The 141,048-nt window shown below is 29.0% G+C and overlaps 3 protein-coding genes and 1 pseudogene across 4 annotated transcripts; all 4 read right to left on the reverse strand.

Moving 5' to 3' along the window:
- Window positions 1–6,548: 6,548 nt before the first annotated feature.
- On the reverse strand, window positions 6,549–20,243 carry LOC107437150 (uncharacterized). The gene is made up of 2 exons (XM_016049062.4): window positions 20,122–20,243; window positions 6,549–7,726 (listed from the first exon to the last, which is right to left on the reverse strand). Exon 2 carries the CDS (start codon window positions 7,671–7,673, stop codon window positions 6,936–6,938), a length of 738 nt encoding a protein of 245 aa, XP_015904548.1. The 5' UTR covers window positions 7,674–7,726; window positions 20,122–20,243; the 3' UTR covers window positions 6,549–6,935.
- Window positions 20,244–32,760: 12,517 nt separating this feature from the next.
- On the reverse strand, window positions 32,761–78,466 carry LOC107437149 (uncharacterized). Its single transcript, XM_016049061.4, has 3 exons — window positions 78,175–78,466; window positions 36,824–36,863; window positions 32,761–33,012 (listed from the first exon to the last, which is right to left on the reverse strand). Exons 1-3 carry the CDS (start codon window positions 78,348–78,350, stop codon window positions 32,968–32,970), a joined length of 261 nt encoding a protein of 86 aa, XP_015904547.1. The 5' UTR covers window positions 78,351–78,466; the 3' UTR covers window positions 32,761–32,967.
- Window positions 78,467–102,582: 24,116 nt separating this feature from the next.
- LOC147807681 (pro-neuropeptide Y-like) lies at window positions 102,583–117,472 on the reverse strand. 2 transcript variants are annotated; one of them, XM_087166607.1, is made up of 3 exons: window positions 117,338–117,472; window positions 110,345–110,556; window positions 102,583–102,947 (listed from the first exon to the last, which is right to left on the reverse strand). In XM_087166607.1, exons 2-3 carry the CDS (start codon window positions 110,536–110,538, stop codon window positions 102,866–102,868), a joined length of 276 nt encoding a protein of 91 aa, XP_087022733.1. In that variant the 5' UTR covers window positions 110,539–110,556; window positions 117,338–117,472; the 3' UTR covers window positions 102,583–102,865. The 2 variants fall into 2 exon arrangements, with proteins under 2 accessions (XP_087022733.1, XP_087022734.1); XM_087166608.1 differs by having other exon boundaries at window positions 117,351–117,470.
- A 1,809-nt stretch (window positions 117,473–119,281) lies between these two features.
- Window positions 119,282–120,817, reverse strand: LOC107453141 (uncharacterized; annotated as a pseudogene).
- Window positions 120,818–141,048: the final 20,231 nt, after the last annotated feature.

Raw genomic sequence — 141,048 nt, forward strand, 5'->3', positions numbered from 1 at the left:
ATTTATTAATTAATTTATTTATTATTTAATGTATTAATTACATTTATTTTTAAGTGAATTTAAATGAAAGAGTACAATACAGCGAATATGAAGTCACACTTCTGATGTAATATGCTAATTTGTAACAAAAACATTGACTAAAATTTTACACAAATTGCTGGATCTTACACTACGTTTTTGGTCAGTGTTAAATTTCTGTGGTTTCGGACCTCCATTAATTTCAAGCCCTGTATAATGCGTGTTTTTGTTTTTACTGTAGGACTCCCATGGTTCATTGTTTTTTGTTCCTTGAGCCAAGTATTTAAGGGCATAAATCATTTTATGGTAAATCTGTTTTTCAAAGCTAAATTTATTTAAATTTCAGGGAACTATTGGATTTGTTTAGAATAATGTATTGCCGCTAATTTTTTATCTTAATATTGTGAATATTTCAAGGATTGCTATTAAATTAATATGCTTAATTTAAGTAATTATTAATTTTATCGGTTTCTGTGTTTTTTTAAAATCAACATTAATTTGACAAGATTCAGAGACACAGTATTTTTTTTTCCTTCTTTTTTTAAGCATTTAAAAATATATAAGCTGATTTTATAATTAAACCCAAGTTTCTTTTCATCTTGTTCCATCCAAGTTTCTTTGTTTGGTCACTTAGCTATAAACAGCAAGATTCGCAGTTGTCCTTATTATTCAAATAAGAAAAATTTGTCTTTGTATTTAGCTTTTTGTCCAGATATATCTTATTTTTGTAAATATTCCGAACTTTCCATTTTCTATGAATACAAATACAGATTTTAAAATTATCGGTAGACTTAGACTTTCGATCCAACATTCATTATCTTTTTATTGGTTAATAAAGCCGGTAAAAATTGCCGGTTATACCTTACCGGCAAATATTTCTGACTCAATACTCAATAATTCAAATATCAAAAGATCTCTCACGTTATTTATGTTTCTAAAAAATTTCGATACAAATCTTATGTTTTATATCTGTCAACATCTAATCACTTTCTTTTATTTTTCTTTTAATTTGTCTGCATTTTATTTTTTGACATCAAGTTAAACACGAGCTATTGAAATGAAAATCTCAAGAGAAATTTTTTTTACAAGAATGCATAACCATTATTTAAAGTAAGCAAAGTGTGAAGAAATTCACGAAAACAGCACTTAAAATTGCAATAATTTTTAAATTATAAAATTTTTGGAAAAAAACCCAGTTAAATTCAACTTATAAATGAAAACGACCATTTCAGCAGATCAAATTTAAATTCAGTAGTTATATTTCAGCGGGCAGTAGTCAGCCAACATATATATTATTTCTTACTTCAAGTTTAACAGTTGATATTTCTCAAACTAATTATCGAATGTTAATTTTTTTTTATTCCTTGTACATTTTTGTATAGGTCTTCATAATTTAAAATTTCTTAAGAAAGATTTGCGTAGCAAAACAAAATGTAACGTTTAAAAAAAGGGACAAGAATGTTTAAAAAAATACTTTTTAAAATTGCAATAACTTTCGAACGAATTTTAAAAAATAAAATTTAAATTAAAAAAAGTCATTCAATCAAGTTTATAAACCAAAATGGTCCTTTCAGTATGCAAAATTTCAACTCCGTAATTGCGTTCCTGTTGTCTGCAGAGCTGCCCGACGGGTGTTTTTTCCTAGAAGTTTAGCACCTAATTATTCGTGATCTAATAATTGGAAGTTAATTTTTTTTTATTCCATTTTACTCCCTGTACTCTTTTCTACTCACCAACTTAATTTCAAAATTTTAAGTCTTATAGTTTTTGCGCAGCAAAACAAAAAGTAACGTTAAGTTGAACGCACAACAGCGACGTCACTTTGAATTTTAATTTAGAGAGAAATTTCAGATGACAGAAATTCATACTTTTTCTGAAAACCCAATAACGTAAGACTGAAATAAAAATGGCAAGCATAAGTGTAAGCTTTTTCAATAAAGAAAAAAAATTCGTTGATTTTTCTCTGTATTCACTTTATTTCTGATGATGGTTTTCTCCAGTAGATGGCATTGCATTAAAAGGTAATTATAACTTCCTCTGGATGATATGAATGCATTGACTAATCTGAGCAGTGAAGTTTATTTTACATATTCGCATTGAAACGTATAAAAAAGACTGCTTATGCTTATAAGTGAATTAAAATATTGATAATATGATACGAAGAAGAAAAAATTTGATTACAAAATGCAAAAAATACTGAGATAGATGTTAACATAATCCTCTTGATCGTTGTGTGAGAAAATATAGTATTTCTTAAGAACTTCGATAAAATTTATATGTTTATTATAAATACATTAAAATAAATAAAAAATGAGTTCGTTTTGCTAATCAATACAAACCAGTTTGTACAGCGTTATCGAATATTTGACTTTTCCGCCGAAAATGTGATACAAATTTTATCCACGTTCATAAAATTAATCATTCAGGATTTATCCCTAACACTTAAAACTTTTCTGCAAATAATTGTGTCAATTAATAATTTTTTTTTAATAATATACTAACAGCTTATGTTATGCAGATAACTGTTTTCTAAAACAGTTATTTTTCTTATAACGTAAACTTTTATTTATTTTTTTATTCAAACGTTGAGCAAACTTTATCGTTTTCACTTTGAGAATTAAATTAAGTGAGAAACTGTTTAAAAACATTTAATATTGCTTCAATTTTATCTTGCAAAGTAAATCTTACAAAAACAAACAAATCCCAGATTTTTTTACTAGGATACAGGGTGAAAATTATAATAAATCGTAAGGTCTTCCGCTGTTTCTAGGTGTTCAACTCTTATCGTAACATTTTGCTTTGCTGTGCTAAAAGTATAAGATTTAAAAGCTTGAAATTACGATGTGCAGAATAATGTATCGAGCGTACAATAAAGTAAATAATAATAATAATTAAATAAATAACATTTGATAATTAGTTCAAGAATTATTAATCATTAAACTTGTAGGAAAAAAAAACATACGCGAACTACATACGTATTTAGAAAGTTATTGTAATTTCAAGTGCTTTTCTTGCCTATTTTTTGTATTAAATTTCTTTTTTTTTTTTTTTTTTTTTTTGCTTTACGTTATATTTTGCTTTGTTGCACAAATTATTTACGATTTAAAAACATGAAATTACTAAAGCATGTAGAAAAAGTACAAGGAGTGTGACAGACTGAAAAAAAAAAAAAATTAAAATTCAATAATTAGTTCCAGAATTAACTTTTGAACTTATAGGGCAAAATATACCATATTTGGCTGATCTGCCAGTTGAAATTAAACCACAGAGTTAACATTTTGAATGAGCCATTTTTATTTGTAAACTTACGCAAATTTTGTATCGAAATTCCAGTTGGTTCTAAAGTTATTGCAAATTTAAGTGCTTTTTCGTGTTTTACTTTCAGCTTTTTTGCTTTAATTATTGGCTATTTATCCATTGTTGTAAAAAAAAATATTTTGCCTTCACGAGATTTTTATTTTATGAGCTCGCGCGAGTAGATGTTAATCAAAAATTGCTAAAGAGAGAGAGAGAGAGATTGCAAGTTGCATCTTAACATTTATAGTGAAATTTTTAAAAAGTAAAAAAAAAAAAAAAAACTCGATAAAGGTTGATAAGAACCGTTTTCTATTTGGATTGTTGTAATTCTCGTCAACAAGTAAAATAACTTATCTTTTATTCCTTCTTTTTGAATCACAATCCTTATCCTTCGGGTTTAATTTTTTTCTCTCTCTTTTTGAAGTTCAGATAATTATTTTTTAAATCCTTACAATCGTCTTTTTTTTTTTTTTTTTGTTACGCGATTAACACATGAAAACAAAACGTTATAACGTAAAACTACATAATTTGTATAATTTGAAAGCAGAGTATTCTTTGTTTTTGTGGAGAAAAATTTTTTTATTTAAGGGAGAAAAAAATTATGTATGAGTTGCTAATACAGGGAACGGTTTAGGAGGACGGGACCTCCTAATTATGTAAAAAATTGTTTGACATTCTTTTTTTTTTTTTTTAAATCTTTTATTAAAATTTTCCAATATAATTTCTTTTTTACAAATTGTCATCAAAATTTTTTATGAAATTTCAGCAACCACCTAATATAAATACCACCTAAATCATACTAACCTTCCACTTAAATAATAATATACCTTTTTTTTTTTCTTTCCTCGTTTTGTTACGACAGTTGCCGCCGGACACATAATCATAAACTAGATTTAGCTGCCCTTATTTTCACCTTTACTGATTCTCGTTAGAAAGTTGACTGCTGCTTATTGTAGCTAATTGTTCGAGGCGATTATTTTCAAACAGCTGATTTTATTTTCTGCAAAAAGTTAAGTAATGTATTTTATGAGCTTAAATATTTTGCATTTCACGATATATTACTATACCATATTGTTTTGACGTTTCATTTTCATCCGCTTAGCGATTTTAAGTTTCTCTTGCAAATTAATTTTAATTGAATTAAATTTCGAAGAAATTACATTCACAACAAAGTAGTAATTCTTGTTAAGGTAATAATGGGATACCTGGAAGTGACGTAGTGTGGGTATCTCGTTCCTGATTGGTTATTGAAACAAGGCATTTGTTTACGTTAGCAACTGTTCATTCTATTCTATTTCGAGTAAGCCAAGCCCGTCAAGTATCAATTCTCTTAAGTGACACATTCCATATTCTTTCTCAAAGATTTCAATTCTTTCAGTATATATTTCTTAACACAAAGACAGCCACCAAGCCATGTAGAACATAAACAAACTAATTATGAATCGAAGTTGCCAGGTGCATATTTTATCATCAGGTACTGGAAGAGAACATATTTTGTTTTTACTTTATTTCTTAGAGGAAATAAAAGAGCATTTAACAAAATTTCAAATATCTGGTAATTCCTTAGAATTTCCCAAATTATATTTTCGCTGTCGTGAAATTCATGAACACGTGAAGAGAACAAATTCGTAAAAAAAATGTTACAACAAACTAGCTCTCGTAAACATAAGTAAATATTTCTTAAAAACTGATCATGTTTAAAATAAGCCAATTTTTTAAATTTAAAACCATTTTGAACCTGGGTGTAAATTAAGTTCCCTAGCCAAGTTCGTCTCCTAAATGTAGTGACTACATCTCCAAATTAGTAAGTTTTTAGAGATAGTTGTAGCTGTAGTAAACTACATTTGTAATAAAGTAGTTGTAGTTAACTACAAAAATAAGGTAATTTTTCCAACTAATGATCCACATTCTAGATCAAACCAAGTTTATCCAGTGCGGTAAGTAACACCCCCGTGACGTAGAGGGGGAACGATCCAGAAATACATTTAGAGGGGTGCACGATCTGCGACCCGCTGTAGCACGCGAACATGAAACTAAAAAAAAAAAAAAACTATTATATTTTTTTGCAGAAAAAAAAAATCACAAATTTTGAATTGAGTATTTAAGTTTTTTAACGCTCCAAATCTAAATCAATGTAATCTTTTGATCGCTTTTTACTGTGCTTAACACTACGAATTTCCAAAGTTTTAAAAATCCCAACAATTTTGACTTCTCTTTACAGTGTTGTTGTCTCGTATTATAATTTTTAAAATTATTGCGTAAAGTCTATATTCATTTATAATTCTTGCAGTATCTAAGTCTATGCATGAAACTGATTTTATCGTTATGAGGTCGTTCGGCAAGCACTCTTTCATTTCACTAATAACGTTCGTCGTGGCACTCGCAGAATAACTGATGACAGAAATGAATTGTGATATTATAATAAAAAATCAATATTAATACCTTCCATAGTGAATTTTTAAAAGTGAAAGAAATTAAAAGGATTTTCTTAAAAAAATTTCAACAAGTTACTATTTAATCTATACTATTTTTATTGGAAACACAACCTACGTTGATAGTGCCATTTGTTCAATGAATATGAATAGTTAGAGCCATAGATCTAAATGAAAACGTTTACTGGGTAGTTAAATATGTAGAGTAATGTGAAACGGAGAGGAATAGGAGATTTTTCTTAAAGAAATGCGAGAAAATCGCCAAAAATATTCCTTCATATGTTGACGAGAAAATAATTGATTGGATACAAAGCAGTTTTTCTTTCGTCCATTAAAGTTAATGAATATTATTTTTGTGCAAAAAAATGATGCTATAGTCTGTGATTTGATATTTTTTTACTTAATTTAACTGAGATAATCTTTTAAAGATAAATTAAATATTGAATAAATTAACTTCAGGCAAAATTGTTTCATTTGAAAGCGAAATTATCCAACCATGAAGTTTCAAAAAAATTTGCAGATTATTTCTTGTTTCAGCAAATATGTGTCTGTTTTCGCTTTATGTACTCAGTATTATTAAGTGTAGATACCACACAGGTTTCTTCTATGCTAATTAAAAATCAACTTTTTTAAAGTTTATAACTCGTTATTTCTAACTCTAAATATTTGATGAATTGTAACTGTTCCTACATTATCAAGTTACTCGATGTATATAATTTAAAAGTATTCTATGAATATAAATATGTGCTGATAAATAATATCGATTTTTGAATGAATAATATCTATAAAAGAATGATAAACTTCATTTAAAAAATATAATTTATTGATAAATTAATTGCTACAGTTCTAGATGATAGATATCATTTAATGACAATGAATAGATACTGCAACAACAAAACAAAAATGTACACAAAAATATACATAAGTTTTATAATTATTTACTTATGCACAAAGTTCAGAATCAGGCAAAAAAAAAAAAAAAAAAAAGAAAGAAAAAAAAGAAGAAGAAAACATTACAATAATGGGTTTATAAGAAGAGAGTCCAGCCCCCTACAAAATATAAGAATTTCCATTTTTCAAACTATTTCCATTTAGCTGACATTAAAATAATGGTTTTAAATTAAATACAGTATTTTATCTCACAAGTCATATGTTTCCATGGTATTCGATCAGTAAATTTTATCCTAACTATCTATGACTGCCGTGACTATTCACAACAGGGTTATTGTTCATCAAACTCGGAGGATTCATTTCGGGAATTTTCCCGCTAGCTCTCATAAAGTCTATCAACGCCTGCTGCCCCAACCATGTCACAAGCCGGTCATGTCGAACTCTCGTATCATGATCTGTAGGATCATCATCATCGGTACAAACATAACACTGACATGCTTCCTGCGCAGCGACAATACAGCACGCTACTGCCAGTGCGCAGTCTGCGATGGCAGAAGTCAGGGTGACGGCCGCAACAGCCAATAATGGTGCTCTGGTTGCAATATCTCCAGCGAACAATACTCTCCTGCCGTCGCTGTCAACGTAATATCCAGCTGGCCATTGAGCGTCATGGGCAAGTCCTGTAGCTACAAATACAGTTGCCAAGCCACCGGTCAATACACTCGTTACTGACAGACACAGGAACATGACAGCGTGGACGGCTTTCTTTGAACACTTGGATAGGCATATTGCAGATGTGCCGGTAGCGACAGCCACGCCCCCTGCCCAGAGGCCTCCAGCTAGGGATGACATGGCTGCGTCCATGTTCATTGACAATAGTCCAAATACTCCGAGCATCACACCGCAGAATATTTCTGCGACACCCAACCCGAATGTCAGTTTTCTTCTGAAAGATTCGTTCTCTTCATTCTCTTCAGCCAATGTCAAGGAAGATGGGAAGAGATCCTCCTGCAGAGAATTCCTTGTCTCAGGCATTTTGAAGGGGGGCTGTCGGTGTTTCAGCTGTTCTCAGTTTCCATCCATACTCACTGAAAGTCATTAAAATTAATATCAGTTGAAAAGTAACCAAAATTAAAGTGTCAGAAGAAATAGACAATGTAGTTATTTGATGATATTAAAAAGGATTTATTTTTTTCTAATAAAAAAAACGTTCACGTTGGCTTTACCAGATGGACAATAATCTCGATCATTATTTTTCAATTCGTTACCAAGAATATTGTCTAGCAATCACGAGATAAACTTTCAGTGAGAACGAGAGACAAGAAAACGTAGTTGCAAATTCCGCAAAAGTGACGCCAAATTATTTTTTATTGTAATATATTGTAAACAACTTTACAAATTAAAATAAAAAGTTAAATTTAAAAAAAAAAATTAAATATATGTTTTAGAGCAGTGGTTTCCAACTGGCGGCCGGCAAAGCCTTTTGTGGCCCACGAACTAAAATATATTAGTTGTCATTTTTTGCGGACAATTTTCGTAAAAAATCTATATGGGTTTAAAATACTTTTGTCGTTAATAAAAGCCTAATTTCTTCGTTTCTGTGAAGTTTATCATACCAACGGTGCAAAAAAAATTATTTCGCAGGTGTTGCATGCAAGAAAATATTTATTCAAATACAAAAATAATCGTGTATGTTGCTCTTTTTTATTTCATTTTTTTTGTATTTTGTGAGTTTCATTCAGCATGTGTGTATCAGAAATTTTCTCGAAGAAATTCTCCGATTTAACTTTTGGTAACCACTCATTTTGGGCGAAAATATCTACGCACACATTTGTAAATTTTAAATTTAAAATGTAACTATCAATTCTCTGGTGGTTGCAGCAGACAAACCTCAATTTTGTCATTGAACATTTTGTGTGCTACTATGAAAATTTTAATACCAACCTTTTTAAAGTTTTATATTTTAACAATTAGATATCTGTTGCACATTAATTGTTTAATACATGGGTGCACATTAAAGTTATTTTAGCCCGGATTTTTTAATATGCAATTAAATATTTTTAAAAATCTACTTCTTATTTTAATTTGTAATTCAATACTTTTGTTTTGTACAACTTGGTAAAAATCTGACAGTAATATTTAATGTTCCTTCAGACATAAAAGAGTCCTACATAAAATTTTGATAAGGTTGCGGCCCTTCATTTGATTTGTGTTTTTAACTCTGGCCCCCGGCCTCATGTAAGTTGGAAACCCCTGTCTTAGAACATGCGATTATCGTTTGTTGTTACTTTGGGTTAAGATCGTTTTTGCTTTCGTTGTACATAGTTGTTACTCTGAAGGTAACGTGGTTGTAGCTTTGATTGTTACATTGATGGTTTATCAAAGTGACAACGATGTATTTGGTATATAATTTTTTATCGTTAGCGAAAATGGTGTTGTTTTTATAGCATTTTTTGGCTTAGAAGGAAATGGTAGATGAGATTTTACAATAGTACCGAGTATTGATAAATTGACTGAAGGGCAACTGTTCTAGTTCATCTTTATATGTTTCTCATCCTTAAATGAATTTAATAAATCTCCACTCATAAGTTATAGGCAATTTCTAGTAGCTCTTAAGTTAGTTACTCTGAAATTATAGTTGACTGGGCAGTTGAAATAATTGACTACCCACTAAAATAGGAAGAACTAGTGATAGAAAAAAAACTCCTTGTTTACCGGATTGTCATAACTTCCATTAATAAAATTGAAATATTATAATCGAAGTTAAATAAATGTAAATAAAATTTATTACATCTAAATAAAGTTTAGTAGAACAAATTTGCCCGTGTGTCATAATTAATAGGGGGGGGGAGTGAAAAGTTTCATTTTATTTTCTATCTGTGCTATGTTCTTCCCTAAGTCATTTTCGTAAATAAAAATTAAAGAAGATACTTTGGGTATTTCTGAATTATTACTTACAGAACATTTTATAAAAATATTCAATTACAAAGATTTTAGCATGGCAATAATGTTAACCCTGTCAACGTTGAAGCAAAACAGTTTATATATGTGGTATTTAACATTTAATAGCTAGTATATAATTAGGTTCAGTTTTTGTAATTATTTAAATAACTATGGTTTGAAGGAGTAATTGTTCTAACAAAGCAATTTTTAATTCTGAATAGGTTAAATTTATTTTATTACGATATGTATAAGCCGGAACTGGGAAAAGAAACTGCGTATCAGCTTTATTTACTTACGCACCAACTAAAGAAATGTAAATTGTATAGTGATAATATATAAATTGTTTCTAAAGGCGGTTGTACAAAAGAGTTAAAGTGTATGGTATTAGTTAAATATTTTTTTTCTATAATGTGTGTGCTTTATTTGAACAATAAAGACTATAATATTGGTATTTTAATCTATAGTTTAAACGTCTTTTTAATCCACATGGTGTACGTCAATTTCGCTCAGCAAATTTTTACCAAATTTGCCATTTTACTCTCATATAAAAAGTTTACTTTATTTTCATATAAAAAGTTTGGTTGTTAAAGTATGTATGGATAATGTTCAAAAATATAGACATATGTCTCTATATAGCTTTGAAACATAATGGTCTGAAACTGTAAAAATTTGTAGTAAACGTTTGCTTTTACTCTAAACTTTTTTTTTTTTTTTAACTTTTACTTATATGAGAGTAAAAGTTTACTTTTACTCTCATATAAAATGTTTAATAACAAAAGTACATATAATGTCCAAAAATATAGACATATGTCTCTATATAGATCTCAAACATAATGGTCTAAAACTGTAACAAAAATGTTTTGTTAAAAATTTAGAGTAAAAGTTTATTTTTACTCTCATATAAAAGGTTTAATAATAAAAGTATATATAATGTCCAAAAATATAGACATATGTCCCTATATAGATTTGAAACATAATGGTCTAAAACTGTAACAAAAATGTTTTGTTGAAAATTTAGAGTAAAAGTTTATTTTTATGCTCTCATATAAAAAATTTTATATTAAAAGTATATATAATGTTTAAAAATATAGATATGTATCACTACATAGCTTTGAAACATAATGGTCTAAAACTGTTTCACCTTAATGAACAAAGAAGATCTAGATTTCCTTGGTTATCACTAGCATAAACTAAATATAAATTATAAAGGTATTTTTAACTTGTAAAATATTTTTAATCCCTTTTTAAACGGTATTTATCAGCAATGTTTATTTATTATTCTTCTTTGTTATTATTCTCTGCTATTATAACATTTTGGATTTTAGTAATTATTAATTCATATAGAATTCTTAAAATGAAAGGAGAATATTGAGTAGAATTTTCGGACCAATTTAAGTAAATAATACTCAGTGGAGAGTAAAAAACAAGAATGAACTTTTTCGATCAGTTAATCAGACGAAAAAGCATAATTCGATTTATTAAATCCTGATGTTTGGCATGGCTGGGGCACATTGGAAAATTAAATGAAAATAGAAATCTAAGAAAATTTTAAATTGGAAACCTTTAAACCCGGGACCAAGAGGATAGCCGAAAAAGTGATGATTGGACGATATCACAGAAATTTAACCAACTTGAAGGTGAAAAACTGAAAGTCGTCAGCCAAAAATGGGGAAGTCCTGAACGATACTGTTCGGCAGACCCAAAGCAGGCTGTAGTGCCGCATAAATATGTAAGTTAGTGAAGGTTTAAAACCAAAATGGTGTTTCTTTGTTATAAAGTAATCCAAACTTACTTTATTTCACAATATTTTAAGATAAACATGTCTAAAACTGTATCGAACCTATTACTCGCTTTATAATTATTAAACAGCATAAATTATAGTTACTTACTTGAAAACTATATGGAAAACAGTGTTCAGTCCAGTCAACCGATGCAATTAAAATTATGAATGTAAAATTGCAAAACATTATTACTTTTGCCAAAATTATTATGGTAACCAAAAATTAAATGGGAAAAAAAAGTTGCATGCGAAATTGCAATTGTTAACCTAGCAAAATAGTTAGGTTTAAATTGTACCCCAATAAAAATGGGAACTGAATCTGTGAAATAAAATCTGGATTAATACAATAACAATAGCCAAGCTTCACTCGTCATGATTTTAACTGGTTCATTAAGAACCAAAAGATTACGTATTAATCTAGGGGCTTGATGTGCAAGAGTGAGCAGGGTGATAGAGACACAAAATTACATGAACGTTTCGAAAATTTTACAAAAATCATTAAGTTTGTACTTGTTTATGAAGTCACGTATGATAAATCATCTAAATAATCATTCTTCTAATTTTAAATTAAAACAACAATAAATTTTGTTGTTATGAGAAAACATCACTAAATTATTTATTAAAAAATAAACCAAAAAATAAATCAAAGGATTTTAATATTTTATTTGTTAATTGTCAAAAGTGTTATGAGTTGTTATTTGCTTGAATTTCTCCATTTTTCCTGACTTAAATTCATCACTATGTTCCTGAAATTAGAATGAAAAAAACGAAAGTTTGCTTTTTTTCTCACTTTTTTTTTGAAAAAATTTAAAACCGTATTTATTTTTTTACGTGTCAAATTGTAAAAATAATTATATGGATAATAATTGGTATGGGTTAGACTCTCCTTGCAGTCAGGCTAACCGTGTGAGGTTTACCTCTCCATGTAGCGAGAAAGCGGGTTAGTTCTATCAAAACGTCCTCCTCCAAGGCAAATTTCTCCTAATACTTGATCCAGGAGTTCCCTTGTCTTCTGGATTAGGTTAAAAATTACGAGGCTACGGTGTTGAACATTAGTAGTCATAAACCCAAAATTGGGTCGGCTGTTCAATGACCGTCATGAACTATATATTAACAAAATTTTGATAACTCGAACATAGAGAAATTTCTATACAAGTTATTTTGCATGAAAATTATTTTCTCGTTATGTAGACATAAAATTGTAATACGTTCTGATAAAATAAACATTCAAGACAACAATGAATTAATATTTGCTTTGTTAAATTTGAAAAAAAAAGAGGAATAAACTTTTAAAACTGTGCAAAAATTTTAATTTTTAGAAAACAATCTTCATTGTAGGTTATTATCTACAGGAAATGGATATTTACATTTTTTGTTAAATTATAATACAATAATCCCTTAAATTAATACAATAATCCCTAAAAATCACTGATTTTTTTTTCTTTTAAAGAAATTGGATTTATCTTCTGAGTGGTAGCTAATGCGATCAAAGGATTTCTGAGAAATGTAATACAAGGAGGATAAAACAGACTTTTCCTGTTCTAGGGACTTAGAAGAAAAAAAAATGATAAGAAAGTGATGATTGAATGTAATGGAATATTAACCATCAATTTGAAACACATGAAGCATTAAAAGAAAAAAAAAAGGGTTATCTTTGTAAAACCTAAAAATAGAGTCAAAAACAATATTTGAAATAAAAATAATGCAAATATAAAAACAGGCAATTGTTCCGACTCGATTATGGCGAGTATCAACATCATTATTGATACACAACAGGAAGAGAAATACTGTTTATCGTAAATAAAGTGAAGTGAAGCAATGAGTCAATGAATCATGAAGGAAAAAAAAGTGGGTAACAGCGATTGTGTGAATCGACGAATTAGTAAATAAGTGAATCAGTAAATGAAAGAATAATTCTATTGGTTAAAAAGTATATAAATCTGTAATATGCAAACTGTTGAACTTATCGGAGCATGTATAGTCATTGATAGACGTGACTATAATATCGTTCAAATTAGTGGCAGCCTTAGTATTGTTCTAGATCAGGGGTTCCCAGTTTACATGAGGCTGGGGGCATGCAATTAAAAGCACAAGTCAAATGGCGGGCCGCAACTTTATCGAAATTTTACATAGGACTCTTTTATGTTTGAAGGAACATTAAATATTACTGTCAGATTATTATCAAGTTGTACAAAACAAAAGTATTGAATTACAAATTAAAATAAGAAGTAGATTTTTACCTGAGAAATAAATCTTTTTGCACAGTTGGTTTTTTACATTTCACAGAAACGAGGAAATTAGTTTTTTCTTCTTTTTTTTAACGAAAGAAAAGTATTTTGAAACGATATAGAATTTTTTACGAACATTGTCCGCAAAAAAAGGACAACTAATATATTTTAGTTCGAGGGCCACAAAAAGAGGCTTCGCGGGCGGTATGTGGCCCGTGGGCCGTCAGTTCGTAACCACTCTTCTAGAGTGAACAGTATTATCAATTTTTATTTTGAACCGAGTAGTGATTCAATCTAACACGTTATTAAGGTTGCATTAAAATTGCACCTTACATTTGTCCAAGCTACCGATATTATGATTTAACGTTGATACAATTTTTCTGAGAATTTAGTTGAACAGCTCAAATCTAAAATTTTATTATCATGTTAATTTTTTTTTTTACAGATTTCATTTACCTCTTTTTTCTTCCTGTTTAGCTAATAAAGAATTACAACGCTACTGTTGTTCCACTTAGATAACACGTTTTGTTACATGTCTTCATTCAAAACGCGACACACTTGCGATGAATAATAAACAAACATTTTATTGATATACTAATTCAAATCATGCGCACATATTCTTTGAAAGTTGGTTAAACAGAGAAGAGGTGTAACAATGATGTAAACTGTTCTAAATGTTCTAACTGTTCTAAAAGGATAGGCGAGCAAATAAAATTTTAAATGCAAGTATCGCTATGACCATTATGACCTTAACTAAAGTTCAATTTTCTGACATACTGTTAGGTGTGGGTGGTGATTTTAATTTCACAAAGTGATGGCTGGTTTTCAAAGAGTTTGGATAAGCTCAACATGGATTAATTAAAATAATAAAAGAACTTGGAAGTTTTATTCGCATTACTGATTTTAATAAAATCAATATCTGTTATCTCTGTTACTCTTTTTATACATATATTTTTTTTTATTCTTTGTGAAATAACTAAAATACATAAATAAAATAAATAAAATTAAAAAAAATGAATAAAATCAATGAATAAATTAGCAATAAAATGAAATAAATAAAAGTCCTTTTATTTGTTGAAAGCATTAAAATATTTTATTTTGTTTACGTCTAAGGTTATATGATTGTTTATGGGAATTTATAATGTTTGTCAAAATATTCAACTTGTTGAATAATTTAAGTTTAATAACAGAAGTTATAATTTCCCTTTTAAAATTAAAGTACAATTTTAAATTAATTACAAAAAGATAAACTATTGTTGAAGAAATTAATGTAAAATAATTAGTATGAAGTTATTCTGAAAAGTATGGCTATTCTTAGTTGAATTTGCATATTTTTCCTTTTAATTTGGAAGAAAATTTTCCTTTTTTCACCTGAAAACAAATTTTGAAATAATATTAGGTTTCATTTATTCTTCAAAATAAAATATCTCTCAACATGTAACGCTTTCATTACACATGGCGATTTGAAGTAACGTTTTTTTTATTTATTTTTTTCTAATTTAGTAATATTCTGACGAATTTTAAATCATTTCACCGCTGATTTAATACCTTCTTCTATTAAGCTTTCAATACACATGTGTGTGATCGAAAGTAACATAATTTTTTTTAACAAAATGTTTCGTTATATTGATTCTTTATTCTTTTTACTGCTGATTTAACATATTCTTCTATCTAGTTTTCACTTCACATGGTGATCTAAAGTAACATAATTTTAAAAAAAATGTTTTGTAATATTCTGCTGACTATTCATTCATCTTATTGCTGATTTAACATATTCTTATATTTAGCTCCCAACTCACATATTAATCTAAAGCAACATAATTTTTTTAAAAGAATGCTTTGTAATATTCTGATGATTTTTTATTCATTTTACCGCTGATTCTATCTAGTTTTCAATTTACATGGTGATCTAAAGTAACATATTTTAAAAAAATCTTTTGTAATATTTTGATGATTTTTTATTCCTTTTATCGCTGATTTAACATATTCTTATATTTAGCTCTCAACTCACATGTTAATCTAAAGTAGCATATTTTGTTTTAAATGTTTTGTGATTCTGATGATTTTTAATTCCTTTTACCACTGATTTAACATATTCTTCGATCTAGTTTTTAATTCACACTGTGATCTAAAGTAACACAATTAAAAAATTTTTGTAGTATTTTAATGACTTTTTATTCCTTTTATAGCTGATTTAGCATATTCTTCTATTTAGCTCTCAATTCATATGTTAATCTAAAGTAACATAATTCTTTAAAAAAAATTTTGCATTATTCTGATATTTTTCTTTTTACCGCTGATTTAAAGTTTTTTTATTTGGTTTTAAATAGACATGGCTCTCTGAAAAAACGCAATTTTTAATTAAACAAAAAAAGTTTTTAGCAAAAAACCTTTTTTTAGTAACCTCCTTATGATTGTCAATTAATTTGACCCCTGATTTAACTTGATCTGCATATGGCGAACAGAACTAAATAATTAAAAAAAGGAAGGCATAGATTTTCTATTCATTTTACTACGAAATATCCTCAAATCACTAAAATTTCATTTAATCTGTCCGTTTTTTAAAATCTTAATACGCACAGCGATCTAAAGTAACAAAACTAGTAAAGAAAATATAATTATATAAATATCTTTTATCACTGAATTAGCATGTTCTTCTATTTATCTTTAAATAGGGATGGCTCTCTAAACTATCGCAATTTTTAATAAAAAAAAATTTTTTTTAGTAATATACTGATGATTGTCAATTAATTTTATCTCTGATTTAACATGATCTGCACATGGTGAACTGAACTAACATAATGAAAAAAAGTATAGATTTTCTATTCATTTCACCACCAAATTTCTTAAAATCCCTAAAATCTCCTTTAACATGTTCATCTTTTAAAATCTTAACACACATAGCGATCTAAAGTAACATACATTTTTTAAAAAAATTTTTAGTAATATCCTGGCGGTTTTCATTTCATTTTATTTTAATATGCTCTTCTATTAAGCTCTTAATACACATGACGGTTTGAAGGAAGATAATTTTTAATAAAAAAAAAATGCTTAATAACATTACCATGATTTTTTTATTCATTTTACCAATAGAATTTCGCAAAATCACTAAAATTTCATTTAACGTGTTATCTATTTAAATCATAAGACTCCCAGTGATCTAAAGTAACACACATTTCTTATAAATAACAATATTTTTTTCTAAATATTAGGTTGTTAAAAAAGTTCTGCAACAATCTTGCAGCAACCCTTGATGAAAGATCTCGTTTATAGTAATAACGAACCAAAACCCATAGTTCAGTTTCATACAAAGACATTCAAACCTTATTGATGAAAGTTTATTAAACTAAGAACACCAAAAAAACAACAACGCAAAATGAGAATTCATAAAAGTTGAAATTTTCGCAGGTGTTGCCGAACTTTTTTTACAACCTAGTATTTATTATATTTATCTCGTAAACGTAGTAAACTGGTATCAATATGATTGATGAATTTTGTGTAGAAATTTTATTTTTAGGCTTTGAGCATTGATCCAAATTTTGATTCAAGCATCAAAGAGTTGTGTAGAGGCTATTTACATGATAAAGGCACCTTCTAAATAAGTATCAAAGCTCATCCGGCTCAAGCTTCGTGTCATAATTTATTACGTAGGAGTCATTAAGAGCTTTTATCATATGCAGAAATTGATAAATGGCATTAACAAATATCTTGTTGTAGGATTAAATATTAAGCGTTGTTGCAGCGCATATTACTTTAAAACTAAATTTTATTATTATTATTCTCTTAATGGTTGTGAAACAGTTTTAAAAAGAAACATGGATTGAAAAAGTAATTTTTTCAATGAAGAAAAGCACTATCTTAATGATTATGAAATTCCATTAAAATTAAACCATTTGAAGAAAAAGTACCTTTTCGAAATTGAAATTTTTTATTTTTTTATTTTTTTACTGGTTAATCATTGAAGAGCAAGAATAGAAAGTACCCATTCAAAATTAAACATTTTTTCTATAGTTATTATTTTTAGAGTCTTGTTGTTTGTTATTTGATGCAAACCTATTCCTTCTTGATAATTATTCTTTAAAAATATTTTATTAATGTCTAATTGTTCTAAGTTATAAAATGAAAGTTAAAGGACAGGAATTTAACATTCATTTTATAAGCACATTGATTCTTTTTATATATTTTTTAATTTGTGACTTTTTAACATGAAATGCTCGCAGGTAAATGTTTTCTTTTTTTTATATTTGTTAATGTTGTTTTGGTTTTGTTTTTGTTTATACGTTCTGGCAATTGAAATAATATTAAATGATTGCAAAAGCTCGTACACAATCTTTTTATTAATATTATTATTACTATTAATATTACAATTATTATTAATTTTATTATTATTACTAATATTACTATTATTATTAATATTACTATTATCACTAAGATAACCCTCTATATTTAACTGACCTTGGAAATTAGCATGAAATGCTCGTAGGTAAAAATGTTTTTTTTTTGTTTTGTTTTGTTTTATTGTTTATTTGTTAACGTTATTTTTGCTTATCTGCTTTGGCAAAGGAAATAATATGGGATTATTGCCAAAGATCGTAAACAATCTTTTTATTAATATTACTATAATTATTAATATTACTCTTAATATTTCTGTTATTGTTAAGATAATCCTCTACATTTAACTGACCTTAAAATTAGCATGAAACACTCGTAGATAAAATTGTTTTTTATTTTTTGTTTGTTTATTTGTTAATGCTGTTTTTGCTTTGTTTTTGGTAATATGCTCTGACTATGGAAATAATATCAAATGATTGCAAAGCTCGTACACAATCTTTTTTTTTATATTACTATTATTATTAATATTACTGTTTTTATTAATATTGCTATTATTATTAATATTACTGTTTTTACTAATATTACTATCATTGTTAATAATACTAGAATTATTAATATTACTATTATTATTAAAATAACCCTCTGTGTTTTACTGACCTTGGAAGTTAGCATGAAATATTCGTAGGAAACATAATATTTTTTGTTTTGTTTATTTGTTAATGTTGTTTTTGTTTATCTGCTTTGGCTATGAAAACAATATCAAATGATTGCAAAAGCTCGTACTTAATCTCTTATTAATATTGCTATTGTTATTAAGATAACCCTCTGTTAACAGACCTTGGAAATTCAGGTTTTTCATACATTCTATTTTTCGCAAAAAATTCAAAGAATTCATTGCGTGGACAATATAAAGAAACGTTCTGGCCGATTTATTTGAAGAAAAACCACACGTGAAAAGGATTTATTTCAACTTACTGGAAAGCGAGTTGTATCAAATACATGTTTTTATTTACTCCGTTAATTTAAACGTATTTCAACAGAATATTCCTCTAACAACTAAATTTAAAGTTGCCAGGTCCTTTCATATCGCCGATTGAAGTTGGAGCAGTAAGTATAGTGAGAATTGTAAAAAAGTATAAAATGAATACAAAGAGAAAAATTGAATGAGTATGAAAAATAAGAGTCTATTAAGAAGAATACCAAAAAAGGTAATGATAAAAAGAAAAAATAATGCTATCGTTTGAAAAAGAAAAAAGGTGTTTTTAACGAAAAATTTTAGAAATCGTTTTCTAATCTTCGATTTTAAACTTAAGATTTTGGGTGAACTCTAAACTTGAACATACTCCTTTGTGCAATAATTTATTCCAGTAATAGTTGTTTGTGAATTACTTAAAATTTCTTAGTTTCTTAACTGATTTCAATCAATTTTATTATGAAAAAAACATTTTTCGAGATTTTCAGAGGATAATGAATTCTACATTTAAAATGGAATCCCATAAAAATATATTTGAATTTTTCGAACTGTTTTTTCTTACATGTCAGTCGCTGAAAATAAACGTCAATTATGAGATTTTCAGTTTTGTTTAGTAGATCATATTATCTTTGTAAACAATAAATTGGATTTATAAAGCAGATTGCACAATAAAAAGAAGGAAATTATTTTACCATATAAATTCAATTATTAAAAGATGGGAATAAATATTTAAGCATAGGAATAAATATTTAAACATAAAATAAATGATACTCAAATTTAAATAAAAAAAATTTCTTTTATAAGCTTCTTTCCATGCATGATACGGTATTTTCCCTATAATAAAACAAATATTTTTCTCAATAAAACTCATATTTTTACGTTAAATGTTATTTTTCCCAATAAATCGGATTTTGTCCTATATAAAATAGTGCATTTGTTTCTTAGAAAACATCTCTGAAATCAACGCCAATTGAATGTTTTTTTTATCATTACTAATGAAATGTTATTTGTCAATTCGTTAAAATTAAATGTATTTTCAAGTTTAATTAAATTCTACTATTTAATTTTCACCATTTTTTTCTGTGAAAAAATATGTTTTTTAAACTACCGTTCTGAAACTTAGGGAAGCTTAGGATACGTTTTGTAAGAAATTAAACTAAATTTTTGGCTCCTTTCGTCAATCTGTCATAACGCCAAATTTTATGCCAATAAGAGAAATTCTCTTACCTGCTGGAAAAGCTCTTCTTCAATGAAAGGATTCACTTGCAACTGCCGAGGATTCTTCGATGAAGGACCGATGATGGGGAGCAGAGGTCAGTATGCCAATGGACCCACAACCTTGAAACGATGATTTCTGCCGAATTTGTCCTCCTTACCCATTTCCTGCGGAACTTAACCGTCCACTCTTCTTAGCTTTCTTTTGTTCCTTACCATGGGACATAACTTTCTTCTTCGTTATGCTAATTTCGATGGAACTCGTCTCACTTTTAAATTAGCTTCTTATTTAATTCTTTGTTTTTTGTTATTTAATTCCTTGTTTTTTGTTTGTTACCGCTCAAGTTTCGTCAAAAATCAGGAAACCAGATTTTTATTTATAATACGAACTGTTTACTCTTTTTGAAATGTTTACTTTTTTAAAATGTTTTTTATTCTTTTTATTTTCTTTGTTTTAAAATGTTTTTATTTTTTTAAAACGATATTTTTTTTAAAACGATTTATTTAAAATTTTCTCTTTGATTTTTTTAAAACGATTTATTTAAAATTTTCTCTTTTATTTTTTTAAAACGATTTATTTAAAATTTTCTCTTTGATTTTTTTAAAACGATTTATTTAAAATTTTCTCTTTTATTTTTTTAAAACGATTTATTTAAAACTTTCTCTTTGATTTTTTTAAAACGATTTATTTAAAATTTTCTCTTTTATTTTTTTAAAACGATTTATTTAAAATTTTCTCTTTTATTTTTTTAAAACGATTTATTTAAAATTTTCTCTTTTATTTTTTTAAAACGATATTACAGAAGATTTTTTTTTTAATGCAGAATAAGTTAGACTAATGAACTAAAAGTCATTAAGGTCATAAATCTTGTCCTTTTAAAACAATAAATTTACTATTTTATTTATATATTTAATTTATTTATATTTTTTTATACATTTTATTTTTTAAGACAGTAAATTTTATTAATTATAAGGAAATCAATTTAATAAATTAAAATTCGAATAGTAAATTTTTCTATTATCATTAAATATATATCTTGAAAAAAGGCTCATCTCATTAAAATTGACTGCATTGTTATTTTATCTGCGCATGGCGAAGAAGGTTTCTTTTTTTAATTCATTTTTCCATAAATCGTTTTTAAATAGTTGACCTTCTTAATATGTATTAATAGCAATATATTTTTATTATTCTTTTAAATAATATCATCACAGTTCAAAAACTTTCACAAAATTTAGAGCACTGTTTATTCGCTTTGTTATATAGAATAATGGACCCTGGACCGTAATCAAGAGGGTGTTAGATAGGGCACATCAGCACTTAATAGTGTCTTTCGCTCCTCAGATGATTTTCAAATAAATGAACAAAGTTCAATAAATTAAATTAACATTTATTGGAGCTAATATATTATAAATTTTATTTAATATATCAATTCATACTACTATATAATAAATAAATACAGACGATGCGCCAAATATATAAACAAATTTAAACCAAAAATTTATCAACTAAAAAAAAAATTTTATTTTGTGTTAAAATCGGCGTTGAACAGCCGATCTGATTCTGAGTTAACGACTATCAATGTTCAACTCTGACGCCTTGTAATCTTGAACCAAACCCAAAAGGCAAGGGAACTCCTGAATCAAGCATTGGAACAAACCAACCTTCGTGGTGGACTTTTTGATGTAACTGACCAGCATTTGCGTAACACGGAGAGGAAAACCAAGAAGATCATCCGCAGATAGCCCGATGGCAAGGGAATTCTATGATCAATCTACAATTGAGGATATTTTTCGTCAGAACTGTGGTTGCTGTGAGGCAGGGAGCAGAATTCGTATCAATCAACAGCAGCTGGGATTCGAACCTGGGTCATCTCACAGGAGGGGAATGCTTTATTCCTGTGCCAGCTCGGTTCTAAAAAATATATTATTAAGAAATATACAAGGGGTGATCAAATGAAAAGGTACGAAACGACGTAAAAACGTAACAGTTAAGTATTTGCATATTCCGCCATGGGAGAACGTAGCGAGACATATCGGGGAGCGATAGGAGTCTCTGACGGGGGTCGGAGCATGCGCGGGCGCCTGCATGCGCAGGAGAGAGCAGAGGCTCTTATCAAAAGCGGCGTCCAAATGATGCTGCAGTCCCTATGAATAACACAAACTCGACCACAGAAAAACCATTAACTTCTATGTGTACTGTGAGACACTCCGACGCCTACGCAGGTCCATCAAGAACAAAAGACCGGAGCTGCTCACAGAGGGTGTGGTTCTGCTCCATGATAACGCGCATTCACACGTCTCCAGAGTTACACACATGAAACCGGCCAAGTTCAGGTGGGAGACGTTGGACCATCCGCCCTACAGTCCGGACATGTCGCCCTGCAATTTCCATGTGTTTGGTTCACTGAAGAAACACCTGAAAGGGAAGTTGGAAGGAAGGACGCTGTGAAGGACTAGGTTTCGTCACGGCCACAGGAATTCTGGGAACAAGGAATCCAGAGGCTTGTTCATCAGTGGAATCGTTGTGCTCAGGCCTATGGTGTATATTTTGAATAAAGTCTACATTTGTACCCACCATGTCGTTTCATACCTTTTCATTTGATCACCCCTTGTATATTGCTTAATATTAAAACTGATAAACATTAAATAATATGCCGCTTCTATTTGTGATGGGGTGTTCCGCTACAAGATCCTTAAAACAAATTTTGCCAGATCCGTAGCCAAGACTTCTTAAATAGAAATTTTGGCTACGGATCTGTCAAAATTTGTTTTATTATCTATCTGTTTTATTATTCTCCTTTACTACTATACTTAAAGATATTTCTCAGATTAACAAAATTAAATTATTTTACTAACTATTTTAGGATTGCTTACTACATAAACTTTTTTTCTTTAGAAAATATGAATAGAAAACTATTGTGGTATCTATAGTGGATCCCCACTTTGCTGTAACGAAGATTTGTTTAGTATCAGTTTGCCGAATACCAATGCTATAAAATTTATATTTATTTTAAGTGAAAACTTTTGTCTTATATTGTTTGTCTCATATTGGGCCAAACATTAATTTATCATATTATTTTTGTGATCATAATGCATAAATATATTAGTATTCCGTACATTTTAATAAAAACAAATGTGGACTATTCTACCTCGCCACTCGTGTTTATGGAGAAGCGTCGCTGTACGAGGGCTTATAAGATGTTTGTTTTCTGTCACCTAGTATTCTGATCAATCAGTAATCAAAGTTAGTAAAATATACAGAGGGGTGGTCGTTAGTCATCGAAATAACGTCTAGAATGCCCTAATGTCATCACGAATATTTAAATTAAGGCAACTAATTATGCTCCCATTAGAACAACTACTTTAATGTAAGCATCTTACACTATCAATATCACGTGTTACGTTTATATGAAATTTACTATAAGCATAGATATTTTGTAGCATAGATTTTATGTATGTGCAAAAGTATTTTTTATAACATGCTTGATAGTTAGTAATTTTCAAACTAACTATTGAATTTTAATTTTTTTATTTCTTCGAACAGTGCGCAAGAAAATTAATGGATCATCCTGAATAACTTGTGATCTAATGATTGGATTTTCACGTTCTAGGACTCAATCTTAATGGTTCGAGAGGGTGACCTCAAATACGATAATTAAATAGCGCTGACGATATTTTAAGTTACAAAATCTTACAAAAAAATGCACTTTCTTTGAATAAACATACCGTATTTTTACACGAATTCGGATTTCTGACCTCCAAATATAGGGTGTAGCGCAATGTATGGAAATATGATCCCAATAGTTTAGTCAGGAGAGCGATCCAAAGTTTAGACACCTTAATGCTAATTTTACTTTTTGCGTACTTCGTCATAGATTTAGAACTTTATAAGTAAATTGAAAAAATATTGCATGCGATTATAAAATTCTTTTATCCTAAGATAATTTCCATGCAAGAAATAACTTTTAGTAAATATTGATTATTTTTTTTATTTTATTTAATAATAGTAAAAATATTGAACTCTAAGGCAAGTAATGTTTTACATAATTTTAAATAATGTAATTTTATATGACAAAATACAAAATTTGTATGAAAGCGGTCGAATAGTTCGTGAGAAATCGAATTTTAGAAAAGTTGTATATTTAAAATTTGATTTCGCAGGACTTCAGCTTGATCATTAGATCAAAAGTTATTTTGGGTGGTCCGTTTAATTTCTTTATGCGCACTGTACATGTTTCTAAACACATTCATAATTTCATGTTTCTAAATCGTATAGAACAAAGTATAACTTAAAATGAACATCCAATATAGCGGCAAAGAAGTTTACAATTTTTTTCCCTTTGAATTTAGAAAATTTATATTTCGAAAAATATCGTAAGTTAATAAAATTCAATGCGAATAAATTATCGAATTTTTTAATCAAGAAGAACGTCTTATACTTTCCTTTGATGTTATAGGGCTTAATATAAACAGGCACTTTAAATTTTCTTAGGAATTTGCCATTATATTTAAGAAAAGCATTACACTTTAATAAAGCTAAATCTGAACGACGACGAGTTTTTTTTTTCATAAATCATTATATTAATGTAAACAGAAACGTTTATATTCATATAAATTTTAATCCTATTTATTTATTGTATTTGTACTTTTATATTCTCATGAGTTTTTTATATTAATCGAATTTCTAAGTTAAAAAGGAGAACACTTAGAATTTTCAGTTTAAATATAGACAGCCTACCTTTGAAGTTTATTTATGGCACTATTATTTGTTTCTTCTGTTGTTTCTTTAGTTTGTGTTTAGTGAAATTGTATATTCCATATTTCAAGAAGATTAGTTTTTAAGCTTTACATTAAGTTAATGGCATTTTGACTCTTTATTTTAAGTTAAAAGTCTTTTAAAATCAAATAACAGTCAAATTTAACATTTTATTGCTTTCTTATCTTTTATAGTTATTTCTATAAATATCTCATTAAGGACACTTAGTAGGTCTTATACCAATAATGCTAAAACTGGTTTTTTTTCGATGTGATAATGTTTTTTCGACTCAGAAACTAAACAAGATATTGTTTCAGTTCTTTTCTCTCCATAGAATATTCACATATACATGTTAACCCTGTGACAACTGTTAATACATATCTATGGGAGAAATTTTTAAAAAAAATTTTGAACTTAGGATTTTTTAAAAAGTTTCATCAAAAATCTTTCGCAACTCAAAAATGATTCCCGTTAAATGATAAAACATTATCACAGCATACAACTGATATAATCTCAAATATTCCCATAGAATTTGAAACCGATATCATAAGTAGTAATTACCATAAGTATAAGTTCTGAACATTTCAGCTCAGTAGACAGCAGAAGTATTTTATTTTATAACCGTCGTTGAACAGCCGACCCAATTTTTGGGTTAACGGCTACTGATATTCAACGCTGTAGCCTTGTAATTTTGAACCGGATCCAGAAGACAAGGGAACTCCAGGATCGAGTATTGGGAGAAATTTGCCTTCGTGGAGGACTTTTTAATGGAACTAACCAGCACTCGCGTTACATGGACCACGAGAACCTAACACGGTTATCCTGATGGCAAAGGGACTCTAACCCATGATCTGTGTACCACTGAGGACATTTCGCGTCAACACTGTGGTCGGTGCACGCTGGATGTAGGTTAGTATCGACCAGCCATCGCAGGGATTCGAACCCGGTTCACCTCATTGGAACGAAAACGCTCAATCTCCTTAGCCATCGCAGCTCTGAAGAAGTATTAAAATTATTTGCATCTCTGTCTCCAGATAAGATAGGAAACTCAATCTAATGCTCCATTAATGCTACGTCCTCACGCCTCTCTTGAGCCATAACTTGTGTATCGTATAATGCTATTGCTCGAAAAAGTCGAGCTTTGTCACCAGTAATTGGTATGACAGTATGCGGCATCATTTCGACTGCCATTTTAGAAGGGATCAAAAACAAATCTAAATAATGACTTCGAAGCTAAGTTTTTATTTCTATAAAAATGCAAAATTATTCCAAATAAATGCTCAATGTTTAACTAATTATGTAACATGACTTAAATTATTACTTAAGATAACCTAACAATATGATTCTAATCAAATGCTTATTGTAAGACTAATTATTCAACAGTATTTAAATTATTACTTAAGATAACCTAACAATGTGATTCTAATCAAATGCTTATTGTAAGACTAATTATTAAACAGTACTTAAATTATTACTTAAGACAACCTAATAAAATGAATCTATTTCTGCAAAAATACAAAATTATTCTAAATAAATATTTAATGCTTAGCTAACTATTTAACACTACTCAAATTATCTCCTAATATATTATATAATAATAATTATATAATAATTATTATATTTATTAATAATAATTATATTATATAGTAATCATTATTATTAGGATGAAAGAGACAACCTAACCATAACAAAACCTGATCTAACAACCTAACAAAATGAATAATAATTAAAGTGCTGCTTTCCAATAGATAGAAAAATATCCGATATATATATGCCTGTACTTAATAAACTTTCAATAATCTCATACATTTCTGTATTATAGTTTATTGATGGCAATATGTAAAGAAATTTATTAAAGGATTTCCTAAAAAATGAGAAATCAGAAAATGATTCAAAAATATATTAAATAAATAACTTCTTTTAATGAAATCCATTTCAATTATTTTGAAACCATGCATTAGGAAATATTACGATCATAATCGATATATCAAAACGATCACGCATTTCGATAAAGTAAACTCACAAATAAATCCAAAACATTTATTATTTTTACTTAAAGTATAAATGAAATATTATTTAATCAGCCCAATTCGTAATTTATTTGGTTAAAAGAAGAACCAAAGCTTATCAAATTAGTTTTTCAAAAAAAAAAAAAAAAAAAAAAAAAAAAAAAAAAATCTTAATTAATTTCGGAAGCGGAATGTATGTAGAACATTTATTATCTCAGCAAAGAGCTCAGTTAATTTATGTTGAAAATGAGCTATTATTAAAACTAACGATTCTAGAAATTCTAATAAGAATCTTAGGATTAGGATGAAAGAAATAGGATAGCCAGCACATCTTCATTAGAGCATAACAGTGTGACCACTTAAGTTTTGCTGTCTTCTCCCTTCCGTTATTCTTTCTTTCTTTATTTTTTTTAACTGTATCGAGAGAACTGTAATTAGCTGGTTGAATGCATCGATTGAAAAGAACAATTCCTTGCTGGTGGTTCGGAATGGACTTTGAAAAACTTCTTCGCTTGGGCATATCTGTTTCTGAGATTTTTTTCTTTCCTTTTTCTTAGTTTTTAATCGATAATTTATTTTTGCAATCAATGGCGGAAAAAAAATCTAGCTTGATTATTTAACACTTTAAGGGTCATTTATTTAGTGATGTTATGCAAAAATATGTTTGCGATTGAGATTGATATCTAAAAAGAAATTAAATAACCTTATTAATTCATACATATTTGATTTGAGTCGTGGTGGTTCAGGGAATAGAGCGCTCGCCTCCCAATGAGTTGACCCAGGTTCGAATCCCAGCGGTGGCTGGTTGATATAAAATCTGCTCCTGGCTTGCACCTACCGCAAGTAAAATATCCTCAGTAGTAGCGGATCATGGGATAGAATCGCCTCGCTGTTGGGCTAACAGTGGAAGTTTCTCGTGGTTTCTTCTCCGTGTAACGCATATGCAGGTTAGTCTCATCAAAAAAGTCCTCCACGAAAGCTAATTTGTCTCCATGTTTGATATAATTATATATATTAATATATATAATTTCAACTTTAATTTAATTAAATGTAACTTTTTTTTATCAAAACTAAATAATAATTGATAAATCTAAACTAAGAAAATCGAACTTTTTCTCTTAAATAATCTTATCTTCCAAAGTTAGAAAAAGATATGCACTTCTTCTCTTATATTCTTTTTGACTGATTGTTTTATATGTTTTTATTAAGACTTTATTTAACTGATCTTGACTTGTTTCACTGATCATTTTGCACATTTTCTTTTTTGGCAATTTTCTTTTTCTTCCATTTTAATTTCAAATTAAGAGTTATTGAACGTTAATTTAATTAATCTTAACTTTTTTTAAAATCAAAACTAAATAAAAAATGATTGATAAATCCAAATTAAGAAATCGAACTTCTTTTCGTAAATAATCGATACTGCCAAAGTTAAAAAATAGAGATGCACTTCTTCTCTTATATTCTTTTTGAATGATTGTTCTGCATGTTTTTATTGAGACTTTCGTTTCTTAAACTTGGATTCCAAAAAGTTTAAATAAATAGAAATTAATCATTTACGACGATTTAAAATTACACCCAATAAAAGTTTTTTTTTATAAGTACTTTTATTACACTTGTCAAAAAGTCGTGTTCGCTACCGAGCGTGATAAATCACTTAATTCTTTCTATTTGAGTGAGAAAAATAGATTCAAAACACAGGTCTCATTACACGATAAGGATTTACAACTTATCTCTTAAAAATATCTATAACCTTCATAGATCCGAGCTAGAAAACTGGACAAGATGGAGTAGTCGTGATCACCGACTGCGAAGTGAAACAGTAGAGGGTTATTCCCCTTTCACACGGTTAGCAGTGAAGTTCTAAAAGAGAAATGGTCAGTTTAGCCATTTTGTTATTCCAGCATCGTCCTATTTCATCTTCGCATGTTGGCTGCATAATCGAAAGCCCCAAAGAACCAAACAAGTCTTATAAATTGAATCACCCACAAGTTTGAGACGAGACGTTCAGAGGGTAATTAACTTGGCGGCATAGTTCTATATTTTCAACTGGAGAGAAATGTTTATCGTGTGCTGTTTTGTCCTGATTAGAAGAATGGGCTCATTCAACGTTGTTGTGTACGTTTTTGTTTATTTTTTTTTGTTTCGATTTTTTTGAGGAAGAAAAAATAAAGTCAGTGTTGATAGTATTTTTTGCGGACGCGTCACCCTAATTTCTTTCAAGTTTACGCTGCTAATGGGACTATGAATAAATCGAAATAAAGGTATTTTGAGAATAATTCGAACTCTTTTTTTTTTCGTTTGTCCAAAGAGGAACTTATTCCTACAAGTTTATCGTTTAAAAAAATAGTAGATTTCTAGCCTAATTAATGTGCAGTTTTTTTAAATTTGCATTTATTTATTAAATTCTTGTAATTTTTAACCTAATTCAAATGAAAATGGAACGTTTACAACAATTATGAAACAAGTTTGATTTCTAAATTTTTTTTAAAATTTCCTTTTATAACCGGTGTAGCCTTATTATTTTGAACACAACCTAGAAGACAAGGGAACTTCTCGATCAAACATTTGGCCTTCGCGGAGAACTTTTTAAAGAATCTAACCCACATTTACGTTATATAGAGAGGAAAATTACGAAAACCTCCCTCGGTTAGCCTAACGGCTAGAAGATTCTAACTCATTATTCGTCTACTCCTGAGAATATTTTACGTCAGCACGATACGAGGCGGGAGCAGAATTCATATCAATCAGCCATCGCTGGGATTCGAACCTGGTCACTTCATTGGGGAGGCGAATGCCATATCCTTTCAGCCACGGAGGCTCGAAGAAAACTTTTGGAGATTTTCATTGGGTGAGGAGAAAAAATATTCATCTAATTTAGGAAAACGGAAATAGGACTTCTATTGCTTATCGTTGGAAATACGTGCATATTTTCAGATATAACTGAATAGTGAAATATCTAAAAAAAATTTGTGCTCGAAACTAGGAACAAAGTTTTGATTGTATTTCGTATTCTTATAGCATGTATTTGATTAATCGATAATTACCATTTTATTTAAAAGTTAATGAAAACATAAGAATATAAACAAGAAAAATGAGTTATGAACTTCAAACATTCTTTACTCGTAAACTTCAAAATATTATCTACCTCTATATTAAATTTTTTTAAAAAATGAATAAATAAACACAAAACGGAATGAAATATTGGATAAAAACCTAGATCATTAATATAATTTGAACCTTATACATAAATCCTAATACTTATACTTTAAATTATTATTATACCTTATACTTTAAACCATTATTTTGTATTTTATAGGCATACTTCAATGCGGATCAAAACAACGGAATAATTTGTTTTGATGATAAAAGAACACAAACAGAAAATAATTTGAAAACGTTGAATATTTTTGACATACTTTTTATAATGCTTTTGCGTTTTATTTAAAAAAATATTAACAATATTTGGTAATAAAATATCAAAAACATTCATGGGTTTCATTATTATTCTTTTGCTTTTCATTATAGGTGTAGTTTCTAAACGATGCATGAATAGCATATTATAACGAATTTTTTAATTGCGAATTACTCATTGAAAGGTTACGCGAATTAGTCATTGAACCTTTTGATTGTAAATCATAATTAATATTTTATATTGGAATTTTTTAGCACGCTTTTGATTTGTATTACTATAAAAGTTGTTCAAACATACAATAATTACTCATATATAGCGTTATAAACTGTTATAAATTTAATTTAAATAATGTGTTAACTGATTTAACAGTAAACTGTTAGAAATTTTTTTTAAAATAAGTGTTTGGAAATAATTTTATAATAAAAACTAATTTTAAAATAGAGTTTTTGTAATTAAAATTATTTGAAGTGTTATAATGAAAATGCAAATACATTTAATTTAGAATCATTAAAAATTAATAACATGAAATGCATGCTTTTATGGACAGTTATTAAGTTTGAAACTATTATCACCGTTTTTAAGTTATAAAAGTTTCCTATTATCAGAACCCAGTACACTAAATATGCATATTAATAATATTGTTCTAGAATTAGAAATTAATTAAAAAAATTTAGCTTATTTTAGTAATCTTTATAACCTGGATTATAGCAATAATAACAAACTAATATTATTGCTAAGTTGCCGAATCTATTTTGCGAAAATTATGAATCACGCTTAAAGACTTAATAATTTTTCAATAAATTGGCCGTAATAGTAATATCGTTACAGCAATAAGGTAGAAATGTATATTATTATTTTCTCATGGTTACTGTGAGGTATCACAATAAAACTTTTCTGAAAGTTTGAAGAATAAAACACAAGACAATGAAAAACACAGACAAAATTTGATAAATTATTTTTATAAGTTTAATTTTTAATATTAATAAGTCATAAAGGAGTTGTGTACTTACCTTGTTTACTGTTAGAAATCTTTATCAATTATAAATTGCAAATTGGCAGTAAATTTAATGTAGGGCTAAATTGCACCATATTAACTTTGCTATAAAATTGTGTGAAGTTGCACCATATTAAGTTTACAATAATATAGTGCTAAGTTGCACCACATTACGTTTACGATAATATGGTGCTAAGTTCACTTTATTAAGTTTGCAATAATATGAGGCAAAATTGTACAATTTCAAGTTTACGATAATATAGCGCTAAGTCGCCCCATATTAAGTTTATAATAATATGGTGCTAAGTTGTACATATTTATGGTAATATGGTGCTAAATTGCTCCATATTGTTGTAAAAACAGAACTGACGCTAGGTTTTTTTCCTATTGCATGGGATTTTTCTTACCTTATCTTAAATACTTTTGTATCGCTGATTTCAAATCTGCCATTGTATTGTCTCTCCTATCTCCATCCGAATTAGATAAGATCAAGTATTTGCGTAAATGTAACAAAAAAATGTGTTCCTCTGTGTAAATAATGGGATAAACGGAAATTGGGTAAAGGGAAGGGGGATGATGAGGAATAATACTAGGGAAGTTCCCCTTGCGGCGTACGACGACATTTACAGGCATGGATTCTTATGCCCTTTTAATCCTGAGGATGTGCCCTAACTCCTCTAGAAGTTTGTCTCAACATTTGCGAGATCCCCTGTTATATAAACTTGTACATTTCGACAAAAAATTTTAAAAAAATGTCAGTTATAAAAAAAGTCTGTGGCTTTAGGAACAAAACTAATTTTAGATTTGAAATCTCCACACGTGAATTAGGCAATATATAAAGTAATGGCGTAGGTAAAACAAAAATTTTTTCACTCAGTGTAATTAATGGGCTAAACGGAAACTGGGTTCAAAAAAGTTGCCCGAAATTATGGTTCAACACCAACCCTATTTTTGAGAGTGTGCAGCATTATAATTAAAGACTCTGAATCAAAGAAATGTTGTACCTTTTGAAAGATGTGTGTTCATGCTTAGATACCTAGCCGAATTCAAAATTTATTTATAACGAAGGTAAAGATTTCTTTCAAATTTCCGTTTCTCACTTTAATTTTAAATTTGGTTCTTCAATCATCATGATTAAAACTGCAATAATTTAAACTCTCAATTATTTCTGATCAATCTACAAATCTCAGGAAATTAGTTTATAATTCACGAGGGGAAAAAAATTCAGAAATTTGGACTCTTTTAAAGTAGACGAATTCAAAAAATTCTTTTTCTTAAGTAAAGCAATTCCTTAAAAGTATTACATTGTTTTAATACAGTGTGATAACGTATAAACTATTTTTTAGAGACTGACGTTTAAGAAACGTTATCTTCTCAAAAGTGCAATACTTTTTAAGATATCAATTGGAGCTGATAATTTTACAAAAATCATGAACTAAAAAAAAAATCAACAAAAGAATTGAAACTCCTAAGACACAAACAACTGTCAAAAACAGCACATCGAAGACTTTATTATTGGAACATACGTGTACAAAATCTGGAAAGAGTTAAAATATAAATTAAAACAGACGATAATTTCTAACAATCGATATATTTCGAACAGTTCTCGTCATCTTTCAGGAAACTTTTCAAATCGTTTGCACTGTTGGCTAGATCTTGTCGAACAGTTTCCTTGCGGAAGCCTTTTTTATCTCCTTCCCCTTTTAACGGCAGATTTTTCAGAACGTATAGCCTGCAAGGAAAATGAGATAAAATGTTGAGACAATTGTTTTAGAACAATATTTTATCATCTCGCGGACATCGTTTTTACAGCTTGGGATATATGGCTTAAGAATCGGTTTTAAAACCAATTGGCTATTCTAAGAAAACAATGCCCAACGGTGATATTCAAGCTCTGATTGCTTCGTTTTTTTTATATCTTGGGAGCCGATATGAGTGCTTCGGACGGGTCATAAAGTCAAAATATTTTGATTATTGAACTTGCATGTTATGTCTTGGTCATTGTTGTAGAAAAACAAACAGCTCGTCTCCAGTCATTACAATAGATAATAAAGGAAGGTTAATTGCCTATTAGTTTTGGTTTCTAATAGATTATTATAGGTCTCAGATAGTTCACAGTAAAAAGAAATCATCATATGAATGAAAAGACAGATAAAAAGCATAACATTTTTCTTTTTCTTTCTTTCTTTCTTTTATTTTTAAGATTATCTTAGTTTAACATAGTGTGAAGTATATAACTTTAAACACTATTATTGCCGAACTGAATGCGTTGCATCATATATGTTATTAATTTATCAATTTAAGACTATCATTTTGAATATTTTCTATACATTTATCTAATTCATTGGATAATTATAAGATTAACATCTTTCGAAAACAAAAATAAATATGTAAAAAACTGCAAAAAATTAAAAACTATGAAAATGTTTAGGGAATAAAATTTAATAAGTTTAAGCTTATAGGTTCATCTAACAGTACGTTTCAATTCTATAAGAAAGTACCTAAATTTTTTTTTATTAATCCGAAGCAAAAATGATTATTAACCGAAACCGTCAATTGCTTTATTATTTTTATATTCATTTACTTTTTGGGGATACATGAATTGCACAAATATTTTTTTTATTATTTATTTTAAGTTTTAATAAAGTTTAGAATCTTAAATTTGTCTTTTAATTTTGATTCACATTTTTCTACGTATTAAATTATTTAGAATTTGTTACAAAGATAAGACAGCAGATAAATAAAGATAAGTCAAAATATTAAAAATGCATGAATAAAATATTACAAATAACGCAATATTGATAAGTCACTCGAAGTTTCTTTCCATTTTTTCAAACTATTAAAAATGTTGAACTATGTTATTAGTATGTTCTATTGGATGCATAATTTTATATTTGAGGTTTTTCTGGGCTTTAGGCTAACAAGAACCTTCCTCAGAGTCTGAACACTAATCATTTGGTGTTTAGACACTGAGGGAGGTTCTTGCTTAATGAACCGAAACTATAATATATCCATTTTTGTACTTTCCTTTTTGCTTTTATATCGTTGCTTTTTCGCTTTAGTCTAAATAGCACAAAGCATACTCTATACTTTTTGTAACTTTACCAACATTTTAAATACCAAACTAAGGAATAACATGCTAATTATTTCCAAGTCAGGGATGGAAAAATTAGATAGTTTTTAAAAGCCTCTTCTGCTGTTCGCTTTTTTATTACTAGTTTATTGTTAAATTTCTAACTTAGATTAATGTAAAATGATACTAGGAGATTTTTAATTCATTTTTTTCTTTTGCTTTATTTTTAAAGCTCTTAATAAAATAATTAAATGTTATTTTAATATTTAAGCGCATTTTATACCGATAATTTTCATCTTTATAATTTATTTAGGAATGTTTTAACTCTTGTGAATCTTGAATGCTTCTCTTTCTCTCTACAACTTGTGAATTTATTTATGAATGCTTTAACTTGTGAATCTTGAATGCCTTTCTCTCTCTACAACTTCTTGAAAATTTCATTTATGAATGCTTCAACTCTTATGAATCTTGAATACCCCTCTCTCTGTCCCTCTCTCTTGCTAATTTAATTTCTAAATGCTTTAACTCTTGTGAATCTTGAATGCCCCCCTCTCCCTCTACAACTTCTTGAAAGTTTTTCTATGAATGTTTCAAATCATGTGAATCTTGAATTCTCCCCCCCCTCTCTCTCTCTCACAACAAATTCTCATGAATTTCATATTATGAAAAAAAAATTACTAATTTAGGGATTAGTTTAATTATTTAAAAGAAACAATGTTCTTAGTTCTAAATATATTTATATTTGAAATAAAAATATACTATTAAAACTATCAAGCTATCATATCTGAATGATAACGTGAAATATAACCAGTTTCATTTATTATCTGTTAAACCTCAAAAGATGTTGAAATTTTGAATGCTCTTTTATCAAAGATCAATTATTTCATATTTTATTCCACTTAAAAGGAATGTATCCCACAGCTTATTCAAGAAAACTATGTAAAAAATCATAAAATATATTATTTTACTTTAATTTGTCTTAATAAAATCTAAATTTTTGTTTTCAACATTGAAATACAATATTGAAAGTAAATTGCACTTGTAACACACACTGTAAAAAATTCCGGGTCAAGTTGCGGTAAAAAGTACCGGTACTCAGGGTGCCGGTATACTTTTAACCGTAGAATCCATTTTTTCCTGAACGTATCACGGAAAAAAATCAAATGAAGCGTAATTTTTACAGTAATATTTATTTAATTGGAGTGATTCAGTGATTTTACGGTAATTATTACTGTGAAAATTGCGGTATAATATTTTACAATAAAACTGAATTTAACGGATGATGCACCCTAAGTACCGGTACTTTGATCCGGTATTTTTTACAGTGCACAAGAAAAATGTAGGAAAATAAGCAACTTTAAAAAAAGATTTTAAATTTTTTAATGCTTTTAGGAAACAACACTGAAACAAATCAAAGTTTTGTTGATGTTATTAAAAATAAATAAAAAAATTGCTTAAAAATTAAAATAACTACATGAAAAATTAAAAGCATCACTTTTTAAAGTTTCTAAATATTTTAAGAATGGCTTTAAGTGTTTCTAAATAAATTTCGTTTTCATTTTAAAATAAAACAACACAAAATACGCGCAAAGAAAAATTAATAAAAGCAATTTTAAGCATTTTCAAAAATGTATGCCTCAAATTTGAATTATTAATAGAACATATAATTTTGAAACTAAGTAAATTTATGACTATCATGTATAACAAGAAATATTCATTAGTATAAGTCTTGTAATAGATAACAATATGATAATTAACTCTGATTATTTTTAGATGTTATTTGTATAATTAATTTGCAATTATTTGAAATATTTCAAATTAATTTGTTATATTTTAGGGTGAATGTCCAGTCTTTGCTTCCTAAACCTCTGCCTCGGAAATGCCATTTCCCTAATAACATGTTAAATTACACTTTCACTTATGATATGCAAATAAATGCTTCAAAATTATTAAGAATTATGCAATTTAAGTAGTTCCTCAGCCATTTTTAATAATGCGATATGTTTACAAGATTAGCAGGTTAATGCTACTAATTAAAATCTTACAATTAGGCTACATGCAGGAAAATTAATTAGAAAAATTTTAATTAAGATTTGTAACCTTATCATTATCACGATATTTATTTTAGTAAGAAAACACTTTACATTTTGTTAACATTATTACTAATTAAGAACAGATTAAAATTAATTTGTTAATTTATTTAAACTTTTTCACCAACTGCAGAATAATATTAACAATATCTTTACGATGATAACTTTATAATATTAATTTAATATAGGTTAATTCATAGTTTGGAAAAACTTGTCTCATATAATTAAATCATCGTGAGAAATATAGATTAGCATTTAATCTTGTTTTTCTAATATTTATTAATTGAACTAATGACTAAATTGTTTTTTATATTCTAGCGTTTTATAAGTAGTATAAAATAATAACTTATCCACAAAACTAAGAAAACAAAATAACTTACAGAAAGATCACTCCTTCGGTTTTCAAGACTGCGGCCGTACCTGTAATAAAAATATTTTTATTTCATTTTATACATTTTTGACGAAATACGACGAAATTAATAATTTTGACGAAATTAATAATTTTGACGAAATTAATAATTAATAATTTTGACGAAATTAATAATTAATAATTTTGACGAAATTAATAATTAATAATTTTGACGAAATTAATAATTAATAATTTCGAATTCGTAATTAATAATTTCGAAATGCATAAATTTCCTTCTTCTTATTTACTATATACATAGATCTCAATTGAAGAAACTGTTTGAGATTAGATATACAGAGGGCAAAAAAATAAGCGGACCACCCTGAATAACTTTTGATCTAACAATTGGATCTTTCAAGGGCTCAATCTTATTGGTTCGGAGGGGTGATTTCAAATATGCTAATTAATTAGTGCAGACGATATTTTAAGTTACGAAATCAGACACAAAAATTCTATGAATTAATATATCGTTTTTTCATTGGATTCAGAGTTTTGACTGTCGAAATATCAGATTGCGGCTACTCGGAAAATATGGTCCCCATTGTTAGGCTAGGCCAGCGATTCCCTTTAACCCCATTAATGCTAATTTTACTTTTTGCTTATTTTTCCACATATTGAAGACTTTTTAAATGAATTCTGCACTTAATTATTAAATTCGTTTATCCGAAATTGATTCCATGTAAAAAATAACTTTTAGTGAAAAATTATTATTTTTTATTATTGTATTTATTAGCAGTCTAGACAATTTTAAATTGTAAGTTATAAAATTTTTGCATCATTTTAAATAAAGTAATTTTACATGGCAAAATACAAAATTTGACCGAAATTGTCCGAATAAGTGCTGAGAAATCGAATTTTAAATATACGACTTTTTTAAAATTAGATATTTATCAGCATACTTGAGGTCACCCCCTAAAACCCCCTGAGATTGAGTCTTAGAATGTGAAGATCCGATCATATATAGTATAGCGAGTTTAGAGTTTAGCAAAATGTAAAATATGGTGAGTTTAGAGTTTAGCAAAAAGTTAAATTGATAATTTCCTTCTAACATTTTCATTCACATAGCTATAAATAGAAGAAAACTGTTTAAACTGAGCAGTACCTCTGATAAGAATATAGCGAGTTTATAATTTAGCAATAAGGGTCAAATTATTTACTAAAATAACACACACACTTCATGCAAGATGTAGTAAAATTCCATCATTACTGTTTAGATGACAGAATTCGCGAAATAATTATGAACTCGAGAAACATTTAACTAATTGATATACACGATTAAAATTGCGTTCTGCTTGCCGGAAATGGATAAGTGATGGACATATTGAATTCTGGATAAATAATGGAAATATTGAATTATATTGCGTTCAGAAAACTTTTCTCACTTTTAATTGATATTAGATAAGTATTACTCGTTTAAACAAAATTTAATTCATTATTATATTAAATAAATTAAATCAGTATTAAGATTAATATACTTAAATCAGTATTAAAAATTCAAATTCATCATATTTTTTTTATTATACTACAACTAATGCCACGAATGATAATATATCTTCAAGCTTATGCTACCTTCACACGTTCGCCCTATCAGAAATAGGATAAACGACGAAAATATGCAGCTTTCATGATTTTCGTTTATTTTAAATTTAAACTGTAACTGTTTACTTATTACTGTAATAAAAACAAAATTTTAAATGCGTTTATAATTTTAAATTTACTTTAATTAAATAGTTAGTATTACTTTAAATTTTATTTTATTTTATTACTGGAGTTGAACAGGCGACCCAATTCTGGGTTTACGACTATCAATGGTCAACTCCGTAGCCTTGTAACTTTGAACCCAATCCAGAAGACAAGGAAACTCCTGGAGCAAGTATTGGGGGGAATTTGCCTTCATGGAGATCTTTTTGATGGAACTAACCCGCATTTGCGTTATGTAAAGAAGAAAACCACGAAAATCTCCCTTGGTTGTCCCGACATTAAGGGAATTCCAACCAATGATGCGTCTATCACTGAGGATATTTTACGTCAACACTGTGGTCGGTGCGTGCTGGGTACAGAATTTGCATCGATCAGCTATCGCTGGATTCGAACCAGGTCACATCATTGGGAAGCAAGCACCCTATCCCCAGAGCCACCACGGCTCTAATACTTTAAATTGATTGTCAGTACTTTTGAGAATAAGATTTAGAGAGGCCATAAACTGAAAGTATTTATTATTAATAATAAAAAAATAATTTTAAAAAATTAGTTTTTATTTAATTGTTTTATTTATTGAGTATTACCTTAAACTGTAAGAATTTACTAATTATCATGATTTTAAGTTAAAATATGTATATTAGAAGTAAAGTCTACGAAACAAATTTCAAATTGATACGTGTTTTAAAAAGAAAACAATGCTAGGATTTTTTTGCAATTATTATTATTATTTTTTTGTTTTTTTGTATACATTTATATTTAGTTTTATACTAACAAACTACAGAGGAAATTGAAATGTCAGTAACACATTTTTGAACTGGGCACGAAAACAAATTGAATTATTTATTAGAGGCAAAACTTTTTTCATTAACTCGTTTAGAAAATAAAGTACCAACAGGTTAGACAACATCAGTAAACAATGAATAAAAGTTATGATTCTAGTTGTGTTAGTAAATTTCGTCTGGAAAATCTCAATCAGTTGTATCGCTTCTTTTGTTACAAATTATTACTAATTTTCCGAACTTCTGAAAATATAAACTGCGTAAACAAAGATAAATCATTTTATGCGATACCAATTTTTTTAAGAACTTGGATCATAAATTGGGAGTGAACAATTTACTTTATTTCTATAAATAGTTTACAACATAAGTTTATCTCTTCATATTTAGAAATAGTTAAAACTATTTTTGAAACAGTAATGCCTTTTACATTAATAAAAATTGTATTTATTAATAATTGAGTAGTAGGAAATTAAAATCGCTATAAACCTAGTTCAGAAGTTATAATTCTCTAAAATATTGTTATTTGTATCGTAAATAATGAAGATTCAATTGTTCAAGCACTTCCTAAAATAAAATGAAATAATATTGTCAAAATAAGGAAAACATAAATATCCCTATTGTAGTTATTCTTATGGCTTTATAATCGTGTCATCATGCGTTTACTTTATTTCCCTTCATATGTTCCAAAATTATTGAAAATCGAGTTTTATATTTATCTTTTGGACGCATTTTTCTATTTTAATAAAGTATAAAGTGATTCTTTGATCATATATATATATATATATATATATATATATATATATATATATATATATATATATATATATATATATATATATATATATATATATATATATATATATATATATATATATATATATATATATATATATATATATATATATATATATATATATATATATATATATATATATATATATATATATATATATATATATATATATATATATATATATATATATATATATATATATATATATATATATATATATATATATATATATATATATATATATATATATATATATATCGAACAAAATTGCACAATTTTTTGCGAAATTGTGCGGATTGTTGGACAATTTCGCGCAATTTTTAAGGGTTATACAATATATACCAAATATACTAATGTAGATATAAAGTATTATAATGACATATTTGGTAATTATTAAAACTGCACCATTACTAAGCAATTTTAGTACCCATACAGTGGAAGTAAGTGTATTACGTCCCCTTGAAAGGGATGTGTACCAAAGAAAATTATTCGATAATTGTAAATTTTGACTATCATGAGTTGGCCGCGAGCAATATTATCACATTAAATGATGTTAAATACAGCTCAGTTCATCTCTATTCTAAAGTAATAGACGACGAAAAACGTGTTTTTCTTAATATAATAACAAAAAGTCACCGGGAAGGGTAACAAATAATAATAAATAAATAGATAAAATTATTTTGGCTTTGTTAATTGAAAAGCTTAGTGGAAAAACCAGGTAAGTGACATTTTCAGGAAGGCTATAATAAGGGTATGGAAAAAAGTAGTTTCCGAACTATTTTATTAACTATTTATCAAAGGTGGCCTTTTTTTCTTTGCCTTATTCTATATACCACTGCCTAATTGAAAAAAAAGTATGGAAACATACTAAAAATTAATGTAAATAAATTATGTTCAGATTAAAGTGAAAGTAAAAACATTAAAAATATCAATATTGATGTAACAACTTTGTTATTTTCATTGATCATCCCTAAAAATGTCACTTTCCTGGTTCTTCCACTTTGCACTTCAATTATGGCGGAACTTCCTCTTAATTTTGTGCAAGATTTCGTTATGTTGATCAATATTGATTAATGCATATTTTTTATTCCCCCCGTACTGAGAACGGATATTCAGCTAATAATAAATAAATACTTAATGTATAACTAACTATTCAATGCTACTTAAATTACTATTTAAGTCAACCTAACGAAATAAACCTGCATAAGTGCTTAACATTTAACTGATTTTTTAATGCTGCTTAAATCATTACTTAAGACAACATATTAAAATAAATAATAACTATAGTGTTGTCAATAGATAGAGAAATATCAGAGTTTATGGTGTCAGGGAAATATAAGTATAGATTATAGTTGACTGAGTTTTTCAATCAAATAATATCTTTTGAAATCATTGAAAAAATATATTTTGCTCTAAAACACTTCGAAAAATTAAAAAATAATATTTCTACAAAATCTGAACCAACCAATGTTTTTGCGAAATGTTTCACTATAATATACTTGATAGTCCTTTTGTAAAAATAAATATAAGAGTTTTTTTTCTCATTTATATACATGGAAGATGCTCATAATAATTTCGAAAATATAATGCGAATATCAAATATTCATTTAAAATACAAATATCAGATAATATCGTAGATAACAATATTATTATTATAAAATTGTATAAAAATTATAATGACAAATACTATAAAAAGAAATATAAAATTACTTTCCTTGTAACAATATATAATCTAATATATATAATTCTCTTACATGGCTCCCAAATTTTGGCTGTATTTCTTTTCCGCTGGTAGCAACAGTTTTCAATTTTAAAGAAGTACTTTGTACAACTAAATAAGATTCTTTTCACAACACTTAAATATTTACTTTATTTTCTTCATATATACAGAGAACAGTCGGCAAAGAATTCTGTTAGGTTAAAAAACATTTCGCTAAAAAAAGAACGAATTCTAAAATAAATAAAAACAAACATCTTAAAAAATATAAATGCTGTTGCCAGTCATAGAATTTTTTGAAAGTTAACTTAGCAACATAAATCAAAATGACATAGAAGCGCAACTAGATCAAAATTATGATACCTGAGCGCTTAACGTAACAAATCCTTCAATTCTATAAGTGTTGTATCGCCAAATGCCCAGATTAACAATTGTGTTTTTAAGGAAATTCTATAAAAAGTTTTAAATAAAAAAAAACTTCTATCCAGCTACTTCTACAACTGCTTCTTGAAGAACTTGGCTCATTGATTAAAAATATTGTTTTAATTTTACAGTACTAACTTTACTTCTACTAACATTATTGCTATGACTCTCTTTCATTACATTTTACAACTTCATGCTAAATTTGAGGACTTTAAGTTGTTTTGTGGTTGAATACTGACATTTAGAAATGTGTACATGAAAAAAATAATATTTAGAGGTTAAGAGTTGCTTCAGAAGAATTTGAATTGTTGACACTGAATTTAATAATGGAAACAATCGTTTTTGTGAAAAATTGTTGCTGACATCAAAACTAAAAATATTGTGTTTCAACTTAACAATACTACCTTAATTTTACTGACATTTTGAACAAAATTAAGGTTTAGAATTGCCTCGGAGAAATTTGAATTGTTAACAATGACTTAAACAAAAAGTTTTATTTTAACTGACAAATATTATATTATAATTTTAACTTTTTCTATGACTATACTCATTTTCTTTGTTTCTTATACATTTTATATTTTTGTGATAAAATAAAAAATTTATAATTGTTCTGCTTCTGAACACTGATGAAAACACAAAATGATGGGCTTCATCAACAATCAAAAATATATACATTTATTTTGCAAATTCCATATTATTAGGGTAGCACCCTTCAGAGAATTAAAAATACAAAATTATCTTCATCGAAGCAGATGCTTTACATCCGGCGTTCAGTGGCAGACTACTATTTCATATTGTTTTACAACACATGGCTTTAGCCCTCTGGTGGGAAAGACTTTAAAACAAAACTTACAACAGTTACTTTTCTCAACAACTGAAATTTAGAATAGTGTGATTAAGAAAAATATGTGAACTGTTTGCAATTTCAAATTAATATTGAAATGTACAGGTTTAAAATTTTCTACAGTGAAAAGTTTTCGGAACTTCAGTATTCAAAAAAGTATACAAAAGCTAGACGTTAAGAACGTATCCAATGAGCGAGCAAAGCGAGCATTGGTTTGCGAAGCAATCCGAAATGAACTGCGAAAGCACTTCCGGGGGTTGTCGAGCGCCAGCGAGCAGGGGGCGAAGCCTCCTAGTTAATAATAATGTTAAATAAATTTAAAATTTTTATTACTAGGTAACAAAAAGCGTGATTATTAGATGAATGGCTTCAGCTATAAAATTTTTTCATAATGTTATTTCAACAGATGTATTAGCTATTATTAAGGCCATTTATGAAATAGTGAATAAGATGTAATTAATGTAAAAACTTGCTATTTTTGGGAAAATATAAGTTTTACCAGAAGCTTAGGTAATGATATAGAACCATTTTTCGGAAGAAATGGAACGAACGGGTCACTCAAGCTTAAAGTAATATGTGAAAGATACATGTTAAATCCCAGGCTTACTCGGTGTTGATTTTTATGAATATTGCTTTTTAATGATCTTTACGGGCACGTTTCATTTCACATCTTTTTTTTTTAACGTCCCCGGAAATCTCTTATGAATGACATATGTAATAATACCTTTGAAATTCATTTTTATTTATAAATTTATTTTCTTTATTTGCCAATTTATTTATTTTATTTTATTATTTTTATTTATTTATGATATTATTATTTACTTATTTATTTTTCTAGTATTTATTTTATTTTTAATATCATAATTGTCGTTGAACAGCCGACCCAATTTTAAGTTTACGACTACCAATGCTCAACTCCGCAGTCTTGTAATTTTGAATCCAATCCGGAAGATAAGAAAACTCCTGGATCAAACTACCCTTCATGGAGGACTTTTTAATGGAATTAATCCGCATTTGAGTAACATGGAGAGGAAAACCACGAAAGCATTCCATAGCGCCAAGGGAACTCTAACCCATGATCCACTAAGGATATTTTATGCGAGCACTGTGGTCGATGCGAGCTGGGTGTGGAATACGTGTCGACCAGCCATCTCTGGAATTCAACCTCGTTTCACCTCATTGGGAAACAAGCGCTCTATCCCCTGAGCCATCATGGGTTTTTGTTCATTTATTGTTGCTGTTGTTGTTCTACGTTTTTCTTTGAAAAATTGGGATTGTACACGTTGAGTTACGAAATTTCACTGTGCAAAATACCCATACTCGCCGCAAACCTAAAAACTTTTAAGCATTGTATTATAATCGCATTATAATAACATCGTGTCGCATGATAATAATGCGACATGCGATTCACATGTTGCATTATTATAATGCGTCATGCACATGTGCGACTCCATTATAGAATGGTTCGCATTTACATTGTTTATAATCCTGGGAAAAAAAAGAAGGCAACAAACAGATACAGATTCCATTGATTAGAATACTAGGACTATATAAAGAAGAAAGAACATAAAAAAAAACTTTCAAATTAGCGTCATGAAAAAACTTTAAAAAAAACGTGCTCTTGAAAATAATAATAAAATTTACAGTAAAAATATTTAAATATTTGAAAAATAGGAAGAAAAAAAAAGATTTCGCAACATTTTGATACGTCACTTATAACTCTTGGAAAATTAACTTCACGAATTTAAGCACTTAAACTTTTTTTTCCTTCATCAATGTCTTGCAGCAGACGATAAATGAAAAATAATGATTTTAATTGTTATCTTTAATGTATTGAACTATCGATATGTTGGTGCAGTATTTGAGTGATTAGAGATTTTTATTCTTATAGTTTAAAACTTAATCATAGCTTTTTTTTAGTCCATTTCAGTTTCAGTAATTTCCACTAGCAAGAATTGTCAAACTATTTTTCTACCTACTTTACATGATTATCATATCGATAGTAATTGATATTAAGTTTACAGAAAACTTACAGAAAAGCTATAAGAAGTACAGCTTCCAAAAGAAACTGAACAAATTTAAGTAGTTAATTTTCATTTATATTATTCGGTATTAGTATTATTTACAAAAAAATGTAGTTATTTAACAAAAGTAAAACATTCTAGTTAAGTCAACTCGGCATTTCGCCAGTGAGCTATTTATGCTGAACAATGATGGAAATGCGTGTTTAAGAAACGCATCTCGAAATGCAAAGTACAAAAATTCCGGATAAAGTTACTTTAAAAAGTACTGGAACCCTGGATGAAATCCATTTACAGTAAGATTCATTTCCAGAGTGAAAATTTTATGTAATAATGTTTTGAATAATATTTATTTAGTTTCAGTGATTCAGTGTTTTTATAATAAATAATACCGTGAAAATAACGATACATCAGATTTTTTGTTCCATGAAATTTTATGTAAAGATGGATTTTATATTAAAAAGTACCGGCACTTTTTACCACAATTTGATCCCGAATTTTTTACAGTGTACGTGTTTAAGAAAATGGACATGCCTCGAAATACGACTTTGAGAAAATGAACACAGGTCGAAATACGACTTTGAGAAAATGGACATAGCTCGAAATGCGACTTTGCGAAAATGGACACAGCTCAAAATGCAGCGTTTGGAAAATGGACACAGCTCGAAATGCACATTTGTAATGATCAACTCAAATTTAACAACGAACGGAGGAATTCAGTACTGCCTTTCTAACTTAAACATTGAGTATAATTACGGGGTGAGAGCATTACGGGGGGCAGGGTAATTTTTCAGAAAATTTAATGATCATGTGGTTTTAAGTAATCTAAATCTAAACCTTAATAATATCACTATTGTGCATTTATAGGACCCGTGGCAACCTTATAAAAAACACCGTTGACTTACTTTAAATATTTTTTCTGAAAAAGACTAACAAAAAAATTACTAAGTGAGTGAGTCAAATGGGTGACATCATAAAACGAATTTATTCATATTAAATAGTATATTCTTTAAAAAAAGAGCAATTTTCATAAGAAAAGTTTGAAAAATGGAATCAAATGCTGTGTCCATTTCTTTAAATGTACATTTCGAGCTGTGTCCTTTTTCTTAAATACGCATTTCCAGCTGTTTCTATTTGCGTAAGTACGCATTTTTAGCTATGTCCAGTTTCTTGAACACGCATTTTAAGCTGTTGTCCATTTTCCCAAACACGCATTTCCAGTTGTGTCCAGAATAAGAATGCTCATCCACAATACACTATTTTCAATTTCAAAGTAGTTGAATTTAACGATTAAAAACGTTATTTACAAAACCTTGAAAAAATCATGTAAACCAGTTTGTTGTGGCCTTGGTTATGCTATAAGGTTAGCTTTGACGGGAACATATACATATATACGTATGTGTAGCAGGTTATATGTGTAAACCAGAATCTGACTTTGTTTCTTCGTGTTGGCGAACTTGGCTTCATGGTAATTAGGGAAACCTATAAAATTGTATTCAATATTAATTGTTATTGTTAATGATCAACCTATTATTGTATTTGATGCACTTTTGTATCTTGTGGGTAATCTGTGTAAGCTAGAATCTGGCGTTGTTTCTTCGTGTTGGCGAACTTGGCTTCATGGTAATTAGAGCCACCAATAAAATTGTATTCAATATTAATTGTTATTGTTAATGATCAACCAATTGTCGTATTTGATACACTTTTGTATATTGTGGGTAATCTGTGTAAACTAGAATCTGACGTTGTTTCTTCGTGTTGGCGAACTTGGCTTCATGGTAATTAGGGAAACCTATAAAATTGTATTCAATATTAATTGTTATTGTTAATGATCAACCTATTATTGTATTTGATGCACTTTTGTATCTTGTGGGTAATCTGTGTAAGCTAGAATCTGGCGTTGTTTCTTCGTGTTGGCGAACTTGGCTTCATGGTAATTAGAGCCACCAATAAAATTGTATTCAATATTAATTGTTATTGTTAATGATCAACCAATTGTCGTATTTGATACACTTTTGTATATTGTGGGTAATCTGTGTAAACTAGAATCTGACGTTGTTTCTTCGTGTTGGCGAACTTGGCTTCATGGTAATTAGGGAAACCTATAAAATTGTATTCAATATTAATTGTTATTGTTAATGATCAACCTATTATTGTATTTGATGCACTTTTGTATCTTGTGGGTAATCTGTGTAAGCTAGAATCTGGCGTTGTTTCTTCGTGTTGGCGAACTTGGCTTCATGGTAATTAGAGCCACCAATAAAATTGTATTCAATATTAATTGTTATTGTTAATGATCAACCAATTGTCGTATTTGATACACTTTTGTATATTGTGGGTAATCTGTGTAAACTAGAATCTGACGTTGTTTCTTCGTGTTGGCGAACTTGGCTTCATGGTAATTAGAGCCACCAATAAAATTGTATTCAATATTGATTGTTATTGTTAATGATCAACCAATTGTCGTATTTGATACACTTTTGTATATTGTGGGTAATCTGTGTAAGCTAGAATCTGGCGTTGTTTCTTCGTGTTGGCGAACTTGGCTTCATGGTAATTAGAGCCACCAATAAAATTGTATTCAATATTGATTGTTATTGTTAATGATCAAACAATTGTCGTATTTGATACACTTTTGTATATTGTGGGTAATCTGTGTAAACTAGAATCTGACGTTGTTTCTTCGTGTTGGCGAACTTGGCTTCATGGTAATTAGAGCCACCAATAAAATTGTATTCAATATTGATTGTTATTGTTAATGATCAACCAATTGTCGTATTTGATACACTTTTGTATATTGTGGGTAATCTGTGTAAACTAGAATCTGGCGTTGTTTCTTCGTGTTGGCGAATTTGGCTTCATGGTAATTAGAGCCACCAATAAAATTGTATTCAATATTGATTGTTATTGTTAATGATCAACCAATTGTCGTATTTGATACACTTTTGTATATTGTGGGTAATCTGTGTAAACTAGAATCTGGCGTTGTTTCTTCGTGTTGGCGAACTTGGCTTCATGGTAATTAGAGCCACCAATAAAATTGTATTCAATATTAATTGTTATTGTTAATGATCAACCAATTGTCGTATTTGATACACTTTTGTATATTGTGGGTAATCTGTGTAAACTAGAATCTGGCGTTGTTTCTTCGTGTTGGCGAATTTGGCTTCATGGTAATTAGAGCCACCAATAAAATTGTATTCAATATTGATTGTTATTGTTAATGATCAACCAATTGTCGTATTTGATACACTTTTGTATATTGTGGATAATCTGTGTAAACTAGAATCTGGCGTTGTTTCTTCGTGTTGGCGAACTTGGCTTCATGGTAATTAGAACCACCAATAAAATTGCGTTCAATATTAATTGTTATTGTTTATGATCAACCTATTGTCGTATTTGATACACTTATTCATATTGTGGGTAGCAGGTAATCTTTGTAAACTAGAATCAGGCGTTGTTTCTTCATGTTGGTGAACTTGGCTTCATGGTCCCATTAACAGATAAATACCTTTGTACCATTTAGAATTTCTTTTAAAAAAAAAATCTGAAATGAAATGAGATTTCCACATGTATTCCTTTAAGACGTCGAAAACAACGACAACATATTTACTGTTTTTCTGAAGATAGTAGAATCCAGGATTTAATAAGAGGAAAGGTAAATCTCATTTAGAAGTCGACGATTCAATTAGTGTTCATTTAGTTTTTCCCTTTACTCTGATATAATTTCTCTCTGTCAAATTGGATGGGAAATAACTTCCCAACCATAATGTCATTTATTTCGTAAAGCATTTAACATTTTTGCCATCATTGTTTAAATTCATTTATTTGACTATGTTCTTTCTTTATTACTTTTCACCGTGCACTATGTAGTTGGAGAGCGTTTAATTAGGTTGAGAAAATTAGTAATTAATTTTCGCAATTACTAAAGACTATGTTCGTTTCATTTTAAATTTATTTTTAAAAAAAGCATTCAATTTCGTTTAAAAATGCATGTATCTAGTATACATTTCTAAAATGTTATATATCACTTTTTATTTAAATACCACTTACGATATAATTTTTAAAAATAATTTTAAGCCGTTAATAACTTTAGGTTTAAATTATTTAAATTTTTTTGGTTCTAATGTTTAATGGAATGCTTTCAAAAATGCATACAAGTTCATAAATGAAATTAATTTCTGCCTAGCGCTGAATTTTTATTTCATACATTATTAAATATATTTACCTAATCAAGAATTTTAAGGAAATTAGAGATAATCACTATTGCAATCAATTGAATTGACACTATCTCTTTCTCTCTCTTTTTTTAAAAAAGAAAGAAGAACTTCATGAATTATTTTAAACTGTTTTCTAATCATTTTTAATTTTTTCCAGTTAGACATTTGACATATTTTAGACCAAACAGACAAATTTTATTAAGTATGGTATTATTTTCATTGAAATATGCTTAAATTACATTCATAAATACGCAAAAACATTATTATGCGTGAAAAGTAATAATTTATTTAAGAAATAAAATGGTGCGTCGATGAACCATTGGCCAAATCAATGAGACAAGTCATTTTGTTAAACACTAGTTTTTCATGACATTTGTTTTATTTTTATTTTATTTACAGCACTTGCAACTTTAATCCATCCTAGAAACATATGATAAATATCAAGAGAAATAATTATACATTTTCAAAAAATTTAATTTGTCAATAACCGTTTAAATTTTTTTTTAAATATCGTAGTTTGAAAATTTCTCAACAGAGAATGTTTACTTCAATTGAATTACTAATATTTAATAGACTTTTTCAGAATTCTTAAAAATAGCTGAAAAATATGAGTCAAAAGCATCATTAAAATGCTAATATTAATAATACAATAATTAGTCATAAAGACATAGGATTGATAGCAAGTGGAATAATTATTCATTTTAAAAAGTCGAATTTGTCAATAACCGTTTAAATTTTTTTTTAAATATCGTAGTTTGAAAATTTCTCAACAGAGAATGTTTACTTCAATTGAATTACTAATATTTAATAGACTTTTTCAGAATTCTTAAAAATAGCAGAAAAATATGAGTCTAAAAATAGCAGAAAAAAATGACATTATTAAAAATGTTAATATTAATAATATAATAATTAGTCATAAAGACATAGGATTAATAGGAAGTGGAATAATTATTCATTTTCAAAAAGTCGAATTTGTCAATAACCGTTTAAATTTTTTTTAAAAATAGCGTAGTTTGAAAATTTCTCAACAGACAGTGTTTACTTCAATTGAATTACTAATATTTAATAGATTTTTTTCAAAACGCTTAAAAATAGCAGAAAAATAAAATTTATGAAGAATATACGTCGCATTGTTAAAAAAAATAATCATTTAAATAATGCGTTTGCGCAATTTAGGCCGAAAATGGGTTTAACTAGTGCCCTAAGCGTATTCCATTCAAACGGAATTTTTTAAAGGGAATAATTGTTTATGAACATAAATCGCAATTTTCTATCAAAATATTGGGAATGATTTTTTTGGTGCATTGACCTAATCAATAAAAAGAGGAGGAAAAAGTCTAAAAAGGTGTGAGTAATTACAATGTTTTTAATACATCATTAATAATGCTAATTAGATAATCATTAAACATTTATTTAGTTGTCCTAAAAAAGTCAGATATTCATAATATTCCTAAAAAGAAAATTAGTCTAATGAGTTATTGATGCAAATGAGTTTTTCGATAAAAATCTTTTAACTTGAGTCATTATATCATACTACGAATGGTATAATGATATAATTGAAACTTCTTTGCTTTATTGTCGTTCAATATGTTGAATTGTAATTAATAAGTGAATTTATATTATTTTACTAAATTACGGTGGCTTTCATTTCAGTTAAATGTGATTGCATTGTAGAGTTAAATTAATTTAAAACTATGGAGCAGAGACTCTTCAGTAAGCTGTTGTTTCGTATATAGCACTAAGTATTTAGTTAGGTACTAAAGTACTTCATAGCTAATAGTAGCTCTTGCTGCCAACTGATTGCTTCGCAATAAATCGTGTTTCTTGACCCAAAATAGTTTTTTTTTCTTGAAAAGTCAAAACTATTCACTGAAAATGTACACACTAAAATGAATACTGCCTGCTTATGCTCATACTTTCCGATTCCTAAATAAAAGTATTTCTCTTATGATTTCTCTATTCCCCCGTTTGTGCGCATAAACATTTTTTATAGCTATTTCATTAAAATGTGAATTAAAATTAAAGAATTATCTTCTTCTTCTTGGGCAATACAGCCTATGACAGGCCAATGCCGCCCCAATAAGTTTTTGCCATCCTGATCTTTTCTGTGCCATGGCCTTCCTATTATCTTTAGGTCTCTCTCAACTGCGTTCAGTCACCTAGTCGGTTGACGACCCCTTCTTCTTGTACCTTCTAGTTTAAAAAAGTTACTTTTTTTGTGGGGTTTTGGCCTTCAGATCTATAAAGGTGTCCCAGCTATCGAATGCGATTGGCCTTAATAACATGAACTTTGTCTGATTGTTTATACCTTTGATATAACTCATGATTGTAAAGGGTGCGCCATTTGTTATTCTCATAGACTGCACCAAAAATTCTTCCAAGTATCCCTCTCTCAAAAATCAGCAATTTGTTCTCCTCTTTTTTATTAAGAGTCCAGCACTCACTACTATTTTTTATTGTTATCACAAATTGACTCGGTTACCATTGCAACTTCAGTTACAATTTTGCTTTTGAAATTTTCGTTTAATTTTTGGTTGGGATAAGAACTTGTGAAATATTTTAGTAATAAGCGCGAAAAGTTGTTAGCGTTTTACAATTTTGAATTTATTATTTTAAGTACATATGATGACTAGATACAGTTTTACACGTTTAAATAGAACTAATTAACTGCTTACTAATTGCAAAACGGTAAGTCAGGCTTAGATTTGAGACCTTAATTTTCGAATAAAAACGAAATCAAATGTAAATGATTTTCAACTACGGCAAGTTGACAGGTGGCGGGACAACTTAACGGAAGAGTTCACGTTGAGTAAAGTTAAGGTACCCGAAATATGAACTTATTTCTTTTGACGAGAATTCCAAGTTCACAGGTGGTAGGAAAACTTAACTGAAGAGTTCACTTCTTCACAGTTGAATAAAGTTAAGGTACCCGAAATATGAACTTATTTCTTTTGGCGAGAGTTCCAAGTTCACAGGTGGCGGAACAACTTAACGGAAGAGTTCACTTCTTCATAGTTGAGTAAAGTTAAGGTACCCGGAATATGAACTTATTTCTTTTGGCGAGAATTCCAAGTTGACAGGTGGCGGGACAACTTAACGGAAAAGTTCACTTCTTCATAGTTGAGTAAAGTTAAGGTACCCGGAATATGAACTTATTTCTTTTGGCGAGAGTTCCAAGTTGACAGGTGGTGGGAAAACTTAAAATCCAAAAAATCACCGGTGGCGGGACAACTTAACGGAAGAGTTCACTTCTTTATAGTTGAGTAAAGTTAAGGTACCCGGAATATGAACTTATTTCTTTTGGCGAGAATTCCAAGTTGACAGGTGGCGGGACAACTTAACGGAAGAGTTCACTTCTTCATAGTTGAGTAAAGTTAAGGTACCCGGGATGTTAACTTATTTCTTTTGGCGAGAGTTCCAAGTTGACAGGTGGCGGGACAACTTAACGGAAGAGTTCACTTCTTCATAGTTGAGTAAAGTTAAGGTACCCGGAATGTTAACTTATTTCTTTTGGCGAGTGTTCCAAGTTGACAGGTGGCGGGACAACTTAACGGAAAAGTTCACTTCTTCATAGTTGAGTAAAGTTAAGGTACCCGGAATATGAACTTATTTCTTTTGGCGAGAGTTCCAAGTTGACAGGTGGTGGGACAACTTAACGAAAAAGTTCACTTCTTCATAGTTGAGTAAAGTTAAGGTACCCGGAATATGAACTTATTTCTTTTGGCAAGAGTTCCAAGTTGACAGGTGGTGGGAAAACTTAGAATCAAAAAAATCAACGGTGGCGGGACAACTTAACGGATGAGTTCACTTCTTCATAGTTGAGTAAAGTTAAGGTACCCGGAATATGAACTTATTTCTTTTGGCGAGAGTTCCAAGTTGACAGGTGGTGGGAAAACTTAACGGAAGAGTTCACTTCTTCACAGTTGAGTAAAGTTTAGGTACCCGAAATATGAAATTATTTCTTTTGGGAAGAATTCCAAACTGGTCGACAATTCCAATTCTTTAGTTCACTACGATGGAAATTTCTTTAAACAAGTTAGATTTTTTCATTCATTTCTTTCCTATAATACGTGAAATAAAGTGTTTAGATTCACTTTCCCCCAATTCTCTGTTACTCTTTTGCTTCGACTTTTCTTGCCTTCTTTCCCTAAATCACTGGAATAAACCCTACCGGTTCGCTTAACTCTCACTCTGTACGCGCCAACTCATGAGGGGAAACCTATGTATTTAAATCAGATATGGGTCATTCTCACAAAAACAGTCATTTTCATGTCCCCAGTTTATTTTATGTTTGTTTTACAGCTTACGAAGAAAAAAATTCAGGGAAAGTGTCCTTCAGAATGCAAGCTAACAAAAGAATAAAAATAAAATCATCAATTTTTATTTTTTATTTATTTTAGGTAATTAAAATATACCAATATGTCATTCCCTCACTTGTCCCCACTGCTGATTTAAAAAAAGAAAAAAATTGTTTCTGAAATAAAAATTTTTTTTTTTAAATTCGTGTTTTTATTTCAGAATACTGAAATATAGAATTCAGGAAATCAATTTTAAATTTAATTTCTGATAAAAATATTAACACAGCACTATTTTAAACTTTGTCCCCAGTGTTTCGCGTCATTCCCTCACAACAATGTTCTTATCACCTGCAATCTTCTTAGAATAAAAATATTTTAATAAAAACTTCAGAAGTTAACAACTGGCATCATAGAACAAAATTGCAGTATGTTTCCATCTTCAAGTTAAAGAAGCTTTGCTGTGAAATAAATTTGAAGGAATCAAACCAGGTAAAATTTTTTACATTCGTCATTCCCTCATGTCATTTTTTAGAGTAAAATAAAATACAACTTCATCGAGAAAGTGGATAATTATATGTTGCTTTCCTGTATGAATATAATTGCAAGCGATTGACTTCAGAAATTAATTAGGCCTAACTGTTATTTTTAAATTTTATTGAATTCGTCATTCCCTCACTAGTGTATAAAGTGAGGGAATGACGCTGAAGTGAGGGAATAATTCAAGATGAGTATATTATCAAATTTTTTTTTGTTCAATTGTGCCAGCCAATTTTATTTCCCAAACCTGTAAAAACTATTAAATATATAAGACTAAATTATAATAAATATTAGATATACTTAGTATGTTATAATTTTCAAACTTTAGGTAGATGTAACTTAGATAAAAACATGTATTAAAATAAAATATCATTCCCTCACTATTAGTGTCATTCTCTCACTTTTTAAATAGTAAAAATAATTAATTTACTTATTAATTAATTTGAAAAATAAATTAAAAAATTAATAAATTAATTTATTAAATTAATTAATTCATTTATTTAATTAATTTATTAAATTAATTAATTCATTTATTTAATTAATTTATTTATTAAATTAATTAATTATTAATTATTATAAATTAATTAATTATTAATTATTATAATTAATTAATTATTAATTATTATAAATTAATTAATTATTAATTATTATAAATTAATTAATTATAAATTAATTATTATAAATTAATTAATTATAAATTAATTATTTAAAAAATTAATTACTTTAAATATTAAGTATAATTTATAGGATATATACTTTCTCTATAATGCCATTACATATTTCTATTAATATAAAAAGTTTCAGAGCTTTTTATTCACTTTACTTTTTTGGGATTTTATGAACTGAAAAATGACAGTTTTCGTGAGAATGACCCATATAGAAAAAATTATTTCACAGGAAAACAATAATTTTTGAACTTTTATTAATTTTCAATCCCAAGACACTGGTTGGTTTTACAACAAGGAAACTTCAAGAGAAAAAATTTGATCATCGTTCCTATAAATCGTGTGATAAGATGTTTTCTGATTAGATTTTTATGATAACGGCATTAATTTTTTACTGTGAATAACTACTTTTATAAAATGTTTCTTCCTTTTGTAATAAAAAATACATTCATGTACACAAGTAGATAATTTTAGTTTAATTTAGAATAATGCCTCCTACTGTGGATCTTCCGTAAATTTCACGAATTTTTTTACACCAAATTGCTAACAGAAAATGAAATCAAAATAGGGGAGAGTGGGGTCAATTGTAATATTTTTTACTTAACTATTTTTAACTAACAAAAAGTACAATATATTATTAGTATTAATTGACAGACGAGTAAAGTAGAATATCCTCTAATAGAAAAAAAAATTAAATACCTTATTTTAAATGTTATTATACTAGTTATTAACAATTTTTGACAATCGTGCACTTGTTACAATTGTCTCCACTTACGGGGTCAATTGCAACAGTTCATAAATTCAACTAAAACACAGTTAATTATACATATTATCATAATTGTGATATATTTTTTTATTGATCAAAATAGTAGTGATATTTTAGGAGTAAAAATAATAATGAGCAGAGACCTAAAGGGTTAAACTTTTAACTTTAAGGGGTTGAAAATTTTAATTTATGCTGTGAAAGGTGACAAATAAAATAATGCACATGCAACATAATATAAATGATATAGGAAACTATTGGTGGTTCTTAAAGAGTTAAGTAATGGTTTGTAAACATAAGATTATTTATTTTCAGCTGTTACTATCGTCCCTTTACTTATTGTTACAATTGTCCCCAAGACGCCATTTCAGCTTCATTTGTTAAAAACAATGCTAGTTAATTAACAAAATTAATCTTTTTTTCCTTTGAAATGTTAACTAAGGTGTCCACTTACATATTCGGTTAATAATTTTTATTTGTTTAAACAAAATTACTTCGTTACAATATAATATTCTATTACCAAAAGTACTTACGTAGCGTGAAAATATCTTTTGTGATGTAACTCTTTTAAAAGTACATAAAAATGGTTGCCAGCAGGGGTGTACATGTAGATTTATTAAATACACCTTGTGCGCCACCTAGGAACCAAATCTAGAACCCGACACTCGAAATATTTGCTCTGTTACAATCGTACCCTGTTACAATTGACCCTACTCTCCCCTACTGATAATTTTGAAAACCACAAAAAAATTAATTGCCAGCACTTTATTTCATAAAGTTTTTGCAATTTATTAATGTTAGTTTGAATGAAATGCTACCGACTGCAGATTCTCCGTATTTTTTAAAAATTCTTGTCCCAAATTTCTAGAACAAAACTAAGTGGAAGTAATAAACGTTTGGAAACTGCAGAAAAATCTGATTTTAAAAAAAGAAGATTTTTCCTAGTTCCTTAGTTCCTTATTTTCTAAGTATAATTTTGTCAATTAATGAACAGTCTCTTATTTTAGTAAATATTTCGCAATTTGGAAAGAAAATAATGTTTTTTTTTTCGTATTAAGGAATTTTTTCTTTCGTTAAGTAATTAACGACTTTTGAATTTGTTCCGTTTCTTTCATAAATTCTAGTTGTTTACTTTCATATAATTAAGTGTATTGATAACATATGGAAATTAAAGGAAATGTTTTATTTTGAATTTTAATGTCCCTATGGAGATTAAATCCGTCCTTACGGAAAACTGTAGAAAAATGTTCTGAGAAACATAACATTTAGTTTTAAATATTTTTCAAACTATATTATCCTTTTATTTTATAACCAATACCAATAGGTTTTTGTTCCAATTTAATTTCTTCCTTTTTTCGGTCTAATTGGTAATATCTAATTTCGATTCGATAACTCATTTCGTCAAATAAATAATATCTTTTGTTAAAAAATTGCCATTTTACTGACAACACTAGGGTACAATTTTTTTTAAAACTGATCTTAGATATTTTCAAATCGTAGACGAAAAATGTCATTTAAGAAAGCGAAACTAATAAGACTATACTAATAAACTAATAAAACTATACTGAAAAACTACATAATAACTTTAAGAACAAAACTAATTTCAGATTTGAATCAAACGAGTTCAAGTGTTTGTATTACTGTGACATGAAATTTGTGCAACAGATATTCCCCAGTGTAAACGAAATAACGTAAATCGATTGCGTAATGTGAATTTCCTATTACCAAGAGGGAAACAGTTTTACTTTAAAAAAATATTATTAGAAAAATATTTGAAGAACTTAAGAAAAAATTGAATAACCCAATTAAAACGGAAAACTTCGAAATCGTGGGTAAAAACCCTTCCTTAGTTACATTCTTAACTAAAAGCTCTTCAAAGTAAATAAAAACACATTTTTGTGTTCCAATCATTTGTCAAATTCAGGTATTTCAAATCAACGCGAGTACTTTAAATTTATTTTTCTTTTCTTGTGTTGATTGATGTGTGTATTACTTCACATGAACTTCCATAAATAACTCTGTTTAAAGTCAATCCATTTGAAAATTATTCAAGCATTTTGTACATTAGTTTTTAAATCATATAAATGCACTGGTAAAATTCTCATCAAGTTTTTTCTTAAAAAAATAGATTAAGATGTAAAATAAGTTTTTTCCTTAAGCAGAGTAAAGATAAACAGAAGTAGAGAAATTGATTTTGCAGAATTCTACAGACTAATTACTCCAGTTTTGAGATTTATTTCGTTTCAATTCTTTTTAGAGATCGACTAGTTTCGACAATTTTTTCGAAATAAAACTAAGCAAAACTCAGTGGCACGACAGTCCAAAGAGGACCAAAGCCTACGGTGCCCATCATAGTCTTCTTGACCTTGGACTCAGGGGTGCAGGAGCAGTTGCTCCGGTTGAATGGTTAGCCGAATGCGTGTCCCTAAGTGCCCTTGGGTACTCAGTTTATCGAACCACTGAAGGGATGAAAGGCTGAATAAATCTTGACCGGCACGAGGATCGAACCCAGGACCTATGGCATGATAAATTTTTAAACACTTTTATAAATTTAAAAAAAATATCTTATTTGTTTTATTACGTGAAAAAACTTATAAGACTAGTGCAGAAAAAATGAAACTCTACTTTTTTTCTCTCTTAGTCTGTAGTTCAAAACGCATGTGCAGTAATCATAAGCACTCGTGAAAATTTGTAGACAATTATTTAAAAAAAAACTTGAGACATCGTATTTGTGATCGTGTGTGTCGTGCCGTTTAAAATGTGAAAAAAATCCGATTTTGATATAAACGCATTTAAGGACTTAAAATCATTAGTCACTGTCATCATACTTAAAACCTCTGTTATCCCCTTGCACAAAAACTGCTATAACATTGTAAATAATTGGATTATAAGCAAAAGTTAAGCTGAAGGGATTCTAAATTAATAATAAACTCATTTTCGCAAATTTTGTCCAAAATCATGTTTTTGCACCTAACTCAAAATATTGATAAAATTTCCAAAACTTGTTAAAAGTTTAAGGTCATTAACCGGAGATTAGGCTGCAGTTCTGAATCACGCATGGCAGACTAAACTCATGTAAAAATAAGCTGTAAAAAATTACGGATCAATTTGCACTACAAATTACTGGTATTTTGGGTGCAGCATTCGTAAAATCTATTTTACCGGACAAACCATTTTTACAGTAAAATATTATGCCGTAATTTTTACAGCAATATTTATTCAATTAGAGTGATTCAGTGATTTTGCTGTAATCATACCTATAAAAATTACGCTATATCAGATTTTTTATTTAGGTGAAAATTTATTTTATGGTAAAAAATACCGGCACCCTGAATGCTAATGCATTTTACCATAATTCGATCTAGAATTTTTCACAGTGTAAATAGCAATGAATCTTTTATCATGTAGACGCTCTCAAAATTTGATTAAAATAAAATCTTTTAGCAAGTATTTTTTATAAAAACCGAATCAAAACACCACTATTATTATAATATCTTTTAAGTAAGTTACAAATCATACTCTGTTCAATCACTACACAGTAAAAAATTTCGGAAAAAATTACGATAAAAAGAACTGGCTTCCTAAGTGCAGCATCCGTAAAATTCATTTTGCCATAAAATTCCTATCGTAGTTTTTACATACATTCATACATACATATTCCTCTTCGAATTGAAGACTAGGGCTTCTATCGTAGCTTTCCATCTCACTCTGTTTGTGGCCAGATATTTTGCCCCTCTCTTCGTTTTCAATTCGCTCATTCCAACGCTAAGTATTTTTAGGTTATCCTCTTTTTCTATCGCCCTGAGGGTTCCAATCAGAAAACACGTTTTACTTTAATTTTTACAGCTATATTCATTTACAGTGATTCAGCAAATATTACTGTAAAAGTTACGATAGATCTGATTTTTTGTTCCATAACATTTTACACTAAAAACTACTGGCAAGAGAGTGCGGATACTTTCTTTTGCAAATTTTCATTGAGTAAGTTCTAAATCAAACTACGATTACTACAACATCCTTTAAGTAAATTCCAAATCGAACTACATTAAAAAATATTTGATTAAAATAGCTATCGATAATTGTGCAAGTTTATTTTATGTACATCGAAATCTATTTAATATTTCTTAAACCTATTTAAATCTATCCCTACTAGTTTAAAATCGTTTTTTTTTGTTATTAATGTTTACACAATCCAGTATTGCAACTATTTTTTTCATCCTACCAATTAAATTTTAAAAATATCGCAGAACGAAAGATGTATTTTGTTGAAGAATATTGCTCCCTAGATACGCTTAAGTTTTTAATTGAACATCAGTATTTTTTTAAATCATATATTTACACAGGTAACAATAAAATCAAAGAACTTTCATAAGATCAAAGCGTTGTAAACTTAGAATGAAAAATTCCTGTAGTTTTGATACTACACATATAGGGATACAGATTATGATTTTAAATAAATTTTTCTAATTTTCAATTAGACGTTTAAAGCTAAATGATAATATTTTTAACTGAAACTATGCTGTTTTTTTAAAAATTAATATGGACCTGTTACTCTAGTAAAAAAATAAAATATAATTATTTATACATGAAATATTGTATAAAATTTAAAAGTTAGGAATTATCAAAATTGTAAATAAATTAACTTTAATCTCCACGACGGCAATATTATATATAAGCCTCTAAATTTGCGAGATAAAGACTCATATTTCTAAGATGGAATAGTTTTTGCATATAATACAGTTATAAAATTGCTTCTCTTAATTACATTTTTTTAATTAACACAGATATTTTCCTAATCCAAATGATTTGGGCAAAATTAGCATAAATTACACTTATATGTCTTATTGGTATTTCATAACTGGAAAAAGTAAAGCTAGTTTAAGACATGAGCTTTTTAAATTAGAAAAATAACATTAATTCTGTTAATAAATGTTTAAAATAAATATTTCTTTTCATCTTTTTCGACAATATTTTTCCACAAACTTACTTATATAATCTTAAAATGGTTTGTCGAATAAAAAACGTTTTTTATAGACTTAATAATATCTATGAATTATTAAAGGCATTAAATATTAAACTGAAAGTAAAAAATATTTGCAAAAGATTAAATAACAGCTTCAGTCAATGCTATTTTGCCGGCATTACAGTGAAAAAGTGGCTTTATTATTATTTTTGAATAAATTCTCAGTTTTCAAATTTTGAGCTTTTAATCGGTTGTCTTATTTTAAGATTGAAAGCTTCAAAGAAGGCGAGAAAAAAAGTATAACGTTTTGGTAAAATTAAATCAATCTATCAAGACTACGTTGCGGAAAAAAATGTGGTCAAAATTACAAGAATATGGTAAAATTTGCAGTGTTTTTTGGTCTATGGGAATACCAGAAAGCTAGGTAATTTTGGCAATATTGGTAAAATTATCAATAAAATATGATTTTTTCAAAGTATGATGAAATTTGGTGATAGTGGTAAAATTTGGCAATTTCATCATGATACCTCTGGGCACGGCCTTAAAATCATTTATTCGGTTAAATGCACTTTTTTTTGTATTTTTCACTAAATGTGTGGTAATAAGAACTATAATTTTGAAAACCAGAACTTCCTGTAAACTATTACCGTATAATCGGAAAAATTACCAAATGAATGGTTCAAACACCGTATAATTTGGTTTTATTAAACAGGATTATGTTTTTTTTTTATTAAAGATGTCACGTCCATATAGCATGATAATTTTGTAAGACTTTTTTCTTCGTGTAAAAAGCATGCTACATTCCCTTTTTAAATTAAATAAATTGTTAAAATTAACTTCCAAGTGTAACGCAACTTTCAATTTCCAACTTTAAAGATACATTTTTACCTTTAAAATTCTTTAGGGTCCCGCAGTGGACTGATCGTTCAGACACGGTTCCCAGCAGATCACCGAAGTCAAGCATCACTGGCTACGGTCAGTGTGCGGGTGGGTGACCACTTGGATCAGTCTGCGTAGGGAGCGAGGGTGTGCGGTATTGGTCCTCGTTAAACTGTGTTACCGTAAAGTGCTCGACTTCGCGCGCAGGTCGTCGGGCTACCGAAGCGGGGGTGCCATCCCCTCCTCAGAGGATCAAAATTGTGATGGCACGTCTTCGGATCATCCTCCGGGATGTTTTCCAGACCGTCGCCAATAGCCCATTGTGCAGCTCTAGCGCGACGTAAATTAACAACAACAACAACAAATTTTTTGGGAAACTTTTTCTGAATTTTTTAAGAAATACTTAAAAGATTATTTTATAACTTTAGTGATGCTTAGTTCATGCGATTTGGTTTTGAAAGCGCTTACATCTGGTATGGTTATAAGACCATGGATTTAAAATTATACGAGTTTTTTACAATTTACTACTGACAATGTGACCGTAAAGAGGAATCTTTTCTCAAACTTTCTGATGGAACTAACCCTCATTTGGCTTACATAGAGAGGAGGAACACGAGGATCTCCCACTGTTAGCCTGACACCAAGGTGACTCCAACCTATGATTAACCCAAATGGCTTCAAAGTATACCGGATACAGTAATCCAAGAATATGAGCGGTAAAGCGCCTGCAACTCTCTCTAGTGTAGAAAACACCGTCCACACTAGTAAAAAGGAGCCGTGATAGCTCCATGGTTAAATCATTCTGTAGAATCTGGGACTGCCTGGTAACCTACCCAGCTTCATGTCACCTTACCACCTCATGTCACCTTCCCATTCATATCACCTTACCACCTTGGATGCCACCTTATTTGAGTACTAAAGGTAGCTGGTACCTAGTGCTGACCACATTGTCACAATTATGTCTTTACTCTCGAAATTGTAGCTCTTCATGATCCCCCAAGCCAGCTAACTAGCTGTCGAGCACTGTTAGAAATTTCTCGAAAAATCAGACTAGATTACGTTTTTTAAAACCATACTAGTTGTAAATGGTTAAAAAACAGTGTAGTTTTGTATTCATGGTTTTATAGCCATACTAGTTGTAAACTGTACCAAAACAAAAAGTATTTTCTTTACCGTAAACTTTTCGTTTAATTGGATGAATGCTGCCAATTAGTTTATATTATCAATTTTAGAATGAAAATTCCAACCGTGAGTGGTGTGTTACTCTACTTACCAATAATAGAGCTCTAAATTGTTATTTTATTTAGTCATGTTGTATTATTTATTTATTTATTTAAAAAAACTCGAAATTTTGAAACTCAATCTTTTTAACCACGTCATTATTGAGATTAGATGAACAGTTCTCTTTAATATATTTACATATAGTTTTCTTTTAACTATTATTTTTCTAAATCTCATGCTATTTAAATTGGATTTGTCTAATAAAGCAAGAGCAATAAATGCTCTATCGAAAGGTTTCCTAACTAAACTGTCTGAATCCAATAAAACTGTTATACTCGTGATTTTATTATTTTTTTAAATCACCTAATGAGCACCCGGGACGACAATTGATTGTTTACAAATTGGAAAATGTCCTTTCGTGTCACGTGTTTTGTCACGTTCTGAAAAAAAAATATATCTATTATTTCATTAAAACTGAACTCGAAATAACTTATTTATCTAACTCAAGAAACTTTACCAACTAAAAATATTCTAATTAAAATTATATTTATAGTTATTTTAATTTTTTTTTCCAGAATAGGTTCTGCTTTTAGTTTGTCTTAATTTTTTTCTACATTTTACTTTCAAATTAAAAATTTCTTTAAAATAACTTGTTTTTTTAAAAAAAAACCCACATTGAGTAGTATGAGTGTAATTTATTGTGAAATGCTTTTCTCTTTTTAAAAAAAACCTTTCCCTGCAGTTTCATTCCTTAAAAAAAGCATACATTTACATTTCGTTGACTATTTTAAAGAAATTAAAAAGTAAATAAGCTTTATTTACTTTTTTTAGTCTTTATTTAATTCGCAATTTTTATTTTCAGCGTTTTAAAATACAAATAAAAAACTTGAAATAATCTTTTCTGATGCATGCGTCTTACCGGATTTTTTGTGTCTAAGTGTGAAAAAAGAAGGATTTTATACCGAATTGATATAAATATAATTTTAATTAAATTCTATATGGATTTATTTGAAGTAAACAGTAAGAATTCGTTAAACAATAAATTTTAATTTCAAAATTTGATTTTATTAGATTTTAGAACAATGGTTATATTATGTTGCAATTCACAAATTTAAATTTAGTTACTTATAACTTTTTCTGTTTTAGCAGAGACTAATTATTCTAAAATACCAAATTTTGCTTAGACTAGTTGGAGTAATTATTCATTAAAGTATTACTTCAAAAGTAATTTATACCAACGTTTTAATTATATTAAAATGTTCTTCGAATTTATAAAAGTTTGAAAATTATTATCTGTATAAAATTCTAAAAATAACCAATTCGATCTTCTTAAAAAGTCATAGCGTGATAACATTTTATTGAAATTTTTATTTTAAACACAGTTTAATATACATAAATAAAATAACTCAAAAATACTTCATTGAAAATAAATGCAATTAATTTCACGCTCATAAGATATATATGCTACAAAAAGAAATAGAAATATTTTGTAAAAGAAGTATTTGTTCTTAACAAAAGAGATGTTTTATTGAACTTAAATCCATTTTTTAGATTATCAAACAATACAAGAACAAGTTTTTTGCTTGAAAAATTCCGTTAATTTGAATTATAATATATTTGATAGCAAGTTAAATTATGCACTACTAGCTGGCCTCAGGCCTGCAGTTCCTTTCGGATTGTTTCGCTAATCGTCCTTGTTACGTTCTTTTATTGGTTATTTATGTATTTTAGTCTAGCTTTGTGTGCAATGCATAACAGTAGTTCTTTCTAAAATGAATTTCGAAAAATATGCATCATATTCATCCGGGAAAATCTTTGATTTCTAAACATTTTAATGCTACTTGTGAATTAAAATGATTGGAAGCAATTCATCTTTTGTTTCATGTGCGAATAAGAGATTGTTAACTATATCATGCAAAAAAATATTGATAAATCTTATTTTTCTTAAAAATTCCTTTTTCTTTCTTGCTCACATAAGAAATATGCAAGTCTTTAAAACCAAAGAATACTAGACCTGCTCCTTATAAAATTAAAAACTAAATGCTTGTTTTATGTTCACATAAAATATGCATAACTCTTTCAAGCTAAGGAATATGAGTTCTAGTTGCTATTTAAATAAATTTTTTTTGCTTCATGTTAGCATAAAAGATAAACAGTTCTTTCTTGAGCTAAACAATAATAGTTCTGGTTGCTGTAAAAAGGAGTTTTTTTGTTTTATATCAATATAAAAGATGTATATTTCTTTCATGAGATATGCAATAATAGTGCTGGTTGCTATTTAAAAGTTTTTTGTTCGTTTCATGTTAACATAAAATCTATAGTTCTTTTATGAAATAAACAATAATAATTCTGGTTGCTGCTAAAATGAATTTTCTTGTTTCATGTTAACATAAAAGCTACATAGTTCTTTCATGCGCTAAAGAATATTAATTCTGATTTGCTATTAAAATTTATTTTTGTGTTTTGTGTTAACATAAGAGATTCATAGATCTTTCATGTTCGAAACAATATTAATTCTGGTTGCTATTAAAATTATATTTTTTGTTTCATGTTAACATGAAAAATACATAGTTCTTTCATGAGCTAAACAATAATAGTTCTAATTGCTATTAATATTAACTTTTTTTTATGCTAACATAAAATATACGCAACTGTTTCATTATAAAAATCAAAACACAAATCTTAATAATAAAAACTTTTTATACATCCGAAAAACGTTGACTTTTTTTTTCATTTTGCAAAATAAGATTTCTGTTTGCAAGATTTTCATAATAATTTACAGTAATAATCGAATTTTAAATCCTGTTAGGAACATTACATTACTGCTATTTATAAATGCTTTGTTCAACTGAAAAAAATATTCAAACACAAAAAAATTAAAATTATTATGTTTTTCGAAAATGTGTCAAATGAACACAATAAAAAATGTAAAAGATGTCAATGATTTTCGAATTTTACTTAAGGGTAAAAGGAAAAATAAAATGTTAATCTGTATGTGATAGTTACTCGTAGCCTGAGGAAACTTTTGTGATGTAACATGTTTCCTTCTTTTCATATTAATCATCAAAAGACTTTAGAATGTTTGAATGAGATTTTTTTTTTAAATTTAGTTCTTTGTTTTTAATGTTTTCCCCTATTATATTATTTTAAGTAAATCTAAAAAAAATTAGTTTTAGTTTTAATTCCTGAATAGCATTTGTTTTGTCGTCTTTCAAATATGCATTTCAGAACATTTTCATATCTTTATATGATGTACACATTTAATAAACAAAACTTTTACTTCCTTTTAATCACACATTATTTTTTGCTTGATTTTTTTGCATTGTTTCCTTTGTTAATATATGACGCATTTTTCCCCATTTTATATTTATAAAAATTTTATTTATTAATAATTGAGTAGTAAGAAACTAAAATAGCTATAAACCTAGTTCAGAAGTTATAATTCTCTAAAATATTTTTATCGTAAATAATGAAGAATATATTGTACAAGCACTTCTCAAAATAAAATAAAATAATATTGCCAAACTAATTAGAACATAAATATCACTGCTGTATTCTTCTTATAGCTTTATAATCGTATCATCACGCGTTTAATTTATTTTCGTTCATATTATTCCAAATATAATTGAAAATCATGTTTTATATTTATCTATCTTGAGTAATTCTACCTAACACACATTTTTACATATACGAACAAGACAGCTGGTATTCCGTAAGAATTTTTTTACAAAAAATTGCAACTAATTATTAACTAATTATTATATAAATTAAGACGCTTTATAAAGCTATCTATTATTTTTTAAAAAACTATGATTCATATAAGAATCTGAAATCTGAATATTTCATGAAGTTGAAAAATATTTAAATAAGACGTTGAGTACTTTTTAATTTTAAAACATAGTACAACGAAAACCACTCTTTTAGGAATTATGTATTTATCAGGTTTTAATATGATTTACATTCATATTTATTTATACGAAAGTTTCAAAAATAGTAAAAGTCAATAAACTCAGCTACTACCTTGTATGATTAATAATTAAGGAAAGTTTTACTTTTTATTTTTTACAAAATAGTTAATTCTAAGGAAATTATAATCCATATACTTGATTTTTAAATTAAAAAAAAGTAATTTAACTATTCTTTAACTTAATGATTAGTTTAATCTTATAAATAAACTTAAGTTAATTATCACTCGAGTTTCAACTTTTCTTTATTAGGTAATTTATTCTATTATCTTTTTGTATGTAATTTACTGCATTTTCAATGTAATAAAGTGTAATATTCTTAATAATTCATTGAATGAATTACAAGGAGCTAAAATATAAAGAGAATTATAATTATAAATGTGCCATAGAAATTCTTATCACTAATATTTTTTTTTATACGTAGTGATTTGAAAAATTTCTCATTTTTTGAAAAAAATGACTAGTTGAAGAAGTAATTAATCTTAACATTTTAAACTAATAATGATAACTAAACAACCTTAAATATAAGTTAATAGTCTAGTTAAAATTTTTATGATTCTTAAAATTTCCATGTTGTAAAACCGTAATAATATGATTTTATAATCTGTATTAATGTCTCTAACGTTTTATCATGATTGCAGGTATAAAATATGGTCCTCCTTAAATATTTTCACGTGTTTCACTCTAATGTTTGAAAAAAAAGTTAGACGTCAATGTTCCTAAATATATTAACAAAGATTAGATTATGATTATAGAATGTGAATATCACCTATGCCTTAAGCTTTTAAGAAAGGAATTCTCCAGCACTGAAAGATTTTAACATTTTGAACTCTAATAATCTTAATTATTCTATTTAAGAAGCAATGATGGTAACATATTTAATTTCAAGTTACTAACTACTTGTATTTGCAATGTAAAAATCATACGCTTACAATTTTAATCGTGGCAGTAAGCAACTAAAAATTACGATAACAATTGCGGCTGTAATGAGCTTTTAACAATATTTATAAATGAAAATAAATAGCAATTGCAAGTAATTATAATTACGTGCAATTATATTATTTTTATAAATATTATATTATTTTTATAAATATTATATTATTTTTATAAATATTATATTATTTTTATAAATATATTATTTTTATATATATTTATAAATTTATTTTTTTGCACGTCTTGCTTCTACACTTAAACTAAGAATTTCGCGAGTTTTCATGAATTTTCTCGTGGATTTGTCTGCTCCTACAGTGTTCTCTTGATTTAGTAGCAAAAATTTTCTTCATAATTCATGGAAAATATATCTGATTAAAATAATAATTTAAAATTTTTAACTGGTAAACACTTGGTTGAGTCAGGAAAATTTTCCTAACTCTGCATTCTTACTGTGTCACAAAAAATGATTAATATTCTCTACCAATGGTAATGCTCATTATTTAAATAAGGAGTAATTTATTGAGTAAACAAAGTTTACGTAATTTTTCACACTTAATGTGACATAAAAAATGAAGATGAATTTATTAGAACTCTTAAAATAATAATTTTAAATTTTTGAATATTGAGCACTTAATACACACTCTAAAACTTTCAGGATCAAATAACGGTAAAAAGTACCGGCTATCAGGATGCCGGTGATTTTTACCGTTAAATCCATTTTTACTAAAACATGTTACTGAACAAAAAACTGATAAATCGAAATTTTTTCAACAATAACTACTGTAAAATCACTGAATTACTCAAATTAATATTGCTGTAAAATTTACGGTATAATATTTTACGATAAAAATCGATTTTCACGGTGAAATGGATTTTACGGATGATGCACCTAAAGTGGCAGCACTTAATTTAATCCGGAATTTTTTATAGTGCAGTTATGAGAATTCTTCTAAGTGTTTTGTTGAGGTAACAAAAAATTCACAAAAAAAAGGAATCCGAAGTCTTTATTGAACAAAAGGAAAACACAACCCAAATTTTAGAACGAAACAGATTAACTCCTTTCCTCGAATTTAAACCGTTCATTTTGTAATCTAATTTTTAAGAGGCTAATGCACTTTAAGTAACACGTCTAACTTAAAGATTACATAAAATTTAAGAATCATATTAGAATAAATTAGTATACTATTTTAAAATATCTTGTTACAATGTACTTCACTAAATATATTAATTCGATACAAAATTATATAAATTTAGACGCCACTACGTTCTTTTATCCGTTTATAAATGAACAAAAGACAAAGTTATTTTAGAAACCGATTTTTTTCTAGTGATATCGTATAAAGTTCATTACCTCTTTATATATTGCTTAGGGAAAAAAATGAAAGACCACGGAAATAGAGATTCATCGTCAACATAAATGGAATTTAAAAATCGTTTTCCTCAACATTCAAAGGTATTCATGAGCCATTCATCTGGAATTATCTCGACGGGGTGTGCATCATTGGACGTCACATGATAATGGACGCGACTGTTCCTTAAAATGGAAGATAATGGGTATCTTTCTGCTATCTATCCACGTTAACCTATAACGGTTATTAGCTGAGCAGGAAGCTAAGAACTCCAGATTCAGGTGTTCTGATACAAATACAGAATTTCTCGTCTGAGATTCTTAGACAGATAATTTCAAAATTCTTCCATTTTGATAATTTGCTAAAATTATTTCTATATTTTGTTCCAGAAAACTTTGTTTAGATTAATCTATTTTACATTTTTTATTTCAATTAGATTTTCTTATTCATTTCAATTTGATAATCATCACTCTCAATTAGAATTCATTCTTAAGTTAGTCTTGAATTCTCTTATTTAAATTCTTGACGGGGTGTGTATTATTGGATGTCACATGATTATGGAGGCTACTGTTCTTCAAAATAATTTTTCTTTTCTTTGTTATTTATCTTTGTTAACCTCTAGTGGTTAATGACTTTGAGCAGGAAGCTAAGAACTCCAGATTCAGATAAACAAATACAAACACAAAATCGTCTGAAATTCTTAGGCAGATAATTTCAAAATTTTGCCATTTTACTAAAATTATTTCTACATTTTTTTTTCAGCATTCTTAATTTAGATTAAGTTCTCTTGAATTTTTTATGAATAAAATGGAATAAAAAGCCAAATGTATAATTTAGATTTTTTTCTTTTATAAATGAAATCGACATTTTTAAACTTCGTCATTTTAATTGATTTTCTTATTCATTTGAATTCGACAATTGGGTACTTGCACTCCAAGAAGAAGAAGACAACCAATCCCCATGCATGTGACCTATGACGTCAGCACCAGCTAATCTTTATCACCAATATGGAGTATTAAAGTTGGGCTAAGTCTCTCTACATAACTTAAAATATTAATTAACTTTGAGTTAATTAAATAGAGAGCCGTATAGCTAATCAAATTTGTTGAAATATAATTCTTTCTAGTCTACTTCTTTTACTTAACTTTAATTTATTATTTGTTCATGTATTTAATTGTAACTGTTATATATTTTTGTTTTGTGTACCTGGCAACTTCGATGCATAATAAGTTTGTTTGTGTTCTACATGGCTTCGTGCCTGTCTTTGTGTTATTATATAGTGGTAGAATTGAAATATTTGTGAAAGATTATAGGCAGCGTTACTTAAGAGAATTGGTACTTGACAGGCTTGACTTCCTCGAAGTAGAATAAAAGGAACAGTTGCTAGCGTAAACAAAAGCCACGTTTCAATAACCAATCAGGATCGAGATACCCACACTACGTCACTTGCAGGTATCCCATTGGGTATAATATAAAAAAAACACAACTACTTCCACTTAGTAGGAATAACATTTACCATGACGCAATGCTAAATTCTAAGCCACTATCCACATAAATGCCACTATCCACATAGATCAATTATCAATCAAAAATCGAATATCAATTACTTTTCCTTATAATGCAATAAAATCTGGCGAGCAGCTATTTAAACGATCAAACACTTCGTTTGTTTATTTGTGGCTTGAAGTTAGGCTCGCAGAAAATGCCATTCATGAGTTAAATTTAGTAGGAATAACACAACCTGTGACGTAGGCTATAGTATACCCAATTATCAGTTTAAATTAGAATAACAAATTAGAATCTTAAATTATGATTCTTAAATTCTGGACAGGGTGTGATCATTGAAGGCAGCATGACAATGGACTCGACTGTTCCCTAAAATGGAAGATAATGGATATATTTCTGTTATTTATCTATGCTAACCTATAAGGATTATTGCCTGAGCAGGAATTTAAGAACTCCTTATTCAGATAAACTGATGCAATTACAGAATTATTCGTTTGAAGTTCTTAGACAGATAACTTCAAAATCTGCCGTTTTGGTTGCCTACTAAAATTATTTCTATATTTTGTTCCGGAAGAGTTATTTTAGATTAATCTATTTTACAATTTTTATGTATAAGAAAGAGTGAAAAGCAATTTGTATAATTTAGATTTTGTTTCTTTCAATGGAATCGTAAATTTCAATCCTCGTCATTTCAATTAGATTTTCTTATTTATTTCAATTCGAGAATCTTCACTTTCAATTAGAATTCATCCTGAAATTATTACTTTGTAGAAATTAACTTCTAAACTGAACTGTAATAACTGTAAGCTGAGTTTAACTGTGCACTCAGAAGAAAAGTAAGATCAAAAATATTCAGAATATTGTAAAATTTACCGTGTTTCTGGTTCTCTATGAGATCACAAAAAAGATTGATAGCTTTCACCCAAGCACTTTGGTAATGATTTTGGAAAAACTAATAATGAAATATTGCTTTATAATGTGTGATTAAATTCGGTAAATGTGATAAAATCTGGTAAAATGAGACCATAGTACATAGTACAAAAACCATTTATTAGGTTAAATACTTTTCAATTTAGAATTTTTTATTAGTGTGGAAGTGTTGTAATAAGAATTATAATTTTGAAAACCGGAATTTCCTGTAAACCGTCACCATATAAACGGAAAAAATACCAAATTATAATAATTTAAATACCGTATTGTTTGGTTTTATGAACCAAGGTTATGTTTTTTTAAAACAGAAAATGCATTACAGTAAGGTACGGTAAACGCAAATTTATAAATACCACTACTTCATTTTTTTTAACCAAATAGTTATTAAAAAAATTATGAGCGTCTCTGGTGTTTAACCTTTTTGAAGTACGTAATTGAAATTTTTTCCTCTAAAGTAACTAAAAAGATAAATCTATAATTTTACCAAAAAAATGGAACAAAAACTGCTATAAGTCAAAATAACACAAATGGCTTTAATTTTTGATAAAATATTTTACATATTATTACAGTTATAATAATTTATTATAATTCTTTTTATAGTTTAATTAATAGGAGAGGCATGGAATATCGGGATGTTATGTTGATCTAAAAAACTTTCAAATTGCTCTGTAAAAGATATATAATTTCTTCGCTTATAGCTAATTATATTTACTGCATAATTGAGGCAAAATTATATTAAAAGATTAAATTTTTATGGCCTGAAATTACATTTAATATTAAAATACATTTCAAATTTCACTCAATACTTAAATGCGTTTTAAATTTTTCATTAATTATTTTGAAAATTTCAAAAAAAAAAATCCTTTTGTTCTATAAAGGATTTGTGATCGTTCAAAATTGGTTAAAAGTAATTTCACACAATCAGCTTTTTCTTTCTTTTTTCTAATTACATTGATTGTACCAAACGGTCTATGATAAAGTTAAAATATATAATTGAAAATTCAATGAAGTGAAGTTATTTCCAAAATTAAGTTACTTACAATTCAAATATCATGCACATCTTTTGCCTCAGATGACAGATAACAATAGTACCTACCCATAAAATTATTTTATTCCTCTATCTGAATGTCAAACATTTTTTTCTACGTTTCTAATATAATTATGATTTTCTAATAACAAACGGTTTCATTAAAAAATAAAAGCTTGAAGCATAATTTAGTTATATTGTGATATATAAATTATACCGATTTTCTTTCCTAAGTTTTTGTTCACATTATATCAAGACATTTTGGCGAAATTCAATTTCGTGTATTTCGATTTTTAATAAATTTGGAAAAAGAAGATGAAATATTTAATAGATTTTTGGCTTCTGTACCTTACTAATGCTTTGAAAAAAATCATTATAGCTAATTCAAGAACTGTTTATTATTATTTTCATCAAAGAAAAGAAGGATACCGATTTAAATTTCATAAATAATTTTATATTCTCTGAAATTATGTAGTTTTGAAAAAATTAAGTTAAAAGCTTTAAAAAAGTATCTAAAAAGTATCTAAAAGGCGAAGAACTCAAGAAATAATTCTTATTTGTTTTGTTTATTTCTTTAATTTACAAACTTTGTTTTATTATTATTGTTTTTTTTTGAAATAGCTTTTTTTTAAAAAAATATTGCAGAAATATATCATGCAATTTTGAATTTTCGATAATTATTATATTTAATAATAAAAGTTGTAAATAGTCATTAAAATTTGTTTTCGCGTGAAACTATTTTTGGATTGGCGAATTTTAAAATCAAACATAAGATATTTTGATTATTGCTAGGCATGGCGAAAAACTCAAGAAAATAAAAAATAACTTTGCTTGAAAATATTGCTAAATAAAAACAACTTGAGAACCAAACAAGTGACTGAAATCGCAAAGATTCAAGATTTTCCTTATGATTGTTTTCTTTTTTAAAAGGCTTGTAAATACTTAAAAAGAAAATTTTCATGTTTTATTTTCCAACACATTTTGTAATGCTTTAGATTATTAGAGTTTAAAGAAAATGTACAAAAAATAAAATAAAATTATTATGATTGGAATGTATTTTGTCGATTTTTTAAAAATAACTTTTTTTTCGAGTTATGCTTTTGCAACAATAAAATAGACAGGTGCATTTTTAAGTGAGATGAAGAGATAGATTTCGATGCTGATCATTCCAGAATTTTTTGATAAGCTCAACATCTTTTTATAATGAGTAAAAAATATTTTAAATGAATTCTGCTAGAATGTTATAAATTATTATATTTGACTTACAGAATTCCTAAAATTCAAACTTTTTAAGATTATGTATTTTATTTTTTCAATTACGACAAAGAAATGTCAGCTGAAAATCGGACATTTTAAATAAGGGTTCAGTTTTAACTAATTTTGCTTCTAAAGTTTTTCTTCTATACGGAAAAAAAATTCTGATAAATTATCGTTTTGCATGTAATGTCATTTCCGATGAAACAAAACGTAATTCTGGATTATAAAATCTAAAATATACAATATTTAAACCATTCATTTAGTATTTTTTCCATTCGTACGGTAACAGTTTAGGAAAAATTCTGATTTTCAAAATTATCCCTACACAGTCATCAAAAAATACAAAACTAAAAAGTAAATTTAACTATATAAATGGGTTTTATACCATGATATAAGGTATCACGATAAGATTATCAAATTTTACAACATTTACTTAATTTTATCACTTGTCATAAAACCATATTTTATTGTTAATTTCAACAAATCGCATCGGAAAAAGTTACCGAGCTTCTTGGTGTTCCCATAGAGCGAGAAAGACAATAAATTTTACCATATTTTGGTAGTTTTAACCATTTTAAGTGTATTTTTTAAAAATTTATGTAGAACACACCACTTATCATATTTAAAGCTTTGATTCACTCTCAGAAAAATCAGTTCCATGTTCAACTGTTAGAATGAAACTATGAATCCTAATATGGTTCAAAATTTTCTGCTACATTTATGAGCTACTTTTATATCACAGTACTTATATTTATAACGGTGTGAATTAAGCCTTGTTTCAGTTCATGTTGATTCATGTTTCAAGGGAGATCAGTTGGCACTATATGGTATGACTTAGTACTGTACTAAGTTCACAGTAAATTTGATCAAATGATGATTTAACATGTTCTAAATGTTCTGTCCTAAAAGTGCATATAATTTTGTAAAATTGTCATTGTCAAAATAACACATAGAAAACAACAGAAAGCAAAAAAGAATATATGATAAAATAATTAAAAATTATAATAAAGGAGGAATACAAAAATTGAAATTTATTGAAATTAAGCCAATTTAATCCCGAAAAGATATAATCACGTTTTCAGCTCACACACATACGTGAACATTCGTGCTTTCTAACATTGTATTAATAGAGCAAAAGCAAAATACATAGATGCAATAGTGTGAAGAGCAATTAAAAAACCAGACTGAATCTATTGGTTAATAAAATTTAATCGAACAAAAACAGCATTAAAATTGAATAAAAGAATTAATATTAAGAAAGCATGCATAAAATAGACGTCACGTGTTCACGGTCAATTTACAAAAATGATATAAAAATATATTTCCGTAACTAATTTGCATATTATAAAATATGAAATTAAAGCGTAATAAATGGAAGTGGGAAAATTTGTTTTAGATTTTTTATACTGACTTTATTAACCTACTTGATTCTTCTTGGATTTGCCACAGAGATGAATGCGTGCAAGGTAACAACATATTAAACAGTATGACTTAAAAATTATAATAAACAAAATTTCGCGTTTTAAGAACATAATTTTAATTTGATTTTTATGGAACTTAACTGACATCTATTGAATTATATTTGTTATTTTAATTGAATGTTTCAGGAGTTTCTTGCTTAGTTATAAAATTTTATAGCATTTGCAATAAATATAGGATCTCAGTGATTTGTCCAAATTATAATTGCTCCCCACAACTTTATATTAAGCAACATGACTTAATTTTTTTATATTAAATTTGTTATATTAGGTTCAATTTTCATTTTAATTTAATGATATTGCATAGAATTTAACTACATTGGTTAGATAAGAGTAGTTTTCGTATTAAATTTTGGAAATGTAAGCCAATTTATTTTTTAAACAAATAAATATTACCATACATTCTTTTAATTTTATTAGGTAATTATTAAATTTGACTAAAATAGTATTGATAAAAATGTTTCTAGAAGCAGTTATTGCATTCGATGCAATTAATTTGTTTACATTAAACTAAGAATCAGTCCTTTTATTCTTAAGTCATCAATGCTGATTTATCTTCTTTTTTAATATTCAAATATACAGAATTAAACTTAAAATTAATATTATAATCATAATTACGAATCAAGACCAAAAAAAGTTCAAAAATGAATTACATAACTTAGAAAATTAAAAATAATTAAATAATCAATAAACAAAATCATGCAACTTTTTCAGCTATCATCTCCTTCGAAAGACGTTAAAAACATATGACCACAGTACTTATATTAGTTACCTTAATACCTATATTAGTATATTTACTACCTATTAAAGCAACAACAATTGTCCCAATATTTTTAGTATCTATATAGCCAAAACATTAAACATCATCGGCGTCAACAATAATATGACGACTCTTTACAGTTCCTCCTCCATAAACTTTAGTACCTTTCCTCCATTACTTACCTCTTCAATACATTACTTCTTTTTATTTCAATTAACAATATTTCAAAATAAACTTATAAGTTTTTATCAAAACCAGTCTCTATAGCACATAACAAGCAAGTGGTTTCACATAAATTTTGTGATAGTAATACGGTTAAGTAGTTTTCAAATGGCATCCACGTTAATCAATAAGCTTATCTGACATAACGAGTAAATAAGTAAATATACTGAGGTATTGAACAGGAAATAGGCTCCATTTTTATTAAATTGGGTTGTAAGCAAGCAAGTACCACTAAAGTTATCGTTTAAATATTTTTTTAAAGAATAACGGAATCGTATACAGTTTAATAGCAATGGTTTATGTTAACCAAATGAAAAGAATTTTCTCTCAATTCCTCCCGGTGGGACTAAGAGAAATATTTAAACGAATTTTAAGATCGGGTAATAAAATATAATATGCATATCAAATAATACTTAATTTTCATATTCTAATACACTCGGGATGTTTTAAATTATTATAAGTTTTGGCAGTTTTATAAACATTTATTAAAATAAGAATGAAATTCATGTATATTTACGTAGTATATTGACTATTTAGAATATTTTAAACCATTATGTTTGAAAAATAGAATTGTCATGTAAAATTTAAGAAAAATATTTTTAATCAATTGTTTAATTTTATAATCAAGCAATTCAATGAAATTAAGATGAAATTTAATCGAAATAAAATTACAATTCGAATTTACATTTCTTGATGTGTAATATCATAAATTCTCACAAGCTCATTTTCTACTAGGAAAAATTTGTTTTATTTAGAATGTTATGAACTATTACGCTTGAAAAATAGAATTGTAATTTAAACTTTAAGAAAAAACATTTTCAATAAATCGTTTAATTTTATAATCAAACAATTCAATGAAATTAATATGAAATTTAATCGAAATAAAGTTACAATTCGAATTTACATTTCTTGACGTGCAATATCATAAATACTCACAAGCTCGTTTTCTACTAGGTAAAAATTGTTTTATTTAGAATGTTATAAACTATTACGTTTGAAAAATAGAATTGTCATTTAAACTTTAAGAAAAAATATTTTTAATCAATCGTTTAATTTTATAATCAAGCAATTCAATGAAATTACCATGAAATTTAATCGAAATAAGATTAAAATTCGAATTTGCATTTCATGACGTGCAATATCATAAATACTCACAAGCTCGTTTTCTACTAGGTAAAAATTGTTTTATTTAGAATGTTATAAACTATTACGTTTGAAAAATAGAATTGTCATTTAAACGTTAAGAAAGAATATTTTTAATTGTTTAATTTTATAATCAAACAATTCAATGAAATTAAGATGAAATTTAATCGAAATAAAATTACAATTCGAATTTGCATTTCATGACGTGCAATATCATAAATACTAACAAGTTCTACTTAATAAAAATTGTTAACAAACTTATATAAGTAAGAAAAAATGTATACAATCCCTGGCCAAATTATTAGACGCACTGTAAGATTTTATGTAAAATCTGAACCATCAGGTGATACTATGCAGCTTTATTGTTGCTACGCGACTGAAACCGGAGTGCACTTGTTTTCGTGCAATTGGTGAAATTAGACGATATAAATTCGCCCATTGGATAAAATAGACGATATATTATATAAATATAGATTATTATATCATGTATTATGATAGTATATTATAATAATTAGATCAAATTATTAGACGCACTGTAGTATTTTAATAATTGCTTGTTTCGCAGTAGTTTGTATGCAACACTTTTAAATTTAAACATACTTGTAATGGGTTTTTATAGAGGAGAATTTTTATATACTTTCTATATGTATTTATTTTTAGCGTATTGCATTACAATGCTAACCAATTGATACACGAACATAAACAAGCGTAATCCGGTTTAAGCCGCTTAAAAAAACAAAGCTATAAAGTAACACCTGATAATTAGTGATTTTACATAGAATCTTACAGTACGTCTAATAATTTGGCCAGGTATTGTACTTAGAGAATTAAAAAATTTTAATGTTTAGTATTCTGATATATATATGAATTTATTGTTCTAGACACTAGATAAAAACGTGCAATGCATCCAAACGGCTTAGCTTCTTACCTGGGTCGAGCAATCTGAGAGTAGTACTTGTCCAGTTTTTCCAACAAGTGCAGGGCTTCGGCCATTTCCATGTCATCTTCCATATGAGGATTGGCCCTTGATCCGTCCGGCAAACTAAGGACTACTAAAGCAACGGTTATCGTAATTGCAAAAGCAAAAACTCCAAGTTTACCCATTTTAAGTAATTGTAAACTTTAAATGTTAAAACTATCTACTAACTGCAGTGTTTATTGACTTTAAACAACAGAGTGCACCGACTGGTGTGGATTAGAGAATGGATGAATGATGCGATGGTATTTATGCACTTTCAGGGTATAAAACAAAAGAAATATGTATCAAAATTGAAGGCTCCCCTTTATCCGCCAATCACGTGTAAGGTTTGTCAGGAGCCCACGTAATCCATGGAATCCTTCCATTGGCCGAAAGTAAGGAGTATTTTAAAGCAGATCGATAGAAATGGCAACAGGCTGTAAGGGAATTCGAAGATGTCGCCTTTTTGTCAAGATGGATTTTATTTTTTGAAAAATAATCTATTTTTATAGCTTTGATCTATTTTTAAAATAGTCAATGAACATCTTGATTTGTAAATCACTTTCGAATCTTTTAATAACATTTCATGTCTAAGGGTAATCAGAAGATTTTGTTTTTTGGAATAATGCTAAAACATTTTGTGAAAACAATTTTTATGATCTTTCGTTTCAAAACACTACTTTTTTCTGGTAGATTGTTTAAAACAAGCATGTGCATCTGCTGATTTTAAATTTGCAAGGATTTAGATAGCTACGATCATTTCTCAAAAACTGAACACTATGAATGTAATTAAAAATACGTAATGTGTCAATTATAGTATAAAATTAAAATTTCATAAACATTTATTAAATTTTATACATATGAAAAAAATTTTGCAAATGTCCAAAATATTATGTCCAATTTTATATAAAGAGTTATTTGATTCAATAATTTCATATTTAGTCTATTTGATATTTATTCAATAAAGAATTTAAATGCGTGCTCATTATTAATTTCATCTATACTTCGTTAAAAACCCTCTAGAAATTTCTCATATTCCATCAGGGTCTTATAATCTATGCTAACACCCCCTAAAACGTCTTCTCCAGCGTTAGTAACATATGTACTAAATAATGACGCATAGCAAAAATTCCGAACATTCTCCAGAGCGGCAATTGGAACACTGATATTTATAGGAGGTTGTTGATGTTTATTAATTTCGCACCTGCAATCTACTACAAAGAGAAATATTCTTTTGTATTGGTCTTTATAATAATAACTAAGCATTTCTCTTTAACTTTAAGGGGGATAAATCACACCTAGTGCTTTTTAATTATGCTACACGAATTCATCACGAACTTAAGCAGTGGGAAATTTATCTTCTTTTTTTTTCTAAAATAATAAATGTTATGATAGAGTATATTCACAATATAAACTTTTCAAGTTACGTCTTAATCAATGCTAACCAAATATTAATTAGAAATGTCAAACTTCACGAATCGTTCACATTTAGAGAGCGCCACAATTAACGTCAGCTAAGTTTTTCTGTACTAGAATTTGAAATAACCATTTTAAAATTTGGTTAAAAATGAAATTTAAAATGTACGTATGTTTTGTCAATGCAATTTCTATTATTATTTTTTTAAGTATTTTTTTAAACATTTTCCTATTGTTTCTAATATTTTCTGTTAATTTCCTTTCCAAAAAGTACGTTGCATTAATTGAATTTTTTTGAAAAAAAGATTCTTCCTTACGTTTCTTCTTCTTTAAAACAAAAACCGGAATCTAGATTTTTCAGATCATTTCACCGTTCATTGGATTATGAATAAAGGATAAAATTTGGAAAACAAAAAAAAAACGAATCTTATTTGTGAGACCAAACATCAAAAACGGGAAAGTTTCCTGTCAAATAATGTGTGTTTTCGGCCAATAAACACATTCCTGTGGCTCTTTAACCTCTATACTCACCAGACTTGAATCCTTATGGCCTTCTCTTCTTTCTGAGAATTCTTCTCATGGTATAATCATTTTAGGACACTGAGAACCGCTTAAAAGGCTCACGGTGAAAAAATTTCTAAAAAAGGCATATCTGGCAGAAGAAAAATAACATAATTTTGGTAATAAAACTGAAATACATGGTTATTAAATCATTCTTCCCATGTCTTAACATAACATAACATAAAAAACATAACCTAATATAATATATCATAACATGAAAAAAAAACTATCAGTGAAAAAAATTAAGCGACGATTAGTTGACGATTGATTCTGCAGGTATGTTCCTTTTTAAACAAAAACTGTTTTATATGTTACATGGTGAAAGAAATTCCATTAAAACTATCATACTATACGGTAACTATAATTCTGATTTTAAAAAAAAACACAGTTCTTATCATAAAACCCAAAATATACAGTGTTCAAACTACCTATTTCGTCATTTTTCCGTTCATATGGAAACAGCTTACCAGGAATTTTGGTTTTCATAGTTCTTATTATCACACATTAAGTAAAGAATACAAAATTGAAAAGTAAATTTAACCAGATAAATGATTTTTATACCATGCTCTAAGGTATCATGATAAAGTTACAAATTCTTACCAAATTTACCAACTTTTACCACATATTAAAAAAACATATTTAATTTTTTAATTTTACTCAAATCATTACCAAAGCGGTTCGGTGAAAATTGCCGATCTTTTTTTTTTGTTTCCATAGAGCCAGAAACACGGTAAATTTTACCATATTCTGGTAATTTTGACCATGCTTTTTTTTCCCAGTGATATTATCGATCAGATGGAGGCTATTCCAGTGTCCGAATACCAAAAATATTGAAAAAATCAGTCTCATTATTTAATTTACTCATCTTTTATATGAAACAATATCTGTTAATTTCAGGTATTTCAAAATATTTTACACTATGTAAATTAATTTGATTTTTGCATTTAGGAACAAAATGTATTTCTATAAAAGTACACTATTCAATTCCTTAATCTAAAAGAATTTATGATAATATTTTCATAGGAAAGATGAATTAAATTTTTTGAAAAACAAACTTTTCCTGGAAATTGAAATGACGTGCGAAATGCATTACCAGTTTGTAACTCAAATTCTGTCAACAAATTTTAATTTCAAAGGACCATCTTACAAAATTAATCTCCTTTAAAAATATTATTAATAAATGAATTGAATTAATATCGTACTAATTTGTGAAAAACATTTTTCAGTTATTATTAAAATTTGAAAAATCATTGAAGAAAATTACATTAATGCTGATTCTGCAAGTCTTAATTTAAACACTTACAAATAAATATGTATTGATCTTTTCAAGCGAGAAATGGAAAATGAAAGGATTTTATTAACGTAAAAATGTTCATAACCAATTATCTTCAATAAGATTACGTGTATTTTTGTATTCGTTTATAATGTCAATCAATTTTTTTTTTCTATTTAAATTCATAAATTGTGGCGCCGAAGAAAAGATTAGGAATTTTTCTAAGCGCTGAAGCTTTCATTTTAAATAAATGAAAAATGAAATTAAGAGAAAAATTCAAACACTAACTAAAACGGTTTATAGTAAATGTTTTATATTTCATTGACAATCTAATTATTTTTTTTTAATTTGTAAATGCGGCTTTTTTAAAGAAAAATTGAAATGACTAAATCGAAATTTATGTTGAAACCTTCTAAAATAATTTCGATTGCACTGTGTTTTGTCAATATTTCTAAAATTAATTTTGAAGCGGACATTACTTTCAAATTTTTAATCCAATTTTAAAGCAAACATTTCCGTTTGCGTTCTTTTAATGATTATGCAATTTCTCGGTATAGGAGCATTTACTTATATTTTAGAACAAAAGTAACGACTGAATCAGTGAAGCATCATTCTATATCTGTACAAACATTAACGTCATCTTTAATAAAAACTAGATAATATATTTTTCAAGAATATGTCAATTACATATCGGAATTAATATTACAAATTGATTACGTGGAAAATGAAAAATTATCTAGGTAACTAAATGAAAAATTATCTAGGTACATTAAATACATTTTCATATCATTTTTCATGTACCACGCTCATGAAGAGTATAGAATCAGTCTAGACATACAAAGTTGTTACTTTCCTTAAATATTTATAGCTGCCTCTTTAGGAAATTTTTTTTTTTCGTTTTGAACATTTTTTTTTGTTTTGTGAATTTTATTTTATTTTATTATAATAGTCGTTAGACAGCCGACTTATTGATGCTTTCACTGTTTTTTATATTTACCTTCGTAGTTGTAATTTTGAACCCAATCCTGAAGACAAGTGAAATTCTGGATCAAGCAATGGATCAAAAAGGTTTTCGAGGAAGACGTTTTGATGAAATTACACCCCTCCCTCGCTTATGTTACATGCAGAGGAAAGCCGAGAAAACCTCCCTCGGTTAGCCCGGCGACAAGGGGAATCTAGCACCACTAAGGGTATTTTACATCACCAATGTGGTCTCAATCTCTCTTAAAGTAATTTAAAGTTCATAAATTTATATGAAAAATTAGTCACTCTTAAATAAATAGCTTAGTAAGTGTCCTTCGTATTGTGGATTGAGTTCGAACACAGAGAAGCTAATTTACATGAATATAACATTCATAATAATATAATATCATATTACATGGCCGGGATAACCTGGTTGGCAGAGCGCTGGACTCCTGTTCGTGAAAACGGGAGTTGGAATCCAGCCAGCCGAAGACTCCCCGTGTAGTAAATGGTGAATGGTGCATGTTAAATCTATCGGGTCACAAAGTTCTCCATGTTCCTTTAACAAATTATACCTCTGGGGATACTGATTTGGAGATTGATCGTTCGCTGGTTCTGATCAAAATTACGGTCTGTGGATAAATGAATGGATGTATGGCTGGGTCCGGCCATTAAACAGGTGTGACGTATGGGGGTGGCAGAAATTGAATTCTTGATGGCGCCACTTCAAAACAAGAACAATCGTATTCCTTGCCTTAATGGCCTACAACAACAGCATCATATTACAAGAATATAACATCTTTATATTAACAATCTGGGTGATCAGATGTTAACCCTTAGTTAACATCTTTATGGTGACCACATGTTGATAACTTTATTGTCTAAGATAGCAAAGTTGATTGGGTTGGAAAAATATGTGATTATTTTTGCATATACATTCCCTTATATACCTTATTACACCTTGATTGGCATGTATAGTCACTAATTTATATGCATTACTTGTGATATAATATATTAATTGATTTTCAATTAAAATTGAAAACATTATCGATGTCACTCACAAATCATACATGCAATATTTTCATATATGCATCATTACTTGTGATACGATACATTAATTGATTTTCAATTAAAATAGGAAACATTATTGGTGCAAATCATACAAGCAATCTTTTCATATACATCATTACTTGTGATACAATATATTGATTGATTTTCAGTTAAAATATAAAACGAAAGATTAGAGTTTTAACCCTTTAATTCTACTCTAACATTTAATTAGTGATTTAGTTTTCAATCGAAAATCTTGAACAGAAGCTTTAAAAGTTAATTAATGAGAATCACCGAAGAAGTACTTTCTGGAAAAATTCTTTTCCAAACTTCCTAATTCTTTTTTCTTTCAGAAGTTCATTATCTTGATATATGAACGGAAGATTTACGAAACATTCAGAAGCGAAAATTTATAGTATTTAGTAGCAATTTAAATCCAGATTATATAACTCTTTAAGAATGCTATTGTTTTTTATAGGAACAATAGGATAAGTAACAAAATATTGAATTGATCTTTTAAAGTTTTGCAAATCAATTTCTACTAGAAATAAAATATTTTGCAGACATATGGGTTTTCTATAGGTTTATGAGAAAACAATATTTTAATTCGTAAAACTTTAAAGAAAAATATTTTCAGAATAACGAAAAAGAAAATTTAGAATCAATGTAGTACTTTATACTGCAATGATTCTAAATATTCTCTGCAAATAATAAAAACAAAAATTTATAGGTAAATATGTAAATATTTATGATGTGCATCATATTTCAAACTAACTCTTTGTGCTTGCTGTCACATTATGCCACTCCAGCATTATGTCACACTACGTCACTTTTCTCATAAGGTTTGCGATATTCCAACGGATTCTACACTCTTAAGAAAATTGGCTCATTTTTGAACCATAATGTAATGTAACTTAGACTATACTATTATTCAAATTTGTTGCAATCAAGATATGGTATTAAAATTACAGTTCCGTTCAAGTAGAATCATAATATCGTGTAATGGAGTTCAAAAACAATAAATTTTACGACGTTATGGTTTAACCTGGTACCTAATAAAAATAGCCGTAAATTTAAAAGATACTATGGCTTACGTGGTTCAAAACGTCAAATAGTGTAGAACAATGCTCGATTTGATCTTGTCCAAGACTGTAAAAAATGTGGTGTAATATCTACACTTTTTTAAGTGAACACAGACGAGAGCATTCATGTACAATTCAAGGGATGTATAAAAGCTCTCAACAACTGAAAAGCAAAAACTTCATCCAAGGATTATGCGCCTTAACACCATGTCTTAAATACTTTCGCTTCCAAAATCTTCCATGTTGGCGCGTTTCTGTGTAGGTATCGTCTGATCGTAGCAATCGATTTCTAGTTGGCGTGTACTTGTTTTCGCCTTTAATGGTGCTTTTCATTTGCAGAAACTAAAGTTTCCTGTTAAAATATGTATGAATGTTTTTAGTTGCAGAATAAAGATATTTGTATTCCACTTTTGCTATATTGTATTCCACTATTCACTTTTGCTCTGTTAAGCCTAATTCGAATTCGTCTTAATATTCTGTTTGCGCTACACGTATACTTGATTTACAAACTAATTTTATGTTAAGAATTAATGTATCAATACCTTCTAAATTAATGATTCTTACTTTATATAGAATTATAAAAATAATTTTAGTGACTCATATGTGTATCTTATTTTACTGTAATGATAAATATTAGTATTACTGAATACCAAATATGGCGGCAGCTACTTTACACAAAATAGTGTTAAAGAACATTTTTGGTGTTTCACTACGTTTGGTACTGCACCATTCGGTTTAAAGTAGTTACCAATACTTTTGGTGATAAGATAAACTAAAAATTTTACCATGTTTTATTTGTTGTCTGATATATAAATCTCATATTATTTATGCATTTGATTTATCAAAAATGAGCATTAACTATTTAAAGGAAATGTTTTTGTTAGAAGTATTTCTAATATTTTCTTGTAATTAAAAGACATAAAAAAAACAATAAAAATACATAAAATTGAGCCGTGGTGGCTCAGGGGATAGAGCATTCCCCTTCCAGTGAGGTGAACCGGGTTCGAATCCCAACGATGCCTGATTGATTCAAGTTCCGAACCCGGCTCGCACTGACCACAGTGCTGACTAAAAAGCGGTAGACGAATCATGAGTTAGAGTTCCCTTGCCGTCAAGCTAACCGTGTGAGGTTTTCGTGGTTTTCCTCTCCATGTAACGTAAATGCTGGTTAGTTCCATCAAAGAGTACTCCCTGAAGGCAAATTTCGCCCAATACTAGATCCAGGAGTTCCCTTGTCTTCAGGATTAGGTTCAAAATTACAAGGCTACGGTGTTGAACATTGGTAGTCGTAAGCCCAAACTAGGGACGACTGTTCAACGACGGTTATGAAATATAAAATGAAATACATAAAATTGAACTGGATAACTGTGTGTGCTAAAAAAATCGCATTATCTGATCAGCACACTATAAAAACATTTTATGTATCTGGACACCGAAAAGGGTGGCAACAACTTTACATACATGTATATAAGCATTGCCATATCCAATTTGCAAATATTTTTTTCTTTTAATTTCTATCGACAATATCTGAACCATGTTTATTCTTTGCTTGAAATATATTCAAGTGATCACATACTGTCAGAAATTTCCTTGAAAAATGGTTAAGGCGACAAGGGACCTTCAAATTCGATAAAAATGACGAAAAAATCAATTTTTTATTTTTACTCTCATTAAATAATCGATATCGTTTGCTTTCATATAAAAGAAAAAAATTTCGTTTTGGACAATTTTTTCGGAAGTTATCACCATTTAAAATTTTGTAAACAACCTGCCACGCCCCTTTTTACAGCTGTAGCAGAAGCACGCAAACCGAAACTAATTGTAATTTCTCAAAAATTAATAGTATTTTAATTTTTTTTAATGAATTTTTGCTCTCCATAAGTTTACTAACTGTTAACTGCACTGTTTGTAGCGTCACTGATTTGTTTTTGTTTACATTGCGATTTGCTACATCTATTTTCCTACACTTCTACTAGTACTATTTTGAAATATTATTCCTGAATTGTTTGAGATATGAATGCAAAAGCTTCTAAATTTATAAAAGATATAAATAACAGATATTTCATTCTTACATATACTTGTATCAGAGTAGTATTTCTACTAAAAGCATATTTACTCACCAAAAAAGTACCCATCGCTTAAATTTTTCGGAAAATTAATATTATACGAACAAAATAAAATAAGCTGCAGGAATATAATAATTCTATTTTTTTTAATGTTTTTTTTAACACAGTTAAATATTTATCAAAATTTTACAAGACGTGTAATTATTTGTAAATAGTAGTAAAAATATATAATTTTTTTTATAAAAAAAACCTAAAAATGTTGTTTTCTCTTATTCCAATTTTTAAGCATTTTAGAAATTTCGAAAAGTTCCAGGCGGCTTAATTTTTATTCAAATCGTTAAAAAATTTTTGTGCATGCTAAATATGTATGTATGATTATTTTGTACTATCAAAATAAATAATGCTGCCGTAATTAGAGCAAGTATATTCAAGAATGTTGTTTATGACTACATAAATTTTCAATTTTTTTAGTATTTTTGCATTATTTTTTTTTCTTTAATAAAAGCATTTGATTAGTGAAATTGGTGCATAGTACATTTTGTTACAACATCCTTAAGCAACTTCAAAAAAAAATTTGAACACAATATCTCAAAAATTAAGCCGCCTGGAGCATTTTTAAAAATTATTATTTTAAAATTTAAAATTTTTAATAAAATTTAAAATTTTGACAATTGCTCAACAAAAATTTATGTGGTATCTTGTATTGCCTATATCCATTAGCTGAAAAATTTTCAGATTGATTGAGTGAAAAATAAAAAATAAAATTTTGAACCTCCCTTGTCGCCTTAAATAAAAATGTATTTATTTGTTAATTTACCATATTTAAGCAAAACAGTCAAATAACAATAAATAAGATGGTAATCAAACTGCTAACTGTGAGAACAACAGTTCTGCTTTCAACTAATACGGTTAAACAACCAGAATTTTATCGCACTAATTAATCCCACCTATTGAAGCCACTTACAAGGGAAACTAGGGAAGTGTGACTCGCCAATTTTTAAATAAACTAGTGGGATGTATGCCTTATGAGGAATAATTTTAGGGGGCAACATTCGTTTCGGCCCATAGAAGGTCCTGTGAGAGATAAAAAATAATTCAGTATATATAGAAAAATCGGTATTTTATTACTTCAATGCATTAGTTATGTAATTGTCTGATACTCCAATTAATTTGTAATTAATTGGTAAATTAATTAATTAAAAAATTATTTAATTAATAATTCTCAATTAATTATTAATTAATAAATCATAATTATTAATTAATTCTTAATTGATTAATTATTAATTAATTAATTATTAATAAATTAATTGATTTGCAATTACATACACCAATTAATTTGGGGAAAAAAATTTCAAAAAAATTTAAAAAATTTGATGTCAAATTTTTTTTTTAGATTAACCTAACAGGTTTTTCTGAAAAACTACAGATATATAAAATTTTCGAAATCAATTTTGACAATAAATATGCATTATATAGTACGTGAAAGTACCACAAAATTAATTGGAGTATGAGATAATTACAATAACTATTAGTCTGCATTGAAGTAATAAAACACCGATTTTTCTATATACTGAATTATTTTTTATCTCTCACAGGACCTTCTATGGGCCAAAACGAATGTTGCGCCCTAAAATTATTCCTCATAAGGCATACATCCCACTAGTTTATTTCAAAATTGGCGAGTCACACTTCCCTAATTTCCCTTGTTAGTTCCTTTTAACTGTCTGTCTTACGACCGATTGAACTGGGGTACGAGTCCCAACGTTGACACCACAATATTTTCTCCATTGTGCTCTCTATGTCCAGTAAAGTTTATTTTTTATGGTTTTGAAACCATGCCAGTAGTAAATGGAAAAAAAAATAAAGTTTAGTATTCATAGTTTTAAAACCATACTAGTTTTAAACGGTTTTTAAACCGTAAAGATAAAAAAAATTTCCTTACCATAAACTTTACGGTTAGACTGCTGTAGGTTATTTTACCATAATTTTAGAACGAAAATTCTAACAGTGCACCTTTGAAAGCTTTCTTGTTATTCAAATATTTAACTGTGATTTTTATCTCTTCTCTCAAATCACAACATTTTCGAAACATACAATGATACCAGATGTGACTTCTTGAATAAAACTGATATCATCCAGGGAATAAATATTTGTTTGAATACATATCAGAAGTTGAAAAGGTATATTTGTTCGAAAATGTAGATATTTTAAAATATGAGTAAGTATCAAAATGATTTCCTTTCATTGGAGATACGTTTTTCAAATACATTCATATAAATATCAAATATATAAATGTTAAAATAAGGAAAAAAGTTGTAGACATGATTCTTTTTTTGTATCTTAAAAAATTGTTAAATTTGACAACGATAAACTAAAAAGCTTATTTGTCATTGATCAAAGCATTTAAAGCCTTGACACTGTTTTTCCCAAGGTACTAAATAATTTACAATTTTTTAGTAAATTATTTTATAAAAGTAGCATATTTTTTATCGTTTACTAATTTTAAACATTTATATTTATTATATTAAAGTAATAAGTATTATATTGAGTAAGTAGCCTAAAAAATTTCATTTCAAGAAAATGATTAATTTTTAATCGTTTTTAATTTTTAATCTTTTTCTAATTTTCAAGTTTAAATCTTTACTTATTTTATTAAAGTAAGATAGATTACATTTGGTAGGTCACTTAAAAAGTACAATTTTTCATTAAATGAATCTATAAATGACAAATTTTCAATTTTAAACCCTTACTTATTTTGTTTTAAAAAAAAGGCAGATTGCATTCGGTAAGTTTCTTAAAAAATAGAATTTGTAAGTAAAGGATTTTATAAATGTCACATTTTTTGTCGCTTCAAAATTTTCAATTTTAAACCTCAACTTATTTTATTAAAACATTATTATTTTTAACATTTACTTATTTTAATAAATAAAAACAGATTGTATTGGGTAAGTTACTTAATACAATTTTTAAGTAAATTATTCATTTTTAGTCGTTTTCTAATTTTCAAGTTCTTTAAATCTTTACTTATTTTATTAAGATAAGGTAGACTACATTAGGTAAGCTACTTAAAAATTACAATTTTTAATCAAATGAATCTATAAATAACGAATTTTCAAGCATTTTCTAATTTTCAATTTTTCACCCTTACTTATTTTATTAAAAATAGGCAGATTGCATTCGGTAAGTTTCTTAAAAAATAGAATTTGTAAGTAAAGGATTTTATAAATTCCACAATTTTCGTCGCTTCATAATTTTCAATTTTAAACCTCTACTTATTTTATTTAAGCATTATTATTTTTAACCTTTACTTATTTTAATAAATAAAAGCAGATTGCGTTGGGTTAGTTACTTAATACAATTTTTAAATAAATTATTGAGTAAGTAATATTTTAACCATTTAAGTAATTATTAATAGTTTAAGTAGTTATTCAATCGTTTTGAAATTATCAAATTTAAACTTTACTTATTTTATTTAAGAAAGACGGATTACTTTGGGTAAGATGGCTTAGGAAATACAGATTGCTCTGAGATGATTTCATACGTGTAAATAAAATTTGGCATTTTATGATGCTTAAGGTTTGCAATATATTATTTTCGAAATGATTTTTCAGGTTATTCAAAACTTCAACTTAAACAAATCTTTATTGGTAAATATGAAAATACATTTTTAGTGTACTTTGACAAAAGATGTCTTCGATAAGAAATTAGTTAATAAAACAGTTTCCTTTAACATTAAAGAGATGGACTAGCTTAATTATTTATTTAAAAAAATGTACACTGTAAAAATTGGATACTCAAATATGTCGAAACTTTCTTCGTTTTTGACGAAACTGTTTCCTGGTATATGCTCCTATCGAACATTTTGTCAAAGTTACGAAATTGCTATCGTCACTTCTTCGAGGAAACGAATTTCGTCTAAAAGAAATACATCGTCATTCTATTTTTTTTCCAAAAAAAGAGAAGAAAAAGTTGTAGTGTCAAATGTATCCACCTTTTTTAATTACAATTTTAACGTGGGCAACATATAGAGATTAAGTACACCCATGCTCGAAATTGGATTTGAACCCCGGACCTTACTGGTCAACTTTTTAAGCACCATACAGTCAATCGGCTTGATTCGTTACTTTATTTTCGATTGTCGAGTCTTTATTCTAGTTAACGATGAGGTTTCAAGTTGAGAAAACATTTTAGTCATATATTTGCGACTTCGTATTTCCTCACAAATCACGTGATTTCGTGACGAAATGATTCTCAAAATTAACAAAATACTGCTCAAAGATTGCAGAATCATCAAAAGTGAGAGTTTCAGTTTTGAGGGTGTATGCATATTTATTTGTTTAATAGCATTAAAATGATTGTTAAATAAGAAAAATATTCATTTGTTATTAAACAGAAAACACTTCAAGGATTTGAGAGGCTTGAATAAATAATTTTTCGCTTCGCATAATTCTACGAAAAAGTGTTTCTCCAAGAAATGAACAACGATTATTAGCATTTCTGAGACTTTTAAATCCTTTATCGAAAATTTACATATTTAATTTTATCATAAATTACTTATTGCATGCTTGCATGCATTATAATTTCTGTGAAAGCATAAATCTTCCAACTGCACTATTTTATTTTTTTAACTTATTTTGATGCCTTTTCATCTAATGATAAGTCACTTAAACACTCTACGCCTTCAGTTATATCTTGGATTTAAAAATTCTTGGGACATATTAAAAAAAGTGAATTAGAAAGTGATTAATAAAACTGGTTACATAAATTATGTGAAGTCGATTGTGAGAAATATATTTTAAGTTTATTATTTTGTTATATTGCAAGAGCCTCTTGAATAAGCCTCTTAAAATTAAGACTTTTTTCATTTATTTTACAAAATATATAAAAATGCATTATCTATAAAAACTAATTGCAGAAAAATTTGATTTTCCTAAACAAAACAACATTTAAGCTGACTTACTTGGTACAGTTTCAAGAATCATTTGCTGCTCTGAAAGAATTTTTAGAGAATCTTAACACTAAAAATGGTGGCATCTACTACTTCACTTTACGTGGCACCTACTTTAATGTTGATGTTGTGTATTGAAACGCTACGTATAACTCTTTGATCTGGTGTTTTACTATTGTTATTGTATTATTTTTATTATTATTGCATTATTGTAGTATTTTTATTGCGTTTACAATTGTATTATTATTTTTGATGTTCGTTTACACTTCTTGGTCTAAATCACCTCGGCCAGTAGCCAGCACCATTTTTGTTAGTAGCACTAAAAATTATGATCAGGGAAAGATAAGATGCACATAAGACTCAGTAAAGTCGTTTTTAGAATACAATTTATAGTAAGAATCATTAATTTAGAATGCATCTATACAATAATTCTTACGATAAAATTGGTTTGTAAATGAAACATACGCGTGACAGAGATAATTTTAAAACGTACTCACTCTTTCTACCTCATTCCAGATCGCAAACAAACTATCTCGCGATATTCTACTTGGCGTTTCTTAAATTTTTGAAATTCGAAGCATGCCAACCTTGGTGTTTCCAGAAGGAAAAAAGATTCACCAACACTGTAAAAAATTCTGAATCAAATTACGGTAAAAAGAACCGGTACTTTTTACCGTAAAATTCTATTTTATCGGATCATGTTATGGAACATAAAATCTGATGAACCATAATTTTTATAATAATAATTTTACCGTAAAATCACGAATCATTCTAATTAAGTAAATTTAGGTTAAAAATTACGGTATAATATTTTACGGTAGAAACATATTTTACAGTAAAATGGATTTTATGGATGATGTACACAAAGTTCCCGTACTTTGTACCGTATTTGGATTCGGAATTTTTTACAATGTATGGGATGAAAGCCTGAGATTTTGATGTAAGATTACACAATTTTAAGATTTTAGATACAAATTGCACCCTTTTAATCGTATATGAACGCTCGATTTGGTGTTAACCCAGAATAAAGTGTTCCTTAACACAATTTTTATTACGTCACAGTTTTTACATTTTACTAACAAATCTGCATAAGTAGTACAGATTTTCAGGTTTTAAACAATGGAAAAATAGTTTTTTAAAAATAACACTGTTCTGCTGCGTATTAATGTATTCCATTATGTAAACTGCATTGTATCGTATTGTATTGTATTGTATCCTACTGCTTTTCTCTGCAATGTATTGCATTGCAGTTTTTTCAACTGCGTTCGCATTACTTTATTACACTGTTTCATATTGTATGGTATTGTAGTGTATTGTATTGCATTGTGTCCAACTGCATTTCTCTGCATTGCATTGCATCGCAGTTTTCTCAACAGCGTTAGCATTGCTTTATCACACTGTTTCTTATTGTATTGTATTGTATCGCATTGCATTGCATTGCATTGTATTGTATTGTATTGTATTGTATTGTATTGTATTGTTTTTTTTTTTTTTTTTTTTTTATATATATATATATATATTTCCAGTGGCAGGCCAATTTAAAGGATAAAATAACAAGAAAAACAAGGCAAAAAGAAATAAATAGAATTGAATGCATAGTGACATGCTTAGCCATACGGGCCCTAGCTTCCCAGTAGCGTCCACACACAGTAGTGGAGATGAGCGCAGGACAGACAGAAATATGGGGCAAGTCCATGTCCTCCCCAAGGCGACAGAGCTTGCATTTAGGAGAGTCAAAAATGTTTATGCTAAAAAGGTGTTTGGCCAGACAGTCATGGCCCGTTACAAGTCTAAAGAGAGCGACTGCCGTAAACCTGGGCTGATTTGGGATAGTTAAAATACGGTTGAACCAGGTTTTGTGTATATTGCTTGTACGGAAATTCTCTGAGAGCATGTTCCGGAATTGGTTTCGGACCAGCAATTTAAATGAGTGCAGAGAGATGGAGCAACGAGATGCTTGGGCAATAGTTGTTCCTTTCTTGGCCAAGAAATCAGCTTTTTCATTACCCCAAATCCCGCAGTTTGTATTGTATTGTATCCTACTGCATTTTTCTGCAATGTATTTGCATTGTAGTTTTTTCAGCGGCGTTTGCATTGCTTTATCACACTGTTTCCCATTATATTGTATTGTGTAGTATTGTATCTTACTGCATTTCTCTTCATTGTATTGCATTGTAGTTTTTTCAGCAGCATTCGCATTGCTTTATCACACTGTTTCCTATTGCATGGTATTGTATTGCATTGTATTGTGTTGTATTGTATCCTACTGCATTTCTCTTCATTGTATTGCACTGCAGTGTTTTCAACTGCATTTGCAATGCTTTATTACAGTGTTTCTTATTCCATTGCATTTTGCTACATTAGATTAACATTTTAATTATATCATGTATCATTCCAAACGTTCCAGTCATTACCATGCATTCAAGTTCCCCTTGCAATGTCAAAATTCGTTTTTAAATGCAGGGAAACTTCCAAACCGATATGTAAAATTGTCAAAATCAAATTAACATTGCTCAATTTTAATTAAAAGTTGTGTTTAAAAGCGATGAAACTAATAAATTTTCTTTAACCATTTTTATAATATTTCTGTATTTTTAACTATTTTTTTTATTCACATTCATCAATTTCACATTTTTGCTTTTAAATAATATTAAACCCATCAATATGTATCATCGCATAAGTAGTTTGAAACAAACTTTAACATATTCCTCGTAAGAAATCTGAACTTCATTTGAAACAAACAGCTTTGAAGAAGCTAAACAAATTGATCTATCTCCGAAACTCATCAAGCTCTTGCTGAAATAGAACTAAAACCGTACTTTCTCATTACACGAAGTTCAATATTTTCCAATTCTCGTTCCTTGTTGAAACTTTAGTCCATAAATTTTGTTGCAACGCAATCGTCCAAATACAGGAAACTCATTTAAAGACTGTTAAAATGGATTCATATTGAAAATTGTATAACAAGATTACTTACATCATAATAATCACGTCTTGTAATCCTTCATATTGTGAAACAAATGGAATTTCACCTTCTCTAATAGCTGGCGCTGACGATTTATTTGCAAAAGATCATTCTATTCGTATTAGAACAATCTCATTATCCGAATAAATTAAGGTAAGTTTTGATTTATTCAGTTCTTAAAGAAAACTTTTAAACCACTCACTGTGGCAATTAGTTTAACTTAGTATTTCGGTACATTTAGAAGCTATTAAGTTTATTCTGTTAGTTTCGAAAAAAAGAATTCTTAGGTGCCTTTTATTTCTAAATTAGACTGGCGGTTTTCAAAAATTTATAGCAGAAAAACGGTTTAAGTTTAAAATGATTCATGTCGGAGAGCATGAATGTTTCCTCACAGAGTTCTTGATTTTGTTTCAAAACTTTTTCAATAGGTGTTGCTGCAAAAAGTAAAACCTTAAATCCAAAGAAAATTACTTAAAATCACAGCACAATTTTTCGAAATCTTACTGAACTCCTTTCACGATATTTTACAAATGCGCACCATTTGCTGCAATAAAAAGAAGTTTTTTACATCCAAATGCTACGAAAAGAACTGTAGAAAAGATTAAAACATTATCTGTCGTCAAATTTTTGAACTGAAACAATGAAGTGAGGGAAAAAAATCCATGACTTGTTACTTGAATCTGCGTTTAGAGGGGCTTTTTTAACTTTAATTCAGAAAACCACCAGACTTATTTAGGACGCCCTATATTAAGCTATGTTTATTACTTTAAAATGTGTGAGTTTTTTTATAAAATATAAGATTACATTAATTGCTTTCGTATAAAATAAGTTAAAATATGTTTTAAAAACTTGTAACAGTTTGGAAACTAAAATTCTAGAGGTTTTTGTTACAGAACAACTTGCTGCTTGGGAAATTGCTGTGAAAATTGGAAGGTTTGACCAATCTATCTTTTTTATATTTAAATACTTATATAACGGAAGTGCAGCATAATATTAACCACAAATAACACAAGTCTTCCATTTTAGTAATTAATTGAGGTATCAAGGCCCACAAAATTCACAACATCTCAAAAACATGAAGAATAATGAACTTGAGGAAAAACACCAACCAGAGGATTGTATGACATTAAACTCTGGAGACGCGTCTTTTAAGATAGAAGACTCAGGAAAGATAATGTGGTTGAAGCAGCCAAGGCCTGCAACGGGCTACTGTGTTAACGAAGAAGAAGATGAAATTTATATATTCTATATTCTTTTAGACACAATTATTGTAAGTAGCATTTCTTTCGAGATTTAATTATTGTTCCATATAAACGTTTAAATTCAAGTGTTTGTCTCCAAGTTGTTACATTTCAGTTTCCAGTTTACGTCAGGATATTTTTTAATGCTTACTAATTTGAATTATACAACTCAATTCCAGTTCACACAACTAACGATTTAAATCAACGAGCAATTATCACTAATAATTCTCTAATTTTTTTTCCAATTAATACTTTAAAGAAAAAACTAAGATTGATTTAAGCGCATTAAAAGGAATTCTACGAAATTGATTTATCTTGAAGCCTTATCATCCACTGCTAACAACCTAAGAGTATAACAAAGTTAGGAAGGTGTCTAAACATAATTTAGAGCGAACCCTAAGCTTATTAGCGACTTAGAAGCCCACGTAGAAGCTAATGCCTTTTATGAGATGAGATGGAAAATGGCTTTATCAAAACATATTCTTAACTCATCTTGCCAGCTTAATTAAATATCATCCATTATGAGACATTCTTAACTCATCATTTTAATCTCACACATAGGATGTTTAAAAATATTTCCATTGCCTTCTTAAATGTTAAATGAGCATTTTATGTCTTAATTGATATTACTGAACGATATGTCTTATTAATTAGCCAACAGGGAAAGTTCTCAAAATGTAACTCACCTAACTAGCTGAAGGCTTATGGTTGCAATCAAACACATTCTCTATTTTTATCTAGTGCATGTAAAAACTTTTTTAAGTAATTATATCTTTAACTTCATCTCTCTTCTTCGTATTTTTCCTCTCTTCTCTCTTTTGACTCTCTTCATCCTTATTTTCGCCGTTTCTTCGTTTTTAATTTACTCCTCCTTCTTTCTTTCTCGTGTGGCCGAATTTTCCCTCCATTCCTTCTACTGTCCTCTTCTTTTTTTTTTATCTCAATGTATTTTAACTGCCTGATGAGGTGAAGCTCTTTCCCCTTTAGTTTCGTTTTTCGCTGAGTGTATCTTAAGAAAACACTATACCGAAGGGAACCCCTTCATGGCAAATTCTCTTTCGTCTTAATTTAAAGTTTAAAGTATAGAAACGTAAGTTTTTATTTTATTTTATAACCGTCGTTGAACAGCTGACCCAATTTTTTTGGGTCTACTACTACTAATGTTCAACTTCGTAGCCTTGACATTTTGAATCTAATCCAGAAGACAAGGTAACTCCTAGATCAAGCATTGGGAGACATTTGCCTTCGTGGAGAATTTTTCGATGGAACTAACCCGCATTTGCATTACATGGAGAGGAAAACCTCTCACGGTTAGCATGACAGCAAGAGGACTCTAACTCACAATCCATCCACCACTGATGATATTTTACGTCAGTACTTTGATCGGTACGGGCCGGGGGGCGGGATTCGTATCGACCAGTCATCGCTGGGATTCAAACCCGGTTCACCGCATTGGGAGACAAGTGTTCTGTCCCTTGAGCCACCACGGCTCCAACATAATCACGTTAACATAGTCACAGTTCAAATTCATTAACTAGATGAAACTTCCAATCGATGTGGTGGGTATATTCCTCACCTACCATGGCTTAAGCCGAGACATGATTCCTCATGCTAAAAGTTTGACATCTGATTATATTGCTTATCCTTCCTATTGTGTCTAAGTAAGTTTGGAATACACGCAAGGAGAAAAAAATACTGGTAAAATTACCTTCCCGTATGGTTGTGAAATTTCGGAAGAAAAAAATACATAATTCTGGTTAATAAAACAAATAATACGGTATTTAAACCCTTTAATTGGTATTTTTTCAGTTCACATTATAATGGTTTACTGGAAATTCTGGTTTTCAAAATTATTGTTCTTATTACTACGCATTTAGAAAAAAAATACAAAACTGTAAAGTAAATGTAAGCTAATAAATGATTCTTATGCCATGCTCTAAGGTATCATGGAACAAATTACCAAATTTTACCACATATTAACCTCTTCCTTCTAGCTCCCAGAAAAAGACGGGGTGAGGTTTCGCCCTCTATTTCTCGCTCCCGTGATTTTAACGAGCTGGAGTGTTCAGCAGTAAAGCGCCAATAAGAATAAAACAAATTCATTTCTTTTGCCCGGAAAGCATTTTATTTCTCATTTTACACACGAGATGGCAGTACCAAGATATTTTTAAGGTAATTGTAGATAGTTAGTTTATTTTAAACTAGTTGCAGCACTAATCAGATACGTAATACAAATACGAAAGCCAAAAAATTGGTACTTTTATGACAGTTTTCTTGAAAATTAACCGATCGTTAAGGGGTTAAAAAATTATATTTTATTGTTAATTATACCAAAATTATTACTAAAGCACTTCCTTAAAAATTACTGAACTTTTGGGTATTGCAATAGTGCAAGAAACATAATATATTTTACCATATTCTAGTATTTTTGATCATACTTTTTTTTCTCATTGCGCTGATGTTATGCACCAGAGTTGAGGAGTGTGGTGCGGAGGTAGGGTGATCACTTGCCACCATCTGCCCTTTGATTGTGATAGTGTAGTGGGCCCATGAGCTACATGAGAATAAATCCTCATATATGAGAATTAATCCAAGAGATCAAAAACAACCCATTGGTATAACTGTAAAGTACGACGTTAACAGCCAAGCCCAAAACCATTAATTAGATAGAAAATATCAGTTTTCTCATGAAAATACTTATTAGCTTATATCGGGTTGTTGGATAATTAATGTCGTTTTTTACATGTTTTTCAAAGTGAATTTTTTTACATTAACAACAAATATGATATATGATCATTCTGTTGGATGACCTTTTGCCACCTTTCGGTAAGTTGAAAAATTCCACGTTCGAAGAAGCTTTGGTTTTTAGAAGCGAAGAACTGGTTCAACTAATTTTTATTAGCCAGACCGAAAGTTTTACCATTAAAATGGTTTTGAAGGGATCGAAACAAATGGTAATCCGATGGTGCTAAGTCAGGGCTATAGGGTGGATGTGGCATCAGTTGCCAATTCAGCTATATTAATTTTTGACGGGTTATCAAAGATGTGTGGGGTTTGGCGTTATCATGATGAAATATAACTCTTTTGCGATTGGCCAGTGCAGGGCGTTTTTTCTTGATTTATTCGTTCAATTTCGATAGTTGACGACAGTAGACATTTGAATCAATAGTTTGATTCCTTGGACGACCAGTATGAGGTGCATCTTGCACATTAAAATTTCCAGCACGGTGACACTGGCGCTCAGTAAGGCAGCCCTGAGCATAAATTTCACGCAATTTCTTCCGAGCTTGCACAGCATTTTTGCCCTTTCATAAGTAAAACAATAAAATATGACGATAATGCTCTCTCTGAGTGTCCATTTTCAACTAAATTTTTAACCAACTTGTTGTTTACTAATCACGCTCTGGTTTTGACTAAAGAAAGTCTAAAGTCTAATCTTTAAAATATTATACAATAATATCACTACTACATTAAATATGCAATTCAAGTCATCTATGAGAAAAAAACGACATAAATTATCGAACAACCATACTTATACGTTTATTAAAATAAACTGTTGTGTTGGACTAATTATAAGCATTGTGAGGGGAAAAAATTATAACAACTTAAGAATAGTTGCTATAATTTTTTTTTAGATTCAAACAGACTAAAAAATTTGTTAATTTTACGACTGCCATTTTCTGATCATTGTATCGGATATAATGTAATTTACAGTATGGAATTGCAATTTTGCTAAAACTCCACTTAAAAAGGCTGCGGTAATTTAGATTTATCACGTTTCGATAATTACTCGTCTGCACAGTTGTCTAATCGAAACAATGCTCACAGAGAGAATAGCATATTTGGAAACAATCATCCTTTAATGCATAATATATTTGAGAACATGCTAAACTTTACAACTAATTTCCGAATGCATTGTTAATATATATTTTGTAATGCATAGTTACTTATAAGTAATAAAATATCATTTTCTATCAGTTTAAATGTGCACACGTTGAAAGGATGGTAAGAAATGGAAACAATTATTTATCGTTTCTTAATGGATTAAAAAAAATCAGTTTTGTAATTATTATCATAATTAGTATATATTATTCAGAGTTGAGGTTTTGTCACAGGCAATGTGGTGTTTACTGTCCAAAATTGTCTTAAACTGTTCAAAATTTTCAAAAAGTGTAAAAAATTAAAAATTTTAAAATAATTGCAACATTTAAAGCTCCAAATGTAATTATTATATGTTTACTGCATATTAAAACAAAAATCTGACTTTTGCTTATTGAAATTAAAATTTAGGCATAAATATTTGCCATACAAATAAAAAATTTTACTAGCATAAAATTGAAAGATCAATTGAAAAACATAATTTATCGTATTCTTAAGATTTACATTTAAAATTTTTAAATATATAAACTAAAATCTTGTAAATTTATTCTACAAATTACAAAATATTCATGTTATATAGCATTTTGAATATAAGGGTTCATCACTGCTCAAAAATTGACAAAAGCATCGAAAATAATTTTATTGATAAATTAAAATTTCAAGAATTCCAAATGAGCTGAAAAAATTCATCCAAAGATTAGGCATGATTTTAGGCATAAAAGCAGTTGTTGTTTTTTTAGCAAAAATAAAACTTAAAAGTGCTTCTTTGGTATTCGCATATTATATTTTATTATTACCATAGTTTTATTATGAGACATTTTTAAAAAATTTCTTTTGAAGAGTGTTATTGTAATTTTTTTATAAATTTGAAACTATGAATTTTATTTTCTAAAAATGTGTTCTTCCAATTTAATTTTTATCATGAGCTTGTCTTATCAATAAACTAACTAAATGTATTTGGCAAATAATTCAAGGTAAAATAGAAGTTAGATTATTTCTACTTCTATCAATTGAAAATTATAATCAATACCCTTAGAAAAGCATTATTTGGCTAAGATATTTTAATCATCAAAAAATCCTTCAGTATATTTCCTATAAAAGCATAAATGTAAATTAGCTTAGTTATGAAGCAGCAAATTTAGCTATCAACAAATGCATTAAAAAATGATATTTATGATTAACTGTCTTATGTCAGTTGAATGAAAGAGGCAGATAAATAAAAAAGAAGGTCGAGACTGTAATTATCATTTTCATCAATTTCTTATTCTAAATCCATCCTCTTAGAACTAATACCTGCAAGAAGATAAAAGGCCTAAGTACGGGTTACCATAAACAAGAAATTTGATCCTTTAGTAGTCCAAATGTAATGACATATTTCGTATTTTCTTCCACTGTTTAGCTTAGTAGCCCGAGCATAGTAACATCTTTCTTATTTTCCTCCACTGCGCAGTTTATGTTCGCTAAGTCGGACTACTAATTTGACCCATGCTGAGGCCTTCTCTCTTCTAGGAGTTGTTGCTAGAACACGGCACATCTTGGCAAATGAAGAATTTTAGTTTTAATAACATTAATGAATTGCTTTTGTAGCTTAACATTATGAATTGAGATTGAGCTATCAACAAATATACTCGACTGAAGATTCTCTATTATGACCTGTTCAGAAGATCACGAAGAAAAAGTTAATAATATGGAAACGCCCCTAACGGCGTATCACGAGATTTCCTGACATTAGCTCTTATGCAATTTTAATCCTGATGTTGGGCCCAAACTCTCCTAGAAGTTCGTCGCAACATTTATGCGACTCCCTGTTATATATAACGTTTTTTAACCTACACATTTTAATGAACATATGGCTAAAAATATTAATTTAAAAAAATTGTAGCTTGGAGAGAGAAATACACTGGTCGACAAAATTAGGAGATGGAAGACATTTTCCCAAATATGTCAAAAAATACTGAATATAAATAAATGAAATTTGGTATGGATATAGCTTATTCCATGATAATAAAGTATGCAAAACAAAAATGAAAGTGCCATTCACAGGCAAGACCTATTGCCAATAAATCCAATGTAGTCTGAACTTAAGGATGAAAGATGACAATAAAAGTGAGGCTTGTGCAGTGTGTGTTGCCTCTAGTATGGTGTATGGTCACCCCTGACAGACAGACAGCATGCACAACGAGTATGCATGCTGTTAATAAGGGAGTTAAGGAGGACTTATGGAAGACCCTCCCATTCTTCCACCAGAGCAATTTTTAACTCCAGAATGGTTCTGGGGGGAGGTTGGCGCATCGCAATAGCTCTCCCAAGATCATCCCAAGCACGTTCAATAGGATTCAGGTAAGGGAATTTGACTGGCCAATCCATTCGTTGATTATCCTCGCTTTCCAGATACTCATCAACCATGAGAGCCCTATGTGGTCGCGCATTGTCGTCCATAAAAATGAACTCAGGGCCAACAGCGCCCCTGAAAAGATGCACATAGGGCTCTAGGACCTCCTGTCTGTACCTCTGGGCATTCACGGAACCATTGTCAAACACATGGAGCGGTGTGCGGGTATCTTGCATGATCCCTGCCCAAACCATGAGTCCTCCACCAGCATAATGGTCCCTTTCGATAATGTTGCTGGGATGGTATCGGGTTCCAGGTTCCCTCCATATCAATAACCGTCCAGAAATAGCGTCATAGAAATGTGCGTCATAGAAGAATATAGCATCATAGAAATGTGCGAAAATGCTTTCCATCTATTAATTTTGTCTACCAGTGTAGATGTGTTGATTGCAGATTCAAAATCAGCGACGAAAAAATATCCAAGATCCGATAAAGATATTATACAACACTTAAAAAAAAGTACTCACCAGTGTTGCTTTCACCATTAAAATAAATCAACTGAATGTGATAGTGAAATAAATTTTAAAAAAAGATGGCTGATATCGCATGTATATATATTTTTTATTTTTATCAATTACAAATCCTAATTAATACACTTAGAAGACGGTGTATCCTGATAAAGGCTGCAGTACTGATGACATTGGAAACGTGGTAGTTAAGTGCCTATTTGTTGAAGAGAGAGAGAAAAGTATGGTTAAAAATCCGCAGTGAGCGACAAGCTTAAACGTGGACAAACTTGAGAACAATGCAATTTGGTTGTTCTTGAGGATCTTCTAATAAGGAGGTCCTAGGAGGTCGTGCAAACCAGTCAGGATAGATGTCATGTCAGAATGATGGAGGAAGGGGATTCGCTCTGAAATAAGGATAGATGCTCCTGGAGTAACTATTGCCGAGAGTCCTCCCAAACCTGTAAAAATAATCAAATAGATTTTAAAAACTATTTTATTCATTGGCTAAATAAAACTAATTGTGCAGCCCATCGGTTAGCTTTTTATTCTGTGCATATTTCATTTTACAACGGTCTTCGAACAGCCTATCCAAATTTTTAGTCCACAACTAATAATGTTCAACTCCTTAGCCTTGTAATTCTGAACCCAATACAGAAGGCAAGGAAACTTCTGGATCAGTACCTCTAGATGTATTGATTTGTTATAGTAACTTGGAGGACTTTGTGACCCCAGTCGCCATTCACCATTTAATACACGAAGATTCTTAGCCCGGCTGGATTATATTATTCTGGGCATAGCTCAAAATAAGTGTTCAAGAAAATGAATGGGCAAGGCTGAGTGTCGGACCCATCTCCAAGAAGTCGTGAGTTTGTACCCCGCCGGCCGTAGACTATCTATGTGTAAAATGGTGATTGGTATACGCTAAATTTGTCGAGGTCACAAAGTCCCCTATGTTCCCATGATAAATCTAAACCTCTGGGGGTACTGGATCGGAGATAGATCGTTTTCTGGTTCAGGTTAAAATTACAATCTGCGGTTGGATGAATGATGCGTGATTGAGTCCCTGTAAAACGGGTTACGACGCATTGCAAAAGTCGAATTATTAGTCATAGATGGCGCCACTGTAAAACAAGAAGAAGCACACCCCCTAGCCTTAAATAGGCTTGCGTGTATTGGCAAATGGAATAGGACAACAAACAGAAAATGCACTTAGTTCAAAATACGCGTTTAAGTAAATGGACGCCCCTATGTCAAAAGCCGTCTGCTGTTATGGAACACGAAATAACACATTCCGAAGAGGGGAGCTTCTCTCTTTTCTGATGATAGCTTCTCTGAGGGGAGCTTCTTTCCTTTTCTTTCCCTTTCTCTAACCAACCTGTGCCGAAAACTATTTTAAATATTCATCCAAATGTTTCAAATATTCATTATATATGTATTATTTTAAGTAGTTAAATCTCGTAACCATAGTCATCGAACCAGACGAATAGCGAGAGGAGTTCTTTTCCATAGACAGACTACAAGTGCACCAAATTTGGAAGAAATCGGTTGAGAAAACCAGATTTTATTAGAAAGATACAAATATTTTGTTTTATTAAATATATACTAGGGAATTTATCCTATGTTTGCTTCGCTCACCAAACCCCACGATAGCAACAATTTTTTTTTTCCTGATGAAAAACAATTTGTTTTACATAAAAAAGAATATTCAGTTGAAAGCTAACAAAATGCTTCATTGTATTAACACAGTTATGGTATCCCAAAATTAACTCCTGATTCTTTGGAATAAAATTAATTCTAATAATTTTTTCGCACGGGTACGACTACAGCTTAATATACACTTTTTTAAGAGTGTTTAAAGTTAATTCTTAATAATGTTTTACAATAATCCTAATAGTGTCTTATAATAAAGTTAAATTATTTTATGTTTAATAATTCCAAAATGGTTAATAAGTTTAGATATCCATTTAAATACACTTAGCATAAACTACTATGTAATAAGATAATAAAAAAGGAAATATTACTTTTGATTTTAAGCCCTTAAATACAATAAATAAGAACAATGAGGAAGGATGATAAATAAATATTTCAGGTATGTTTCTTTAAGTAGTTTGTTATTCAGTTTTTAAGCCTTTTGCTTCATAAAAATGCACTCAACTCTCTCATGGAAATATGAGATATTCTCTTAAATTAGGAATGAAAAAATATTTTGAAAGTAAACAACATCTTCATAACTTTTATAGTTTTTTGCTGATAGCAGTCAAAGAAAACTTGATCTTAGTGAGGGAAAACTACATCATACCATTTGATCTATATCCTGATGAGAATGTTCGAAACTGTCATGATTTTTTCCTGATTTTGTATTTAAATATATCAACAACTATTGATTATTTTAATTTAGAATGAACTCTTTTTATGATAAAGCATCTTTAAAAACTTCAGAATGCTGAAGATATTTGTTACTATATTTTTTTTTCTTTTTTCGTTTTCTTTATTGATGAGCTCCAAAATGGCATCAGTCTGGTACACACGGTTTCAGCGCCATGGTACGACAAAAATCTTGATTATAAGTTAGATTGATGAATTGGTAAGTTTATCGTTTTATTTTATTATTTCTAATTTAATTTATAAAGTTCCTTATAATCGTTTAGCCTTTTTTTCTTATTTTAGTTCTATGAAATACTTATATGTTAATTCTTTAAGGATGTCGTTTGTTAATGAAGACAAAGATACAATTTGCAAAGTAGGTTATGTATTTTAATTTCTCACCATTTTTCTTGTTTATAAATTTACTTCATTGCTGTAATAATAATAATATGAATTAACATAATAACATAATATTTACATGAACGACGTATACCGTAATTTATTTTAAACATTTCATTTTAGAAATAAATTGCGAAATACGGTGTATTATGTAGATACTTTTATTTTCTCTTTTTATAATATTTATCACCAAATTATGAAACGATAATAAATTATTTTAAACAATTTAAGAGTTGAAAAGGTAATTTATTGAAATTGAAACCAACAATGAATTTTAACTTCGAACATTCTAAATCAGACACTCTAATCCTCTTTTCGATTCATTACTTAGTTGTGGCTAAAGGTCTATTCAAAGTTTGTTTTTTTAGAAAAAAAGTATTTTAATTCTACCGGCCATTTTGTTTTCGGAAATCTCAATAATTAGTAGTATTATTCCGTTGTATTTTATCCTAGACGATGTATTTTACTCTCCTTTTTGGTTTAAAGATGTAGCCGATATTTCCGATAATAATTTTTTTATTATAATTCCACGAAGTTTACTACGGGGAAAATTTCGACTTAAACATGAGAAGTTGTGCAGCTTCCGCTTTTACCAACTTTGTTACCATGTTGATGTTTTTTTTTTCTTTCTATTTTCGGACCCTTTTCTTTTTTTATACATTTTGCAAGTTTATGTACGATTAAAGGACTTAAAACTGTTGTCTATACAAACACTGGAATTTTTAAATATGTATATAGGGAAAGTCTACACATTTTTTGCTCTAAATGTACTTTACATGCAGCATAGAAATCTTCTTCGCTTTAAAAAGTGTGCCAGTATAAGCCCTGAAATAGATTAAAATGTATGAATTCACACTTCAATTGATGCAAACTCGAAATGTGAAGCAATTTGGAAAGAATTACATGCGAAAACAACATCTGAACACAGTGAGCACTGGAAGGGTGGGGGCTAATATTACACACTATTACATTTTATTCAATTATTTATTAACAAGAAAAAATATTGTTATGGGTATTGTCTTCTCATTACACACATAATTTAGTAAAATTTAACTGCTTTTTAGCAAGGGGATATCTACTGCTTCCGCTGTTGTCCACTTATTATTACATAAGTGATCGTATTGCGGCATTTGGAGAACTAAATTAACGCTGTTTTTCGAAACTCTGTCGCCAAGGAAAATAAAAAAAAGGTATAGTTTAAGTACCTTACACTTGAAGCAATGCGATGTATTTGACCACTATATATAATCTTGCCGAGAGGAATTATCTCGGTTTTAGGACAGACAAATAACTTAAATAGTTTAAAAGTTATTAAACTGTTTTAAAATTCGCCTATTTGGCGACATTTTTCCACCTAGATGAAAATGATCAAAACCACTGCCTTATTCTCAGTTTTTGCAAATTTTTATGAGCCCAAGTAATGCAGCATTGGAGTAAGTTTTTGAGTATTCAAAAATTAGACCACAAACGCTTTTCATTTTCACAAAACTGTGGCTTTTCTCCATATTGACGTTTTGCGCCATTTTCAAAATAAGCATAGACAGCTTCAGATAGGCTGAACTTGACCTAACAGTCGTGCGTAACAGTTGAAAACTCGCAACAGTTATAAAAGTAGAATCTTAATCGCAAAAAAGCATCACTTCATATTTCGACGGAGCCATCGAAAAACAGTCTCAATTTATCAGTTAAAAACTTTATGAATCTGTGGAAAAATGCTCAACGATTTTGTGTATTTCGCTATGGATCAGAACCTTTAAGTTACAACCAAATTGGTTGTATGGTCTATAGCAGGGAGGTGTGACAAAGGAAAGTCTTTTTAATGTTTACACACAGTAATGATCTTCTGAGAGAATTAAAAAAATAAAGGACATTTGTTGTGAAAACAAAAACAAATGTGTTCAGGAAGTACAATGAAATTAAAAAAATTTAATATTAAATAATCGATTCGAGAATTATTAATTGTTTAATATGTAGAAAAAATTATTTTACGCTTCGCACTACAAGCGGCAGAAAGGTAACTACTGAGTTGAAATTCAGTAGGCTGAAAGGGCCGTTTTTGTTTATAAATTAAATAGATTTTCTTTCAAAAGTTATTGCAATTTTAAGTAAATTATTTTTAAAAATTTGTTTCACTTTTTTGTTGCTTTACGTTGCATTTTGTTTTGTACAAAATCTTTAACGCTTAGAAACGTGAAAATATGAAGGTAATTTCGCACAAGGTCGTGCAAAAAAGCACAACAAAATACAAAAAATTTAAGACTCAAATGTTAGTTCCAGAATATTAAGCGTTAATTTCGCAGGGGGGAATATGATGTTTGATTGATTTTGATGCAACTGCGGCATTAAATTTTAACATCCTGAAAAAGCTGTTTTAATTGTAAATAAATTATGTGAATTTTGCTTCGCAATTTTATTTCATTCTAAATTTATTTCTAATTTAAGTGCTTTTTCGTGATTTTTTCCAGCTTTTTTTGTTTTAAATATTATCTATTTATGCATTGTTATAGAAAATTTACTTTTTTCTTCGTGAAATCTTTATTTATTTTGTAAGCTCGCACACGAGTAGTTTTCCCTCAGAGGAGTAGTTTTCATTCAAAAAAAAAAAAGAAGAAAGAAAAAAAAAAGAGAGAGAGAGAGATGTTGCCAGATACAAAACTCAATATCTACATTGAAATTTTTAAAAATAAAAAATAATAAAGATGAAATTAATAACGAGCGATAAAAACCGTTCCCTAATTGGGTATAATATGAAAAAAACACAACTACTTCGATTTAGTAGGAACAACATATGACGCAATGCTAAACGAATGGAATTTAGTTGTTGTTTATTTAGTTATTGTTATTAGTAGTTGTTGTTATTTGTTTTAGTTGTTGTTGTTTATTTAGTTGCATTTAGTTTCAATCAATTTTCTTTATAATGCAATAAAATCTGGCGAGCAGCTATTTAAACGATCGAACACTTTGTTTGTTTATTTGTGGCTTGAAGTTAGGCTCGCAGAAAATGCCGTTCATGGGTTAAATTTAGTAGGAACAACACAACCTGTGACGTAGGCTATATTATACCCAATTGAACTAGTAAAATTACTTTTCGTTTATATATTCTCATTGACTAACACTCCTTAGATAAATTTTTTTTCTCATGATTAGATGATTATTTTTCAAATCTGCGTAATCCTCTATTTCGTTACGATAAACAAATTGACAAAAAATTCCTTACTTTAGACTACAATATTACATTTAGAAAATGAAAGTTTCATGCTTTTTCAGGCGTTAATAGGTTAAGAAAAAAACAACAATGATGATTGAAAAGCTATAACGAAGGGTTGGTGAGTAGAGTGAGCAGGGGGCGAAACCTCCTATTCATATAGGAAATTATAAAAAGAAAACTGATGACTCATCCTCTTGCATAAGTCGATCACTAAAGCTTTGCACCATAAGTTATCAACTTACACAAGTTTCACTTATCGAAATACCTCGCCAAATCTAGGATTCCAGTAACACAACAAAACTATATAGCACGAATTAAACTTTTAAAAGCTTTTATGTTGTTTTAAAAGCATATATATATATATATATATTAGAAGCATATATATATATATATATATATATATATATATATATATATATATATATATATATGGGTCATTCTCACGAAAACTGTCATTTTTCAGTTCATAAAATCCCGAAAAAGTAAAGTGAATAAAAAGCTCTGAAACTTTTTATATTAATAGAAATATGTAATGACATTATAAAGAAAGTATATATCCTATAAAATATACTTAATATTTAAATTAATTAATTTTTTAAATAATTAATTTATAATTAATTAATTTATAATAATTAATAATTAATTTAATAAATAAATTAATTAATTTAATAAATTAATTTATTAATTTTTTAATTTATTTTTCAAATTAATTAATAAGTAAATTAATTATTTTCACTATTTAAAAAGTGAGGGAATGACACTAATAGTGAGGGAGTAATATTTTATTTTAATACATGTTTTTATCTAAGTTACATCTACCTAAAGTTTGAAAATGATAACATACTAAGTATATCTAATATTTATTATAATTTACTCTTATATATTTAATAGTTTTTACAGGTTTGGGAAATAAAATTGGCTGGCACGATTGAACAAAAAAAATTTAATAATATACTCATCTTGAATCATTCCCTCACTTTATACACTAGTGAGGGAATGACGAATTCAATAAAATTTAAAAATAACTGTTAGGCTTAATTAATTTCTAAAGTCAATCACATACAATTATATTCATACAAGAAAGCAACATATAATTATCCACTTTCTCGATGAGGTTGTATTTTATTTTACTCTAAAAAATGACATGAGGGAATGACAAATGTAAAAAATTTTACCTGGTTTGATTCATTCAAATTTATTCCACAGCAAGGCTTCTTTAAGTTGAAGATGGAAACATACTGCAATTTTGTTCTATGATGCCAGTTGTTAACTTCTGAAGTTTTTATTAAAATATTTTTATTCTAAGAAGATTGCAGGTGATAAGAACATTGTTGTGAGGGAATGACGCGAAACACTGGGGACAAAGTTTAAAATAGTGCTGTGTTAATATTTTTATCAGAAATTAAATTTAAAATTGATTTTCTGAATTCTATATTTTAGTATTCTGAAATAAAAAACACGAATTTGTAAAAAAAAATTTTTTATTTCAGTAACAATTTTTTTCTTTTTTTAAATCAGCAGTGGGGACAAGTGAGGGAATGACATATTGGTATATTTTAATTACCTAAAATAAATAAAAAATAAAAATTGATAATTTTATTTTTATTCTTTTGTTAGCCTGCATTCTGAAGGACACTTTCCCTGAATTTTTTTTTTCGTAAGCTGTAAAACAAACATAAAATATACTGGGGACATGAAAATGACTGTTTTTGTGAGAATGACCCATATATATATTAGAAGCATATATATATATATATATATATATATTCGAAGCATATATATATAGTCTCGGATGCTTACGTAAGTCACTATACCGCAGTGGTTGCAACGGAGTACAGAACAAAAATGGTTATTTTTGATGAGAGAGGTAGTAAAAAAAGTTACCTTGGGCGTCCAACTATGGCAAAGTACTTATCTAACTCCTGCAAATAAGTTCTCAGCTCATCTGGAGTATTGAACACCATCGGCTGTGAGGGCAACTCAGCAATAATTTCTGTCCGGGTAGCATCATTGCTCATGGGTGGAAGAGCACATGTCACGACAACCACCGTTGTGCAGGCGACCAGCAAAAGAAGCATGGTCTGATGGGGAAACACCTGAAAAAGACATCATATTACTTGCCTTTCTGAAAAGACACAGAAGAATGAATTAAAATTTAACCCTTCACATAAGAAAAAAATGCTATTAGCTTTCCAGACAGTTTTTAACGCTATTCTTTAAATAAAATTGTAGAATTAATGAAAGTATAAAGAAAGTTCGAACTCTTTTCGTACCTCTGTTTTATATTTCTTTAAAATTCTGGGAGAGATGATAATTGTTTCACTAATTTGTTTCTGTTAATATTACTTCGAAATTCTTTCACAACCAGGAGGTTGATGATCTAAAAATTCTCTAAAAAAATTCCTTTAAAATGCTAAAGAAAAATCCCCTAAAAATATTAAAATAACCTTAAAACGGAAAATAAAACCTTTAAAAATTTTCTAAAACATATTTTATATTGACTGTTTCTTTAAAAAAAAAATTATGAATCGTAATTTGTAATTGTAAACTTAATAAAAAATAAGGTATAGTTGTTAGGATTTTTAAGAATGAAGTCCAGCAAGTCTGGCAAAAGCAAGGAAAATAATTTAATAAGGAAAGCGTGCAACGATAATATAAAACAAAAGGAGACTGGCGCTTGTTTTGAATAGATTTAAAATTGTTTCTGGATGTATTTAATGTGGTTTAATAAATGAATATATTTTTTTAAATGCCTCTCTATTTCCAATTTTGCACCAAATCAAATTATAACTTAAATTCTTGGTGATTCTGCTAGTCCTAGACACAGACTTCCAACCAATTTCCTGACAGTAGTTAAAATAAATATGTTATTTTTATAGCACTACTTGTAGCAGAACAGGTCAAATCCCCCTTCCCCAAATGATTCAACCCCTCCATTTGCATGCGCCTCCCTATATTGTGTTTCAAAACACGCTGTCCTGATGCTACTTAAACCAAAATATTTTTATTTTCATTCTGTTTTGACTAAGAGTTGCAGAAAATCTGTTTTTCCAGAAAATTTTACAGATTGGAGATTGCTAGTCTTCACAACTGAAAGATACAATTGCCCCTAGGACGGGGTCAAAAGTAGTAGAAAAGATTACATAACACTTATTCGAATATTTAGTAACTGAGATACTTTTATGTTAGAAAAGAATCATCTAATGTGCATGAAACAATATGTCGAAGGTCGCAGTTACATATTCGCTACGTTGTTATAAAGATTCAGACTGATGTGTAAATTATTTTAACCCGAGGCTTTTCTTCTGTTTATAATCGAGCTTTTCTATTTCTCAAAAGAATTTGAGTGTTTAGTTGTACACCAAACATTTCTAACCTTCGTAAAGGTTGAGAAAATCATAAAATGATTTGAAACTTATTCCGCTTGCAGATCATTTTTCTTTCTTATTCTTAATATTTTAAATTTTGATGAAACCATTGCGATTAAGAATTTTAGTTGATACTTGTTAAGGTTATACATAGGTAATTCTAACTAAAAAATAGTAAAGCAAACATTATCTTTGCAACTACTATACTTTTCCGTAACTCGTAATATTGCTAAATTCTCAGAATAGAACTAGTATCTTTTTTTTCATGCGAAATTTCTCCCCTATTCTAGAAAATAATCTCGCATCTTAAAATTTATAAACTCGCATCTTAAAACCTCTTGAGTTGTGATAGTGATTACAGGCATTACGTATTTCTTAGCTTTTAAAATTTCTTTAATTGAATTTTTTTTATATATATATTACATTTTATAAAAAGCAAATATAAGTATTTTATTCTCTCCTTAACAATCAATGTTACGGCGATTTTTTTAATTCAATACAAATGTAAAATTCATTAATTCACTGTCACTACTAAATCAAACATCAAAATCTATTTTTAATTCTTTATCCCTTAAGCTACTTTAATTCTTTTACTATAAAATGTCTCAGTTTTAGGATATTATTAATTCTCATGGTCTTTTTGATGATTAAGCTATAGCCAAATTACTTAAAATTTAATATTAACAACGCGCCGACCGGCCTGTGTAGGGGGCAGGGAACTGTCCTTGCATCGGAAAGGTTCTGGGTTCGAATCCCGGGCAAGGCGTGGATGTTTCTTTCCTTCTCTGTACTATCTGTCCCCATTGTGGGAGCGACGTTGGCCCACCTAATATGGTGCCCCTGAAAGAAAGGTCAACAAAATCGCCCTGTATATGCCTGAATTGACGGGTGTTAACACAGGTGGGCATTGGAGAGAAAAAATATTAATAACGCGGGGTTGGCTTTTTTTTTTATAGCTATTTTATCTTTCGATAAATATCCAACTACTTATCTCTTTCTGTGTTTTTAAGTGTCCGTTGGGAACAATTCAGTCACTTTTAATTGAAAATTCATGGCTCTGAAATAAACCCCTTTTTCGCAAAAAGCTCAAATGTACCAAAAAGCAGTACTACTACAGCCAAAACCTTCCTTAAAGGCAATAATAAAATTAATTCCGCCATGAAACTCTCTTCTTCCACCATAGGTTGTTTTAATTAATTTTAAATACAATTCAATAGAGAAATAAAATTTTAAAAAATCAAATAAACAGTATTAATCTCACCATTAAGAACTTGTTTCTTAAAGCTGTTAAACATGTGTGGTGGTGAGTGTTAAATTTAGTGAAAGATTAAACGAAATTAAAAACAGTTAGTAAACATGACAAATAACAATGCGTAGGACGAAGCTCTAGGTCGAAATTCTAAAATTTTAGAACTATATAATGATGAGCCTTATTTTTTTCTAAAGGTAGCATTTTTACATGAAACTGTTTCCAGATAATTGCAAACATCTTATTCAAAATAATCCCGGTGTTTTTCTCCAAAAACACAATTAAAAAAACACTTTCCTGAACGGTTTCCTGAAATATGGAACATTGAACATGGGGTGCATGTCGAATAAAATGATCATTTTCTTTTCAAATCCTAGTTGAAATATGTTTGTCAACTTTTCGAGCATCAGGTACCGCTTTCCATTTATGTTATACAATTTAAAAAAATTCCATTACGATCTTTAATTTCTTCTTATTCTCTTAAATCAAGTCATGTATCATATTTCATAAAGTTAAAATGGTATTAGTTGGCCACCCAATGACTATTTTATATGTTCATGACTATTCTTTTGCCTCAAATTTTTTTTTCAGACATGATTCTTTCGGGTATGTAAAAATAACAATTACATTCTGGGCACAACAGGTCAATGGTTGAAAAAAAGGAGAAAAATATGAAATATAACTAAATTATTAAAAAAGCTTTTTATCCGTTTCCGCTTACTTAACGCTTGCTTAAAACTTTTTACACGCTTTTACTTCAATGACTGTGCACAGAAGTGCAATTTTGTTTCAATTGTTTATGACTGACATAATGGAATAGGGCACCAGTTGTATCTTAGGAACGGAAAATTATCACTTTTGTAGCAGTTCAGTTCAAACAGTGGAAACTCTCGACGGCTGTAAACGTCATCTGCTCATCACGAAATTTTTTTTTCACTTCGCAAACACTAAAAAAAAAAAAAAATTTGATTCGATATTCTGCATTTTTTTCCTTTAGATGTATTACTTAAAAAATAAAAGCATTAGTACACTTCGTACTGATGTCGTTCCTTTTTTCATTAATCAAAATGTGCAGGACTGGATGTCCACCGGTCACGAAAATTTTCGTGACCTTTATTCTAAATTCGTTGATTTTCCAGGATTTTTGAGCTAACTAATTTTTAAAATGCAATTTCTCCAACTCATACTCATATGTGGTGGTTATCTTAGCATTAGCCCCGAGAGGGGCTCTAACTAATTCATCTGAGTGGGAATAAATAATAAATCGCCGAAACGTAACTGAATGGTGAAAGTTGGGGTTCAGTAACATTTACTGAGAGAAAATTAAAATGAAGTAGCGAGATTAAACAAACAAATTTAAGAGAGAGAAGAGGTTTTTGTGGCAGACTGCCTCGCCTCCCCTGGAGGTATTACCCCCGAGCTTCTCAGGTGCACAGTAGCCGCATAGCCTCAGAGAAATAGTAAAAATACATGATAATAAATGCGCAAAAATATATACAAGTATTTACAACTATTTACAAAATTTACGGGACAAAACTCCATCAGATAGTAAAAAGGTGGTTACCGGGTAATATTTTATGTTGTCTTTGATGAGCTCAAAATCAAAGTTTTTAAAGTAGTTGCACATATGACGAGAGAGTGCAGCTCTGAAGAAACTTGCACATAGTTCAGCTATGTGTTTATCTATTTTGTTGATTTTTAAATCTCTTCTTAGATCTTTCATTCTCATGGATCTGGGGGCTCCAGTGATATATCTGAGAAATTTATTTTGAGTACTCTCCAGTTTCTTCTTTTGAGTAGCAGTGGTTGTGCTCCATGCAGGGGCTGCGTAGCTGATGATCGGTCGAATGCATTGGAGGTATAGCGTTCGTTTTGTTTTGAGTGCAAATTTTGAGTTATATAGTTTAATTTCGGTTTCAGAGCTCTATAGGCTCCCTGCGCTTTGCTAAGAATATTATCAGTATGGGAATTCCAGGTTAAAGTACTGGTAAGAATGGCGCCTAGGTAGGTGAATTTCTACAACGAATCTGATAATGAGTAACAAGAATTATTTTTTTAAATGAAGCGGTAATTAACATATTCACTAAAAGATATTTTTGTTTAAAACGGTTGACGCTCTAAAGACGGCCATGGCCAAGAACATAACGGATAAAACAATCATTTGCGACAACTTGCTGACAGAACTTTCTTCTTTTACTTTTTAAGAAATTTATTTATCTTATTCGTAAATTCAGGTGCAAAATTTTTATGGTTTTTAAAGATTGGTGCTCCCCCAGTAATTTTAAGAGATAACCCAGCCTTCTCAACAATGTCATATTAAGTTTATAAAAGTTATGCATTGTTGCACACTACATAAATACTCCCTCCATAATACTACATACTACGTACTCCATAAGACATAAATACTACATTTTTCCAGAATGTAGCTCACTAAATTTTCTCAAATTTTAAAACTTTTTCTACTACTTTTTAGTTCATGAATTCGAAAGTTATGAAAATACTTTGCTTAATAGTAAAAACATTATGAAATCTGAAGTATCAGAAAATAATAATTTCTCTACAGTAAAGTAGTATAGTAATTAAGATTAAGAGTATAAACTATAGAATTAGATGTGTATAATAATGAATAAATAGAATATTGACTTCTGATATAAAATAAATGAGACATTGGTAGTAGGGATTTTTCGTCGCCTTGTTTCGATTTTTAAAATTATTGCATACTTCTTTCTGATTTAGGATTTATACGGACGTGATGGAATTCATACTGAACATGATACAAATGTGATACTGAAAGGTGATGGAATTTATACAGATATTTTTCATCCATAAAATAACATAATACTTATTTACCTTAGATCTGTTTTCAAATGTAAGTTTAATAGGATGTGGTTTTCAGTTAAAAGCAATTGCGAAACATTTACTCAGAAATTTGAAAATCACAAAATATTCTCTAATATGCACCTGGTAAAATCTGAAATGGTCCCCAACTACATGCAGATAATATACCCGATGATGCAAAATTGATAAATGCGATTCTTCAAAATTGATATATGTGGCCCAAACTACAACTCTTTCTCTCTCCTATTGTGGAGATTAAATTCTAATGAAACCAAATTTATTAAAATGAGAATTAAGCATATGTTTCGCTGCAATTTTAAATATAAGGGGGAAATATTTCGGTATATTAAAATATGTACTGAGTTTTTTTTTAAAATGTCCTAAAAGCATGCACACAATTATAGAAATTCTGATAAGAGAAATTCCGGATCAAATTACAGTAAAAAGTTCCGGCACTCAAGGTGACGGTACTTTTTACCGTAAAATCCAGTTTTACCGGAACATGTAAAGGAACAAAAAAAGCCGTATTTTTTGCAGTAATAACTGTAAAATCAATGAATCACTCTATTTAAATAAATATTACTGTAAAAATTACGGTATAATATTTAACCTTGCACCCAACCTTGCACCCAAAGTTCCGGAACCTTGTACAGTAATTTAATCCGGAATTTTTTACAGTGTACACATATTTAAAAAATTAAAAGATTGATGAGTTTTTCAAATGAACGTTTAAATTTTTACATATTTATCTATAAACAGTTTACAAGCTAAAATAAAGAGATTATTAACTTCAAGAAAATGCAGTACACTCTCGGTATCTCGAACTTCGATATCTCGAAAACCTCGTTGCAAAAAAATATTTTTCCCCATAGCATGATACATCCACCTAATGCTAATTTGAATACCTATGTCAAAGATTTTCTTCTCAAAACCTTGTTATGTCGAATTTTTTAAAACAGAAATGGAATTTTTTGGGAAAAATCACAGAGTAAGTTTATTGTAAACCAATTCTTTTCGATTTAGTGCATAATTATTTTTGTCTTACTTTTAAAAATAAAATTATTATTGTTATATTTAGACCTATAGTCAACTATCATTACATCTATATTTATTAGTAATTATTCTTATGTTTCATGACTCTAGTTTTTAGATTGATATTTAAGAATATATTTTTCCACTTCTTAAAACATATTTAGTTTTGAACTTGTTATCTCGAAAACTCGCTATCTCGAATTTTTTTAACGTCCTTTGAGATATAATGAGTTCTTCATCAGTACTTCAATAAAATGAGTTCAATGGAGCAAAAAACAATATTTGAATAGAATTACTCAAAATATTAACAGGAAAAAAAATTATTCCATTATAAATAGTTCACAGTTATTTAAACAAATTTAAATATGATACTTCTTAAATGATACCTACTTTAATTAATTACCTCAAATGGCACTTATTGCAGCTTTGGAACTTTTCTTTGTCTTCTCCAAAGCTAAAGTTACGTGGGTAATTTGTCTCTTCTACGGTCTCCAGGTCTGTTGCTTCTTGGGTAAAAGAAGGGTACACAATGATACATTCATATTTATAAGTGTTCTTTTATGAAGATTTGAAGACTCCCCTCCGTTGCCACCTGTCGTAAGCAGATTTTTCGGTCGCCCACAAAACATTGTCAAAGGCTTTTGTCACCCGTTGCTTTACTCTAAGAATGCATTGCTTAGAACACAATGCCTATTATGCCTTCTTTGTAAATGCGTTTATAGAAAAGGGTAAACCACAAATTACTTTATGAGTATTGTAAGATTTGCCTGCTAAATTAGATTTCATTCAATTGCATTTCCCATCAATGGTAAACTTCTTGTCCGCATTGTAGATTGATATGATTAAGATAGATAGATATGTTTTTCAAATAATTTTGCAGAAACATTTAGATGATACTGAGAATATGAGTTTTATAACCTCCTTACGGATTTTTAAATGTTATAGATAGATTTTCATTTTGGCACACAATTTCTGAAATTCTCAGCAAATCCGAAAAAAATATTTTACTCGAAAATCAAAGAAAACTTGATTGTTTATTTGGGTATAGAATGTGATGTATGTCTCACAAATTGACAAAATTTGAGAAATCAAGTAAAGGAAAATGGAAGGAGACTAAAATATATATATTCATTTCGTTTTTGTTAGGAAACGAATTATTTACCGACACAAAACTTAAAAACATGCCTGCAGATACGATTAACTTTGTTTTTAAACTGCGGGACGTTGTTCCTCAAATCTAGGCGCTTTTGAAAATATTGTTATATATATTTCTCTTACATGGCACTAAAAAAAAGCCTCATTACAACTCCCCGAATGGCAACGTTAGAAAATCGACCAATGATTGCTGCTAAAAATGTCACATGGCAAATGTCACATGAGGTGGCTCAATATATAGCGCTTTTAAAAACGGAAACAATAACCAGAGTGAGCATTATCAGGTTGTTCAATTCAGATTCATGCCCTAAAAACATGATAATATTTAATTTATTGAAACACAGTGCTATAAGCGAAAGCAGAGAGCACGCCGCACTTTACGATACTCAATACTCAATATTTAATTTAAACTCAATTAGGAATTAATTAGGCTGGCCTTCTCCATGACTATAAATAAGTCACAAGGTCAGACTTTTGAGAAAATCAGTTTAGCATTGACTACAACAAGACAAGTTTTTAGTCATGGACAACTTTATGTTGGCCTGTCAAGAGTTAAGTCATTTGTCAGCCTTTCAGTAATTGCTCCAAAATGCCAAATCTATAATTGTGTTTTCAAAGAAATTCTAAATGCTTAGTGTTAGTTTCTTAGAGCTTTGCAGAAAAAAATGTTTTTTGGAAAAAATTTAATTGAAACTTCTATTGGCAGTAGGCAAGGGGAACTGCCAAAATCAAATGTCCCCGATTAGAAATGCAGCATGGCGACCACCACGTGGTATTTCTCGGGTAATGCTAAAAGCCATGCATTTCAATTTATTCTATGTAAAACATCCTTATTTTGATCCAAAATGTTATGTACTTTATCACAAATGTTAATTAATATAGAAATTGATTTCAATAATGCTGATCACCAAAAAATATTTCATTTGGCGATAAAACAAATTTTTGTGTTCTTGAAAATGAAAGACTTTTTGAGGGTTATTATCTCACAAGGAAAAGTTAGGGTTTAAAGTTTATATTTTTAAATAAAAAATTTTATTTTCTAAAACTGTCAGAATTTCTAGCATTAACAAATTTATTATACATGTGGTGATTAGGTTAAATATATTAAATAAATTAATTCAATAAAAATTAACTATCAACACAGTTTAATAATAATAAAACATAAAAGGAATTATATTAAGTTACAAGTAGAAAGACGAATAGGATTAGCGACAGCAGCATTTCAAAAATGGTGTAAGTTCATCAGTCAGCAAGATGGAATGAATGTTTTACAAATTGACCTGTTGCCATTTCTTGAAACTAAGGTTTTTAACTCAGAAACGTTGTTATCTTATAGAAAAGTCATTTCCTTGAGGGGTAAGTTTTGTACTGCCACCTGGCGAGCAAAGTTCATCGCCATCTGGTGAGAAGGTGGTTCACCGCAGTACTCCCCCCCAAGTGGTGAAGGCACTGATGTCAGAGGTAACGAGGGTTAATTAACTCTGGATACTGGCGCAAGATATCGTCGAATTTTGAATCTCCCAAAAGAATTGAAATATTGGTGAAAAGTGGAGAATCCGAAGGCAAATGTCCACGAGAAGACAATTTTGTTTCGGCATCAATCAAACAATTATTTTTAACATCAACCAATAGATTAAATTTTTTTAGAAAATCAGCACCTATAATAGGCTGATTGACGTCAGCAATGATGAACTGCCATGTAAAATTGCGGCGCAAATTTAAGTCTAATTTTAACAATTTAGTGCCATACGTTTTTATGATTGTGCCGTTGACGGCATACAATGTCAAAGTTTCGCGAGTAGTGGGAAGGGTTGTTTTGCTTTTTGGCAAAACGCTGACGTCTGCACCAGTATCGATGAGAAATTTAAATTTAGAAGAAGGATCGGCCAAGAGAATTCGATTTATGAGGCGGTCGCCTGTGTGGCCATCACACGATCGCCTAACTAGTTTGTTGAAAAATTACATGGCTGAGTACACTTTTTGGCATTATTGCCAAAGTTAGTGTGATAAAAGCATTTGCCATTAGCAGGATCTTTAAATTTTTTAAAACGGGTTCTAGAGCTGCTTCGTTGGCGAAAATGATTTGGAGCTGGGCTACGCGATCTTTTGACAAAAGCAGTTAACTCATTAACTTGCTGTGTCAATTGAGCAACTTGTTGTTCTAATCGAGAGGTGTGGGAATTAGAAGTAGCGGCAACAGAATTAACTCCCTGATGAATAGAGAGATCATTAATCTTGTCTGCCACAGTGGCTAACTGATCTAAATCTTCGCTGAGAGCTGCCAAAATTGTTTGTGTCCCATTAGGTAGCCGACCAAGCCACAATGATTTTAAAAGAGTATCGCCTACGTTGTCACCTGCGAGTGAACGCATTCTCGTTAAAAGCTGGGATGGTCGCTGGTCCCCTAACTCTAAACCTTGGAGTAAAGTTCTTATTTTAGATGCTTCGCTTTCAGAGTGTAACTCTACTAAACGTTTTTTAAGTGCTTCATATTTATCATTCTCAGGGGGCTTTAACACTAAATCACTAACGGAATTTAAAATGTCCGATTCAACAGCAGAAAGCACATGGTTAAATTTGGTTATATCAGCTGTTATTTTAGCTAAATTCGAATTGCGCCTCCAAACGGACGAACCATAGCGCTGGATTATTTTTCCAAAAGGGTGGCGCCTTGACGTCAACATGAGCGACTGACTGATTTTCAAGTTCAGTCATAGCGTATTAAGAATCTAATCACTTATTAAAAAAATAGAGTGACAATTTAAAATGAAATTGAAGTTAAATGAATACAATGATTTACAATCATTCAATCAAGGAATTACGTTTGGAAAATGCATAAGTGCGCATGCGCAAAGAAAAATTCAAAATTAAATTCAGAATACATTAATACGGAAAAGAAATTTTGAAATATGACACATCGCAAGATCAATAAATAAAGCTAAAAAAATAACATACCATGTTACCCCGTGACAACTCAGGTTGAACTTTGACAAGAAAAAGAAAAGTTAATGTCTTATTTTAGTTAAGCATTTTAAGTTTTAAAATATTTAAGCTTACGGCATAAGATGATTGCCGATGTTGTAAGATTTAGAAGGTTGCATTATTTTAAGGTCACCAATCTGTGGTGATTAGGTTAAATATATTAAATAAATTAATTCAATAAAAATTAACTATCAACACAGTTTAATAATAATAAAACATAAAAGAAATTATATTAAGTTACAAGTAGAAAGACGAATAGGATTAGCGACAGCAGCATTTCAAAAATGGTGTAAGTTCATCAGTCAGCAAGATGGAATGAATGTTTTACAAATTGATCTGTTGCCATTTCTTGAAACTAAGGTTTTTAACTCAGAGACGTTGCCATCTTATAGAAAAGTCATTTCCTTGAGGGGTAAGTTTTGTACTGCCATCTGGCGAGCAAAGTTCATCGCCATCTGGTGAGAAGGTGGTTCACCACATACACATTTAGTTGAATTTAGGTGAGTAACTGCAATATTTGATAATTTATTTCGCTAATATGTTTCTCATTTAGCTAATGTTTTGATTTTTTCACCATGTACAATCTAAATAGCTAATATACTTTTTTAAAAGCCAATAAGAACATTGATGAAATTCTTCTACATAAGTACAATACTATGTCTTTGATGATAAAATACTATGTCTTTCATGATGATATACTATGTCTTTGTGCTAGAACATTGTGTTCATTGGCGAGTGAGCGCAGCAAGCCATGGTTCACGGCGTGAACCACATAGGATTGCGTAGCAATTCTCGGGGGTTGGCGAGCGTTAGCGAGCAGTGGGCGGAGCCTCCTAGTTGTTATATAGTTTTCTCAATTAGTAACTCCATCTGTTTATTTACTTAGCAACTAATTTTAAAAAGCTTAGGAGAAATAAATAACTGGTTTCCTCCACAAAACGCACCTTCCTATTTAATTAATTAATTTGAAAGCATGTTGATACTGACTGTTAAAATTATAAGAAACTATTTTTTACTACATGCATCATCCCCATTTATAATTGAAATATTTGCTCGAATAATTGATTAATTACGTTCTTAATTTGAGGGACGCTGTTTCAGAAAATCTGGGCTATTTTTCAAAATATTTTTTTCATTGTTATTGTATTACTTATAAACTTAGCAACTAATTTTGAAAAGTTTATGAGAAATAAAAACTGGTTTCCTCAACAAAACGCACCTTCCTCTTTCCTTCACTGGTTCTTAAAATCATTGGTCATTTTATGAGATTCTTGGTAAAAACATTGTAAATCCATATTCCAGAAAATGGGTAAAACGAGTATTTACTAAAAGCTTGAAGCATAATAGGCATGCGCAAATTTTTAGCCTTATTCGGGAGAGCTAATAATTTTTGCATTGGCAAGCAGGTGGCGTGCCCTTGGTTCATACTTATAAATGAAAAAAGTCACACTCTACTATGGCAGAGAAATCAACATTAATGTAAGAGAAAGTATAGTGGTCTTGGCAACCCCTCCTATTTTTTCGTAATAGCCACTGCTACTGGTTTGAGTGTAGATGCGTGAAGCCTTGTATTTCCTTTTAAGTATTCAGATAGTTCTGATATCATTTCGGTGGACGACAGCGCAACCGTTGTTAGTTGGGGATAATATGGAATGACATAATATTTGTGAAAGGCCATCCAGATCTCCAGACTTGACTTTGAACTACCCTGGTACACAAGCATTTGCTTTGAGTCTTTCTCCACAGTTGTGACATGAGTTGGAACAAAGGTAACCCCATATTCGTTTCTTATCTTGCCTTTTGGCAACTTAATGATACGTGGCTTAAAAATCAAAATCAATGCCACTCAATCAGAACACTTGCGGTTATTAACGCACAAAACAGCCAATTAAAATTGAGAACGCATGTGTGTGTGAAAAGGATTTTTATTTTATTTTGAGTATGCCTAATAATGATGTCAAAGTTTTCCATTGTTGTCCGTGCATTTCTATTGGCTTAAAAATAACGAGGTAGGATCCAGTTTTTCCTCATTTCATTCCTAATTGCTTTGGTTGTCATCAGCATAATTTGTATCCCTAATTTAAAGTTATTTTCCAGTTCTGCTATTATTAGCGAAAATATTAAATTATGGTTGTGAACTCATCAAATTTGTTTGAGCAATATAGTGTTATAAGAATATAAATGTTATTTTAAAAATGATTACTTCGAAAAATCACTTCTGTTCACCAAGAGATCTAAATGTTTATAATACTAATTGATAGTAATATTTGGACGTGGGAATTAGAGGCGCAAGTGTAAGCAAACAGAATTCCGTTTAATACATAGATGTTAAGTGAATAATTTTAACTTTAGTCGAAAACTGGTTTCTGCCAAGAAAAACAATTATTGCGAAGCAATCATCAGGGTTGGTGAGCGGCAGCAAACAGGGGGCTTAGCCCCCTAGTTCAATCAAATTCTAAAATGGTTATTTCAAACTTTATTACAGAAAAATTCAGCTGGCATTAATTGTGGAGCTCTCGATATGTGAACGATTTCGTGAAATTTGACATTTCTGATTAATATTTGGTCAGTATTAATTAAGTCGCAATTTGAAAAGTTTATATTGTGAATACACCCTATCATAACATTTATTATTTCAGAAAAAAACGATAAATTTCACTCTGCTTAACTAGACCTAGTATGACTAGACCTTTGGTAAATGTCCGAAATATATAGTAGGTCTAGTTAAGTGTCACTGCCCGGTATACATTTGCCCGGTATACTCTACACTGATGTTTTTTTAAGGTCAAGTGCCATTGCCCGGTATACATTTGCCCGATACTCCAAACACTGATTTTTCGGGATAAATATACTTGAGGGTGCCCCTTGGCGAAATTGGCGAGTTATGTTTGGCGCTATTCCTACTTGCGCGGAACAACGTGGTAACAGGAATGGCGGCCAAAACATAATGATACTTCAGTAAAACATTGGAAAATTTCAACAAAACATCGGCCAAAACTTGAAATCAACCCAATATAAGCAAAATTAATAAACTGAATAAAAAATACTTTGAATCGAAACAAAAATTACTGAAGTAGGGTGCAGAAAGAAAAGGAAAAAAACAACTCACTTCTTCATTAAGCTTGAATATTCTCAGATTTAGGTGCATAGAATTATCTAATAACAGTTTGATACTGTCTAAATTTATCATGAATAGAATCTGTGTACACATCGCCACATAAATTCGACGAAATACGAATCGAAAATTGCGTCTGCAATACCGGACTAGCTGTGACATATTTTTCTTAAATCTCTTTTTTATGACTGCCCACATACCTTCGATCTTATAGACCAGATTCAAAAGTTACCTTACCAGCCGGTATCCAACGCAGAACAAACGGACCTCTGAAATTACATATATCGTTGAACATTTAAAAATAACGCTAAAATCTAAACCAATCAGAATCACGATTGGGTTTCAACATCGCCCAGGATCACAACTTAGCGAGAATCAAGGGGCACCCTCAAATATAGTCTACCCGATGTTTCTTCTAATCTATCGTCCGTAAGTATTAAAATATCGAATAAATGTAATTATGTCCACGAATAAATTAATATCAAATCGGATGAAATAAATATTTCGGACATTCACCAAAGCGACTATGTGATTGTCAACATTCACCGGTGAAAGTCAACAACCACCGATTTCGGTCATTTACAGTAACATGCACATCATTTACGTAATAACCTCATCAGAACGTTTATTTCATACTTTGCCGGTTTCTCATTTGGCATTCTATAGAATGCCTAGGCAATGCGTGAAATATAAATCATTTCATACTTTGCCGGCTAGTTTTAGGCATTCTATACAATGCCGGATTTCATACTTCGCCGGTAACATATACACTTAACGTTAATGTTTTAACTTTTCTTTGTACTTAACGTTAACGTTGTAACTTTTCCATGCATCTAGCATTAATGTTGTAACTTTTATACGTACTTAACGATAACGTTAAAACATTTATATGTGCTTAACGTTAACGTTGTAACTTTAATCAGTACTTGTAAGTAACTTTTATAAATACTTACACGTAAATTTTACGTGTAATATATACGTAACTTGTATGTGTTGAATTCATCAGATGAGTAATAATTTAAGAGCACCATTTGAGAAATGAGGAATGAAAAACACTTGTTTCAGACGGTGCTTTACAGTTAATTGTGCTTTAAAAAAAAAAAAAAAACTTGCATATTAGCCATTAGCTACATCGTCATTTTTTTTTTTTTTTTTTTTTGTAATCCCTGAAAATATGACAATTTATAATAATAATTTATTGATAACCCCTATCAAAGTCTATTGCAATGGATAAAAAAAAAGAAGAAAAAAAAAGACTATAAATAGGGAGGGAAATGTCTTAGTCGATGGTGATAAAATCAATAAAGACTACCCGCTATGAATGTATAACGTATTCTCATACTGAATATTTAGAATGAAAAAGAAGCAAATTTAGCAAACATCTGCTCCCTATTTAGGTGCTTATTTCGAATTTGAGAAATAACAATTGAGTTCCTGAAAAATGAAACATTTTTCGCAAGAATAAAATACAGTTGTCGACTTTCCTAAAATAAGGTAAATATTAAATTGATATAATTTCCATGAGTTATTTTGAATTAATGTACTATATATGCATGCATGCAACTAGTGAAGGAGATTAAAATATTAAAAAGTTCCAATTTTATTCATATAAAAACAATTTTTTTTTCAAGAAACAATTTTTTTTTTCTTTTTAAACAACAATAGGTAAAGGAAGTGGTTAATTTTGATATCACTTAAGACCACAATACTCAGATATGTTTGAATATTTTGTGATTAAAAGTTCTGTGATCAAATTTATTAAATCAAACACCAAACAGTAAAGTATGAAGTATGCTACAATTTTAAATATTTTTTTTTGAAAAAAATCTCCCGTTTAATCGAGAGAATTTGGTATGTAAGTGTCAAAATATAATAACTCTTCTAAGAACTAAGTTTTACTTCAGCGAACCGCTGCTGGGTAAAAATACAGAAATATTAGCTTAAAACGGTGAGCTTAAAGTTTTATTTTAATTATTTTTATTTGAATTAGTAAACTTCTTCTTAATCGTTTAGTTATTTCTTTTATATCAATTTTATAAAATGCTCTAGGGAGCGCAGTGAGCATGAGGTATGGTTTGTCTAAAGAAAGAACTTTCCTCGCCACAAAGTCAAAAGCTGTCTGTTGCCATGGGAATAAGAAATCACGCCTGTCAAAGAAGAGAGCTTTTCTCTCCATTGACTCTCTTCCTCTCATCAACCCGAGCCGAAATCTGTCTTTATTCACCAACACTTGCAAGCCTCGTAACCATAGTCACCGCCACTGCATCTGAAGAATGGTGAGAGGAGTTCTTTCCATAGTCAGACTATAAGGCCCCTAGAGTTTAGAGGAGTCAATTAGGCACAATAAACTGCGTAAGACGGAAAAAGAAAACGCTAGAAGTGTTGTAAAAGTCTGGCACACCGAAATCAAGAAAACGTGCAATAATCTTTACAGTCAATGCCATAACATCTTTAAGAACACATTACTAATAGAGAAATGTACTATATTTTTTGCATAAGAGCATACTATGCGTAAGTAAGCTAGTAAAGCATAGCTGTTTTGGAAAAGAATGATTGTTTCACTTTGTCTCAATCAACTTGCAGTACCGTATGTGTAGGTATACTACTATGACTATTACAATAATATAAAGTTTAATTAAATGTGTTACGATCATTAAATGTTAAACACCAATATCAAAATAAATAAATGAAATAAAAATATTAAATTTGGTGAAATAAAAGCGATTTTTTTAAAAATTTATAATTTTTTTATCAATTCCATCAAAACCAAATAAACAATTATTGGGATAGCTTTCCCTGTTGATTTGAGGAATTAAAGGTCACCTTTTACGCATTTAGCACTAACATATCAGATAATACCAATATCAACATAAATAAGTTAAATAATAATATCTTAAATCGAATGTTTTTTTTTAAAAAAATTATGACACTAAATTAATAAATCGCTCCTCTATTCTATCCAAATAAACAATTATTGGGATAGCTTCCTTGTTAATTTGAAGAATTAAAGGTCACCTTTTACGTATTTAGCACTAACATATAAGATAATACCAATATCAACATAAATAAGAGAAATAAAAATATCTTAAATCGAAATTTTTTTAAAAAAAATTTTGACACTAAATTAATAAATCATTCCTCTGTTCTATCAAAAACCTATCCAACCCTAAACAATTATTGGGATAGCTTTTTCTCTGTTGATTTGAAGAATTAAGGGTCACCTTTTACGTATTTAGCACTAACATATCAGATAGTACCAATATCAACATAAATAAGTGAAATAAAAATATCTTAAATAGAAATTTTTTTTAAAAAAATTGTGACTCTAAATTAATAAATCATTCCTCTATTCTATCCAAACCAAATAAACAATTATTGGGATAGCTTTTTCTCTGTTGATTTGAGGAATTAAATGTCACCTTCAAGGTATTTGACACATATCAGAGAGATCTGAAATCATGGACAAGTAAATCCTCCGGAATTTGTTGTGAGAATTTATTCTCTTATTTGATTCGTTCAGAAAAAATTACTTTCATTCGTCCCTATTTCTCAGGTTGCCAAGATTTGTCACTTTGATCGCCAACATTGATTCACAAAATGGTACTTTCAGAGTTTTTGTTTTGGCATTTTTCTATTTTTATGTTGTTTAAATTCAGGCAACAACTATTCTTATGAGACTATGAATACATAGACGTTAAAACTCAGAGTGAGAAGATAGGATATTTAAAATTGATTTAGTATTTTTAATGATTGAATTGAATTATATTTTAAAGGCAAAAAATTATACAAACAAATAAACTGTGTTATATTTGTATTTTTCAATAATACTTATTAATTAACACAAATTACACAATAATTTAGAGTTTATTACAGTTTCAATTCGGTTTAATAATTTTCTCAGAAACAGTGGGGTTTTAATGAAATTACAAAAAAAAAATTCGCCAATAGGAATCTTTCTAAGATGCGATCCTCTGAATCTTGAATCCTTTGAATCATTTTAATAAAATTTCAGAAAAAAAATTCAACTATGTAAAAAATTTTCCAATATGATATTCCTTGAATCTTGAATCAATCGAATCCTTTTAATGAAATTACAAAAGAAAAAAAAACTCAGCAATATGAAAATTTTTCTAGGATGACATTTTTAAAATCTTTTAAATGGAATTATAGAAAAAAAAATCAGCAATATGAAAATCTTTCTAAAATGAGATCCTTTTAATAAAATTGCAGAAAAAATTCAATTCGACAATGTGAAAATCTTTCTGAGATGAGATCCTTCAAATCTTAAATCTTTCGAATCGCTTTAATGAAATTGCAGAAAAAAAATCAGCAATGTAAAAATCTTTCTAAGATGATATTTTTTGAATCTTGAATTCATCGAATCCTTTAACATATAAATTACAGAAATTACAGGAAAAAAACTTTCACACTGTGAAATTTATTTTTAAGATGAGATCTTTTGAACCTTGAATCCGTCACATCCTTTTAATGAAACTGCAGAAAAAAAGTCAGCAATATAAAAATCTTTCTAAGATGAGATCCTTCGATTCTTGAATCCTTCAAATCCTTCTACATAAAAATTGCTGAAATAACTGAAAAAAATTCAGCAATGTAAAAATCTCATTTAGATAAGACACTTTGAATCTTGAATCTTTTTAAGGAAACTACAGAAAAAAAATTCTGTGATGTAAAAATCTTCTTAAGATTATCCTTAGATTCTTGACAGAATCTTTTACAAAAACATTACAAAATCAAATATAAAAATTTTGCATACACAGGACATTCATAGATCATTTCTTTCTTACTTTAGTCAGTTTGATTTTAAATTTGGAAATAAGAAAAATAATTACGAAATTAAAACCAAATTTCCACACTTAATTTCCCAATTAAATACAAAGCAAATAAATGCAAAAAAAATTGTTTTTAAAGTATGCGCAAAAATTAGTATAAAATTAGTAAATAATTATACAATGAATCATTAAATATTAATGACAAGTTCTTAATAAGAGAACAATTATTTTTTATAACATGACAGTTACATTGATTTTCTAAAATAAGAAATATCTAATTGTTTACAATGCAACTTATGATTATTTTTATTCAATAATATAAAATTTAAAAAAAGATGAAAAATCGTGTTGATACATTTGGAAATCCGTAATTATGAATGCCTCTCAGTATGTTTAAATAAATTTTAATTTTTATTAATTACAAAAAAACATCGCTTATAAAACATGAAAAACACCGTTTGCAAGTGCAAGAATACCTTAGTTTTAAGAATATTTTAAGACAGTTCGAAACTTCTAAGAAAAGAGAATGAATAAATGTTTAAAAAATAAAAACTTTCAGTATGATGCAAAAATAAAAATTCAATATTGCTAAAAGAAATATATTGCTTTTCTTTTACGTATTCTTCACACAAAGAAATGATCAAAGAAAATGCAATTTCCTAACAAGTTAACAAAGAAAAATAAAGTTTAAAAAGAAACTATTATAAAAGAACACCTTCGTTAAAATTGTTTCATTGAATACAGTTCGAATAGTAGTAAGAAAAAAGTTAAATTACTTATTACAAAAACTTGAATGAAATAAATAAAATAAATAACTAGATGATTTACTCTCTATGTTAAAGAATCGTAAGAGTTTCTGTTTTGGGTGTTCAACTTATCGTTACATTTTGTTTTACCGCGCAAAAGCTAAGACTTTAGAAATTTAAGACTACGATAGTATTAAGAAAACTGTCTAGGTAGTATGATGAAATAACAAAAATTAGCATTTGATAATCAGTTCCAGAATTATAAACTGTTAAAGTTGTAGAAAAAAATGCCTAGCAGACCGCTCTACAGACCTCAGAAATGACAAAATTGAAATCTGATGTTCTGAAAAGGTCATACTTATTTATGAACTTAACACGAGGTTTTTTCAAAATTTCGATTTGTTCAAAAGTTAAAATTAGTATAAATTTCGCAATATTTTCCTTTTTTTTGTTGCTTTAAATCTTGATTATTTTTATCCATTGCACAGCAGAAACATTTTTTTCTCTCCCAAAATTTTTATATTGTAGGCTTACGCTTGAGTTGATATCAAAAATAACGAAAAAAGAGATATCTTTATATTTGAATTGAAATTTGCAAAATATTATATATATATATATATAGATAGATAGATAGATAGATAGATAATTTTTACAATCCTAACATGTATCTCGTTAATGATTTGTAATCAAGCCCCGCGGTAGCTCAGGGTATCGAGCGTTTGCCACGAAGTGACTCCTGTTCGAATCTCAGCGATGGCTGGTCGATACGAATTCTGCACCCGACTCGCACCGACCACAGAGTTGACATAAAACATCCCCAGGGGTAGACGAATCATGGGGAGTCAGTCCCCTTGCTGTCGGTCAAACCGTGGGAATTTTTCGTGATTTTACTCTCCATGTAACGCAAATGCGGATTAGTTCCATCAAAAAGTTCTCTACGAAGGATAATTTCTCCCAATGCTTATTCCAGGAGCTTCTTTGTCTTCTGTGTTGAGCTCAAAATTTCGAGGCTGTGGATAGTTGTAAACTCAGAATGTTCAACGACAGTTATAAAATAAAATGATTCGTAATTGCAAAACATACATGACATAGTGCTTCATATTATTTTCCATTACTCAACGATGAATTTTTTCAGGATAAGAATCCATTGCTAAAGTAATAAGTAATTAAAAAAATAAATATTCTAAGTGTTTTAATAAATTTAAATTTCGATAAAAGTTTAATTCTCAGATTCCAAGTTTAAATCTTTTACTACGTGAATGCTTGATATTTTTGCCATCTGGAGTAATATAATCGTTAATAGGTTAAAAATGGCAATTATACTTTTTAAACATAAAACACTTCATAACTATAACTATTCATCAATTATTATCTACATAACTCTACTAAACGCGTAATTAGGTGAAAGTTTAAAAAAATGCACTTTTTACCCGTGTAGTTAAAATAAAAAAATTATTCTCTGGCAACAAGGTTATTTGCATAATGCATTACAACAAGAAAAATTTAACATTTATTTTTTATGAAAACATTTAGAAAACATTTATTTTTTATGAAACGATTTTTTTTTAAGTAAACGTGTTTTTCAGCTCAGTCTATTGTATTAATTATACTTAATTAAAAACAGATTATTAAAAATAACGAAAAATACCTATCAATTTACTTGGAACAATATCAGTTGTAGGAAAAAGTAAAGATTAGGAGCAACCGCCACTAAAAATTATTTTCCACGGCCTTCATAGCCTCTGTAATAATTATAAATATAACAGAAGGTTAGGGTTTCGGTTTTAGATTTAAGGTTTAGGGTTAGAAGTCTTTAGAGTTTACTGTATTTAGTCTTATGACTTGCTGTTTGGTTTAATTTATTTTTCTTGGAGCAGTAGGGAGTATAGTTGTCTGCGGTAATATACCGCCAATCTTTGAAACAGCTCCGGAACTAGTTGCATAGCAATACCACCCTGACGATACTGCCATGTATGTCAGATCTTCTAATTTTACTCATTTTTATTATTTTTTATTTCTGTTGGCACTTTCAGTGCTTTCACAAGATGGTTTTTTAGTTTACCCTTTTTACTTTCACTTCGTTCTCGTATGAGATAATAACTTTTTGTATTTCATCTTTAAATATATTTTCTTCAATTATTTTTCCAGATGTGACACTAAAAGCTTCGCGCTGTCGAATCTCGAACTGTTAAATCTTATTACTCCTTTTTTTCTTTAAATTTTAATTTTTTTTTCTGTATTTGTATCTTAAATTGTATTCAACGTGGTCGGGATAGCCTGGTTAGCAGGGCGCTGGACTGACGTTTGTGAGAACGGGAGTTTAAATTCAGTCGGCCGAGGGCATCCCTTGTAGTAAAGGGTGACTGGTGCACGTTAAATATGTCGGGTCACAAAATCCTCCATGTCCCCGTAACAAATTAATACCTCTAAGGGAGATTAAAGATTGATCGTTGCCTGATTCAGGTTAAAATTACGATCTGTGGATGAATTAATGAACGTATGACTGGGTCCGCCATATAACGAGCGTGACGCGTGGGTGGGGCAGAAGTCGAATTCTTGGCCATCGATGACCCCACTGGAAAGAAAGAACTTTCGCAACGTCTACCTTAATAGCTGACTTGTATTCAATATCTATCCATCTCTCTCTCTCTCATATATATATATATATATATATATATATATATATATATATATATATATATATATATATATATATATATATATATATATATATATATATATATATATATATATATATATATATATAAAAAAATACATAAAATTTTGAAAAAGTCTACATAACTGCTGGTGTAAAAACATTTTTAAGCTCTGAAAAACTACTTTTATTACGATCATATTAAGCTAACGTGAATACACTAGACGATCTGATATACACTAGACGAGAAACACTGCCTATACCTTTTTCATACAGTTTCTATTTATAATCACAGGTAGCTCAAAAGGGAGCACAATGTATTGATACTACCGTAATTATAAAGCTTCAGTGTCTCATTAATCCAAAACAATCAAGACGTCAGACAAAAAAATAATTTGGTTTCAAATAGAAGTTTCTAAATATATCGAAAACAATACGCTGTTTAAAAAGGATGATGAAAGCAAATACTGCAAACATAATATTCTTCGTTTAAGATAATATTTCTTAAGCAAGGTTTCTAAATTTCACTTTTCTCATAAAAACATATTAAAACTAAGGTTTCAGTTTTAAGATATTATGTAAACTATCATTCTAAAATAATTTGTAACACAAATGCGTCTTTTTATATTTTATTTCAATGGGATACCTGCAAGTGACGTAGTGTTAGTATCTCGATCCTTATTGGCTGTTGAAATGTGACATTTGTTTACGTTAGCAAATGTTCTTCCCATTCTATTTTGAGAAAGCCAAGCTCGTCAAGCATCAATTCTAAGTGACACATTTTATATTCTTTCACTATATATTTTTTATTTAACACAAAGACAGACAAGAAGCCATGTAGAACATAAACAAACTAATTATCCATCGAAGTTGCCAGGTACACAAAACAAAAATATATCATGTGTTACGATAAAATACATAAACAAATGATAAATATAAGTAAAAAACGTAGAAGGGAAAGAATTATATTTCAACACATTCGATGTGCGATACGGTGTTGTATTTAATTAACTTCACGTTAATTAACATTCTAACTTATTTGGAGAAACTTTAGCTCGACTTTAACATGCCATTTTGCTTATAAACGATCAGCTGACACTGACGTCATAGGTCACATGTGTCAGCACTAAATTGAAAATGTATTTCGTAATCTTGCATTAAAATTATTAAAAAAAATTATATTAAAAAATTCCCATATTAAAAAAACGTAAAGAAAGCCGGCGCTACTGTTTTGGGAGTTCAACGTAATTTTGTTTTTTTTTGCAATTTTGTTTTGCTGAGCAAATACAATAAACAATTTCTTAAGGTGTGTAGAAAAGTGTACAGGAATTAAGACGGAATAAAAAAAATAATATTCGGTAATTAATTCGAGAATTATTAACTGTGAACTTGTTGGAAAAAATAACATACGGGACTCTCTATAGACCGTAGAAATATAACTACAGTATTGAAATTGGCCATGCTGAAAGGACCATATTTGTTTACGAACTTTACACTTTTTTTTTAAACCTAGCTATTCTTTCTTTTCGTTACGATTAACATATTAATACTGCTTACATAAAATTATAATAATTATATATTTTATAAATAAAAGTATTCTAATTTATTACTGTTTATGGTGATTCAGTAAAATTCAGTTTATGTTACGGTGTCGAACATTCAGTTAAAAAAAAAAAAAATTCAAGCACAGTTGATTATTTTTCAAATCTAACTATCTTTTAATTTCATTACGATTTACATATTAATAAAATGTGATTACATAAAATTATAATAATTATATATTTTATAAACAAAATTATCTTTTTTTTATCGTTTTCTTAAAAAGATCAAGGGAAAGAACAGTTTATGTCCATAAAAGCTGATTCTGAGGGGAAAAAATGAATTCAAGTGACGACGGGAACTGTTTTTTTATAGCACAGCCCATTTTCACTGAGTAATATCTCTCGGGGGAACCGATTTTCCATGTTATTGATTATCCAAAAGTTATTAATCATCAAAATACAATAGATGGCAATGCAATCCCAAGCTTTGTTAAAAAACATTACATAAACCGTTCTCAATCCTTGATCTTCAATGACAAATACGGAGCGACCAACAGGGTAAGGGTTGATGAGAGAAGCGAATAGGGGACGAAACCTCCTATTGTTAATAAAAAATACATATAAATGAGTAAGGAGAAATAACAATATTTTATTAGTACGCGCTGTTAATGAGAGATCGTTATTAAACTAATGTAAATTAAATAGTAATTAAAGCATTAATATAATCCCAGGTAGCCAAAATAAAGTTTATTTTCACTCAACAAAAACCTTTTAATGCAAACTTAAAAACGTTTGTAATGCGGTTTAAGTGTAAACTTCCTAACCTTAAAACGAGATCTGTGACAATCTGCTCTATTCTTAGCACATTACCCTAATCCAAAACCTTAAAAAACAACCTTCCATACAAAACCTTAAATCAAGGTTGACTCAGGGTTTTCAAGTGTGAAAAAATCCTTTAATTAAGCTAGTCCCAAAGAGAAAATACTCTTAAATCTAGGTAATTATAAGGTCTCTTTTCGAAGAGTCTTTTATGCTCGGCTAAAATTCAACTTGTCTTGAAATTTTAATGGACAATGCAATTTGATCCTACCGCTGATTGATCCTACCGCTAGTGTGACGTCAGCTAAAACGTCATTATTGACCTAAGTGACAGTACCTTTTAAAAAAAAAAGCTTTAAAAAATAATTTGGATGAAAGGTTTGAAACTGCAATATTTTTGCTATATTAAAGAAAGGTTTTTAGTGCAAACATTTGAGTGACAATAAAAAGAATATTCCGAAACAAGGTTGCCGTAAGGTTTACATGCTTTCTGGGATAATTGATGTATTTCTACTGTATGGATGTTTGGTGTTAAAAATTTGACTCGTGTATTTCAGGGAGAACAAGGTTTCAAATTGTTAGACAAAACAATTCATGAAACGTAATAATCTCTGAAGTACTTATAATATTTTGTGCATAATTTTTTTCCCTCGAAGTATCACAATACACTGTAAGAAATTTTGGTGTATAGTTGCAACCATTTTTGGTGTTGAAGTAGACTAAATTGTAGTGGAAGAAGTCAAAGTATAGTGGAAGACATAGTGGAAGTAGTCAAAAAAATTTTACTGACTTGTTCACTGTTAAAGATTTATTTCTTAATTTTTTGTTTGTTTCTTTTCTGACAACCTATATTTTCATGCGTATTAGAATTAGTTTAATGCTTCAAAAACATTTCGTTTAAAACAGAGCACAGTTTTAGTAATATATTCACATTAATGATTGTCAATTTTCATATTATTTTTTTCACGATAACTTTCAGTTAGTTCTGTATTTAAAAATGCATTTAATTTACTTCAACATCAAAAATGGTGGCAAAAATACTCCAAAATTTTTTACAGTGTAACAATAATTATCACAGTGTACACTACATAGTATAATACTAATTTACAGTGTAATAATAATTATCACCAGCTCTATTATGTAGTAGAGTTATTACTACCATAGTTCAAGTACTATAATTACTAACTGTGACGCATGTACATGGGTGTTACCAGGGCTCGAAAAAACTTAAAAATTTTACCCGTCCCCGAGGACGACTTGTCCAACAATGTACCCGTCCTCCTTTGAAACTAACTCGCCGCTTCTAAATAGATAAAAATATAATTTTCTCTTATTTATTACAAGCATTTATATAAATTGCACAATGAATTAGTAGTTATTAGGATTACAAATACTGGGATTGCATTATACAGTAATAAAAGGAATACCCAGTATTTCTTTTATAAAATAATTTATTTCTTTTATGAAATAATTTATGTCTTTTATGATATAATTTATTTCTTTTATGAATAATTTATTTCTTTTATGAAATAATTTAAATGACAAATGTCAAGTTATCTGGAATGTCAATTTATCCGAGGGTACTGCGCTTTTTAAATGAATCAAATATGACATTAGCGTTTTCCACAATCAAGCTAATGATTTACAGAGGTTTCTGCACAAAAATCTGAAAGGAGTTTTCCATTTAGGTAGATGTTCATATTTGCGTTTAACGCTTCTTGTTTAAGACCAGTACGTAATATCTTTTTTTTTTAATTTTTTTTTTGTAAGTTCATTGCTGATAAGTCCCTTGCAACCGCTGCAGTACGGGAGACAGAGAAAACATCAATTCAACCATGCGCAGTATGTTGCTGTATTTCTAGATTAGAGGGTCATTTTAGAAGTGAGGCGATAGACTCTTGTAAGATAACAAAAATTGAAAATGTATCACCAACATTAACGGGAAAATGGCCGTCCGCGCGGACGTCGGATTCGAGAAATTCGTTGTCCGCTGGGAATTTTTGACCGCCGAGGACGGGCGGACGGGTGGTTTTTCGAGTCCTGGGTGTTACTAAAAGACAGCCCTTAATATATATTTTCAGAATCCTTATCAAATGGGAAAACAAAAATAGTATACACATTGGGGTTCGCAAATTAATATTTAACCGAAAAAATAAAAAAGCTAATCGACGTTTGAGAAGTTAGAGTGTAGGAAGGAAAATGTGATGTAATAAACATCAAAACAAGATTAATTGAAGGTTGAAATTTCGAAGTTTTTCTAATAATTTACTTTCAACTCTTCTTTGTTTTCTCCCGTAACCAAATCTGTCTTGTTGTTTATAGCTCGTTAGATTTCGTTTGTTCTCCCTAAATATCAATTAGCGACCCCCAATATGTTACTTTTTTCTTCTTACTTTTGATTAGGATTCTAAAGATGCATATTAGGGGTGACGAATTAACGTTAAGATAAAGATACATATTAAGGGTGACGAGGGGTATTTACGAAGCACCTTCACGTAAAACTATATTGCTACTAAAATTTAATAGTACCTATAGTAATTTTAATATATTAGGTATAGCAAGGTTAGTACAAGCCTTCAAATTCAAAAACAGCCTGTTTGAAAATTTTTAAAGAGACAAAAAAAAAATCATCTCTTCAGTCAGGCGAATCGGATGAATATTTTCTACGTTTTCGAAAGAAAAAAAAAATAATGCTTTTTTCATTTCAAAATACAAATTTTGACGACATCGGTTAAATAGTTTCTGAGAAATCGAATTTTAACAGCACGACTTTTTTTAAAATTCAATTCGTCAGGAACTATTCCACTGATTTCGTTCAAATTTTGTATTTTGCCATATGAAATTGTTAAAATAATGTAAAAAAATTTATATCTTACAATTCAAATTTTTTTCGATAATTATTAAATAAAATAATAAAAAATAACAAATATTTACTCAAATATTTTTCTGCATAGATTTATCTTTTGACAAACGAATTTTATAATTGTGTGCAAATTTTTTTTTATTCGCTTAAAAAATTTTCGAGATATACCGAAATACTCAAAAAGTAAAATTAATAATGAAGGATCCGAACTATGGGGACCATACTTCCCAGAGTGCGGCTATATTTTGTGGGTCAGAAATCTAAATCCGTTGAAAAAAAGTACGTTTATTCAGAGAAAGTATGTCTTTGTCTCTGATTTCGTAACTTGAAATATCGTCTGCACTAATTAATCAGCATATTTGGGATTACCCCTTCGAACAGTTAAGATTGAATTCTAGAACGTAACAAACCGATCATTAGATCAAAAGTTATTCCGGATGGTCTGTTTATTTTTTTTATTTATTTATTATTTCACAGTACTAGGCTAAAAGTTTATATACCAATTTACGCAATTTTTTTCTTTCAAATTTAAAAAGCGAGTTTCAAAATACCAGTTGATTTTAAATAACTAAATAATAGAAAAAAATCTATGAATTGTCAGAAAAAGAAAAATAGAAAGACAGTAATTTTATTTTCATGTCATTGTGTTGGATGGAATAGAATATATTAACATAATTTTGCGTTATCACCACTTAATCTGAAAAAAAAGAAGAAACTCCTAAACAAATCTCTTTGCCGCCAAACTGAATGATATTGGCATCGAAATAGAATCTAGTGACAACCAGTGACAGTTGAGATTTTTCATCAAAGCTCTCTGAGGACCAATAGCAGTTGTTTTGACATCGATGAAAACAAGTGATTTGCTCCATTGGGAGACTTCAGACGATTTGTCAACCACGAGAAATGACAGAAGTCTTATTCTGAGTATAAAAACCAATAACAACGTCAAATGTCTTCTAAATTTACCCATAAAATTGACCTTTATCTTTTTCTATTTATATTTAAGAGGATTAAATACTAGCTGTAGAAGGTATACTATAATTCACAAAAGATTTGAATTTTTCTCCTTTTTGCCCAGTAATGCCAATGCAAAGAAATCAACGGTATAGCTGACAGTTCGGATTAATTAAAAATGGCGCGCTGCACAAAAGAACAACACTTTTATATTGTTGAGCAATATTGTGGACAATGTTTAGTCATTTCATGGTCGTAGTATTTCCAGTTTCGAGGATTTGAATTGTCCACTTATGTAATGTGTGACAGATTGTGTAATTTGTTATCAAATTAAGTGTCGTACTAATTTTATTTTTTAGAAAATAGTAAATAAATACAAATTGTGTTAATTAATTGCCTAAGCCGCAAATTATAAGTATAGATAATTTTATTTTACAACCATTGTTGAACAGCCGACCCAAATTTGAGTTTACGGAGACTCCGTAATTTTGAACCTAATACAGAAAACAAGGGAGCTCCTGGATGAAGTATTGGGAGAAAATTTGCCTTCGGGGAGGTTTTTTTTCCATGGAAATAACCCGCATGTGCGTTACATAGAGCGGAAAACCTCCCACGGTTAGCCTGACGGCAGGTGGATAGATATTTTATTTTACAACCGTTGTTGAACAGCCGATCCAATTTTATGGGTTTACGACAGCTAATGCTCAACTCCGTAACCTTGTAATTCTGAATCCTATCCAGAAGACGTGGGAACTCCTGGGTCAAGTATTGGGAGAAATTTGCCTTCGTGGGATGTTTTTTCTCTTTTTTTTTTAGATGGAATTAACTCGCATTTGGGTTACATGGAGAGAAAAACCACGAAAACCTCCCACGATAAGTCTTATGGCAAGGGGACTAGGTATAGGTAATTATAGATATACTGCAAAGCATAGGTATAAATGTTTTATGTATTTATAAATTTATTCGTTCACTCACTAATACGCCAATTCACTTTCTTTCCTTCCCTCATACATTCATTTATTAACTTGCTACATCATGTACTATTATAGAGGGTGCACGAAAACTTCAAAGTATTCTCACAAAAGCCCAATTTTGAGCCTAGGGTGGTCATAAAGATTAAGGCTAAACAATTTCGTGACCAACAGCACGATTGTGGAAATGTGGTCAGTATTACAGGCCACCTTTACTTCTCAGAGAAGCTGGGTGGGCTTCAATTTCCCGCTGAAAATCGAACCCGTCTTTCGTAAAGGAAGCTCAGGGTTTTTAAACACTAAGCCATTGCAGCTCATGCGGAAAAAAATATCGGTAGAAATACGTGTCGAGTAAAGCATTAAAAGTACCCGGGTGAAATATTTTCAAAACATGCCTTCGATAATAGCAAACTCGACCGCGGGGAGTGTGACAGCCGAGTTTTGTGCCAATAGAATCAATTTTTTTAAACCTATAGTATTTTTCGAAACATCCAATTTAAACCCAATTTTCATCTGCGATAACAGCATCACATTATAATCAAAATGCAAAAACCTGTAAGATCAGTAAGGATATTTTCTTTTCTGAAGTATCCAAATCTGCAATAAAAAACTCAATCGTGTATAGTCACGTTCGAGGTTCCGATTAAAGATTTCTAATTCGCCAAAGATCTAAGGTTAGGGGTTGAGTTTAATATCATTAAATACTATTATTTGACCTGATGATTTTATGTCAAGATTTTTGAACGCTTCTACTTCCTACTATACATTTGATAAATTGAAGCAAAAACTAGCCAACATAGAAATAAAAAAAATAGAACAAATTATTTCTAAAAACTGGACACATTTTATTTTAATTAGAAGTTACCAGGATAGAAATACAAATGACTCTTAATAACAAACAGTAATTGCATGAGGTTCTTCAATTAAATGAAAAATATTCTTTGAGACAAATTATGCTTGTGATGACTTAGTGTCACAAAAAAATTTATGCTAGAAGATTTTCTTCATACAAAAGGAATTTAGATATTTTTTAAATGGTGAAAATAAAGGGTTTTTAAAATTAATCAATCTAAAAAAAAAACGACTTGTAACATAAGAAAAATAATTACTAAATTAAATTATAAGAATGTAAGTTGATATTCTTTCATTTCCTGATCTGAAATCATAAAACTCTAATTTTTAAAGAGAAATACTTACTTTTTACATCTTAAATCAGTCAGGTAAGTTCTGTATGTGTCTACATCACAATGCAGAACTTAGAGCATTTTTCATAGAATATTCACATGTAGTTTTATTGTATAAAAAGTACGATTTCTGAATTGTACAGTGGGCAAAAAAAAAATCCAGATTGCAGCTACCTTCTATATTTCGGAGGTAAAAAATCCGGAAAATAAATTTGTTTATTCAGTTTAATATGTCTGATTTCGAAACTTAAAATATCATCTAAACTAATTAATTAGAATATTTAAGGTCACTCCTCGAACCACCAAGTCCCAGAACTTAAAGATC

This window comes from Parasteatoda tepidariorum, chromosome 6, assembly GCF_982258835.1.
Source record: "Parasteatoda tepidariorum strain Cologne lab strain chromosome 6, Ptep-v5.0, whole genome shotgun sequence".
In the NCBI taxonomy this organism is placed as follows: Eukaryota; Metazoa; Arthropoda; class Arachnida; order Araneae; family Theridiidae; genus Parasteatoda; species Parasteatoda tepidariorum.

Bases quoted from the DNA above. Each gene is read 5' to 3' on its own strand.
- LOC107437150 (XM_016049062.4), bottom strand. From the start codon at position 7,673: ATGCCTGAGACAAGGAATTCTCTGCAGGAGGATCTCTTCCCATCTTCC.
- LOC107437149 (XM_016049061.4), bottom strand. From the start codon at position 78,350: ATGGGTAAACTTGGAGTTTTTGCTTTTGCAATTACGATAACCGTTGCT. The intron at 36,864-78,174 runs GTAAGAAGCTAA...TTTTTATTACAG, and splicing joins TCTCAGATTGCTCGACCCAG to GTACGGCCGCAGTCTTGAAA. The intron at 33,013-36,823 runs GTAAGTTATTTT...TTTTCCTTGCAG, and splicing joins ACCGAAGGAGTGATCTTTCT to GCTATACGTTCTGAAAAATC.
- LOC147807681 (XM_087166607.1), bottom strand. From the start codon at position 110,538: ATGCTTCTTTTGCTGGTCGCCTGCACAACGGTGGTTGTCGTGACATGT. The intron at 102,948-110,344 runs GTAACTTTTTTT...TTATTTTTACAG, and splicing joins GCCATAGTTGGACGCCCAAG to GTTTGGGAGGACTCTCGGCA.